At 45.5% G+C, this 144,179-nt stretch overlaps 3 protein-coding genes across 5 annotated transcripts in view; all 3 read right to left on the bottom strand.

The window, feature by feature from the left end:
* LOC110504416 (protein diaphanous homolog 1) overlaps positions 1 to 5,604 on the bottom strand; it is a 185,218-nt gene extending 179,614 nt beyond the window's left edge. For all 3 annotated transcript variants that reach the window (XM_036970339.1, XM_036970341.1, XM_036970340.1), the window contains exon 1: positions 4,826 to 5,604. In XM_036970339.1, coding sequence (XP_036826234.1) covers positions 4,826 to 4,930 — 105 coding nt within the window. In that variant the 5' untranslated portion in view covers positions 4,931 to 5,604. The remainder of the gene's footprint in view (positions 1 to 4,825) is intronic.
* Positions 5,605 to 12,708: 7,104 nt separating this feature from the next.
* On the bottom strand, positions 12,709 to 13,498 carry LOC118946064 (small integral membrane protein 32-like). Its single transcript, XM_036970342.1, has one exon. The coding sequence runs from the start codon at positions 13,455 to 13,457 to the stop codon at positions 13,134 to 13,136; it is 324 nt and encodes a 107-aa protein (XP_036826237.1). The 5' UTR covers positions 13,458 to 13,498; the 3' UTR covers positions 12,709 to 13,133.
* A 14,475-nt stretch (positions 13,499 to 27,973) lies between these two features.
* On the bottom strand, positions 27,974 to 91,370 carry LOC110504418 (short transient receptor potential channel 7-like). Its single transcript, XM_036970441.1, has 11 exons — positions 90,618 to 91,370; positions 81,905 to 82,087; positions 77,084 to 77,248; positions 74,590 to 74,806; positions 70,839 to 71,072; positions 63,342 to 63,606; positions 50,485 to 50,680; positions 48,754 to 48,996; positions 37,173 to 37,253; positions 31,773 to 31,848; positions 27,974 to 29,285 (listed from the first exon to the last, which is right to left on the bottom strand). The coding sequence occupies exons 1-11, from the start codon at positions 91,368 to 91,370 to the stop codon at positions 29,143 to 29,145; spliced, it is 2,556 nt and encodes an 851-aa protein (XP_036826336.1). The 3' UTR covers positions 27,974 to 29,142.
* Positions 91,371 to 144,179: the final 52,809 nt, after the last annotated feature.

Here is a 144,179-nt window from a genome sequence, read left to right as displayed (position 1 = left end):
GGATGTGTTCGACAAGTATGGCCATACCATCTGTTTATATCGTCATGAGAAAGTAGATATCTCGCTTAGATGTGCCCAACCTAAATAGTGTACCAAATTATTCAACTCGGTTTCTCCTTCAAGTACCATCTTGCAACGCGCCGTGTGTCTGTGGGAAAGGGCCGTTGTTGCCATAGCAACCGACTATACTCCCTCTGAGAGAACTCCTAAATGAATTGTTCAGTTTGTTTAGACAATTTTACAGCTAGCTAGCTACTTCACATGGTGATTTTGACTTTAGTATAATTGTGTGTAGCTATGTAGCTAGCTGTCCAGCCCAGAGAGAGAGCATTGGGGGGGGTGGGGGGGGGTTGTCGACTTGAGCTGGCAACAGATGTTTGTTTTTTACATATACATGTTATTTAACACTGTTAATCATAGTAATTAGTGGTTTGGGAGGATTTGACAAGAAGGCCTCGAACAAAGCCCCCTCTTAGTGGGTGTCTATGTCTGCACTTCCATAAGAGTATCTGAGTAAGCACTTAGACGCAGGTAGGTAAGTCGCTGCTGATCCTCATAGTTCAACCTCCCTGGGCGTCAGTACAGAGATACACACACAAACCACTCCCCACTCTAGGGCAAGACAGTGGCAACCATTTCCAATAACACCATTCAAGAATTTCACCATGACTTAAAGATACCAGTTCGACGTCTCACTCAATTTATACTCTTGGGAGAGAATCCAGATTTAAAAGATTATAATGGGCAATTTCAAGTTAATATGACCCTAAGATATCCTCATGTTAAGTCTGGGTGAGGTGAGACACCTTAGTAAGTTGTGCAGCACTCTCCTATTGGACAGCAACAACAACAAAATCAGGAAGTGTGCATTACTATGGTGATGTAACCTGCTGCCGAACCTACAGGTGGCAAAGCCACAGAAGGAAATATGCGACTCCGAAAGGAAATAAAGTCTACCAGCTGGAATGGATAAGTGCTGTCAGGGATCAGTCACACAGAGGATCTAGATGTGGTTGATTGGGCGTGCGTGTACATGACCATGCTTGGCAGATCCAAGCACCATGCACTTCTGATGGCTGCACACAGCTCATACACCCTGTGCTAGCCTTCAGCCTGGGAATTACCAGGGACATCACCATACATCACCACCATACTTAGTTGCCGATATGATATGCACTGCGATTCTCTCAATTCTATGTGCTGCGATTCGATACTGCGATTTTGTGATTTGATGTTCCACACATATTGGCTCACTATATGTCTGCTGCAGAGAGACAAAATACAGTTTTAATCAGTCAAGGAAATAAGTGCTAAAAACATGTTGACTCCCTATTTAAAAAGTAGATTGTGCTATAGGATGACAAATACCTGCATTTTGGCACAAGTACAGGCGAGTAGCTCTGAGTAGGCCTGCCACGACCATGAGGATCAGAGGTCAGATTCTCACCTGAGACATTGGTCAGACAGAGAAACATCATGGCAGTTTAACAAGGTGTCTGGGATGACCAGGGGTTAGCTGAGGAATGCCATCCCCTTATACTAGAAGTGTGTGTGTGTGTTGGGGAGGCTAAACATGGCAGGTTAACAGGGCTCCAGTTGAGTTATGCCATCCCCTCGTTCATCGCTCTCTGTGTAGGAGTAAGGCCCTGCATGCTTACGCCATGAGGCAGCCCAGTGCGCCTTCTCAGACATGAGGCAGCCCAGTGCGCCTTCTCAGACATGAGGCAGCCCAGTGCGCCTTCTCAGACATGAGGCAGCCCAGTGTGCCTTCTCAGTTTAAGAGTATGGTCCAAAATATCAACAGTGAGTTGAGATGAGTTGTGTAAACGTATTTACTACCCACACTGGTGCCTCTGGGCCCTGCCACAATAGATGGAGAGAAGGGGGGGTAGTGTAGTGACAGAAAGGTTACTGGGGAAGAAAAAAAACAATTTCCTGCTTTTCATTTTTGCACAACTTCCTGCAACAATATAGACCAAAGAGTCAGAAGGTTTGTGTCTTTGTTTAGCGAATGACAAGCAGATATGTACACGCAGTTACTAACTCAAACTGGCCTTCTAAAATCTTGAAACGTAGTAAAGAGACATTGAAATAGTAAAATGAGGTAATAGCTGGATTTGTACTGTAGCCTGATTTTTTTCCTAAATGAAAAGTGTAAACGAGAAAACGCCCAGGATTCTGTCCAAGAAAAAGGATGTTTGACAAAGAAGAGCAGAAATGACTCCCATTCTTTCAATACAAGTGAAGAGTTTAAAAGGTGAGCCCATGTTGTCACTGAACAGCCCAGCGACACACACCAGGTACAGTTTAACATCCACGTTCAAACACCTGCAGACCACACACAATAATCCAACATGTAGATTAAACATCTCTTTGCCCTTGGCGAGGAAGGAACGTGGCATGAGTTCAAAGAACGTGTCAAAAGCAAGTGTTTATCAGTGATAAAATGGTGAGATGGACAGAACAAAGCATATGTAATGGGTGTTCATTCACCAAACCCAACTGACTGACAAGTGTTTATCAGTGATAAAATGGAGAGGTGAGATGGACAGAACAAAGCATATGTAATGGGTGTTCATTCACCAAACCCAACCGACTGACAAGTGTTTATCAGTGATAAAATGGTGAGATGGACAGAACAAAGCATATGTAATGGGTGTTCATTCACCAAACCCAACTGACTGACAAGTGTTTATCAGTGATAAAATGGAGAGGTGAGATGGACAGAACAAAGCATATGTAATGGGTGTTCATTCACCAAACCCAACCGACTGACAAGTGTTTATCAGTGATAAAATGGAGAGATGGACAGAACAAAGCATATGTAATGGGTGTTCATTCACCAAACCCAACTGACTGACAAGTGTTTATCAGTGATAAAATGGAGAGGTGAGATGGACAGAACAAAGCCTATGTAATGGGTGTTCATTCACCAAACCCAACTGACTGCAACAGAGTAAGCATTCACCATCAAAGACGGTCGGAACCAACATGAGTGCAGTTAGTGTGGAACACTCAGTAAACCAAGGCAGTGGGGTTGATGCACACAAACTTGTTTAACTCCCTAAAAGGGAAGACAGAAGGATTTACTAAAGTTAGCTTAGTAGCACAGAATGGCGTGTTCTCTGGTCTTCGCCATCCTCACACACACACACACACACAAGTATAATGCAGAAAGCACATCAACACACAGAGATATACACTGACACGGTTCTTGACACAGCTCTTCAGCCAGCATGATTTATCACCTCTGTCACTTTCTCCTCAGTGAGTTGACAAGCTGCGTCCAGCCTAACTGACACTGGGACAAAGAGCACATTACACCCACCCAATCCAAGGACTCAACACATGGGCCTACCATAGCGATCATCACCTAGTGGGCTACGTCAGTAGCATAGAGCAATGGATCAATGATCTCCTGATCCATGCCTAACAAAGCTCCATCCTCCAGATGCTCATCGAACTCAACCACATGAGCTAAAACCCTAGACCAAAGACAACAGAAAGCACGCAAATATGACGAAACTAAAGAAAACAAAAAATCTACACTCAAAGAGAGGAAAAGGTACAAGTATGTAGAGGAAGAGATTCCTGCAGTGAGCGAATGCCTTGCTCTGCCTGTTTGCTCTGGCATAGCAGACTTTTTACACAAGTCACTTATCCAGGTATGTTAGGACAGACAGAGCGCACTCGCTTTAGGCTACATACTCTGCAGCTGTATGCATATATCTGACTCAGCCTCATAGCCATGTCATCTCTAACAACACTGCTCTTTTTAATCCACTGTGGAATGTCTACTAATAATATCCATCCCCCTGCAACCTCCCCAAATCTGAACAACAGGTAGAGGTCAAGAGTTTTGTTACAGTGTCCTAAAACTAACTGGGTGTGTTCACCCTCAGCCAATCAGTGGCCTCCGTCTGGTGGGATGAGCATCAGGTGGGGGCAGTGGTGCATGCTGGGAAGGGTTATTTCTGCTAGAGGTGTGTCCAGGTAGGGTCGATCTAATGACCTCTGTGTTATAGCTGAGATGATCGACTGAAAATGACACAGACCGCTTATCATGGACATTTAGCTGACATCTTCATCACATTGAATTACACCCATTCTTGCCATGGGTACTCACTGGCTATGATGTTACTACGTCACCTCCACCAGGTTACTACAGTCAGCGCGATGTACCACGTCAGTGTTTAACTACGATACAAAGTAGCATATTCTTTATGTTGATGATTTAAATCGACTTCCCATTCAAAATTGGTTGTCATTGACGTGTAAATTACATTTCCTAACAGTAGACTAAAAGGGAATCAATGAAGTTGCTTGCCGACGTGTAAAATTACATGTAATCCATATCTGTAATGTACTTAACTATAACCCTGGTTCAATCCGGAGACAGTAACCTGTTAAACCCTAACCGAATTATCTCCAAATCAAACAATAGAACTTGCTACTACCGGGTTACAGTTTCCAAACCGCGAGTCATGCAGTTTACAATGTCCCTCATTGCAGCACTTCAGACTTTCAGCAGGTGGTAAACTAACTACTTCCTCATGTGTTCACAAACCAAGGTTTGACATTAGCCTTGCAGATTTCAGAGTTTTCGGAAAACACGCTGAATAATGTTAAACTGGTAAATATAATCACAAGCAGGTCTGCTAGACAGAGTTACTAGTGATATACTGACAAGCCACTTGTTCTACCAATAAGTAACTGTTGATGAGTCCACACTTGTTCAGCATGTTGCCATCAGAGCTCATAAGTAACATTGAACAAGGAGTGCATAAGCTAGCTAACTCACAATCAGTGAAATATGAATACGTACAAATTTCTTTTTCCCGTCTCCATCTTCATAATTTCTCTTTTCTTTTTTGTCCTTCTTGCTTTTGGGAGCAGCAGCAGAGGCAGAATTCCCCGCATTAGGATCCATTGTGATTTAGACAATTTCCTCAAAGGGAGAACAAAACTAAACTCACGAACACACCCGGTGATAACCGTATTTTTACACAAAAACAAACTTGACGCCTCGCTACCAAGTAATGAAAAGTTGTTCTTTCAGACGAAAAAAAGGTCTGAGTAGACCCTGCTGCCTGTCTGTACTCGCCTAACGTTACTGCTTTTGGACTAGTTACTATTAGCGAGTGGCTAGCTAGCCGCTAGCCAATAACCCGAACCCCCGCCTGTGATGGAAAAAGGAGGGAAATTTAAAGTACCCCCAAACAGCGGAAGGAAAACGTATAGGAGCCACTCTTGACGGCTCTTTGTTGTTGCACCAAAGACAACTATACCATTTCTTTTAGTTCGTTAATGTTGCACAGTTGTCGTCCCAAAGAAAGAGGGTTGCCCGTAATCCTTGCAAATGTTGAGTGCCTCCCTGTCTATGTAGTGGCTAACGTTAGATATCTTACAACTCGGTGAACAAAGACGGTTCTTCCTACTACCACAAGTTGTTTCTATACAACACGGTAGTCGTGTGGTTTCCCCATATTCGTGTCCATTAGTGCAACAAGTTAACTTTCTCGAGTGACAACGTTCAAACACATCCACAGTAGTTTTCTTCCTGTGCTGACAAATTAGAACGGCTGGGAGAGGAGCCATGCGCACTAGAACTACACCTGAGAGATAACAGATACAGTAGGTTAGGTATTCCCAAACTGGGGTACGCCAAATAAAAATGTAATTCACTTATTTATTTATTTTAATAAAAATTCAAACAGTACATTTATATTTTCTAACGGGGGTATATTTTTGGGTGAGTTTTTTTTCTCTCTCGTCTGAGTAACCTCATTTCACTGCCATTAAATTAAATGAAACCATCTAGTGTTCAGCAAAATAACAGCACAATGTCAAATACATGTAGCCTAGTCAAATAATTAACATCCAATCACATTAACCGTTACTCTCTGGCAGGAAACCTTCACTCTTGCGCAGACATTTAAAAACATGACCATTTGAAAATAAGCCACAGGAGTTTTTAAGCGAGAATAAAGTCGATTTTCGAGTAGTAAGACATGTATAAAAGCAACAGATACCATTAATAAGAAGGGGCTAGCTGCAGGGGCGAAAATGTGATATCAACTTTGGAGGGGACAATTACATGAAATTCCTGAGGGGGACACCAAAAGTAGTGCTGTAACACTCAAAGAGTTGTAATATGTTTTTATTTAACTTTTTCTGATTCATTTATATAGTCATGAAATATGTGCCACTGGTTTGAGTCTATTACAACATCTTTACAAGAACAAAACGCTCAGAATAAGTACAGTTCTAAAAGCAAAATAACTACTTCAATGAAAAACCCAAACAAATCCACCAAAATATCCTTCAGAAATACTTATTTATTGTTCAGTCGGTGTCTCAACTCTTCAAACAACAGCTATGGACAAGTATGTCACACAAAGTATGCAATTTTAAATTAAATAAATAATTAGTAAGTGTACTGTCATGTACTAAAAACTACTAAACAAAATAACATATATCAATCATACTATACAGCAGGGGGTCTCAAACAAGGTAGGTGGACCCCTAGGGGTCCCTGGTGTAATGGCAAGGGGTCCATGAAATAAAAAAGTGTAATGAACGTATTCAGCAGCACAAGGATTCCAGTAACTTTACATATAATATAGAGGGGGTGGAGGTCCCTGAGGACCACTCAAAACTTTGCCTCAAAATATGCAGGGGTTCCAGTACCGAAAAAAGGTTTAGAACCACTGCTATACACACTACTGAACAAAACAACTGAACCTATGTTTGAGGGTTTCAATGGATCCAACACATTGCTGGTAGATATTTTCCCTCAAGACTGTCCAGCCTGTCTTTATGTACATTACAGACTAAGTTCTGATCAGCACCTCAACTTGGTCAACCAACCCCCGCACCTCCACTGGAAGCCTCCTGAGGACCTCTGCTGCCTCTCCACTGCTGCTACAGGGGTATTTGTTGCGAAAGAGAAGCAACTGCACTGAAAGAGAATTTATGTTCCGCTCAGGGTACTGATCTAGAGACTCATCCAACTCCCCCGTGAGAAGCGCTCTTTCCAACTCTTACAGAATGTTTAGACTGTCCTGGTCAAAACGGTTACCAAACAACCTCCACACCATCCAACACTTTAAAAGATTCTGCCCTAGTGATCCACTGCTTTGCCAGCAAATCGTCTTGAGTGTCTTTCAATGGAGTCAATCAATGTTGTTGCTTTCTCATACAGTGCAAGGTAGCTTTCGTCATTTCATCACTGCTGTTTACCCCAAGCACTGGATAACTGGGGACTGATTGGATTTAGCTGGTGTGCTGTCACAGTTACACAGTGGCGGTGGGTTTGGCAGTTTTGATGTGCTGTGAATTTTACAATGGCTTTTCTCCAGTTCCTAAATCCTGCACTAATGAAGGCAGCATCTGCTCTTTGGCCAAAAGATGGCTGTCTTGAAAACCCTTGGCTACAGTGAAAACAACACTCCTTTTATTGATGGATTATGATGTAGCCAGGGGAAATCACCAAACCATCTCTCTTGAAACATCAGCACTCTGTTGGCAAGAGATTACAGTTCTATAAATTGTGGGTGTGGCTGATGTGTTTTTGTGCCATCACTGAGGTAACTGGACAATGCTGTGCCACTGTCCCCTATACTGGTGCTGCTGGCAACAAGGTTGACACCTGGTCCTGCCGTGGCTGTGCCACTGTCCCCTATACTGGTGATGCTGGCAACAAGGTTGACACCTGGTCCTGCCGTGGCTGTGCCACTGTCCCCTATACTGGTGATGCTGGCAACAAGGTTGACACCTGGTCCTGCCGTGGCTGTGCCACTGTCCCCTATACTGGTGCTGCTGGCAACAAGGTTGACACCTGGTCCTGCCGTGGCTGTGACACTGTCACCTATACTGGTCCTGCCGTGGCTGTGACACTGTCACCTATACTGGTCCTGCCGTGGCTGTGACACTGTCCCCTATACTGGTGCCGCTGGCAACAAGGTTGACACCTGGTCCTGCCGTGGCTGTGACACTGTCCCCTATACTGGTGCCGCTGGCAACAAGGTTGACACCTGGTCCTGCCGTGGCTGTGCCACTGTCCCCTATACTGGTGCTGCTGGCAACAAGGTTGACACCTGGTCCTGCCGTGGCTGTGACACTGTCCTCTATACTGGTCCTGCCGTGGCTGTGACACTGTCCTCTGAAGTCTCTCCTTGGCTCTTTCCCTTTCACCACTCTCACTGACTCACAGTCTGTCTCTAGAAAATAAATAAGGTGTTTGCTGTACTCCTAACTACCAGTACCCAAAACTACACAATTAATCACAACAGCAATACCATTTCCTTCAACAAATCTTAGTTCAGTCACCAGTTAAAGTTGAGAGTGGGGGTATCCATGGCATTTTCCAATGATGTCCCTATTTTACAGTCTAAAAAAGAGAGAACCTTTCATAATGTTGCCAAAGACTTAACAAACTTACCTGAGACTCCCTGTCTTTGCTAGTCTGTCCCTGCCTATCAGTCTCTGCCAGTCTGTCCCTGCCTATCAGTCTCTGTCAGTCTGTCCCTGCCTATCAGTCTCTGTCAGTCTGTCCCTGTCTATCAGTCTCTGTCAGTCTGTCCCTGCCTATCAGTCTCTGTCAGTCTGTCCCTGCCTATCAGTCTCTGTCAGTCTGTCCCTGCCTATCAATCTCTGTCAGTCTGTCCCTGCCTATCAGTCTCTGTCAGTCTGTCCCTGCCTATCAGTCTCTGTCAGTCTGTCCCTGCCTATCAGTCTCTGCTCTTATGTGCATTGAGTGCCTTTCAAAAAGTAGATACGAACCCTCTTACCTGCCAGATAAAGAACTGGCAGTGGATCAAACCATTGTGAGGCAAAGGGCGGGGGGCCGCAATCTTTTGAAACCTAAAAACGCGCTATTAAGTGTCTATAATCAGCTCAAGTGCTTTCATTGCGTATTATTACTATTATTGAAATTACATAGTTATGTTTACTGTCATATATTGGGGGGCCAAATCATATTTTTCCCAGGATGGGGGGGGGGGGGGGGGGGGGGGGGGGGGGGGGGTCGTGTGTCCCCCGTCCCCCCTGGGATTTCCGCCTATGGCTAGCTGGATGAGTCAACAGATATGGTGGGCCTGGCACAGCTGGTATATGTCCATTACGTTTATGGTGGGTCAATTAAGGAAGACATCCTCTTCTGCAAACCACTGGAAATCAGGACAACATGAGAGAATATTTCTAAAGTACTGGACAGCTTTGTGACATCAAATGGACTTTGGTGGTCAAGATGTGTTGGTATCTGCACTGATGTCGCAAAAGCCATGACAGAGTGCAAGCAGTTGCTCCCAACGCCACTTGGGTGCACTGCAGCATCTACCGAGAGGCTCTTGCTGCCATGGGAATGCCTGACAACTTGAAAGACGTTTTGGACACTACAGTGAAAATGGTTAACTTTGTTAAAGCAAGGCCCCTGAACTCCCGTGTATTTTCTGCATTATGCAATGATATGGGCAGCAAGCATGTAACGCTTTTACAACATACTGGTTATCAAGGGGCAAAGTACTGCCATGTTTTTTTTTTAATTGAGAGACCATAATTTTCACTTGTCTGACCACTTGCATGATGATGAGTTTCTCACACGACTGGCCTGTCTGGGGGATGTTTTTTCCCGCCTGAATGATCTGAATTACAGGGACTCTCCGCAACTATATTCAATGTGTGGGACAAAATTAAGGCTATTGTTAAGAAGTTGGAACTCTTTCTGTCTGCATTAACAAGGTCAACACAAAGGTCTTTCCATCATTGTATGATTTTTTTGTGTGCAAATGAACTCAAGCTTACGGACAATGTCAAATGTGATATAGCGAAGCACCTGAGTGAGCTGGGTGTGCAATTACATATGTACTTTCTCGAAACGGACAAAACAAACAGCTGGATTCGTTATCCCTTTCATGCCCTGCCTCCAGTCTACTTACCGATATCTGAACTAGAGAGCCTCATTGAAATTGCAACAAGCGGTTCTGTGAAAATTGAATTTAATCAGAAGCCACTGACAGATTTCTGGATAGGGCTGCGCTCAGAGTTTCTTGCCTTGGCAAATCACGCTGTTAAGACACTTATGCCCTTTGCAACCACGTACCTATGTGAGAGTGGATTCTCGGCCCTCAGTAGCATGAAAACTATATACAGGCACAACCTATGTGTGGAAAATGATTTAAGACTCTCCAATACAACCCAACATTACAGAGTTATGTGCATCCTTTCAAGCACACCCTTCTCATTAACCTGTGGTGAGTTATTCACAATATAAAAACACACTCATTCTTATGTTTAATAAATGTATCGTATAGTGTGTGTGTGGCAGGATTACAATTATGGCAAAAAACAACATTTCAGAGTGGCTGACCCTGGTGCTAGAGGGGGTACGCAGCTGGAGGTTGAATGTTTGAAGGGGTACGGGACTATAAAAAGTTTGGGAACCACTGCAGAAGATGGAAAGGTAGAAGGGCCCTCAAGTCATTCTTTTAAATTTGATGAATGTCAACAAAAATCACATGTGAAGTAGAAAGATGCAAAACAAATGAATCAAATCATGCTTAATCAATATAAATAGAAAAGTTGAAGGCTTCATTTAAATTGATTGAAATGTAGCTTTGAGTAAAGTAGCCTATAATTTCTGAATCCCCCAACAATTTTTTTTGGTGTCACATTTTAGTCGTTCCAGCTCAGCTCCAGCATGATTCACTATGACAACATCCCGTTGGATTGTGTTTGGGTTGTGGTGCATAGTCAATATTTTTAACTATCCCAACAGATGGAATTGAGAACGGTATTTTACTCAGCCTATGTCTTAAGAACACAAACAGACACAACAATAGAACGAAAACACCTCTGCAGTTCACTGTGATATGGAAATACTATGTTTCTTCATTAGCTTAAATTTGATTAACGATTTCATAATTATTTCAAATTTCCTTGGAGTTCAAGGTAAGGCTAATGACCGTTTTAGTCTACCACCTAGTGGTTAAAACACGAACAGCAGGCTCGTTTTCTGTCAACGGTTGGCCTGTGTTATCTTCGGGTCATTCAAGTGTCAAGAAAGTTTCACCCCTGTCTAAAACAAAATGAAATGATCATGATTCTGAGCACAGCAAGTCTCAATGACTCAGCAGTAAACTCGACTAGAAGTATGGGAAGTGGTGGAAAAAGTACCCAATTGTCATACTTGACAATTGGGGCGGCAGCGTAGCCTAGTGGTTAGAGCGTTGGGCTAGTAACCGGAAGGTTGCAAGTTCAAACCCCCGAGTTGACAAGGTCGTTCTGCCCCTGAACAGGCAGTTAACCCACTGTTCCTAGGCCGTCATTGAAAATAAGAATTTGTTCTTAACTGACTTGCCTGGTTAAATAAAGGTAAAATAAAAAATAAAAAATTGAGTGAAAGTAAAGATAAAAGTAAAGATAGAAAATGACTCAAGTAAAAGTGAAAGTCACCAAGTAAAATACTACTTGAGTTAAAGTTTTAAAGTATTTACTTTTAAAAATACTCAAGTAACAAAAGTAAATGTCATTGCAAAAATGTACTTTAGCATCAAAAGTATAAATAATTTCAAATTCCTTATATTAAGCAAACCAGTTGGCACAATTATTCGTGTTTTTTTTAATTTGCGGATAGCCATGGGCACACTCCAACCCTCAGACATCATTCAGAAACAAAGCATTTGTGTTTAGTGAGTCTGCCAGATCAGAGGTAGTAGAGATGACCAGGGATGTTCTCTTGATAAGTGCTTGAATTTTACCATTTTTTGTCCTGCTAAGCATTCATACTTTAGGAATGTAGTGAAGTAAAAGTTGTCAAAAATATGAATAGTAAAATAAAGTACAGATACCACAAAACACCACTTAAGTAGTACTTTAAAGTATTTTTTACTTAAGTACTTTACACCACTGAGTATGGTGCTGCGTTAGAATATAGGCAGCATTAGCTGTGGTCTATCTTTCCACAATATGTCTTTATCTTTCCTTCAGAATGTGCCAACTCCATCGACCCAAATCCAGGAAGGGCAGGCCTCCAATTGATGCGTAGTCGACTATTATTTTCACTTCAAAACTCACAGCAATTTCCATAAAATAATAATCCCACCCATGTGCTCAAATCCATGAACGTCTTTATCTAGGCTGGCTGAGGAATTCGTTCAAGGTAAACCTGCCCCCCTCCACACACACACACACACACACACACACACACACACACACACACACACACACACACACACACACACACACACACACACACACACACACACACACACACACACACACACACACACACACACACACACACACACACACACACACACACACACACACACACACACACACACACACACACACACACACACACACACACACACTACTCCTCTGTGGTGACAAAACTGTCTTGGCATCTAGTGGTATTTTGGAACAACATATTTGAGTGGGGTCGGCGTAGACAGCGAGGCTAAAAGGATATATAGTCAATTTGGCTCGGGCGATTAATATCAGCGTAAACCATTTGTTCTGCAAGAAATTACACTAGTCAATTGTGAGTGTCGGCTTAATTAAAAAATAAACGAAAGTGCGTAATAAACAGGGATTCCATTCATGAAACCTCTTGTCTTGGATATTCATCTATCAACCCGTGTCATCCCATTATCATCATCATCATCATCATCATCACCCTATGATTTTCATATAGCCATATTGAACTAGATGGACAAATATAATATATTTAATCATAGTTTTACACAATACAAATAATAAAACGTTAAGCTCAGAATTACACAATAGATATACATAAGAGCGTATTACAGTGCTGTAATATAAAATGTTTTATATTCAAAAACAAACAAAAAACATACACCATTATATAGAACTTGTTCTCAACTAGCCTACCTGGTTAAATAAAGCTGAAATAAAATAAAAATGAATATAGACCTACACGTAATGACATTTAGTCCAGTTTGGAACAGGGAGCGTAATAGGTCTCTATGTCATTGTGCCAAATGAACACGTATCGGATACTCACAGCGTCTGGACTATGCATAGTCAATATAACACACCCCTCCATGAACACATTCATAACACACGTTACCTAAGCCTACAGACGTTACCAGCTGAGTTGGTATCGGGTTCTACTTGTAGGAGGTCCGGGCCTCTCTGAGAGACCGATCGTAGGGCATGGAGGCGAAGAAAGAGTTCCTCAGCTGACAGTTGATGAAGAAAACGATGAGCAGCACGAGCAGAAACAGCAACAGACATATTATCATGTAGGTGGCCAGGTCCGGTTTGTTCAGCTCCCCGTCCTCCCGCATCCCGCCCCTGCTGCCCGTGGGCAGCGCCGCCATGTTCACCGATCCGTGAGATGCGTTAACGGACACGGTCTCGTGCGTCTGGAGGGCCATCCCTAGGTCGAAGTCTAGTGCGTTGGTGGAATTCAGCAGGATTTGTCTCAACATGACCTCTCGCGTCACCGGCGGTCCACCCGGTCAACGTTCAACTGGGAAGGGAGTAAAATAGCAGTTTCTAATCCCAGATCAATGTATTGATAGGCTATATAACGATCAATCATGCAAATGTTTTTAAACAGTTCACAAACGACAATAAGAACACAATTGGGCTCCATAACCCTGTGGAAAATAATGACGGACATGGAAAGACATGGAGTGTGTCAACACCGCAAAGGAACTGAGTGTCTCTATCCATAATAGCCTACCTCATACGAATCCGTTACTTACTCAAATCAAATACTTACTTTGTGTGTTCCGCGTAGAGTCCCCGCAGGTGAGATGGAGATCCAGGGAAACAGAGACCGCATTCCCCAGGCTTTGTTTGCTCTGTCCAATCTCTCCCAGGGAGGACGCGCTCTGGAGAGGCGGTGTTGTTTTGGCACTAAATCCGCCGCGCTAACAGACCATATGCCGCCTGTCCTTAAGCCGCAGAACTGAATTTCGCATATCCATGTATGTCTAAGTCACTCAAAATCACCATAGGTTGTCTAGTCTCGTTACCGGTGATGTAGGCCTAAACCATGCAGGAGCTTCTCCGGTCGTAGCGATGAGATTATGAGGACGGAATTCCTCTGATATATTTAACAATTTGAATCCTCTGATTTCTTTATTGAGAGTTATTACCGTAAACACCAGAGTAGCCTATCTGGACTGTATAAAGTGACAATGTCGCCCACTATCCAAATTGAATGGCTACTTGGTATAATTGGTCAAGTTTATAAGGTTGGTCCAAGTGGCTCCTTAGCGCGCTGTAATGTCTTGGTTGGAACGCGGGAAGAGAAAGAGTAGGCAAGGGGCAAACCGGTTCACTCCCGGTTTCTTCTCGCGCTCCACTCACGTTCTTATATCCAGGAAAGGTCGATACATCTCGGTTTTGAGTGCCTTCAACTCAAAACGATCCCCTGACGGGAATATCGACCTAGACCCGAAGATAATGGTGTGAGAGAGACAGAAAATGTATAGAATACATACATATTATTCACCAGCTCCCGATGGAGCTCTTTCTCTCTCTCTCCATTTCGTATACAGCTTCCTCCCTGCTTCGGTTTGTGTGTTGTGGGGAGAGGATAGATTGATTACCGAGAGGGGAGAGAGGGAGAGGGAGCGCGCCGGATGGGCTCCCTGTGCGCGCAGGGTTGGTGAGGAGATGTCATTGGACAGGGATGTGTTAAAGTCAAGCGTGTCATGTGACGCCTTGTCTCCCTCACCCTCTCTCGTTTTTCTCCCAACAGGTCCTTCTTCATTTGAAAAAAAGTGAGTGAAACAATTGTTAGGGCAGTGCGGAATCTCTCAGGGTAATGAAAACAGACAGAGAGAGAGAGAGAGACAGAGAGAGAGAGAGAGAGAGAGAGAGAGACAGAGAGAGAGACAGAGAGAGAGAGAGAGAGCTGAGCTGAGCTTGGGGAGGTGGGGAGGTGGGGAGGGAGGCAATTAAAGGAACAGCCCCCAACCAGACATGCAACTAGGCTGCAATCTGAATGCATTCATCTTAACCCTCATGTGTAAACGCTTGCACACCCAACCCTTCTCCTGAAAAATACACAAAAACAGTTTGTTTTTCTCAGAGAGAGTGGATGAGTACTATGACAGTGAGACTGATGACGAAGTAAGGCCATGTCCTTGGTAGCCATATAAAGAGTAGACCGTGGGGCTGTGGAGATGTGAGGGTTATTCTACTCCTGGGATGGAATGGACATTTGGAGATGGTGAGGCTTTATGGATCATAATAGATGGAGGCATGTACATATATTAACCTATAGATCTTAAAGCTTCTTGCCAAAAGTGAGTGGGTTTATACATGGTATATGAATTCCCAAAGTGCTAATGGAATGCAGTATGTATAAACATTTGCTACATTATCATAATAGCCTTGCCTGCCAAGCTCAGTGTCACACAGCTGCTAAATGATACCAATATTTTATTATTGTGTTTGGCTGCAGATATCAACCATTCTCTCTGATAAGTGACAGCCTCCAGCGCCAACCCTGTAAATGAATGCCTCTCTCTGTCTCTCACACTCTCTCTCTCTCTCTCTCTCTCTCTCTCTCTCTCTCTCTCTCTCTCTCTCTCTCTCTCTCTCTCTCTCTCTCTCTCTCTCTCTCTCTCTCTCTCTCTCTCTCTCTCTCTCTCTCTCTCTCTCTCTCTCTCTCTCTCTCTCTCTCTCTCTCTCTCTCTCTCTCTCTCTCTCTCTCTCTCTCTCTCTCTCTCTCTCTCTCTCTCTCTCTCTCTCTCTCTCTCTCTCTCGTCTCTGCTTGACTGTCACTATGGGAATCCCACTCACTTGCTGTCAAATATCACAGAATAGGCATGAATACAGCACAGCCCCTGTATAGAAACCATAATGATGACATTTGTCAGAGATGTGAAGGTGACCATTGGAATCCAGCATTATTGCAGTGGGTATTTGGTTTGGATATGATTAAAACAGCACTACCTTAAAAGGTTGGCTGGATGGTTCATATTCATGAGAACCTGTCGTGGTCGCAACAGAACGACAGACTGCCATGGTCCACTGACACACACACACACACACACACACACACACACACACACACACACACACACACACACACACACACACACACACACACACACACACACACACACACACACACACACACACACACACACACACACACACACACACACACACACACACACACACACACCTCATACATACTGTATCTGCCAAGCGAGGAAAGATTAAAAAACATTCACCATTGAAGAACAGGAGTTTGATTTCATGTGCAATATAGAGTGTATCTTATTATTTTATCATTTTAATGTCATAGCAACATAATACATCTGAATCTATACAAGATCACAATAATTTACTCTCCAGAGGGACTTCAATAGCTTCCTGTCCTTCTCTCCTGTCATCTTCAACTACATGGAAGGTAGACGTGGAATGGTGTCCTAGATCCACCTCCTACTGATCAGTGGGAAGACAAAGAGGACATAGAGCTTGATGTCATAATGTAACATTCCTTTATATAAAGACCAAGCCATTGCATCTTAAATGACCTCTAGACGACTATGTGAAACGTCATCACCTTGTTATGCAACCCTACACTAAGTTATATAAAATGCTAAAAGAGGATTTCGACCCCAGTGCTTGGCTACATCTCCTTGTGACAGATGAACACAAGTAGAGCCTCAAGCCGTGTTTACATATGGAAGAGAAAACATCTCAGTAATTGTGACGGGTAAGGGGATAGTAATAGCTTTTTCCAAGTGACACTCTTATGCCCTAGGCCTAATCCCCCCCCCCCCCCCCCCCCCCCCAATAAGAATGACCCACTTTTCCAGTGCTCCGCTGTCCTACTCGATCTCTTTACATTCCGCTTGGTGACAATCTCACCCGTATTTGCCAAATTCCAGTCCAGTCTCCTGGCACGAGGTTAACAAGCAGCTTGCCTACAGAGCGGAGCAACCTATTCTGACAGAGAGGGTCAACCAGGAGAGAAATATATATAGTACATACACAGGTGTTCAAAGATGCCTTTCTCCATAGCTAATTGTGTTTGGTACCCAGCTCTGCTCATCACCATGACAATCAAATTTGGATGATGAACACTTGTCTTCCTGTAGTAGGCTTTATTAGGGATGCTGACAATCTCTCTCTCTCTCTCTCTCTCTCTTCCTCTCTGTCTCCGACACACACACATTTTTATTTATCTCGTTCTTCGGCCCTCACATTCTCTCTGTCTCTTTCTCTGTCTCTTTCTTATTAACACATACATTCAAGAATGACAGAAAGCGAGAAAGACTAACAACAATTTATAGAGCAGCACGGGATCATGTCTTGGGTCTTTGTCTTGTAAAATAATTTACAAGGGAACAGAGAAGTTCCTTAGACAGTCCTAAGAGAGAGAGAGGGAGGGAGGGAGGGAGGGAGGGAGGGAGGGAGTGAGGGAGGGAGGGAGGGAGACAGGGAGAAAGGGAGGGAGGGAGAAAGAGAGAACACAGAAAGAGAGAGAGATTAAAGAAAAAAGAGAGGGAGAGAGAGAAAGAGAGAAAGAGGATAGAGAACGACTGAGGGGGATAGAGGGAGAGAGAGAAAGAGAGAGACTGAGGGGGATAGAGGGAGAGAGAGAGAGAGAGAGACTGAGGGGGATAGAGGGAGAGAGAGAGAGAGAGAGAGAGAGACTGAGGGGGGCAGAGGGAGAGAGAGAGACTGAGGGGGATAGAGGGAGAGACAGAGAGACTGAGGGGGACAGAGGGAGAGAGAGAGACAGAGAGACTGAGGGGGATAGAGGGAGAGAGAGAGACAGAGAGACTGAGGGGGATATAGGGAGCGAGAGAGAGAGAGAGAGAGAGAGAGAGAGAGAGAGAGAGAGAGAGAGAAATGAGACATAACCGGCCCAGCGGGTTGCCTGAGAGAAAGGCGATAGTGATTACGTACACAGCATACACAAACACCCACCCCTCCCCCACCGAGCGCCGCTCACTGGGCCCGTGCCATCCAGTGTTTTTGAGGGAGGGAGACTTTGTGGCTCTTTGTGATATCTTCCCTTATATATCCAATGTTTTCACAAGTTTAACTTGCCTCAAATACTGTAACTCCCACACAAACAGGATTGAGTGTTTTAGAGTTTTAGAGTTAGCTACACTTCTCCTAAATGTAAACTGTGTGATCTCAACCTAAATATCAAAAATGTTTTTTATTCAAAATAAATCTAAAATAAGTAAGGTCACTGGAGCCAGAGGACATGTCTGAAAGATTTGTGTTTGAGTCTGTTTCTGTATGGCTCTATAATAGGATGGGTATTACATCATGGGAGGGCGCAATGCAGGATTTCTCCCAGATTCACTTCAGCTATGTAATATAGGCGAGAGGAAGGTGTTCTCATAGCCCCACTGGCCAGGGTCAGAAGAAATAGGCCAGGGACAGAGCAGACAGGCTAGGGACAGGGCAGAGAGGCCAGGGACAGAGCAGACAGGCTAGGGACAGAGCAGAGAGGCCAGGGACAGGGCAGAGGCCAGGGACAGGGCAGAGAGGCCAGGGACAGAGCAGACAGGCTAGGGACAGAGCAGACAAGCTAGGGACATGGCAGAGAGGCCAGGGACAGAACAGACAGGCTAGGGACAGGGCAGAGAGGCCAGGGACAGGGCAGAGAGGCCAGGGACAGAGCAGACAGGCAAGGGACAGAGCAGACAGGCTAGGGACAGAGCAGACAAGCTAGGGACAGGGCAGAGAGGCAAGGGACAGAGCAGACAGGCTAGGGACAGAAAAGACAGGCTAGGGACAGGGCAGAGTGGCCAGGGACAGGGCAGAATGGCCAGGGACAGGGCAGAGAGGCCAGGGACAGAGCAGACAGGCTAGGGACAGGGCAGAGAGGCCAGGGACAGAGCAGACAGGCTAGGGACAGAGCAGAGAGGCCAGGGACAGGGCAGAGAGGCCAGAGACAGGGCAGAGAGGCCAGGGACAGAGCAGACAGGCTAGGGACAGAGCAGACAAGCTAGGGACAGGGCAGAGAGGCCAGGGACAGAACAGACAGGCTAGGGACAGGGCAGAGAGGCCAGGGACAGAGCAGACAGGCAAGGGACAGAGCAGACAGGCTAGGGACAGAGCAGACAAGCTAGGGACAGGGCAGAGAGGTCAGGGACAGAGCAGACAGGCTAGGGACAGAAAAGACAGGCTAGGGACAGGGCAGAGTGGCCAGGGACAGGGCAGAATGGCCAGGGACAGGGCAGAGAGGCCAGGGACAGAGCAGACAGGCTAGGGACAGGGCAGAGAGGCCAGGGGCAGAGCAGACAGGCTAGGGTCAGGGCAGAGAGGCCAGGGGCAGAGCAGACAGGCTAGGGTCAGGGCAGAGAGGCCAGGGACAGGGCAGAGAGGCCAGGGAGAGAGCAGACAGGCTAGGGACAGAAAAGACAGGCTAGGGTCAGGGCAGAGAGGCCAGGGACAGGGCAGAGAGGCCAGGGACAGAGCAGACATGCTAGGGTCAGGGCAGAGAGGCCAGGGACAGGGAAGAGAGGCCAGGGACAGGGAAGAGAGGCCAGGGACAGGGTAGTGGCCAGGGACAGGGCAGAGAGGCCAGGGACAGAGCAGACAGGCTGGGAAAGAGCAGACAGGCTAGGGACAGAGCAGACAGACTAGGGACAGGGCAGACAGGCTAGGGACAGAGCAGACAGGCTAGGGACAGAGCAGACAGGCTAGGGACAGAGCAGACAGGCTGGGAAAGAGAAGACAGGCTAGGGACAGAGCAGACAGGCTAGGGACAGAGCAGACAGGCCAGGGACAGAGCAGACAGGCTAGTGACAGAGCAGACAGGCTAGGGACAGAGCAGACAGGCTAGGGACAGGGAAGAGAGGCCAAGGACAGGGCAGAGAGGCCTGGGACAGGGCAGAGAGGCCAGGGACAGAGCAGAGAGGCCAGGGACAGGGCAGACAGGCTTGGGACAGAGCAGAGAGGCCTGGGACAGGGCAGAAAGGCCCAGGACAGGGCAGAGAGGCCAGGGACAGGGCAGAGAGGCCAGGGACAGGGAAGAGAGGCCAGGGACAGAGCAGAGAGGCCAGGGACAGGGCAGAGAGGCCAGGGACAGGGCAGAGAGGCCAGGGACAGAGCAGACAGGCTAGGGACAGAGCTGCCTGTCTGGGGGACTCAATCAAATCAAATTTATTTTATATAGCCCTTCGTACATCAGCTGATATCTCAAAGTGCTGTACAGAAACCCAGCCTAAAACCCCAAACAGCAAGCAATGCAGGTGAAGAAGCACGGTGGCTAGGAAAAACTCCCTAGAAAGGCCAAAACCTAGGAAGAAACCTAGAGAGGAACCAGGCTATGTGGGGTGGCCAGTCCTCTTCTGGCTGTGCCGGGTGGAGATTATAACAAAACATGGTCAAGATGTTCAAATGTTCATAAATGACCAGCATGGTCGAATAATAATAAGGCAGAATAGTTGAAACTGGAGCAGCAGCACAGTCAGGTGGACTGGGGACAGCAAGGAGCCATCATGTCAGGCACTCCCGGGGCATGGTCCCAGGGCTCAGGTCCTCCGAGAGAGAGAAAGAAAGAGAGAATTAGAGAGAGCATATGTGGGATGGCCAGTCCTCTTCTGGCTGTGCCGGGTGGAGATTATAACAGAACATGGCCAAGATGTTCAAATGTTCATAAATGATCAGCATGGTTGAATAATAATAAGGCAGAACAGTTGAAACTGGAGCAGCAGCACAGCCAGGTGGACTGGGGACAGCAAGGAGTCATCATGTCAGGTAGTCCTGGGGCATGGTCCTAGGGCTCAGGTCCTCCGAGAGAGAGAAAGAAAGAAGGAGAGAATTAGAGAACGCACACTTAGATTCACACAGGACACCGAATAGGACAGGAGAAGTACTCCAGATATAACAAACTGACCCTAGCCCCCCGACACATAAACTACTGCAGCATAAATACTGGAGGCTGAGACAGGAGGGGTCAGGAGACACTGTGGCCCACTCCGAGGACACCCCCGGACAGGGCCAAACAGGAAGGATATAACCCCACCCACTTTGCCAAAGCACAGCCCCCACACCACTAGAGGGATATCTTCAACCACCAACATACCATCCTGAGACAAGGCTGAGTATAGCCCACAAAGACCTCCGCCACGGCACAACTTAAGGGGGGGGGGGGGGGGGGGGCGCCAACCCAGACAGGATGACCACATCAGTGACTCAACCCACTCAGGTGACGCACCCCCTCCAGGGACGGCATGAGAGAGCCCCAGTAAAGCCAGTGACTCAGCCCCTGTAATAGGGTTAGAGGCAGAGAATCCCAGTGGAAAGAGGGGAACCGGCCAGGCAGAGACAGCAAGTGTGGTTCGTTGCTCCAGAGCCTTTCCGTTCACCCTCCCACTCCTGGGCCAGACTACACTCAATCATATGACCCACTGAAGAGATGAGTCTTCAGTATTGACTTAAAGGTTGAGACCGAGTTTGCGTCTCTGACATGGGTAGGCAGACCGTTCCATAAAAATGGAGCTCTATAGGAGAAAGCCCTGCCTCCAGCTGTTTGCTTAAAAATTCTAGGGACAATTAGGAGGCCTGCGTCTTGTGACCGTAGCGTACGTGTAGGTATGTACGGCAGGACCAAATCAGAGAGATAGATAGGAGCAAGCCCATGTAATGCTTTGTAGGTTAGCAGTAAAACCTTGAAATCAGCCCTTGCTTTGACAGGAAGCCAGTGTAGAGAGGCTAGCACTGGAGTAATATGATCACATTTTTTGGTTCTAGTCAGGATTCTAGCAGCCGTATTTAGCACTAACTGAAGTTTATTTAGTGCTTTATCCGGGTAGCCGGAAAGTAGAGCATTGCAGTAGTCTAACCTGGAAGTGACAAAAGCATGGATTAATTTTTCTGCATCATTTTTGGACAGAAAGTTCCTGATTTTTGCAATGTTACGTAGATGGAAAAAAGCTGTCCTTGAAATGGTCTTGATATGTTCTTCAAAAGAGAGATCAGGGTCCAGAGTAACGCCGAGGTCCTTCACAGTTTTATTTGAGACGACTGTACAACCATTAAGATTAATTGTCAGATTCAACAGAAGATCTCTTTGTTTCTTGGGACCTAGAACAAGCATCTCTGTTTTGTCCGAGTTTAAAAGTAGAAAGTTCGCAGCCATCAATGTGTGCACGTTCAGGCGTCTGTCTCTGTTGTGTACACAAAGCCCTGAGTCCCTCCAACCCTAATGCAGATAACAGCCATCAGCACTGAGTGTCCCTGTTACCAGTCTAGAGCACACAGACCAGACCCAAAACGAACAACAGACGGATACAAACACAGACAGAACAGCTGCTCTGATAACAGGGACACACAGTTAGCCCTGTTAAAATGTGGACTCACAGATGAACCTATTCAGTTCAGTTATCAAGGTAACACAAGAAAGCCTTTGTCATTTCATTTGAATTGATTAGCACACTGAACATTGTTTAATTGATTGCTTAAGTCCATTGAAAGATGGATGCTCTTGTTGTCTTGCTCTGCCCGGAATGTCCGGAAACTGATTTCGATTGACTAGTCTGATAGCAGGGAGAACATCGACCAGTAGCCTTCAACCACGTTACAATGCCTCATTTTCTTCTCTGATGATTCTCGTTTGACTGCAGCCAAGTTCCATATAAACAACGGTTTCAGTATGCAAATGACTCCTGCTCTCCATGTTCACCATTAACCTCCTTTCTTCCTTCCACCTCCTCTTTAACCTGGCTGGAACTTACTCTGCAAATTAGGATATTCCCTCAATGTACATCATCAGCCCTGGCTGGCTGGGTCTCTGTTCAATTAGTCACTTGATTATCCTCCCAGAAACATGAGATACTGTGGGATGTTCGTCTGTTGCAGAGCCAGAGCCATTCACGTCCACAGCAATCTACTAACACATCTCTAAATGGACAGACTCTGGGACTTCACTAGAAACAACTAGACGTTTCTGTTTCTACTAACACATCTCTAAATGGACACACTCTGGGACTTCACTAGAAACAACTAGACGTTTCTGTTTCTACTAACACATCTCTAAATGGACACACTCTGGGACTTCACTAGAAACAACTAGACGTTTCTGTTTCTACTAACACATCTCTAAATGGACAGACTCTGGGACTTCACTAGAAACAACTAGACGTTTCTGTTTCTACTAACACATCTCTAAATGGACAGACTCTGGGACTTCACTAGAAACAACTAGACGTTTCTGTTTCTACTAACACATCTCTAAATGGACACACTCTGGGACTTCACTAGAAACAACTAGACGTTTCTGTTTCTACTAACACATCTCTAAATGGACACACTCTGGGACTTCACTAGAAACAACTAGACGTTTCTGTTTCTACTAACACATCTCTAAATGGACAGACTCTGGGACTTCACTAGAAACAACTAGACGTTTCTGTTTCTACTAACACATCTCTAAATGGACACACTCTGGGACTTCACTAGAACCAACTAGACGTTTCTGTTTCTACTAACACATCTCTAAATGGACAGACTCTGGGACTTCACTAGAAACAACTAGACGTTTCTGTTTCTACTAACACATCTCTAAATGGACAGACTCTGGGACTTCACTAGAAACAACTAGACGTTTCTGTTTCTACTAACACATCTCTAAATGGACACACTCTGGGACTTCACTAGAAACAACTAGACGTTTCTGTTTCTACTAACACATCTCTAAATGGACAGACTCTGGGACTTCACTAGAAACAACTAGATGTTTCTGTTTCTACTAACACATCTCTAAATGGACAGACTCTGGTGCTCGTATGGTAATCCCATCCATTCCAGACTATTTGGTTCTAAAAGTGGATTTATTCTTGAACTCATAGGAGTGTTTCTGTTCCACAGCATTTAACCACATTGGTTCATATATACAGTGTACAGCATGTCATAAGCAGAGTGGATTGTACACTGCATTCACCCAGATATCTTTTTATTTTTGCTTCCATCAAGCCGTAAGAGATGGCAGCCATCTCTCATAAGAGCTGATCTCGGATCAGCTCTCCTTGCCCTAACCTTTTCAATGAACCTGCTAACATCGACACTAGCCAGGAACACGTTTGTTTACAACGTGAAATCAACACAACGAGGATCCACTTGCTTGTAAGATATTTTGCTCAGCTGCCATTTTGGCTTCCTAAAACTGCTGCGTAATATCAGAAGCCGGTGTCAGGGACGGAGATGGGGGACGGGGGGAGGTTTAGGTGATCGCTCCAGTGAGCCGTGAGAGGCGCCCCGGACCAGAGCTACCTCGTTAGCATGCACCTCACCACACCGCAAGGCCGGTCATTAATGAACACAGACAAACCAGTAGCAGACGAAAAACAGAGCTGAGTGTCTACTCTGTCCCTGTTGTTGATTACAGGCTGGTTTAGGCTGGATCACTGGTTGGTTAAGAAGAGAAGAGATAAACACACAGCTAATTACATGCTGCTGAACTGCTTCCAGGGTCGCCACACAAACACATTTATGCACGCACACACAAATAGACACGAACACACACACCAGACAGAGACAACGAAACAAAGACCTGAGAGAAGAGGAGGGAAAGAGAAGTAGGGAGGTGGATGGATGGATGGATGGAGGGAGAGAGGGAAAAGAGGGAGAGAGGAGAGAGTGGAGGAGGGGGGAGAGAGGAGAGAGAGAGAGGAGGGAGGGAGAGAAGAGAGAGAGGAGGAGCGGGGGAGAGAGAGAGGAGGGAGGGAGAGAGGAGAGAGAGGAGCGAGGGAGAGAGAGAGGAGGAGGCAGGGTGAGAGAGAGGAGGAAGGAGGGAGATAGAAGAGAGAGATGAAGATGGAGGGAGAGAGGAGGGAGGGAGAGATGAGGAGGGAGGGAGGGAGAGAGGAGAGAGAGAGGAGCGAGGGAGAGAGAGAGGAGGAGGGAGGGTGAGAGAGAGGAGGAAGGAGGGAGATAGAAGAGAGAGATGAAGATGGAGGGAGAGAGGAGGGAGGGAGAGATGAGGAGGGAGGGAGGGAGAGAGGAGTGAGAGGTGGAAGGAGAGAGAGAGGGAAAGAGAGAAGGAGAGAGGAGGAGGAGGGAGGAGAGAGAGAGGAGGATGGAGGGAGAGAGGAGAGAGAGATGGAGGGGAAGGGAAAGGGTGGGAGAGAGAAGATAGAGAGAGGTGGAGAGAGGAAAGAGAGAGGAGGAGGGAGAGAGGAAAGAGAGGAGGAGGGAGTGAGAGTGAGGGAGAGAGGCTAGAGAGAGGAGGGAGGGAGGGAAGGAGAGAGAGATGTAAAGAGGGAAAGAGAGAAGAGGGAGAGAAAGAGGAGATAGAGAGAGGAAAGAGAGAGGAGGAGGGAGAGAGGAAAGAGAGGAGGAGGGAGCGAGAGTGAGGGAGGGAGAGAGGCGAGAGAGAGGAGGGAGGGAGGGAGGGAGGGAGGGAGGGAGGGAGGGAGGGAGGGAGGGAGGGAGGGAGGGAGGGAGGGAGGGAGGGAGGGAGGGAGGGAGGGAGAGAGAGATGTAAAGAGGGAAAGAGAGAAGAGGGAGAGAAAGAGGAGATAGAGAGAGGAAAGAGAGAGGAGGAGGGAGAGAGGAAAGAGAGGGAGGGAGGGAGGGAGGGAGGGAGGGAGGGAGGGAGGGAGGGAGGGAGGGAGGGAGAAAGATGGTGAGAGAGAGGGAGAGAGGAGGAGGGAGAGAGGAGAGAGAGAAGGGAGGCAGAGAGGGAGGGAGGGAGACAGGAGAAAGAGTTGGAGGGGAGAGAGGGAGGGAGAGAGAGAGGGAGGGAGAGAGGAGAGAGAGGAGGAAGGGAGGGGGAGAGAGAGAGGAGGGGGGAGGGAGGAGAAAAAGAGAGGAATAGAGAACACTAACGAGGTTGGAAACCATCAGTATGTTCTGTAAAAGAGACAGAGACAGGGAGTTTATGCTTCGTCAGTGTGAGGTCACATGACGATCTTTGATTTGTGTCAGGGCATGGGTATACATGTGTTTAGTCAATATAGACTGAGTGTACAAAACATTAGGCCTTTTCCATGACAGACTGACCAGGTGAATCCAGGTGAAAGCTATGATCCCTTATTGATGTCACTTGTTAAACCCACTTCAATCAGTGTAGATGAATGGTAGGAGACAGGTTAAAGAAGGATTTTAAAGCCTTGAGACAATTGAAACATGGATTGTGTATATGTGCCAGTCAGCAAGACAAAATATTTCAGTGCCTTTGAACGGGGTAGGGTAGTGGGTGCAGTTCTGAGTGTGTCAAGAACATCAATGCTGCTGGGTTTTTCATGCTCAACAGTTTCCTGTGTATCAAGAATGGTCCACCACCCAAAGGACATCCAGCTAACTGGACACCTCTGTGGGAAGCATTGGAGTCAACATGGGCCTGTGGAACGCTTTTGACACCTTGTAGAGTCCATCCCCCGACAAATTGAGTCTGTTCTGAGGGCAAAAGGGTGCAACTCAATATTAGGAATGTGTCCTTAATGCATAGTCAGTGTATGTGTGGGCACTCTTATTGGCCCCCCCCCCCCATTCCTACTGGACGACACTCTAGCAACAAAGACTTCTCTAGAAATTGGATATTGGCTGCCAGGTATTGGAGGTTATTTATAAGTCTGTCACGATAGAGGGGAATAACCTTAGAATATTGCTTTTATTAAATGTGAAAATAGGAAATGTATACAGAAATGTATTTCGTAGTTCTTCAATCCCAAGTGGTGTGTTTTCTCATCCACACATCATTTGTGTGAGATGTACGTGAGGTGAATGTTCTTGATAGCAGTCAAGGGTGTGTGTGTGTGTGTGTGTGTGTGTCTGTCGAGTTGTCTAAATCCCTAGATGGTTTGCAGGCAGAAGCAGTGTTACAGGGGTATAATCTCTCCTCCAAATCCAATGAGTCCCGTCTTCTGTGCCAGGGGGTGTTGTTGCTCTGTGAAAAGAGATAGAGGGGGAAGGAGGAGAGTTAGAGAGGAATCACATCCTTCCCTTGGGCCTCCGGGACTTTCCAAACTACACCAAAGAGAGGGTGGCAGGTTTAACACAAAGTATAATTGGGTAAGACCCCAGGGGCTCAGACAGATATCAGAGGGAAGTTGAATAAGAGAACTAAAGATATAAAATAAATGTAATTTATTTGTGCTGGGAAGACCACCTTAGTTATTATGGAGAATGGACTGGTCAGCTTTGGGCTAGAGATATGTGTTTGTGTGTGTGTGTGTATGTGTGTGTGTGTATGTGCGCACGTGTGTTTGTGTAACTGTGTCTTCCAGTCTAGTAAAATACCATACAAGGCCAGGTATATGTTAACGTTTTATGGATTAACTTTAAAGGCTGACTTTTACAGGAGTACATGACCCCAGCCTGTTAAACTCCAGACTATTCAGACGTCATTACAGATTGAAAGAATACAGAGTGAAGATGGGACATCCTCGGTAAGCACGTGGATCCATAACATTGTGACACACTGTTCCCACAAGGTCATGTGGGGAGTCTTTGTGTGTTCTCACGCAAATAAACAATTACACACACACACTGAACGAAAAGGTCTGAATGCACAGATAGTTGTTGTGGGATGTTTGAGTTGCATATGTAGAGTTGCTAGGTGACATGTTGAATTGTGTGGAATGGACCAATTATTAATAGATTATAAATGAGTGTGCTGTGTGTGTGTGCATTTGTGTACTGTGTCATCAGTAGATTACTGTATACAGTGTGTGTGTGTGTGTGTGTAGGCCTACACAATATCTATCGGACCACATTTGCCCAGGTTGGGTGTGTGTGTCTGTTTTCACAATGCACGAACAGACTGTTTGCGCAGTGTGTGTCGTATTGGTGTTTGGTTGTGTGTGTGCGCGCATTTGTATGTGTGTGGCGGTGCCCTTTCCAGTGTGTACAGACATAATGACGTGGTCGCCAGAGGTTCGGTCTTGCTTGACTGCGTGTAATTGAGCTGACAACAGAACAATCACATTTCTCAGCTCAATAAAATCACAGGTTGTACAGACTGATTAATAAACAGAATTAATCAGACAAAACAATATCCAGTTTATTCCTTTTAATTCAAGATCAAAATATACAAGATTTTTCCCCTTTTTTCCGCTACAATTGAAAAATACAGTATATTGAGTCTCTATTCCGTTTGGTTTCTATGAGTGAAAATGTTAAGTGTTTTTAACAAACAATTACAATTTTCGTTGAACTCTTCAAAGTGACTCACATATAGTTTCTCTCTCTCTCTCTCTCGCTTATGCACGCAAGTAACGCACACGCACACACACAAAACAAAGATAGAGTTTAAAGTTCCAAATGTTGTTTCAATAACCATTTACAGTGTGCAGTCTACACTGTCCGACCAGGTGTGTGAATTTATTCAGAGCATGGTAGGGTAGATAGACAGAGTACAGACTGTGTACTGAAGCCAACATGCCCTCAACAGCTGGAGTTTAGAACCAATATATTCTAGGTGCCCATGAGAGAACCAATCAAAGTCCTGCAGGTAAGCAGATGGTGGTCTGAGTGTGTTCAGGTTGTCATGTGATAAACAGACCACTTTTTAATCAGCACTTTATTAGGAGTTATACAGTAATTAGCTTACCAAGTGTGTGTGTTTGAATGTGTGTGTGTGTGTTTGAACTCCTCCAGTGTTTGTGAACCTATGGACATTGGACAATGTGTTAATTAGATTGCCAACTCTATAAAAATGTCCATTATATTTATCTTCCCGAAACAGTGGACTGCTATACGGCACAATACCTCAGGTACAGACACCCCAACAATACCTCAGGTACAGACACCCCAACAATACCTCAGGTACAGACACCCTAACAATACCTCAGGTAAAAATACCATCACAGTGTTTTTTCAACTTCTGTTCTCTCCCACTCACACTCTCTGTTCCCATGGTAGGGTGAGCTGATGTATCTTGGCAATGTGTTTTGGAGGGGTGACCTCTCTCTTCGCTGCATCAGAATTGTACTCTTAACAATCCCCTATGTACCCCTCATACTGCTCAGAGCCTCCTTCCTCTCTTTCAGTCCTCTCTCCTGCCTCTCCCCCCTTCATCTCTTCTTCTCACCTCCCTCTGTCCCACTTTCTCTCTTTCTCTGTCCACCAGCTCTCTCCCCCCCCCCTTCTCTCATCTCTATCCCCTTCTTCCCACTTCTCTCCCTCTGTCTATTTTCAGGTCTCCACCTTCCTCCCCCTTCCCCTTCTCTCTCAGGGTCTTTTGGTGGTGTTCTTGACAAACTTGTCACTGAGTTGTGTGATGAGGTCAGCTAGTTCTCCGGTGGCCTGAGACTTCTCCTCCAGGAGCTCATAGCGCAGGCTGGAGATGTCCTGCTTGATCTCCTTCAGCTCACCTATAAGACACAAACACACACAGCCAGACAGTCACACACACACCAAAACATATGAATGAAACATAACATAACAACGCCCTGACCTGAGTATTCTTTGTTTTCTTTATTGTTTTGGTTAGGTCAGGGTGTGACATGGGTGATGTTTGTGTTTTTGTACTGTCTATGGGTTTTGTAGGTTTATGGGGTTGTTTATCATCTAGGTGTTTATATATGTCTATGGTTGCCTAGATTGTTTCTCAATTAGAGGCAGGTGTTTATCGTTGTCTCTGATTGGGAACCATATTTAGGCAGCCATCTGCTTTGGGTATTTTGTGGGTTATTGTCTATGTCTATGTGTTAGTTGCCTGTGTCTGCACTTATCATATATAGCTTCACGTTCGTTTTGCTGTTTTTGTATAGTTTAAGTTTTCAAGTGTTCTTCGTTAAATAAATAAGAGGAATGTATTCTCATCACACTGCGCCTTGGTCTCCTCTATACGACGAACGTGACAAAAACAAACGCAAAGAAACACACACATCAGCCTGGAGATGTCCACTATTACCTCATTACAAATCTTCAATTAAAAAAACACATTTTGAAATTTTGCTCATAATAGTCTTCTTTAAGTCCAAAGTGATCTGTAGGATACAATACACACTCACACTCAGAACAGCAACCCAGTCACACTCACACTCACGACAGCAACCCAGTCACACTCACGACAGCAACCCAGTCACACTCACAAGAGCAACCCAGTTACACTCACACTGACAACAGCAATCCAGTCACTCACACTGACAACAGAAACCCAGTCACTCACAAGCACAACAGAAACCCAGTCACAACAGCAACCCAGTCACACTCACAACAGCAACCCAGTCACACACACGACAGCAACCCAGTCACACACACGACAGCAACCCAGTCACACACACGACAGCAACCCAGTCACACTCAGGACAGCAACCCAGTCACACTCAGGACAGCAACCCAGTCACACTCAGGACAGCAACCCAGTCACACTCACGACAGCAACCCAGTTACACTCACACTGACAACAGCAATAAAGTCACTCACACTGACAACAGAAACACAGTCACAGACAAGCACAACAGCAACCCAGTCACACTCACGACAGCAACCTAGTCACACTCACGACAGCAACCCAGTCACACTCACGACAGCAACCCAGTCACACTCACGACAGCAACCCAGTTACACTCACGACAGCAACCCAGTTACACTCACACTGACAACAGCAATAAAGTCACTCACACTGACAACAGAAACACAGTCACTCACACTCACAACAGCAACCCAGTCACACTCACGACAGCAACCCAGTCACTCTCACGACAGCAACCCAGTCACACACATGACAGCAACCCAGTCACACACACGACAGCAACCCAGTCACACACACGACAGCAACCCAGTCACACTCAGGACAGCAACCCAGTCACACTCACAACAGCAACCCAGTTACACTCACACTGACAACAGCAATAAAGTCACTCACACTGACAACAGAAACACAATCACTCACAAGCACAACAGCAACCCAGTCACACTCACGACAGCAACCCAGTCACACTCACGACAGCAACCCATTCACACTCACGACAGCAACCCAGTCACACTCACAACAGCAACCCAGTTACACTCACAACAGCAATCCAGTCACTCACACTGACAACAGAAACCCAGTCAGTCACAGTCACAACAGCAACCCAGTCACACTCACAACAGCAACCCAGTCACAGACACGACAGCAACCCAGTCACACACACGACAGCAACCCAGTCACACAGATGACAGAAATCCAGTCACACTCACGACAGCAACCCAGTCACACTCACGACAGCAACCCAGTCACACTCACGACAGCAACCCAGTCACATTCACGACAGCAACCCAGTCACACTCACGACAGCAACCCAGTCACACTCACGACAGCAACCCAGTCACACTCACGACAGCAACCCAGTCACACTCACGACAGCAACCCAGTCACACTCACGACAGCAACCCAGTTACACTCACACTGACAACAGCAATAAAGTCACTCACACTGACAACAGAAACCCAGTTACTTACAAACACAACAGCAACCCAGTCACACTGACCACATCAACCCAGTCACACTCACAACATCAATCCAGTCACAACATCAACCCAGTCACACTCACAACACCAACCCAGTCACACTCACAACATCAACCCAGTCACACTCACAACATCAACCCAGTCACACTCACAACATCAACCCAGTCACACTCACAACATCAACCAAGTCACACTCACAACATCAACCCAGTCACACTCACAACATCAACCCAGTCACACTCACACTGACCACACCAACACAGTCACAATCCCACTGACCACACCAACCCAGTTACAATCACATTGACAACACCAACCCAGTCACACTCACAACAGCAACCCAGTCAGGCAGAATCTGGTGAGTTACATAAAGTCGACGTTAAAGGAGATTAGATCTTCACCTTCATTGACGTCATCATTCTCTCTGTCAACCTGAGCCTTCAGAACATACCGCTTAATGAGACGCTTCATGATCTTCTGTAGGAGGAGAGATGGATGAGGGGAGAGGAGGATGGGAGGAGAGTGCAGAGAGGTGAGAAAATATGAAAGGGAGAGAAGAGGTGGAGAGGAGAGAGTTGGAGTTATGAAAGCTGAAAATATTATACTAGGTTATTATACAAAACTAAAATTAATCATGAGAAAACTATTTAGCAAACTGAAATAAAATAATAACTATTTAACCTTTATTTAACTCGGCAAGTCAGTTAAGAACAAATTCTTATTTACAATGTGATAAAGGAATTTATATGTTTAAAGTAATGACTAAAGAATTCAACCCTGAAATCATAGAATTGTATGAAATGTGTTAGAGTCAAAATTCCATAATGTGTGTGTGACTAGACCATTGTGTTACTATGTAGCAATGTGACAGTTGAGACAACAAAGGACAACTAGACTACACATGACCTGGTTATAACTCTGAAAAAGCTGACAACAGGAAAGAGGGCCCTTCCAAGGCCTCTAATTTAGGGAGGAGAGGAACGGCGAGAAACTGCCAAGGCTGGGAGAAAAGTGACACAACTGTGTGTGTGTGTGTGTGTGTGTGTGTGTGTGTGTGTGTGTGTGTGTGTGTGTGTGCATTTTTGACTTCAGAGCTCTCTGAATAAAAAACTAGCCTATTGCAGACTGGGGGCTTTGTCTAATTCTTCATTAACCAGGGTCTTACAAACTTCTGGGAATTGGTCAAAGCTATAGTGATAGTTGAGTTCAACCATTGTGATAAAAATTCTCATGACACAATGACAGCCTTCCCGGGAACAGTGGGTTAACTTCCTTGTTCAGGAGCAGAATGACAGATTATTATGTTGTCAACTCGGGGATTCGATCCAGCAACATTTCGGTTACTGGCCCAACGCTCTTACCACTAGGCTACCTGCTGCCTTGAACTAGCAATAGCTATCATTAGCTAACAGGGGAAAAACTGCTAGGTGGCTAACAAATGCTAAAACGTATTAGATTGGGAGAGAGACTTACCTTCCAACATATTTTGTTTGCACCAGTCTCTGCGCTATTCCTTTAAATCCAAGTCACATCGAGATTGATTTTATAATTTAAACACAACCTAACCTTAGCTCCTGAGAACCCATACAGCCATAGGGTTCTCATTTCAACAATTGACCCCAGTGGGGCAACTGTACCAACACTTTATCCACACGTTGATAATTACTACGCTTTTGGAAACCTCAGATATTCTACTTTCATATGTACCTTGAACACTCAGTTTAATTATCAACCAAAAATAATTTTATGAATACAAAACAATATACTTATTATGCGTGTTTATCTCAAAGATTCCCGCTGAGGTTTTACATGGAACTTCCTGAGCTAATGGAAACTCGGGTGGGAAGAGAAAACAACAACATCAGCTCGAAGCTGTGTTAAATATAACATGTTTCACCACAGATTTCCACAGAGGTTGTCTTTTGTAAAGTTATTTTGTGATGATAATTAAGTTGAGTGTTCAAGGTTTCCAAAAGCGTATTGCAATAATGGATCAATTGTTTCTAGACAAATCAAGTGTTTTCTTGACCAAATGACCAGCCAATCAAAAGGGACGTGGAATGACTCCAACGTAGCATTGGTGTCATGAGAAGACCTAACCTAACCTATGACCTGACCCATCACCGTATGTCTTACTGCCCCCAGTTGGTAGAAGTGACGTAAAATTAACGCACAAAACTATACCATATACCAATTGGCTCCTAGCCTCTCACACTTTCTGTCCCTAACACTAAAACTGAAATTAAATAAAAAACTAAATGGAAGCATTTGTATACAACTATAACTAAATACAACTAATATAAAAACAAAAAACTATAATAACATTGAAGCAGTGTTTGAAAAAGTACCCAATTGTCATACTTGAGTAAAGGTAAAGATACATTTATAGAAAATAACTGTCTTGTTAAATAAATGTTAAATAAAAATGTAAAAATTAAAAAGGAAAAGTGAAAGTCATCCAGTAAAATACTACTTGAGTAAAAGTATAAATGTATTTGGTTTCAAATATACTGAAGTATCAAAAGTAAAAGCAAAAGTAGAAATAATTCCACATTCCTTATATTAACCAAACAAGACAGCACAATTTTATGTATTATTTATTTAGTTTACGGATAGCGAGGGGCACACTCCAAGTATTTGTGTTTAGTGAGTCCGCCAAATCAGAGGCTGTAGGGATAACTAGGGATGTTCTCTTGATAAGTGTGGGAATTTGACAATTTTCCTGTCCTGCTAAGCATGGGAAATGTTTGACACTTTTGGGTGTAAAATGTATGGCGTAAAAAGCACATCCTTTTCTTTAGGAATGTAGCAAAGTCAAAAGTAAAAGTTGTCGAAAAATATAAATAGGGGGCCTCCCGGGTGGCGCAGTGGTTAAGGGCGCTGTACTGCAGCGCCAGCTGTGCCATCAGAGTCCTGGGTTCGCGCCCAGGCTCTGTCGTAACCGGCCGCGACCGGGAGGTCCGTGGGGCGTCGCCCGGGTTAGGGAGGGCTTGGTCGGTAGGGGTGTCCTTGTCTCATCGCGCACCAGCGACTCCTGTGGCGGGCTGGGCGCAGTGTACGCTAGCCAAGGTGGCCAGGTGCACGGTGTTTCCTCCGGCGCATTGGTGCGGCTGGCTTCCGGGTTGGATGTGCGCTGTGTTAAAGAAGCAGCGGCTTGGTTGGTTGTGTATCGGAGGACGCATGACTTTCAACCTTCGTCTCTCCCGAGCCCGTACGGGAGTTGTAGCGATGAGACAAGATAGTACAACAATTGGATACTACGAAATTGGGGAGAAAAAGGGGTAAAAAAGAAAAATATAAAATGTAAAGTAAAGTACAGATACCCCTCCAAAACTACTTAACTAGCACTTTAAGTATTTTTACTTACACAAATTTCCTGTTAGCAAACTATAGTTTTGGCAAGTTGGTTAAGACACAAGTCATTTTCCTAACAATTGTTTAAAACAGATTATTTCACTTATAATTCACTGTATCACAATTCCAAAGGGTCAGATGAATGTGCCTTTAAACGGCTTGGAAAATTCCAGAAAATGATGTCATGTCTTTAGAAGCTTCTGATAGGCTAATTAACATCATTTGAGTCAATTGGAGGTGTACCTGTGGATATATATTCAAGGCCTATCTTCAAACTCAGTTGCCTCTTTGCTTGACATCATTGGAAAATCAAAAGAAGTCAACCAAGACCTCAAAGTTTCTTTTAGACCTCCACAAGTCTGGTTCATCCTTGGGGGCAATTTCCAAATGCCTGAAGGTACCACGTTCATCTGTACAAACAATAGTACGCAAGTATAAACCCCATGGGACCACGCAGCCGTCATACTGCTCAGGAAGGAGATGCGTTCTGTCTCCTAGAGTGGAACGTACTTTGGTGTGAAAAGTGCAAATCAATCCCAGAACAACAGCAAAGGACCCTGTGAAGATGCTGGAGGAGACAGGTACAAAAGTATCTATATCCACAGTAAATCGAGTCCTATATCGACATGACCTGAAAGTTCGCTCAGCAATGAAGAAGCCACAGCTCCAAAACCACCAAAAAAAGCCAGACTACGATTTTCAACTGCACATGGCGACAAAGTTCGTACTTCTTGGAAAAATTTCCTCTGGTCTGATGGAACAGAAATAGAACTGTTTGGCCATAATGACCATCATTATGTTTGGAGGAAAAAGGGGGTGGCTTGCAAGCCGAAGAACACCATCCCAACCGTGAAGCACGGGGGTGGCAGCAATCATGTTGTGGGGGTGCTTTGCTGCAGGAGGGACTGGTGCATTTCACAAAATAGATGTCATCATGAGGATGAAAAATGATGTGGATATATTGAAGCAACAACTCAAGACATCAGTCAGGAAGTTAAAGTTTGGTCGCAAATGGGTGTTCCAAATGGACAATGACCCCAAGCATACTTCCAAAGTTGTGGCAAGATGGCTTAAAACTTATTGAGGGCCGGTGGCAGTATTCGGTATTTCGGATACCGAGCTAGGATATGCATATAATTGGTAGTATTGGATAGAAAACACTCTGAAAATAAAATAATAAATATAAAATAAAATAATGTAATGTCTGGCGAAAACCCGAGGAGAATCCATCCAGATTTTTTTTTTTAGGTGTCTGCCCATCCAAATCCTTGCTTATGGGAAAATCAAAGGAATACCTCACAGATTGGAGTTCCTAGGGATTCCCCTAGATGTCAACAGTTTCAGTTTTGTTTTTTGAAAAATGAGCTAGAATTTGTAGTATTTCTAGGTGGCTCCCATTTTGACTGTAGTATTGTGGCGTGCATTGATGAGGGCCCACACTTCGTTATTTATCTCCGGTAATGAACATACTATTCTCCGTCCTAAATGTGATTGTTTATTTACATATTATGGTACCTGAGGATTGATTAGAAACGTTGTTTGACTTTTTTGAACAAAGTTTATTGTTAACTTTTGGGATTCCTTTGTATGCATTTTGAAGGAGAGAAACAAGTGGACTTGTGAACCAAGTGATCCAATGATCCAAAACATAAAGCAAAATCTACAATGGAATGGTTCAAAAATAAACATATCCAGGTGTTAGAATGGCCAAGTCAAAGTCCAGACCTAAATCCAATCGAGAATCTGTGGAAAGAACTGAAAACTGCTGTTCACAAATGCTCTCCATCCAACCTCACTGAGCTCGAGCTGTTTTGCAAGGAGGAATGGGGAAAAAATTCAGTCTCTCGATGTGCAAAACTGATAGAGACATACCCCAAGCGACTTACAGCTGTAATCGCAGCAAAAGGTGGCGCTACAAAGTATTAACTTAAGGGGGCTGAATAATTTTGCACGCCCAATTTTTCAGTTTTTGATTTGTTAAAAAAGTTTGAAATATCCAATACATGTTGTTCCACTTCATGATTGTGTCCCACTTGTTGTTGATTCTTCACAAAAAAATACACTTTTATATCTTTATGTTTGAAGCCTGAAATGTGGCAAAAGGTCACAAAGTTCAAGGGGGCCGAATACTTTCGCAAGGCACTGTATCTGTCTCGATAATTGTCTATTTCTCCCTGGCTCTATCATTCTCTTTCCTTCTGTGCCCCCCATTTCCCTCTGACTTGTTCTCTTCCATTACCCTCCCACACCCCTCTTCTTTCTTTCTTTCTCTTTCTTTCTTTCCCTCTTTCTTTCCCTCTTTCTTTCTTTCTTTCTTTCTTTCTTTCTTTCTTTCTTTCTTTCTTTCTTTCTTTCTTTCTTTCTTTCTTTCTTTCTTTCTTTCTTTCTTTCTTTCTTTCTTTCTTTCTTTCTTTCTTTCTTTCTTTCTTTCTTTCTTACTTACTTACCTGGTATCTGGTAGGGTGTTTGATAGGTTGTCTGAGAGTGGACTCCTCTCGTAGTCGACCATGGGCCATGTAGCGTTCACCCTGCAAAAACACAACATGAGTTATACATATATAAACAGAAGAAACCCTGTGCACAGCACAGCATCTAGATCAGGGCTCTCCAACCCTGTTCCTACACAGCTACCGTCCTGTAGGTTCACTCAAACCATAATACAGAAAACATGATCCTAATAATTAGCTTGTTTATCAGCTGAATCAGGTTACTTACAACTGGGGTTGGAGTGAAGACCTACAGGAGGGTAGCTCTCCAGGAACAGGGTTGGAGTGAAAACCTACAGGAGGGTAGCTCTCCAGGAACAGGGTTGGAGTGAAAACCTACAGGAGGGTAACTCTCCAGGAACAGGGTTGGAGTGAAAACCTACAGGAGGGTAGCTCTCCAGGAACAGGGTTGGAGTGAAAACCTACAGGAGGGTTTCTCACCAGGAACAGGGTTGGAGAGCCCTGCTCTAAATCCAGGTGCTGGTATTGGCAGGAACAACTAGTATTCCCGAAATTCAGTATGCAGGAACAAATACTATTCAAATTTCAGTATGCAGCCTCCCGGGTGGCGCAGTGGTCTAAGGCACTGCATCGCAGTGGTCTAAGGCACTGCATTGCAGTGCTAGCTGTGCCACCAGAGACTCTGGGTTCGAGCCCAGGCTCTGTCGCTGCCGGCCGCGACCGGGAGGTCCATGGGGCGACGCACAATTGGCCTAGCGTCATCCTGGTTAGGGAGGGTTTGGCTTGTAAGGATATCCTTGTCTCATTGCGCACTAGCGACTCCTGTGGCGGGCCGGGCGCAGTGCGAGCTGACCAGGTCGCCAGGTACGGGAGTTGGGAGTTGTAGCGATGAGACAAGATAGTAACTACTAACAATTGGATACCATGAAATTGGGGATGATAATAATAAGAATAATAATTTCAGTATGCAGAAACAACTAGTATTCTGAAATTCAGTATGCAGGAACAACTAGTATTTAATATTCAGTATGTAGGAACAACTAGTATTCAGCATTCAGGAACAACTAGTATTCAATATTCAGTATGCAGGAACAACTAGTATTCGAAATTCAGTATGCTGGAACAACTAGTATTCCGAAATTCATTATGCAGGAACAACTAGTATTCAGTATTCAGGTTGCAGGAACAACTAATAGTCAAAATTCAGTATGCAGGAACAACTAGTATTCAGCAACAACTAGAATTCAATATTCAGTATGCAGGAACAACAAGTATTCAATATTCCGTATGCAGAAACAACTAGTATTCAATATTCAGGAATGACTAGTAATCAATATTCAGTAGGCAGGAATGACAAGTATTCAATATACAGGAACAACTAGTAATCAATATTCAGTAGGCAGGAATGACAAGTATTCAATATACAGGAACAACTAGTAATCAATATTCAGTAGGCAGGAATGACAAGAATTCAGGATTCAGTATGCAGGAACAACTAGTATTCAATATTCAGTATGCAGGAACAACTAGTATTCAATATTCAGTAGGCAGGAACAACTAGTATTCAATATTCAGTAGGCAGGAATGACAAGAATTCAGTATGCAGGAACATCTAGTATTCAATATTCAGTATGCAGGAACAACTAGTATTCAATATTCAGTAGGCAGGAACAACTAGTATTCAGTAATCAGATTGCAGGGACAACTAGTATTCAATATTCAGTATGCAGGAACAACTAGTATTCAGTATGCAGGAACATCTAGTATTCAATATTCAGTATGCAGGAACAACTAGTATTCAATATTCAGTAGGCAGGAACAACTAGTATTCAATATTCAGTAGGCAGGAACAACTAGTATTCAAAATTCAGTAGGCAGGAATGACAAGTATTCAGTATACAGTATGCAGGAACAACTACAGAAGACAGGTGATCAACCTTGACTTTAGTTAGTATTTATTTATATTGTTCATGTATATGAAGAGAAGTTAGCCACAACAACACAATATTAGGTATACTGTACATGAGAAGTCAGCCATAACAACACAACATGAGCTATACATGAGGAGGAGTTAGCCAAAACAACACAACATAAGCTATATATGAGGAGAAGTTAGCCACAACAACACAACATGAGCTATATATGAGGAGGAGTTAGCCAAAACAACACAACATGAGCTAAATATGAGGAGAATTCAGCCACAACATCATGAGCTATACTTGAGGACAAGTTAGAAACAACAACATGAGCTATATATGAGGAGGAGTTAGCCACAACAGCATTACATGATATATATACGAGAAGTTAGCCACAACAACACAACATGAGCTAAATATGAGGAGAATTCAGCCACAACATCATGAGCTATATTTGAGAACAATATAGCCACAGCAACATGAGCTAGACATGAGGAGGAGTTAGCCACAACAATACAACATGAGCTAAATATGAGGAGACGTTAGCCACAACAACATAACATGAGCTATATATGAGGAGGAGAAGTCAGTCAGAACAACAGAACATGAGATATACTGTATATGGAGAAGTCAGCCACAACAACACAACATGAACTATATATGAGGAGAAGTTCTCAACAACAACATGAGCTATACATGAGGAGAAGTTAGCCACAACATGAGCTATAAATGAGGAGAAGTTAGCCACAACATGAGCTATAAATGAGGAAAAGTTAGCCACAACATGAGCTATATTTGAGGAGAGGTCAGCCACAACAACATGAGCTATATTTGTTGACAAGTTAGCCACAACAACAAGAGCTATACATGAGGAGTTAGCCACAAAAACACATCATGATCTATATGTGAGGAGAAGTTAGCCACAACAACAAACAATGATCTATATATGAGGAGTAGTTAGCCACAACAACATGAGCTATACATGAGAAGGAGTTAGCCACAAAAACACATCATGAACTACATATGAGGAGAAGTTAGCCACAACAACACAACATGAGCCATATTTGTTGACAAGATAGCCACAACAACATGAGCTATACATGAGGAGGAGTTAGCCACAACAAGACAACATAAGCTGTAAATGAGGAGAAGATATCCACAACAACACAAGCTGTAAATGAGGAGAAGTCAGCCACAACAACATGAGCTATACAGGAGTAGGAGTCAGCCACAACAACACAACATGAGGTATATATGAGAAGTTAGCCACAACAAAACAACATGAGCTATATATGAGGAGAAGTTAGCCACATCATGACCTATAAATGAGGTGATGTCAGCCACAACAACATGAGCTATATATGAGGAGAGGTCAGCCACAACAACACAACATGAGCTATATCTGAGGAGTTAGCCACAGCAACACAACATGAGCTATATATGAGGAGGAGTTAGCCACAACACAACATGAGCTTTATATAAGGAGAAGTCTGCATCAACAACATGAGCTATAAATGAGGTTAGACACAACACAACATGAGCTATATATGAGAAGTCAGCCTCAACACAACATGAGGTATATTTGAGAAGTCAGCCACAAGATCATGAGCTATATTGAAGAACAATTTAGCCACAGCAACATGAGCTATACATGAGGAGTTAGACACAACAACACAACATGAGCTATATATGAGGAGAAGTTATTCACAACAACATGAGCTATACACAAGAAAGATTTATCCACAACAACACAACATTCAGTAGGCAGGAACAACTAGTATTCAGTAATCAGATTGCAGGGACAACTAGTATTCAATATTCAGTATGCAGGAACAACTAGTATTCAGTATGCAGGAACATCTAGTATTCAATATTCAGTATGCAGGAACAACTAGTATTCAATATTCAGTAGGCAGGAACAACTAGTATTCAATATTCAGTAGGCAGGAACAACTAGTATTCAATATTCAGTAGGCAGGAACAACTAGTATTCAAAATTCAGTAGGCAGGAATGACAAGTATTCAGTATACAGTATGCAGGAACAACTACAGAAGACAGGTGATCAACCTTGACTTTAGTTAGTATTTATTTATATTGTTCATGTATATGAAGAGAAGTTAGCCACAACAACACAATATTAGGTATACTGTACATGAGAAGTCAGCCGTAACAACACAACATGAGCTATACATGAGGAGGAGTTAGCCAAAACAACACAACATAAGCTATATATGAGGAGAAGTTAGCCACAACAACACAACATGAGCTATATATGAGGAGGAGTTAGCCAAAACAACACAACATGAGCTAAATATGAGGAGAATTCAGCCACAACATCATGAGCTATACTTGAGGACAAGTTAGAAACAACAACATGAGCTATATATGAGGAGGAGTTAGCCACAACAGCATTACATGATATATATACGAGAAGTTAGCCACAACAACACAACATGAGCTAAATATGAGGAGAATTCAGCCACAACATCATGAGCTATATTTGAGAACAATATAGCCACAGCAACATGAGCTAGACATGAGGAGGAGTTAGCCACAACAATACAACATGAGCTAAATATGAGGAGACGTTAGCCACAACAACACAACATGAGCTATATATGAGGAGGAGAAGTCAGTCAGAACAACAGAACATGAGATATACTGTATATGGAGAAGTCAGCCACAACAACACAACATGAACTATATATGAGGAGAAGTTCTCAACAACAACATGAGCTATACATGAGGAGAAGTTAGCCACAACATGAGCTATAAATGAGGAGAAGTTAGCCACAACATGAGCTATAAATGAGGAAAAGTTAGCCACAACATGAGCTATATTTGAGGAGAGGTCAGCCACAACAACATGAGCTATATTTGTTGACAAGTTAGCCACAACAACAAGAGCTATACATGAGGAGTTAGCCACAAAAACACATCATGATCTATATGTGAGGAGAAGTTAGCCACAACAACAAACAATGATCTATATATGAGGAGTAGTTAGCCACAACAACATGAGCTATACATGAGAAGGAGTTAGCCACAAAAACACATCATGAACTACATATGAGGAGAAGTTAGCCACAACAACACAACATGAGCCATATTTGTTGACAAGATAGCCACAACAACATGAGCTATACATGAGGAGGAGTTAGCCACAACAAGACAACATAAGCTGTAAATGAGGAGAAGATATCCACAACAACACAAGCTGTAAATGAGGAGAAGTCAGCCACAACAACATGAGCTATACAGGAGTAGGAGTCAGCCACAACAACACAACATGAGGTATATATGAGAAGTTAGCCACAACAAAACAACATGAGCTATATATGAGGAGAAGTTAGCCACATCATGACCTATAAATGAGGTGATGTCAGCCACAACAACATGAGCTATATATGAGGAGAGGTCAGCCACAACAACACAACATGAGCTATATCTGAGGAGTTAGCCACAGCAACACAACATGAGCTATATATGAGGAGGAGTTAGCCACAACACAACATGAGCTTTATATAAGGAGAAGTCTGCATCAACAACATGAGCTATAAATGAGGTTAGACACAACACAACATGAGCTATATATGAGAAGTCAGCCTCAACACAACATGAGGTATATTTGAGAAGTCAGCCACAAGATCATGAGCTATATTGAAGAACAATTTAGCCACAGCAACATGAGCTATACATGAGGAGTTAGACACAACAACACAACATGAGCTATATATGAGGAGAAGTTATTCACAACAACATGAGCTATACACAAGAAAGATTTATCCACAACAACACAACATTCAGTAGGCAGGAACAACTAGTATTCAGTAATCAGATTGCAGGGACAACTAGTATTCAATATTCAGTATGCAGGAACAACTAGTATTCAGTATGCAGGAACATCTAGTATTCAATATTCAGTATGCAGGAACAACTAGTATTCAATATTCAGTAGGCAGGAACAACTAGTATTCAATATTCAGTAGGCAGGAACAACTAGTATTCAATATTCAGTAGGCAGGAACAACTAGTATTCAAAATTCAGTAGGCAGGAATGACAAGTATTCAGTATACAGTATGCAGGAACAACTACAGAAGACAGGTGATCAACCTTGACTTTAGTTAGTATTTATTTATATTGTTCATGTATATGAAGAGAAGTTAGCCACAACAACACAATATTAGGTATACTGTACATGAGAAGTCAGCCGTAACAACACAACATGAGCTATACATGAGGAGGAGTTAGCCAAAACAACACAACATAAGCTATATATGAGGAGAAGTTAGCCACAACAACACAACATGAGCTATATATGAGGAGGAGTTAGCCAAAACAACACAACATGAGCTAAATATGAGGAGAATTCAGCCACAACATCATGAGCTATACTTGAGGACAAGTTAGAAACAACAACATGAGCTATATATGAGGAGGAGTTAGCCACAACAGCATTACATGATATATATACGAGAAGTTAGCCACAACAACACAACATGAGCTAAATATGAGGAGAATTCAGCCACAACATCATGAAACATCATGAAAGATTTATCCACAACAACACAACATTCAGTAGGCAGGAACAACTAGTATTCAGTAATCAGATTGCAGGGACAACTAGTATTCAGTATGCAGGAACATCTAGTATTCAATATTCAGTATGCAGGAACAACTAGTATTCAATATTCAGTAGGCAGGAACAACTAGTATTCAATATTCAGTAGGCAGGAACAACTAGTATTCAATATTCAGTAGGCAGGAACAACTAGTATTCAATATTCAGTAGGCAGGAACAACTAGTATTCAATATTCAGTAGGCAGGAACATCTAGTATTCAATATTCAGTAGGCAGGAACAACTAGTATTCAATATTCAGTAGGCAGGAACAACTAGTATTCAAAATTCAGTAGGCAGGAATGACAAGTATTCAGTATACAGTATGCAGGAACAACTACAGAAGACAGGTGATCAACCTTGACTTTAGTTAGTATTTATTTATATTGTTCATGTATATGAAGAGAAGTTAGCCACAACAACACAATATTAGGTATACTGTACATGAGAAGTCAGCCATAACAACACAACATGAGCCATATTTGTTGACAAGATAGCCACAACAACATGAGCTATACATGAGGAGGAGTTAGCCACAACAAGACAACATAAGCTGTAAATGAGGAGAAGATATCCACAACAACACAAGCTGTAAATGAGGAGAAGTCAGCCACAACAACATGAGCTATACAGGAGTAGGAGTCAGCCACAACAACACAACATGAGGTATATATGAGAAGTTAGCCACAACAAAACAACATGAGCTATATATGAGGAGAAGTTAGCCACATCATGACCTATAAATGAGGTGATGTCAGCCACAACAACATGAGCTATATATGAGGAGAGGTCAGCCACAACAACACAACATGAGCTATATCTGAGGAGTTAGCCACAGCAACACAGCATGAGCTATATATGAGGAGGAGTTAGCCACAACACAACATGAGCTTTATATAAGGAGAAGTCTGCATCAACAACATGAGCTATAAATGAGGTTAGACACAACACAACATGAACTATATATGAGAAGTCAGCCTCAACACAACATGAGGTATATTTGAGAAGTCAGCCACAACATCATGAGCTATATTGAAGAACAATTTAGCCACAGCAACATGAGCTATACATGAGGAGTTAGACACAACAACACAACATGAGCTATATATGAGGAGAAGTTATTCACAACAACATGAGCTATACACAAGAAAGATTTATCCACAACAACACAACATAAGCTGTAATTGAGGAGAAGTTAGCCACAACACAACATTAACTATATATGAGGAGAATTTAGCCACAACCTGACCTATAAATGAGGAGAAGTCATCCACAACAACATGAGCTATACACAAGAAAGATTTATCCACAACAACACAACATAATGGGGCGGCAGGGTAGCCTAGTGGTTAGAGCGTTGGACTAGTAACCGGAAGGTTGCGAGTTCAAACCCCCGAGCTGACAAGGTACAAATCTGTCGTTCTGCCCCTGAACAGGCAGTTAACCCACTGTTCCCAGGCCGTCATTGAAAATAAGAATTTGTTCTTAACTGACTTGCCTGGTTAAATAAAGGTAAAATAAAATAAATAAAAAAAATAAATAAGCTGTAATTGAGGAGAAGTTAGCCACAACACAACATTAACTATATATGAGGAGAATTTAGCCACAACCTGACCTATAAATGAGGAGAAGTCATCCACAACAACATGAGCTATACTTGATGACCGGTTAGAAACAACAACATGAGCTACATATGAGGAGGAGTTAGCCACAACAACATAACATGATATAAATATGAGAAGTTAGCCTGCAGGACAGGTACAGGAAGGCAACAACAACTGCCCGAGTTACACCAGGAACGCACAATCCCTCCATCAGTGCTCAGACTGTCCGCAATAAGCTGAGAGAGGCTGGACTGAGGGCTTGTAGGCCTGTTGTAAGGCAGGTCCTCACCAGACATCACCGGCAACACATTGCCTATGGGCACAAACCCACCATAGCTGGACCAGACAGGACTGGCAAAAAGTGCTCTTCAATGACGAGTCACAGTTTTGTCTCACCAGGGGGGGGGGAGGGGGTGGTCGGATTCGCGTTTATTGTCAAAGGAATGAGCGTTACACAGAGGCCTGTACTCTGGAGCGGGATCGATTTGGAGGTGGAGGGTACGTCATGGTCTGGGGCGGTGTGTCACAGCATCATCGGACTGAACTTGTTGTCATTGCAGGCAATCTCAACGCTGTGCGTTACATGGAAGACATCCTCCTCCCTCATGTGGTATCCTTCCTGCAGGCTCATCCTGACATGACCCTACAGCATGACCCTCCAGCATGACAAGCCATACTACTCTTTCTGTGCATGATTTCCTGCAAGACAGGAACGTCAGTGTTCTGCCATGGCCAGCAACGAGTCCGGATCGCAATCCCATTAAGCACGTCTGGGACCTGTTGGATCAGAGGGTGAGGGCTAGTGTCACGCCCTGCCCGTAGAGATCCTTTTATTCTCTATGTTTGTTTGATCAGGGTGTGACTCGGGTGGGAAACTCTATGTTCTGTGTTTCTATGTTTTGGCCGGGTATGGTTCTCAATCAGGGACAGCTGTCTATCCTTGTCTCTGATTGGGAATCATACTTAGACAGCCTTTTTTCCCTTTTTTGTATTGGTGGGTAGTTGTCTTTATTAGTGGCCTGTATAGCCCTAGTAAGCTTCACGCTCGTTTTTGTTGTTTCTTGTTTTGTTGGCGACATTTATAATAAAGAAAAATGTACGCTCACCACACTGCACCTTGGTCCGGTCATTTCCACGATTTCGACTAGCGTGACAGCTAGGGTCATTTCCCCCAGAAATGTCCGGGAACTTGCAGGACCCTTGGTAGAAGAGTGAGGTAATATCTCACAACAAGATCTGGCGCAGTCCATGAGAAGGAGATGCACTGCAGTACTTAATGCAGCTGGTGGCCACACCAGATACTGACTGTTAGTTTGATTTTGACCACCCCTTTGTTCAGGGACAGATTATTCCATTTCTGTTAGACACATGTCTGTGGAACTTGTTCAGTTTATGTCTCAGTTGTTGAATCTTGTTATGTTCATACAAATATTTACACATGTTAAGTTTGCTGAAAATAAACGCAGTTGAAAGTGAGAGGATGTTTCTTTTTTTGCTGGGTCCATGAGTAGAAGTCAGCCACAGCTACACGAGCTATAGATGAGGAGTTAGCCACAACAACACAACATGTGCTGTATATGAGGAGAAGTCAGCCACAACAACACAACATGAGAATTTAGAGAGGAGGTTAGAGAGCATGAAAGCCAGATGAGTCAGATATGTAAACCATAGAAAATAACAATCAAGGCTGGTCTAGCTTGTACCCCCACGGTCTGTGTTACCCTCAGTGAGGGCATGAATGTCGACCAGACTGCTATTGTGCATTTCCCTCCATTTTTGTCTCACCCTCCTTTCAATTTCTGTCATATTAGATGGAAATTCTCCGAAAAACATTTGACATGTTAAATGTAATTATATGTTATATTTAATTGTGTGGTGCAAACATGATTCCTGTGACCATGGAATAATGTGTATCGGGTTAGGGGAGGGTTTGGCCGGGGGTCTTTACAAGTAGGCTGTCATTGTAAATAAGAATTTGCTTTTAACTGACTTGCCTGGTTAAATAAAGGTCCACATTTTTTTTAAACAAAATAACAAGTACTCTCTGCTATGCTAACTAACACTGACCTGGTTTTATTGTCCTCTTTTAGCTTTATTTAGTGTCCTTATTTTCATTTTGGCAGGAGATACCCTCAGACACACACCCCCCCCCCCCCCCCCTGGGGCTCGTAAGGCTGCCAAGCTTGGTATTGTCAATGGCATGGCATGACACCAAACTGCAATGGCTCCTGAAACCCCAGACAGACACCCACACACTAACTCATGCACTCACAAACTCCCGCAGACACACACGACTGCACGCACGCACGTACAGACACACACACACACACACACAATCTCACTTGACATTTTGCTGATTTTCCAGAGGTGTAGTGTGAGTCTATGTATCGATTGCTCACCTCCTGCTCAGTTCTGTTCCATAGTCAAGCCATTAGGTCTCTGCATACCCATAGATGCAGTTCTATGATACATCCTGAAGCATTTGAAAAACAGGTAACTGTCAAGATATGCTTGAAGGGCTGTAGGAAGTCAGGTGCAGGAGAGCAGATATTTGGTAGCAAAACGGAGCCTTTTATTTGGCGAACCAAAAGCACATGGCACAAATGAACACGAAATACAAATACAGGTTGAACATAACTCAGTACAACCAGCCTAATGTGCGCATACATGAAAACATAATAAACAATACCACACAAAGACATGGGGGAAACAGAGGGTTAAACACACAACAAATAATGAGGGAAATGAGAACCAGGTGTGTGGGAAAACGAGACAAAACAAATGGAAAATGAAAAATGGATCGGCGATGGCTAGAAGACCAGCGACGTCGACTGCCGAACACCGCCCAAACAAGGAAAGGCTTCGACTTCGGCAGAAGTCGTGACAGTAACTGTCAAAATAAAGGAAACACCAACATAAAGTGTCTTAATAGGGTGTTATGCCACCATGAGCCACCAGAACAGCTTCAATGCGCCTTGGCATAGATTCTACAAGTGTCTGGAACTCTATTGGAGGGAAGCGACACCATTTTTGCACGAGAAATTCCATAATTTGTTGTTTTGTTGATGGTGGTGGAAAACGCTGTTTCAGATGTTGCTCCAGAATCTCCCATAAGTGTTCAATTGGGTTGAGACCTGGTGACAGACACACACACACATAAAAACACATGCACAAACACACACGCACAAACACACACCCTTTAAACCCCCTATGCTCTTTGAGGCCCGTCTTTCAGCCTCCCACCCTGGACGTTCAGCTGTGTCTTGGGAAGACAGATTTACCCAGGATCAAATTCTCACCTGGTATTCCAATAAGGTTAACAAACAAAACCCATTTTTTAAATGTCTTATCATCTTATTATGAAAATAGCTTCGTATCAGGTCAAACTCCAACTAGCATCTACAATATCTATTGACACAATTAGGGTTTGACTTTTGACCTTTGTCCTCTCCCCTCTGGCCTTGAATCGTGAGTTGAGCATGCCCATCTCCAGCTCGTTGTCGTGGCGAAGGTCCTTGGCCTTGCAGAGGTGAACAAGGCCGGCCTTGGTGCGGAGGACCAGGTAATACCAGGACTTGGGAGACGGCACCATGTTGAAGGGAGCGGGCAGAGTACGACCCTCGTCAAAGTAGGACATCCACAGCTTGGCACGGGCAAACTTCCACTCTACATCTGCATCTGTCTAGAGGGGACAAACACGCGTGTAGAAACGGACACAAACAAACGTAAACACACGGATATTGGTTGCATCATTGCACAGGCACATGTGATTAACAATATTTCACATTAAATATACTGTACATTGCTTTGGCTAAACATGTCTTCAATTAAAAGGACACTACTAGGATTATACATTAACATACAAAATTGAATAATTTCTGATGAATTAGTTATTAATAGGACTGACCTCTATATGAATGGGTTATTAATAGGACTGACCTCTATATGAATGGGTTATTATTATGATTGACTTCTATATTAATAGGACTGGGTTATTAATAGGGCTGACCTTTATATCAATAGGAATGAGTTATTAATAGGACTGACCTCTATATGAATGGGTTATTAATAGGACGGACCTCTATATGAATGAGTTATTAATAGGACTGACCTCTATATGAACAGGCTATTATTAGGACGGACCTCTATATGGATGAGTTAATATTAGGACTGACCTCTATATGAATGAGTTACTAATAGGACTGACTATTAGTAGCACTGACCTCTACATGAATGAGTTATTAATAGGACTTACCATCTAAATGAATGGGATATTAATAGGACTGACGTCTGAGATATGAATGAGTTATTAATAGGACTGACCTCTATATGAATGAGTTATTTTTAGGACTGACCTCTATATGAATGAGTTATTATTAGGACTGACCATCTAAATGAATGGGTTATTAATAGGTCTGACCTCTATATGAATGGGTTATTAATATGACTGACCTATATATGAATGAGTTACTAATAGGACTGACTATTAATAGGACTGACCTCTACATGAATGAGTTATTAATAGGACTTACCATCTAAATTAATGGGATATTAATAGGACTGACGTCTGAGATATGAATGAGTTATTAATAGGACTGACCTCTATATGAATGAGTTATTTTTAGGACTGACCTCTATATGAATGAGTTATTATTAGGACTGACCATCTAAATGAATGGGTTATTAATAGGTCTGACCTCTATATGAATGGGTTATTAATATGACTGACCTCTATATGAATGTGTTATTAATAGGACTGACTTCTGAGATATGAATGGGTCATTAATAGGGCTGACCTCTATGTGGATGAGTTATTAATAGGACTGACCTTTATATGAATCAGTTATTAAAAATACTGACCTCTATATGAATGGGTTATTAATAGGACTGACCTTTATATGAATGATTTATTAATAAGACCGACGTCTATATGAATTAGTTATTAATAAGAACAATGTCTATATGAATGAGTTGTTAATAAGAATGACCTTTAGAGATAAGACTGACTTCTGAGATATGAATGAGTTACTAATAAGACCGACCTCTATATGAATGAGTTATTAATAAGACTGACCTTTATATGAATGCGTTATTAATAGGACTGACCTTTAAATGAATTAGTTATTAATAGGACTGACCTTTATATGAATGAGGTATTAATAGGACTGACCTCTATCTCCTGGTAGGAGCTGTTGATCATAGCGATGAGCATGTTGAGTAGAACCACCACCATGGTGACGTTATAGACCCCGTAGAGCACATAACCAATGTTCTCTATGAACTTATGGTCATACTTCAGGACCACGGAGATCACCTCCGACAGACCAAAGATGGACCAGAACAGGGTCTTAAAGCTCTCCTCCACCCTGGGGAATGAATGAAGGAAGGAAGGAAGGAAGGAAGGAAGGAAGGAAGGAAGGAAGGAAGGAAGGAAGGAAGGAAGGAAGGGAGACAGCCAGACAGACAGACAGACAGACACACACACACACACACACACACACACACACACAGACACACACTCTCTCCAGGTGAGTCTTTAAACCACAGTATGGTGTAATTTATAGAGTTTATGAGCTGGCACTGATGAAATAGTTCAAACACATTATCCCCCCACCAGGACATTATCCCCCCCACCAGGACATTATCCCCCCACCAGGACATTATCCCCCCACCAAGACATTATCCCCCACTAGGGCATTAACCCCCCCCACCAGGACATTATCCCCCCACCAAGACATTATCCCCCCACCAAGACATTATCCCCCGCACCAGGACATTATCCCCCCCACCAGGACATTATCCCCCCACCAGGACAGCTCAATGAAGGCCAATTCTACTGTCACATTTTAGAACAGATCACTAAGAGGATTTTGCTGCAATTTATAAGCTCAGAATTGAAGCTGAGTCCATTCCAGCCCAGTCCAGTTCAATCCAGTCCTGCTTTTAGCCACAGTGCTCTAGCTAACTTTCTGGTTGAGGGGCTTTTGAATAAGCAAAACAAACACTGAGCCTAAAGAACACAGACATTTGGCCTCAGTTCTGTAAATACATATTCAATCAGTGGCAGAGTTGGAGGAAGGGAGAAAAGGGAGGAGAAATGATGACAGAAAGCCTGTGTGTGTCCTTTCCACTTTCAGAGCTGAGAGCACACACAAATCCACACACCCTCGGCAGTGAAGTTTACTGGTATCTCCTCAGAGTGAACTTCTCATCTTTCCGAGAAGACCGGAAAACACTTCAAAGACCTCTCTCTCTCTTGCTGTTTGTGTGTTCTCTAGTCCCATGATATGCAATAACTCTGTAGTTATAAAACTAAACGTCAAGCCAAACATCTCTCATCACATAGCAATATGTCCAGTATCATCTCAGTATACTGCAGGACCCAGTACGTACAGGACATTATCTCTCTAGAAGGAGAGTGTTTTCATGTAGAAAAGAATTCATATCACCGTGTGACAGGCCATGCATTGATCCCTGTCCTCTGACCCAGGGGTCACATGACAAACGTCCTTACGAAGGCGTGATACTCGACCCATCACTAATGTCCTTGTCAATACACACAACACTATGTAGAAATGGACTGACATATTATTAGGCAGGGAAAGGGATAGAAATGGATTGACATATTATTAGGCAGGGAAATGGATTGACATATTATTAGGCAGGGAAATGGATTGACATATTATTAGGCAGGGAAATGGATTGACATATTATTAGGCAGGGAAAGGGATAGAAATGGACTGGCATATTATTGGGCAGGGAAAGGGATAGAAATGGATTGACATATTATTAGGCAGGGAAAGGGATATATATGGATTGACATAATATTAGGCAGGGAAAGGGATAGATATGGATTGACATAATATTAGGCAGGGAAATGGATAGAAATGGATTGACATATTATTAGGCAGGGAAAGGGATAGACATGGATTGACATATTATTAGGTAGGGAAATGGATAGAAATGGATTGACATATTATTAGGCAGGGAAAGGGATAGACATGGATTGACATATTATTAGGTAGGGAAATGGATTGACATATTATTAGGCAGGGAAATGGATTGACATATTATTAGGCAGGGAAATGGATTGACATATTATTAGGCAGGGAAATGGATTGACATAATATTAGGCAGGGAAAGGGATAGAAATGGACTGGCATATTATTAGGCAGGGAAATGGATAGATATGGATTGACATATTATTAGGCAGGGAAATGGATTGACATAATATTAGGCAGGGAAAGGGATAGAAATGGACTGGCATATTATTAGGCAGGGAAATGGATAGATATGGATTGACATATTATTAGGCAGGGAAAGGGATAGATATGGATTGACATATTATTAGGCAGGGAAATGGATAGATATGGATTGACATAATATTAGGCAGGGAAAGGGATAGATATGGATTGACATATTATTAGGCAGGGAAATGGATTGACATATTATTAGGCAGGGAAATGGATAGATATGGATTGACATATTATTAGGCAGGGAAAGGGATAGATATGGATTGACATATTATTAGGCAGGGAAAGGGATAGATATGGATTGACATATTATTAGGCAGGGAAAGGGATTGACATATTATTAGGTAGGGAAATTGATAGATATGGATTGACATAATATTAGGAAGGGAAAGGGATAGATATGGATTGACATATTATTAGGCAGGGAAATGGATTGACATATTATTAGGCAGGGAAATGGATAGATATGGATTGACATAATATTAGGCAGGGAAAGGGATAGATATGGATTGACATATTATTAGGCAGGGAAATGGATAGATATGGATTGACATAATATTAGGCAAGGAAAGGGATAGATATGGATTGACATATTATTAGGCAGGGAAAGGGATAGATATGGATTGACATATTATTAGGCAGGGAAAGGGATTGACATATTATTAGGTAGGGAAATAGATAGATATGGATTGACATAATATTAGGCAGGGAAGGGGAAAGATATGGATTGACATAATATTAGGCAGGGAAATGGATAGAAATGGATTGACATATTATTAGGCAGGGAAAGGGATAGACATGGATTGACATATTATTAGGTAGGGAAATGGATAGAAATGGATTGACATATTATTAGGCAGGGAAAGGGATAGACATGGATTGACATATTATTAGGTAGGGAAATGGATTGACATATTATTAGGCAGGGAAATGGATTGACATATTATTAGGCAGGGAAATGGATTGACATATTATTAGGCAGGGAAATGGATTGACATAATATTAGGCAGGGAAAGGGATAGAAATGGACTGGCATATTATTAGGCAGGGAAATGGATAGATATGGATTGACATATTATTAGGCAGGGAAATGGATTGACATAATATTAGGCAGGGAAAGGGATAGAAATGGACTGGCATATTATTAGGCAGGGAAATGGATAGATATGGATTGACATATTATTAGGCAGGGAAAGGGATAGATATGGATTGACATATTATTAGGCAGGGAAAGGGATTGACATATTATTAGGTAGGGAAATAGATAGATATGGATTGACATAATATTAGGCAGGGAAAGGGATAGATATGGATTGACATAATATTAGGCAGGGAAATGGATAGAAATGGATTGACATATTATTAGGCAGGGAAAGGGATAGACATGGATTGACATATTATTAGGTAGGGAAATGGATAGAAATGGATTGACATATTATTAGGCAGGGAAAGGGATAGACATGGATTGACATATTATTAGGTAGGGAAATGGATTGACATATTATTAGGCAGGGAAATGGATTGACATATTATTAGGCAGGGAAATGGATTGACATATTATTAGGCAGGGAAATGGATTGACATAATATTAGGCAGGGAAAGGGATAGAAATGGACTGGCATATTATTAGGCAGGGAAATGGATAGATATGGATTGACATATTATTAGGCAGGGAAATGGATTGACATAATATTAGGCAGGGAAAGGGATAGAAATGGACTGGCATATTATTAGGCAGGGAAATGGATAGATATGGATTGACATATTATTAGGCAGGGAAAGGGATAGATATGGATTGACATATTATTAGGCAGGGAAATGGATAGATATGGATTGACATATCATTAGGCAGGGAAAGGGATAGATATGGATTGACATATTATTAGGCAGGGAAAGGGATAGATATGGATTGACATATTATTAGGTAGGGAAATGGATAGATATGGATTGACATAATATTAGGCAGGGAAAGGGATAGATATGGATTGACATATTATTAGGCAGGGAAAGGGATTGACATATTATTAGGTAGGGAAATGGATAGATATGGATTGACATAATATTAGGCAGGGAAAGGGATAGATATGGATTGACATATTATTAGGCAGGGAAATGGATTGACATATTATTAGGCAGGGAAATGGATAGATATGGATTGACATAATATTAGGCAGGGAAAGGGATAGATATGGATTGACATATTATTAGGCAGGGAAATGGATAGATATGGATTGACATAATATTAGGCAAGGAAAGGGATAGATATGGATTGACATATTATTAGGCAGGGAAAGGGATAGATATGGATTGACATATTATTAGGCAGGGAAAGGGATTGACATATTATTAGGTAGGGAAATAGATAGATATGGATTGACATAATATTAGGCAGGGAAAGGGATAGATATGGATTGACATAAAATTAGGCAGGGAAATGGATTGACATATTATTAGGCAGGGAAATGGATAGATATGGATTGACATATTATTAGGCAGGGAAAGGGATAGATATGGATTGACATATTATTAGGCAGGGAAAGGGATAGATATGGATTGACATATTATTAGGCAGGGAAAGGGATTGACATATTATTAGGTAGGGAAATGGATAGATATGGATTGACATAATATTAGGCAGGGAAAGGGATAGATATGGATTGACATATTATTAGGCAGGGAAATGGATTGACATATTATTAGGCAGGGAAATGGATAGATATGGATTGACATAATATTAGGCAGGGAAAGGGATAGATATGGATTGACATATTATTAGGCAGGGAAATGGATAGATATGGATTGACATAATATTAGGCAGGGAAAGGGATAGATATGGATTGACATATTATTAGGCAGGGAAAGGGATAGATATGGATTGACATATTATTAGGCAGGGAAAGGGATTCACATATTATTAGGTAGGGAAATGGATAGATATGGATTGACATAATATTAGGCAGGGAAAGGGATAGATATGGATTGACATATTATTAGGCAGGGAAATGGATTGACATATTATTAGGCAGGGAAATGGATTGACATAATATTAGGCAGGGAAATGGATTGACATAATATTAGGCAGGGAAATGGATTGACATATTATTAGGTAGGGAAAGGGATAGATATGGATTGACATATTATTAGGCAGGGAAATGGATTGACATAATATTAGGCAGGGAAAGGGATAGATATGGATTGACATATTACTTGGCAGGGAAATGGATAGAAATGGACTGGCATATTATTAGGCAGGGAAAGGGATAGATATGGATTGACATATTACTTGGCAGGGAAATGGATAGAAATGGATTGACATATTACTTGGCAGGGAAAGGGATAGAAATGGATTGACATATTATTAGGCAGAGAAATGGACTGGCATATTATTAGGCAGGGAAAGGGATAGCTATGGATTGACATATTACTTGGCAGGGAAATGGATAGATATGGATTGACATATTAGGCAGGGAAAGGGATAGATATGGATTGACATATTATTAGGCAGGGAAATGGATTGACATATTATTAGGCAGGGAAATGGATTGACATATTATTAGGCAGGGAAATGGATAGAAATGGATTGACATATTATTAGGCAGGGAAAGGGATAGACATGGATTGATATATTATTAGGCAGGGAAAGGGATTGACATATTATTAGGCATGGAAAGCGATTGACATATTATTAGGCAGGGAAAGGGATTGACATATTATTAGGCATGGAAAGGGATTGACATATTATTAGGCAGGGAAAGGGATTGACATGTTATTAGGCATGGAAAGGGATTGACATATTATTAGGCATGGAAAGGGATTGACATTATTAGGCAGGGAAATGGATTGACATATTATTAGGCAGGGAAATGGATTGACATATTATTAGGCAGGGAAATGGATTGACATATTATTAGGCAGGGAAAGGGATAGATATGGATTGACATATTATTAGGCAGGGAAAGGGATAGATATGGATTGACATATTATTAGGCAGGGAAAGGGATAGAAATGGATTGACAATAGAAGTTCATGACACATACACTGACATCCCAACTGGTCTGCAGATATATACAGTAATCCTCTCTCTTGATGATTTCTCTGTCTAACCTCTCCTCACCCACTGTGAACAATTCGGTCAGTCTCTGCCTCCTGCTACGCTTCCTATTCACACAGATAGCAGTTCAGTAGATGTGGGCACCGGGTGGGGATCCATCATTAAAGACTTCTGTCTAGTTCCCTAACGACTGGTCACAGCAGGTGCCTTCAGAGACACAGCAGTCCTTAACCCTCAGGAGAACACCTCACTGACAGAAGGGAGGAGATAGGGGGGGGGAGGAATACAAGACACCAATAAGTGGCTTGTAGTGTCTTCTCTCCCCCTGTTCTCCAACCACCCTAGGATAGGCTGTCAGGCTGCAGCTGTCACACACATACACACACAAAAGAACACACTGGTGTGGTGACTCACCTCTACCGTGTGTGCAGTCCAAACCCTGCTCCTCTGCTCCATCAGGAGACTCACCTGAGCACACAGTAGGTCTCTGTTTCTCTTTTTCTACCCTTCTTTTCCATCTTTACCTTTCTCTTCCTGGCTACCTTTCTTCAGTGCCACGCTGTCTCTCTCTTTCCCTCCCTCTCCCAACCCCTCTCTCTTTCCCTCTCTTTCCCCCTCTCTCCCAACCCCTCTCTCTTTCCCTCTCTTTCCCCCTCTCTCCCAACCCCTCTCTCTTTCCCTCTCTCCCAACCCCATCTCTTTCCCTCTCTCCCAAGCCCCCTCTCTCTCCCAACCCCCCACTCTCTCTCTTTCCCTCTCCCCACCCACCCCCTCTCTCTCCCAACCCCCCACTCTCTCTCTTTCCCTCTCCCCACCCACCCCCCCCTCTCCGCCACCCTCTCTCTCCCAACCCCCCACTCTCTCTCTCTTTCCCACTCTCCCAACCCCCCCTCTCTCTCCCAACCCCCCACTCTCTCTCTTTCCCTCTCCCCACCCACCCCCCCTCTCTCCCAACCCCCCACTCTCTCTCTTTCCCTCTCCCCACCCACCCCCCTCTCTCCCAACACCTCTCTCTTTCCCAACCCCCTTTCTTTCCCTCTCTCCCAACCCCCTCTCTTTCCCTCTCTCCCAACCACCCCTCTCTCTCCCCCAACTCCCCACTCTCTCTCTTTCCCTCTCCCCACCCAACCCCTCTCTCTCCCAACCCCCCACTCTCTCTCTTTCCCTCTCCCCACCCACCCCCCCACCCTCCCAACCCCCCACTCTCTCTTTCCCACCCACCCTCTCTCTCCCAACCCCCCACTCTCTCTCTCTTTCCCTTTCTCCCAACCCCCCCTCTCTCCCAACCACCCACTCTCTCTCTCTTTCCCTCTCCCAACCCCACGTCTCTCTCCGAACACCCCACTCTCTCTCTTTCCCTCTCCCCGCCCACCCCCCCTCACTCCCAACATCCCACTCTCTCTCTTTCCCTCTCCCCACCCACCCCCCCTCTCTCCCAACCCCTCTCTCTTTCCCTCTCTCCCAACCCCCTCTCTTTCCCTCTCTCCCAACCCCCTCTCTTTCCCTCTCTCCCAACCCACCCCTCTCTCCCAACCCCCCCCCACTCTCTCTCTTTCCCTCTCTCCCTCTCTCTCTCCCAACCCCCCACTCTCTCTCTCTCTCTCTTCCCCCCCACCCTCTCTCTCTCTCAACCCCCACTCTCTCTCTCTCTCTTCCCCCCCACCCTCTCTCTTTCCCTCTCTCCCAACCCCCTCTCTTTCCCTCTCTCCCAACCACCCCTCTCTCTCCCCCAACTCCCCACTCTCTCTCTTTCCCTCTCCCCACCCAACCCCTCTCTCTCCCAACCCCCCACTCTCTCTCTTTCCCTCTCCCCACCCACCCCCCCACCCTCCCAACCCCCCACTCTCTCTTTCCCACCCACCCTCTCTCTCCCAACCCCCCACTCTCTCTCTCTTTCCCTTTCTCCCAACCCCCCCTCTCTCCCAACCACCCACTCTCTCTCTCTTTCCCTCTCCCAACCCCACGTCTCTCTCCGAACACCCCACTCTCTCTCTTTCCCTCTCCCCGCCCACCCCCCCTCACTCCCAACATCCCACTCTCTCTCTTTCCCTCTCCCCACCCACCCCCCCTCTCTCCCAACCCCTCTCTCTTTCCCTCTCTCCCAACCCCCTCTCTTTCCCTCTCTCCCAACCCCCTCTCTTTCCCTCTCTCCCAACCCACCCCTCTCTCCCAACCCCCCCCCACTCTCTCTCTTTCCCTCTCTCCCTCTCTCTCTCCCAACCCCCCACTCTCTCTCTCTCTCTCTTCCCCCCCACCCTCTCTCTCTCTCAACCCCCACTCTCTCTCTCTCTCTTCCCCCCCACCCTCTCTCTTTCCCTCTCTCCCAACCCCCTCTTTCCCTCTGTCCCAACACCCCCCCTCTCTCCCAACCCCCACTCTCTCTCTCTTTCCCTCTCTCCCAACCACCCCTCTCTCTCCCAACCCCTCTCTCTTTCCCTCTCTCCCAACCCCCTCTCTTTCCCTCTCTCCCAACCCCCTCTCTTTCCCTCTCTCCCAACCCACCCCTCTCTCCCAACCCCCCCCCACTCTCTCTCTTTCCCTCTCTCCCTCTCTCTCTCCCAACCCCCCACTCTCTCTCTCTCTCTCTTCCCCCCCACCCTCTCTCTCTCTCAACCCCCACTCTCTCTCTCTCTCTTCCCCCCCACCCTCTCTCTTTCCCTCTCTCCCAACCCCCTCTCTTTCCCTCTCTCCCAACACCCCCCCTCTCTCCCAACCCCCACTCTCTCTCTCTTTCCCTCTCTCCCAACCACCCCTCTCTCTCCCAACCCCCCACTCTCTCTCTTTCCCTCTCCCCACCCACCCCCCCTCTCTCCCAGCCCTCTCTCTTTCCCTCTCTCCCAACTTCCTCTCTTTCCCTCTCTCCCAACCCCCCACTCTCTCTCTCTTTCCCTCTCTCCCAACCCCCCCTCTCTCCGAACCCCCCACTCTCTCTCTTTCCCTCTCTCCCAACCCCCCCTCTCTCTCCCAACCCCCTCCACTCTCTCTCTTTCCCTCTCTCCATCTCTCTCCCAACCCCCCACTCTCTCTCTCTCTCTCTTCCCCCCCACCCTCTCTCTCTCAACCCCCACTCTCTCTCTCTCTCTCTTCCCCCCCACCCTCTCTCTTTCCCTCTCTCCCAACCCCCTCTTTCCCTCTGTCCCAACCCCCTCTCTTTCCCTCTCTCCCAACACCCCCCCTCTCTCCCAACCCCCCACTCTCTCTCTTTCCCTCTCTCCCAACCACCCCTCTCTCTCCCAACCCCCCACTCTCTCTCTTTCCCTCTCCCCACCCACCCCCCCTCTCTCCCAACCCTCTCTCTTTCCCTCTCTCCCAACTTCCTCTCTTTCCCTCTCTCCCAACCCACCCCTCTCTCCCAACCCCCCACTCTCTCTCTCTTTCCCTCTCTCCCAACCCCCCCTCTCTCCGAACCCCCCACTCTCTCTCTTTCCCTCTCTCCCAACCCCCCCTCTCTCTCCCAACCCCCCACTCTCTCTCTTTCCCTCTCCCCACCCACCCCCCCTCTCTCCCAACCCCTCTCTCTTTCCCTCTCTCCCATCCCCCTCTCTTTCCCTCTCTCCCAACCCTCTCTCTTTCCCTCTCTCCCAACCCCCTCTCTTTCCCTCTCTCCCAACCCACCCCTCTCTCCCAACCCCCCACTCTCTCTCTCTTTCCCTCTCTCCCAACCCCCCCTCTCTCCCAACCCCCCACTCTCTCTTTCTTTCCCTCTCTCCCAACCCCCCCTCTCTCTCCCAACCCCCCACTCTCTCTCTTTCCCTCTCCCCACCCACACCCGCCCTCTCTCCCAACCCCCCACTCTCTCTCTCTCTCTCTCTTTCACCCCCCCTCTCTCCCAACCCCCAATCTCTCTCCCAACCCCCCACTCTCTCTCTCTCTTCCCCCCCACCCTCTCTCTCTCCCAACCCCCCCACTCTCTCTCTCTCAACCCCCCACTCTCTCTCTCTTTCTTTCCCCCCCACCCTCTCTCTCCCAACCCCCCACCCTCTCTCTTCCAACCCCCCACTCTCTCTCTCGCTCCACCCCCCCTCTCGTTCACTGCTGCCCCTGTGTTTCTCAACATCATATTGAAATGATGATGTGTTTGACTGGCATGACAGATCATGACACATCCCCAATCACATATCCATAGGAGTTAATGACCACTCTCCTTCACTCTGATCCCTCTATCTCAACCTCTATATCACTCTCAAACTCACCCTGCCATCTCTCAACCTCTATATCACTCTCAAACTCACCCTGCCATCTCTCAACCTCTATATCACTCTCAAACTCTCCCTGCCATCTCTCAACCTCTATATCACTCTCAAACTCTCCCTGCCATCTCTCAACCTCTATATCACTCTCAAACTCTCCCTGCCATCTCTCAACCGCTATATCACTCTCAAACTCTCCCTGCCATCTCTCAACATCTCAGTCCCTCTCTCCTTTTTTCCTTCTATCACTCATTTTATGTCTATATATCCTTAGCTTGACGTATTTATTTTATTTTTTAGATTTGTCTTTATTGTTGTGAATTGTTAGAAATTACTGCACTGTTGGAGCTAGGAACACAAGCATTTCGCTACACCCACAATAAGAACGGCTAAATATGTGTATGTGACCAATAAAATGTGATCTGATTTGATTTGATTTGATTACGGCTCCCTCTAAACCCCTCTCTCTGTATCATTCTCATCTCTTTCTCTCTCCACTCTGCCTCTCTCACTCCATCCCAAAACATGATAATATCTCTCTGTTTCTTGGTTTTGCCCTCTCCCTCATTCATATTTTTCTCTGTGTCTGTGCACAGATGCGTATCTTAATTTGATCATCCTGTTGTTTCATGACAAGCAAACTTGTAGTGTATTCAAGGTTTAAAAAAGCTTCTAAAGTTTGTAATTTTCACTTAAAAAATGTATTTGAATTCTAATCAACAAATTATTCACATTTCTTATTGCTGCAGGATTATTTTCCTGCTTCGAGAAACTCAGCCAAATTAGGAAACAGCATCTGTAGGTCTCTCTCTTTCTTCCTCTCCCTCTTTAATTTCCTCTCTCTCACCTCTCCTCCAGTGTCGGTGGCTCTGGCCAGTTTCCCTCACTGAGCCAGCCAAAAATCCACCTCTGCTGCTCTCCTTCTCCCTCTAGTCTTTCTATCCCATCTCTCCACTCCATACTCATTCCTACTTTCCTCCTCTAGCCTTCATCGGTCTGTGGAGCATTTGTCATGCATGGCTGACTAGAACATAGAGACAATCTCATCACCTCAGCAGTCTGAACCCTCAAGCCATCCTCCAGAGACCCTCGTTCACCCTTTCCCTGGCACCCACTCAACGTGCCTCCACCTGGGGTATCATTATCACTGACACCTGCCTCCATCACCACCAGAGCCATCAACCCAGCCCTCGCTACCATCCTCCATCAAAACCTGCCCTGTCAACTATACTTAATCACACAGAGCAATAACAGACACGCGCGCGCACACACACACACACACACACACACACACACACACACACACACACACACACACACACACACACACACACACACACACACACACACACACACACACACACACACACACACACACACACACACACACACACAGCAACATAGAAAGGAGTGACGGAATGTATGTTGACACCTTCAAATATAGACGAACTCAACTGTTATTGTTTTTTTTCTGATGCAAGCCGAGTCAGAACTGGAGTCGTACTGACCCCTTGTGGCATGAGTAACAACTTTTCAATAGAAGAGTTGACTCATAACAGCTCACACTAGCAATTCAAGAGGTAAAAATATTTGTGGAAAAATATCCCCAAAACTGACATCAGAAACAAATCCCAATTATGTTTCAAGGCAAAGCCTTTCTTATTACAGACTGATCTAACTCGTGTTTGGGTAGAAACACATCAACAACACTTAGACAATACTAATTGGGCCTTAGAGTCCAAAATATAGCCCTGACACTGCGTATCCTGTGTGAGGTGAGAAGTGATGTATACTAGTACCACCTCAGCAGACTGGCAGTTCTATGTGATCAGCCAAGCAGAACCCATCCTACACGCCACGGTTCTCTAACTCACAACTTAAAACACACTGACTGACTGACAGATGGACAGACTGACTGACTGACCGACAGACTGACTGACTGACAGGCAGGCTGGACTCAAAACCCATTAGCAAAGTGACTAAAAGATGATTGCGTGGAAACTTTCAGTCTGAGTCATATGACACAGGAGAGGAGATAGGAGAGGAGGAGAGGAGATAGGAGAGGAGGAGAGGAGAGGAGGGAAGAGGACTGACAGTGTCTGAATGTGTGTGCCTTCTCTCTCTAAGATAAATCGTGACAAAAGGTTCCTAAATGAGCCTGCCTCAGAGTAAAGATGATTGATATCACAAAGCAACGTTGCTAAAAACAACAGACGGACATTGAATGAGTCCCAATTTTGCTAGTCATCAAAGATGTGAAAGGACTGGCAAGATTCCAGAAAACATCATGGCGGATGTCTACTAATAAACTGGCCAGAGATGTAGCCAGACACTGCTTACACCTGTCGTTTCAGAAGAGAGATTTGATAGAAATAAAGTAAGGCTGAGTTTCTATCTCTCTACACACTAATACGATGCAAAGTGTATGTGAACAGTATGTGATTTTGAAGTGGAGAAGCTAGGGTTGTACTTGGCCCCCGGGTAGTAGGAGTAGAGGTTGAAGATGCGCGTGTGGGTGTGTGGTCCCACTCACGTGGTGAAGGCAGGGTTGTACTTGGCTCCCAGGTAGTGGGAGTAGAGGTTGAACATGCCGATCATGAAGGCCACAAACACCATGATGAAGATCACCATGAACTTAAAGATGTCCTTCACCGTCCGGCCCAGGGAGATCTGGAGGGGGCCGAAGCTCTCGTTGGCCGGCAGGATGTAGGCGATGCGGGAGAAACTCAGCACCACAGCGATGGCATACAGACCCTCCGAGATGATCTGGGGGTCCGACGGACGCCACTTATTCCTGGCTGAAAGAGGGAGGGGAGGGGAAGGGAGAGAGGAGCCTGATCACTAGAAACAGACTTTGATTTCGGACATGCGAAGTCGTGATCCTCGGAGCCGAAGAGTGCTGCTCAGACCACTGAGCTACAGCAGTTCACAGACCCCTGGCAAATGGCGAGAATAGTAAGAATACGGATGATACCTGATGGTGATAGTGTGTCATTTGTATTACTTTGTTTTAAGCCATCCCCAAACCACAGCCCTAACCGTAACCCCTCGGAAGTAATGCTTAAACTGTTCAACTTTGAGCTGTTCCTGTTTCAACCCCATTACCATGCAGAATCAAACCAGTAAAACGCGTGGAATTCATCCGTCAAACATACGCGTTTATTCATACTACATCACTTCTAAGCGAAACTATGAGATGTTGTTGGGAGAGTGAGAGTAGAAAGTGAATGTCATTTCAAGGTAGGTGAAAGGAGAAGGGGTAATGGAGAGAGAAACATGGAGGGAGATGCAGGGATTAGAGAGACAGGGAGAGAGAGACAAACATTAGAGAGAGATGGGAGGGAGAGATATACATTAGAGAGAGGGGAGGGAGAGAGATACATTAGAGAGAGAGGGGAGGGAGAGAGATACATATTAGAGAAAGAGGGGAGGGAGAGATAAACATTAGAGAGAAAGGGGAGGGAGAGATATACATTAGAGAGAGAGGGGAGGGAGAGAGAGATACATTAGAGAGAGAAAGGGGAGGGAGAGAGAGATATACATTAGAGAGAGAAAGGGGAGGGAGAGAAATATATACATAAGAGAGAGAAAGGGGAGGGAGCGAGATATACATTAGAGAGAGAGGGGAGGGAGAGCGAGATATACATTAGAGAGAGAGGGGAGGGTGAGAGAGATATACATTAGAGAGAGAAAGGGGAGGGAGAGAGATATACATTAGAGAGAGAGGGGAGGGAGACCGAGATATACATTAGAGAGAGAGGGGAGGGAGAGAGAGATATACATTAGCGAGAGAAAGGGGAGGGAGAGAGATATACATTCGAGAGAGGGGGAGGGAGAGCGAGATATACATTAGAGAGAGAGGGGAGGGAGAGAGAGATATACATTAGAGAGAGAAAGGGGAGGGAGAGAGATATACATTAGAGAGAGAGGGGAGGGAGAGCGAGATATACATTAGAGAGAGAGGAGAGGGAGAGAGAGATATACATTAGAGTAAGAAAGGGGAGGGAGAGAGATATACATTAGAGAGAGAGGGCAGGGAGATAGATATACATTAGAGAGAGAGTGGAGGGAGAGAGATATACATTAGAGAGAGAGGGCAGGGAGAGAGATATACATTAGAGAGAGAGGGGAGGGAGAGAGATATACATTAGAGAGAGAAAGTGGAGGGAGAGAGATATACATTAGAGAGAGAGAAAGGTGGAGGGAGAGAGATATACATTAGAGAGAGAGAAAGGGGAGGGAGAGAGATATACATTAGAGAGAGAGAAAGGGGAGGGAGAGAGATATACATTAGAGAGAGAGAAAGGGGAGGGAGAGAGATATACATTAGAGAGAGAGAAAGGGGAGGGAGAGAGATATACATTAGAGACAGAGAAAGGGGAGGGAGAGAGATATACATTAGAGAGAGAGAAAGGGGAGGGAGAGAGAGATATACAGTAGAGAGAGAGAAAGGGGAGGGAGAGAGAGATATACATTAGAGAGAGAGGAAGGGGAGGGAGAGAGAGATATACATTAGAGAGAGAAAGGGGAGGGAGAGAGATATACATTAGAGAGAGAGGGGATGGAGAGAGACATACATTAGAGAGAGAGGGGAGGGAGAGAGAGATATACATTAGAGAGAGAGGGGAGGGAGAGAGATATACATTAGAGAGCGAGAACGGGGAGGGGGAGAGAGATATACATTAGAGAGAGAGGAAGGGGAGGGAGAGAGAGATATACATTAGAGAGAGAGGGGAGGGAGAGAGACATACATTAGAGAGAGAGAAAGGGGAGGGAGAGAGATATACATTAGAGAGAGAGGAAGGGGAGGGAGAGAGATATACATTAGCTAGAGAGAGGGGAGGGAGAGAGACATACATTAGAGAGAGAGAGAAAGGGGAGGGAGAGAGATATACATTAGAGGGAGAGAAAGGGGAGGGAGAGAGATATACATTAGAGCGAGAGAAAGGGGAGGGAGAGAGAGATATACATTAGAGAGAGAAGAAGGGGAGGGAGAGAGAGATATACATTAGAGAGAGAGGGGAGGGAGAGAGATATACATTAGAGGGAGAGAAAGGGGAGGGAGAGAGAGATATACATTAGAGAGAGAAGAAGGGGAGGGAGAGAGAGATATACATTAGAGGGAGAGAAAGGGGAGGGAGAGAGATATACATTAGAGACAGAGAAAGGGGAGGGAGAGAGATATACATTAGACAGAGAGAAAGGGGAGGGAGAGAGAGATATACATTAGAGAGAGAAGAAGGGGAGGGAGAGAGAGATATACATTAGAGAGAGAAAGGGGAGGGGGAGAGATATATACATTAGAGAGAGAAAGGGGAGGGAGCGAGATATACATTAGAGAGAGAGGGGAAAGAGAGAGAGATATACATTAGAGAGAGAAAGGGGAGGGAGAGAGATATACATTAGAGAGAGAGGGGAGGGAGAGCGAGATATACATTAGAGAGAGAGGGGAGGGTGAGAGAGATATACATTAGAGAGAGAAAGGGGAGGGAGAGAGATATACATTAGAGAGAGAGGGGAGGGAGACCGAGATATACATTAGAGAGAGAGGGGAGGGAGAGAGAGATATACATTAGAGAGAGAAAGGGGAGGGAGAGAGATATACATTAGAGAGAGAGGGGAGGGAGAGCGAGATATACATTAGAGAGAGAGGAGAGGGAGAGAGACATACATTAGAGAGAGAGAGAAAGGGGAGGGAGAGAGATATACATTAGAGGGAGAGAAAGGGGAGGGAGAGAGATATACATTAGAGCGAGAGAAAGGGGAGGGAGAGAGAGATATACATTAGAGAGAGAAGAAGGGGAGGGAGAGAGAGATATACATTAGAGAGAGAGGGGAGGGAGAGAGATATACATTAGAGGGAGAGAAAGGGGAGGGAGAGAGAGATATACATTAGAGAGAGAAGAAGGGGAGGGAGAGAGAGATATACATTAGAGGGAGAGAAAGGGGAGGGAGAGAGATATACATTAGAGACAGAGAAAGGGGAGGGAGAGAGATATACATTAGACAGAGAGAAAGGGGAGGGAGAGAGAGATATACATTAGAGAGAGAAGAAGGGGAGGGAGAGAGAGATATGCATTAGAGAGAGAAAGGGGAGGGGGAGAGATATTTACATTAGAGAGAGAAAGGGGAGGGAGCGAGATATACATTAGAGAGAGAGGGGAAAGAGAGAGAGATATACATTAGAGAGAGAAAGGGGAGGGAGAGAGATATACATTAGAGAGAGAGGGGAGGGAGAGCGAGATATACATTAGAGAGAGAGGGGAGGGTGAGAGAGATATACATTAGAGAGAGAAAGGGGAGGGAGAGAGATATACATTAGAGAGAGAGGGGAGGGAGACCGAGATATACATTAGAGAGAGAGGGGAGGGAGAGAGAGATATACATTAGAGAGAGAAAGGGGAGGGAGAGAGATATACATTAGAGAGAGAGGGGAGGGAGAGCGAGATATACATTAGAGAGAGAGGAGAGGGAGAGAGAGATATACATTAGAGATAGAAAGGGGCGGGAGAGAGATATACATTAGAGAGAGAGGGCAGGGAGAGAGATATACATTAGAGAGAGAGTGGAGGGAGAGAGATATACATTAGAGAGAGAGGGCAGGGAGAGAGATATACATTAGAGAGAGAGGGGAGGGAGAGAGATATACATTAGAGAGAGAAAGTGGAGGGAGAGAGATATACATTAGAGAGAGAAAGGGGAGGGAGAGAGAGATATACATTAAAGAGAGAAAGGGGAGGGAGAGATATACATTAGAGGGAGAGAGGGGAGGGAGAGCGAGATATACATTAGAGAGAGAGGGGAGGGAGAGAGAGATATACATTAGAGAGAGAGGGGAGGGAGAGAGAGATATACATTAGCGAGAGAAAGGGGAGGGAGAGAGATATACATTCGAGAGAGGGGGAGGGAGAGCGAGATATACATTGGAGAGAGAGATATACATTAGAGAGAGAGGGAGGGAGAGAGATATACATTCGAGAGAGGGGGAGGGAGAGAGAGATATACATTAGAGAGAGAGGGGAGGGAGAGAGATATACATTAGAGAGAGAAAGGGGAGGGAGAGAGATATACATTAGAGAGAGAGGGGAGGGAGAGCGAGATATACATTAGAGAGAGAGGGGAGGGTGAGAGAGATATACATTAGAGAGAGAGGGGAGGGAGAGCGAGATATACATTAGAGAGAGAGGGGAGGGTGAGAGAGATATACATTAGAGAGAGAGGGGAGGGAGAGCGAGATATACATTCGAGAGAGGGGGAGGGAGAGAGAGATATACATTAGAGAGAGAGGGGAGGGAGAGAGATATACATTAGAGAGAGAGGGGAGGGAGAGAGATATACATTAGAGAGAGAGAACGGGGAGGGGGAGAGAGATATACATTAGAGAGAGAGGAAGGGGAGGGAGAGAGATATACATTAGAGAGAGAGAAAGGGGAGGGAGAGAGATATACATTAGAGAGAGAGAAAGGGGAGGGAGAGAGATATACATTAGAGAGAGAGAAAGGGGAGGGAGAGAGAGATATACAGTAGAGAGAGAGAAAGGGGAGGGAGAGAGAGATATACATTAAAGAGAGAGAAAGGGGTGGGAGAGAGATATATACATTAGAGCGACAGAAAGGGGAGGGAGAGAGATATACATTAGACAGAGAGAAAGGGGAGGGAGAGAGATATACATTAGAGAGAGAGGAAGGGGAGCGAGAGAGAGATATACATTAGAGAGAGAAAGGGGAGGGAGAGAGATATATACATTAGAGAGAGAAAGGGGAGGGAGCGAGATATACATTAGAGAGAGAGGGGAGGGAGAGCGAGATATACATTAGAGAGAGGGGAGGTGAGAGAGATATACATTAGAGAGAGAAAGGGGAGGGAGAGAGATATACATTAGAGAGAGAAAGGGGAGGGAGAGAGAGATATACATTAGAGAGAGAAAGGGGAGGGAGAGATATACATTAGAGGGAGAGAGGGGAGGGAGAGCGAGATATACATTAGAGAGAGAGGGGAGGGAGAGAGAGATATACATTAGAGAGAGAGGGGAGGGAGAGAGAGATATACATTAGCGAGAGAAAGGGGAGGGAGAGAGATATACATTCGAGAGAGGGGGAGGGAGAGCGAGATATACATTGGAGAGAGAGATATACATTAGAGAGAGAGGGGAGGGAGAGAGATATACATTCGAGAGAGGGGGAGGGAGAGAGAGATATACATTAGAGAGAGAGGGGAGGGAGAGAGATATACATTAGAGAGAGAGGGGAGGGAGAGAGATATACATTAGAGAGAGAGGGGAGGGAGAGCGAGATATACATTAGAGAGAGAGGGGAGGGTGAGAGAGATATACATTAGAGAGAGAGGGGAGGGAGAGCGAGATATACATTAGAGAGAGAGGGGAGGGTGAGCGAGATATACATTAGAGAGAGGGGAGGTGAGAGAGATATACATTAGAGAGAGAAAGGGGAGGGAGAGAGATATACATTAGAGAGAGAAAGGGGAGGGAGAGAGAGATATACATTAGAGAGAGAAAGGGGAGGGAGAGATATACATTAGAGGGAGAGAGGGGAGGGAGAGCGAGATATACATTAGAGAGAGAGGGGAGCGAGAGAGAGATATACATTAGAGAGAGAGGGGAGGGAGAGAGAGATATACATTAGCGAGAGAAAGGGGAGGGAGAGAGATATACATTCGAGAGAGGGGGAGGGAGAGCGAGATATACATTGGAGAGAGAGATATACATTAGAGAGAGAGGGGAGGGAGAGAGATATACATTCGAGAGAGGGGGAGGGAGAGAGAGATATACATTAGAGAGAGAGGGGAGGGAGAGCGAGATATACATTAGAGAGAGAGGGGAGGGTGAGAGAGATATACATTAGAGAGAGAGGGGAGGGAGAGCGAGATATACATTAGAGAGAGAGTGGAGGGAGAGAGAGATATACATTAGAGAGAGAGGGGAGGGAGAGCGAGATATACATTAGAGAGAGAGGGGAGGGAGAGAGATATACATTAGAGAGAGAGGGGAGGGAGAGAGATATACATTAGAGAGAGAGGGGAGGGAGAGCGAGATATACATTAGAGAGAGAGTGGAGGGAGAGAGAGATATACATTAGAGAGAGGGGAGGGAGAGAGATATACATTAGAGAGAGAGGGGAGGGAGAGCGAGATATACATTAGAGAGAGAGGGGAGGGAGAGCGAGATATACATTAGAGAGAGAGGGGAGGGAGAGAGATATACATTAGAGAGAGAGGGGAGGGAGAGCGAGATATACATTAGAGAGAGAGGGGAGGGTGAGAGAGATATACATTAGAGAGATGGGAGGGAGGGAGAGATATACATTAGAGAGAGAGGGGAGGGAGAGAGATATACATTCGAGAGAGAGGGGAGGGAGAGAGAGATATACATTAGAGAGAGAGGGGAGGGAGAGAGATATACATTAGAGAGAGAGGGGAGGGAGAGCGAGATATACATTAGAGAGAGAGGGGAGGGTGAGAGAGATATACATTAGAGAGAGGGGAGGGAGAGCGAGATATACATTAGAGAGAGAGGGGAGGGTGAGAGAGATATACATTAGAGAGAGGGGAGGGAGAGAGAGAGAAAGGTCTTAAGAGAGTGAGGTCTTAAGGGAATACTGGACAACTTACAGCGCCGGAGTGGTTCAAAACGAATAATTTGTTTACTCATAAGCACTTTGTTTTCATCCTTTGAAAAATACTTCCTCATTACAAAACCACCAGGAGAGATAAACACATACGCACACAGACAACTACCAGAGATCAGGGTGTGTGACTGAGTGCGTCATTGTCTGTTGGCTGTTTCAAAGTGTTTGTGTGTAAACAGTGGGGAAGCCGGCATATGCGTGTGTATGCAGACTGCGTAGCAGCTTACTTTAAACAGTCGTTGTCATAACAACCCCACACCACAAGATGACGGCAGTGATTAGGGGGCTTGAGCAGTGTACTGTGAAGGGTACTAGAGCACAGTGGCTAATGTAGACACTCGTAGAAGGGTAGAAAATGAGAATGCCAACTGTATATTTCCACGCACCATAGGTGTAGTAGGCAACCTCAGTAGGTAGGGACGCGTTGCGGATGTCTTCGTTGGTCACAAACTGGTCTACGTACAGCTGGGCCTTGGAGGCCTTGAGGAAGGCCATGAGCCGAGCGGTGAACGATGCTACGAAGATAGACAACATGCCGAAGTCTAACACGTTCCATAGGTGATTCACGTACTCTCTAGGGCCGTCCACCCAGATCTCCTTGACCTCTGACCAGATCATACCTGAGAGAGAGAGAGAGAGAGAGAGAGAGAGAGAGAGAGATGGTGGTCTGTGCCTAAACCACACAAAAACAACTCTATACACTATGGAACACAAAGCTTTTACTGTCTCATTCTGGTCTGATGTTTCTTGTTGGTTGAGAATGTCTGTATTTCCAATTTCTTTGATGAAGTCTGGGTTCCTGCTCTTTAGGCCAAAGGCAGATGACGCCTTTTCCCTAAAGAGCAGGAACCCGGAATTCATCAAAGAGATTGGAAATACGGACATTGTCAACCGATAAGAAACATGGTATAAAGTATAAAGGAGATGGACCCACTGGTTGCCCTCTAGGTTACAGAGAGCTGGTAGTCCCACCCACCAAAATACCAGGTGTGAAACAGGGAAGAGACTCAGGTGTTATGCTAATTTGTTATAGAGCAGACCTAACCCACTTTATTAAATTAGTCAAAACAGGAACATTTTACATGTGTCTAGAAATGAATAAGGACATGTTCTCAACAGAGGAAAATGTCCTCATGTCTGCTACATATATCCCCCAATAGAATCCCCATACTTTAACTTTTTATGGCTGCAGGGGCAGTATTGAGTAGCTTGAATGAAAAGGTGCCCATTGTAGACGGCCAACTGTTTGAATTATGTCTGTGAGTATAACAGAACACATATTGCAGGCAAAAACCTGAGAAATTCCACTTCCTGTTTGGATTTTTTCTAGGGGTGGCAGATTTTCAACCAAGCTCTCATTGAAATTACAGCGAGCTATGGATGAGTTTTCACTTCCTACGCCTACCACTAGATGTCAACAATCAATAGAACTTTGTCTGATGACTCTAATGTGAAGCGGGGTCGAGTGAGACAGGAAATAGTCACCAATGCCACGAGTTGACCATGCTTTCACCATGCGCGTTCACAGGGGAAGCACCTGCGTTCCACCGGTCATCTGAAGTCATTCTAATTCTCCAGTTGGAACGTTATTCAAGATATATGTAAACAACAATCTAAAGATTGATTCAGTAAATCGTTTGACATGTTTCTATTGACTGTTACGAAACTTTTTGACATTTCGTCATGTTATAGTGGACATTAGAGAGAGAAATTGTTTACCAAACGCGATAACCAAAGTAGCTAATTGGACACAAATAACGGACATTTTCGTAGCAAATCAAGCATTTATTGTGGACCTGGGATTCCTAGGACTGCATTCTGATGAAGTTCATCAAAGGTAAGGAAACATTTATCATGTATTTTCTGGTTTCTGTTGACTCCAACATGGCGGCTAATTTGGCTTCTGTTCTGAGCGCCGTCTCAGATTATTGCATGGGTTGCTTTTTCCGTAAATGTTTTTTCAAATCTGACACAGCGGTTGCATTAAGCAGAGGTCTATATATAATTCCATGTGTATATCTTGTATTATCATCTACATTTATGATGAGTATTTCTGTTGAAACGGTGTGGCTATGCAAAATCACTTGATGTTTTTGGAACTAGTGAATCTAATACGCCAATGTGAACTCAGATTTCTTTATATAAATATGAACTTAATCAAACAAAACATGCATGTATTGTGTAACATGAAGTCCTATGAGTGTCATCTGATGAAGATAATTCAAGGTTAGTGATTAATTTTATCTCTATTTCTGCTTTTTGTGAATGCTATATATCGCTGGAAAATGGCTGTGCTTATTGTGGTTTGGTGGAGACCTAACAAAATCGTTTGTAGTGCTTTTGCTGAAAAGCATATTTGAAATCAGACACTTTGGTGGGATTAACAACAAGATTACCTTTAAAATGATATAAGACACGTGTATGTTTTAGGAATTATGAGATTTCTGTGGTTTGAATTTGGCACCCTCTATTTTCACTGGTAGTTGTCATATCGATCCCTTTAGCGGGATTGTAGCCATAACAAGTTAACGGTGACAGCTTCTCCATCCTAGACGGGGAGATCAACCATTTCCAGGCCCAGGGACATGTACTAGTCTCTGGTGACCTAAATGACAGAACTGGACAAGAACCTGACACCTCAGCACACAGGGGGACAAACACCTACCTGGAGGTGACAGCATTTCCTCCCATATTTGCCCCTCTAGGCACAACTACGACAACATAACCAACAAAAACAGGTCACAACTCCTGCAGCTCTGTCAGACGCTGGGTATGTGGTAGGCTTTTATGAGACTTCTACGGTAGGTACACCTATAGCTCATCTCTTGGCAGTAGTACTGTAGACTACTTTATCACTGACCTCAACCCAGAGTCTCTCAGAGCGTTCACAGTCAGCCCACTGACATCCCTACCAGATCACAGCAAAATCACACTCTACTTGAACAGAGCTGTGCTCAATCTTGAGTCACAAAAATAACTGAATAATATTAAGAAATGCTATAGATGGGAGGAAAGTAGTGTGGAAATCAACCAAAAAACAATTAGGCAACATCAAATTCAAGTGAAGGTGTAAACTTGGCAGTAGAAAACCTAAACAGTATATTTGACCTCTCAGTTTCAAATCTAAAAATGTCAAGGAGACAACCTAAGAAAATGAACAACAATGACAAATGGTTTGATGAAGAATGCAAAAACCTGAGAAAGAAATTGAAAAACCTATCCAACCAAAACATAGAGACCCAGAAAACCTGAGCCTACGCCTTCACTATGGTGAATGGTTTAAATACCTGGGGGAGATGGGTGACACCTGGAGGGGGTGGAGACAATCACAAGGACAGCACAAGGACAGGTAAACAGAACAGGGTGTGACAAGAAGACAGGCTATGTGCTCACTGCCCACAAAATGAGGTGGAAACTGAGCTGCACTTCCTAACCTCCTGCCAAATGTACGACCATATTAGTGACACATATTTCCCTCAGATTACACAGACCCACAAAGAATTTGAAAACAGATCCCATTTTGATTAACTCCCATATCTATTGGGTGAAATACCACAGTGTGCCATCACAGCAGCAAGATTTGTGACCTGTTGCCACAAGAAAAGGGCAACCAGTGAAGAACAAACACCATTGTAAATACAACCTATATTTATGTTTATTTATTTTGTACTTAAACTATTTGCACATCATTACAAGACTATATACAGTATAGACATAATATGACATTTGAAATGTCTTTATTCTTTTGGAACTTTGTGAGTGTAACATTCACTGTTTCACTTCTTTTTTCATTTCACATATGTGTATTATCTATTTCACTTGCTGTTGTTTTCCATGGCAATAAAAGCCCTTAAATTGAAATGGAATAAATGTACATTTAATTGAGAGAGAGTGAGAGGGGGGGGGGGGGGGGGGGGGGGGGGAGAAGAGACGGAGAAACCAGTGGATTCTTTTGTAATGATTGATCTTATGTTTGTGGGCACCACTCTCTTTCTTTCTCTTTTCCTATTTCTTTCTCTCCATCCACCATCCTTTCCTTCTTTCTCTCTTAAATCCATTCCCTCACATTCTTCCTCTTACCTCCCTCATTTCCTCCCCTCTTACCTCTATCCCCTTCTCTCCCTCTCCCCTACTCACCCAGCACCCACTTCATGATCAGCATCTCCGTCCAGGAGAACTGAGTGGTCTTGACCCGGAACACCTGACGAGGGTGGTCAGTGATGGTCTCGTTGGGCAGGTTCTTGACCCCCTCAAAGCGGTCTGAGGCGTTGATGACCAGCAGGCCCAGGAAGATGGTGAAGGACACGGCGTGGGCCACAAACTTCATGAAAGGACTTCTCAGGATCTGACCCAACTAAAACAAACAGGGTCAAAACATACAACAGCTGGATTAGTCTTTCTTTACGCTGCTTCATCGAGGAGAATGTCGACTCACTATGACTGTGATGTGGATGTCTTGCCTCGCTATCTTAAGGTGAATGCACTAAGTCCCTCTGGATAAAAGTGTTTACTAAATGGTTCAAATGTGATTATAAGCCCTGAATGCTGATTGGCTGACAGCTGTGGTATGTCAGAACATATACCACAGGTATGACAAAACATGTATTGTTACTGCTGTCATTATGTTTGTAACAAGTTTATAACAGCAACAAGGCACCTCAGGAGATTGTGGGCTATGGCCAATATACCACAGCTAAGGTCTGCATCCAGGCACTCTGCATTCCGTCGTGCTAAGAACATCCCCTAGTCGTGATATATTAGCCATATACCACAAACCATAGAGATGCCTTATTGCTTAAATGTAATAAATCCATGTTAAATGTGTACATGATATTGCAAAGAAACAGTATCACTGTCAGGAGGTGTCATAATAAACTGACTTAGTGGAACTAGTGTGGACTATATTCTCTAACCTGAGGCTGAAAAACAAAACATTCAGTTAAGTCAGACTTAGGGATCAGCTAATTCAGAATTGGAGTCAGACTCAATACTCCTGTCAACTGAATAGAACAATTCTCCATTGGAGGGTAGCTAACATAACTTCTATTTTATTGACCCTCTAGTGGCCCATGTCCAGAAATCAAAGTCTGAAGAGAAAACACTAAATAAGACAGTGTGTGTGAAATATGAATCTGGTTGTGTGTTCTACTATTCAGAAATAGAGAATCAGACAGGTACAGAGTGGCACACCAACACAAACACAGTTATGCTTCAGAGGGATGCAGATCGACACACTTAACATTCAAAACTATGCACTCAAAATCACAGGCACATGTATTTGTAAATATTAACATGCAAGCTTGTTCATTTAACACACAGCCATTGTGCTGTGTGCGTGTCCCACATCAACCAACAGTACATCAAGGGTGTTGATCACCACATTTACATCAGTCATATAGCAGACACTCTTATCCAGAGCGACTTACAGACGCAATTAGGTGTAAGTGTCTTGCTCAAGGGCACATCGGCAGATTTGTGGGATTCGAACCAGCTGCCTTTCTGTAACTGATCCAACGCTCTAAGTGCTAGACTACCTGCCGCCACATTGCCATCTTAACCAAATCAATCAGGTGTGTGTCTTTCCCATCTGTTTACATCTGTTTACTCTGAACAGGAACTAGCTACGTCCCAAACTGCACCATATTCCTATAATGTAATGGACTACTTTTTACTAAACGTAGTGCACTATGTAGGGAGAAAATATAAGGTTCCATTTGGATTCTCAGCAGATTGCGGTAGGGAGAGATCCTGCTGTACTTCTCAGTGTGGAGGGGTCTTGGCTGCCTGTGTCTCTCTCAGTAGGTGTTAGCAGCAGTAAAAGGGGTGACTGGACCCTGATACGGTCCTATTACAGACATCATCAGCAGAGACCATCTCTGATCACCCCTCAATCCATACTCCCTCCATCTCTCTCTCTCAGACTCCCTCAGTCTCCCTGTACATCTCCCATCTTTCCCCTTAGTCTCTGTCCATTTCCCTCCCTCCCTCCCTCCCTCCCTCCCTCTCTCCCTCCCTCCCTCTCTCTCTCTCTCCCTCCCTCCCTCCCTCCCTCCCTCTCTCCCTCCCTCCCTCTCTCCCTCCCTCCCTCCCTCCCTCCCTCTCTCCCTCCCTCCCTCCCTCCCTCCCTCCCTCCCTCCCTCCCTCCCTCAGTCAGTCTCTGTCCATTTCCTCTCCTCTCTCTCTCTCTCTCTCTCTCTCGCTCACTCACTCTTATGCATCCTTCTCCACTCTCCTGTCACCGTTCCGCTCCCTACCCACTTAATTCCCCTTGGCTTGCTCTTTTTATGTCCTTTCCTTTCTCTTCCTGTCTCTCCAGAGGCTGTGCCAGTGTCAGAGAGGATGCTGGGAGGGACCTGCCAGTGGAGGTTAAGGTTAGTGTGATATTTACAGTGTCTTCCTCCTGCTATAGGAGGAGTTGCCTCTCTAACTGTCTGTCGTCCATTGGTTAGAAATCATCTTACTGACAACAGCCCCTAGAACCCCCACAAGGGTATTACTGCTCCCACACGCCAGGTGTCAAACACACACACACACACACACACACTCACACACACACACATTGTCTGTGTGTGCACTTAAGCACGCAGGTGTGTGTGTGTATACTGTAGGTGCGTCTGCATACATTCATTACCTTGCTGCAGGGCATGATCCAGTAGGCGAGAGCCAAGAAGGGCAGTCCCAAGCTGACCGCCAGAACGGTCCAACACTTGACTCCGATGGACTGCTGCCTCAGATCTGACAGGTTCTCATACCAGATAGTCAGCAGCTGCTGCTGGCAGTTAGGATGGGCCACAAACTACAGACAGAGAGAGGGAGAGATGGAAACACACTAAATATAATTAAAAAACAGAGAGAGAGAGAGAAAGAGAGAGAGAGAGAGAGAGAGAGAGAGAGAGAGAGATGAAAACACACTGTCCCACACTTACATAAAGACGGCTACTGTATATTAGCAAAGCACAAAGTTCTTGCTCCTGCTGACAGGAAGTGTGGGTGAGTTCTTACTCCTGCTGACAGGAAGTGTGGGCCATGAACTGTATAAAATAATTAAAACTACAGTCATATAGCTACAGCAGAATCCATAGATTACCGCTTTCAAGGAGCGGGACCCTAACCCAGAAGCTCATAAGAAATCCCGCTGTGCCCATCAAACAGGAAAAGTGTTATTACAGGACTAAGATTGAATCGTAGTAGACCGGCTCTGAAGCTCGTTGGATGTGACAGGGCTTGAAAACCATTACAGACTACAAAGGGAAGCACAGCTGAGAGCTGCCCAGTGACACGAGCCTACCAGATGAGCTAAACTACTTATATTCTTGCCTCGAGGCAAATAACACTGAAACATGCATGAGAGCACCAGCTGTTCCGGAAAACTGTGTGATCACGCCCTCCACAGCCAATGTGAGAAGACCTTTAAACAAGTCAACATTCACAAGGCCGCAGGGCCAGACGGATAACCAGGACGTGTACTGCGATTATGCGCTGACCAATTGGCATTTTCAAACTTCACTGACAATTCAACCTCTCCTTGTCCGAGTCTGTCATACCAACATGTTTTAAGCAGACCACCATAGTCCCTGTGCCCAAGAACACTAAGGTAACCTGCCTAAGTGACTACCAACCCGTACCACTCACGTCTGTAGCCATGAAGTGCTTTGAAAAGTCTGGTCATGGCTCACATCAACACCATTATCCGGGAATCCCTAGACCTACTCCAATTTGCATACTGCCAAAACACATCGACAGATGATGAATCTCTATTGCACTCCACACTGCCCTTTCCCACCCGGACAAAAGGAACGCTATTGTGAGAACGCTATTCATTGACTACATTTCAGCGTTCAATACCACAGTGCCATCAAAGCTCATCAATAAGCTAAGGATCCTGTGACTAAACACCTCCTTCTGCAACTGGATCTTGGTCTTCCTATTGGGCAGCCCCCAGGTGATAAGGGTAGGTAACAACACATCCGCCACGCTGATCCTCAACACAGGGGCTCCTCAGGGGTGCGTGCTCAGTCCCCTCCTGTACTCCCTGTTCACTCATGACTACACGGCCAGGCACACCATCATTAAGTTTGTCTATGACACAACAGTGGTAGGCCTGATCACCGACAATGACGAGACAGCCTTTAGGGAGGAGGTCAGAGACCTGGCTGTGTGGTGCCAGGACAACAACCTCTCCCGCAACGTGATCAAGACAAAGGAGATGATTGTGGACTGCAGGAAAAAGAGGACCAAGCACGCCCACATTCTCATCGACTGGGCTGTAGTGGAGCTGGTTGAGAGCTTCAAGTTCCTTGGTGTCAACATCACCAACAAACTAACATGGTCCAAGCACACCAAGCCAGTTGTGAAGATGGCACGACAAAACCTATTTCCCATCAGGAGACTGAAAAGGTTTGGCATGGGTCCTCAGCTCCTCAAAAGGTTCTATAGCTGCACACACACACTGGTTGCATCACTGCCTGGTATGGCAACTGCTCGGCCTCCAAACGCAAGGCACTACAGAGGGTAGTGCGTACAGCCCAGTACATCACTGGGGCCAAGCTTCGTGCCATCCAGGACCTCTATACCAGGCGGTGTCAGAGGAAGGCCCTAGAAATTGTCAAAGACTCCAGCCACTCTAGTCATAGACTGTTCTCTCCGCTACCGCATAGCAAGCGGTACCGGAGCGCCAAGTCTAGGTCCAAGAGGCTTCTAAACGGCTTCTACCACCAAGCCATAAGACTCCTGAACACCTAATCAAATGGCCACCCAGACTATTTACATCACCCCCCACCCCCCTCTTTTAGACCGATGCTACTCTCTGTTGTTATCATCTATACATAGTCACTTTAATAACTCTACCGACACGTACATTTTACCTCGACACCGGTGCCCCTGCACATTGACTCTGTACAGGTATCCCCCTGTATATAGTCTCGCTATTGTTATTTTACTGCGGCTCTTTAATTACTTGTTACTTTTTTTTCTTATTCTTATTCATATTTTTTTTAAACTCCATTGTTGGTTAGCGACAAGCATTTCACTGTTATATTCGGCGCATGTGACTAATACAATTCGATTTGATTTGAGCAATAAACAAGCCAAGAATAAAAGGTTCAGTCAGTTCCCTGCAGTCAAGTTGGATACAAATCACAAACATTTGCTGGCAAATTCCAACTTTTAAAATAATTTTAACTCTTCAAGCAGTGCACCATAGGAAAGGTCTGCACTTTAAATGTATCTGTTGTTCCTGTCAGCTATTCTCTGTCTGTAATGACTAATAATAGTTCATCATTTCGTGGGTGCTTATATTTGTCCTGTTTAACACATGCACAATTGTGCATAATACAATAATATCTGTGATTTGGAAATGTGTTTTTTTGCATATCCCAACTCTCCCTGAGACACCCTCTAAGTGTGTGTGTGTGTGTGTGTGTGTATGTCTGTTTCCCTCAGTTTACACACTAGTATCGGGGGCCAGTCTGGCAGGTTGATTAACACACTGCTGTGGCCACGCTCCCCTGCTTTGGGAAAACAGCCCATACACTACACTCTACTGTGTCCCCGGATGCTTCCAGACAGGCTGGAGTATACATTATTATGGCTTAGATGATATGAGCCCTGATGGTACTAATGTCTCATGATGTTTCAATACAGGATGATCAACCATAGGGTCAGATAAACATGCATACGTTTATTGTTGAACTGTGTGTGTATGAGTGTGTGTATGTGTTTGTGTGTGTCAGTCTCTGTGAGTCCCGGGTAATGAAGGGAGAGTTGATGTGGTTTGACATTTAGCTGAAACACTTTTGGTATGAGAGGGATAAGCACTCTGAGACAGGCTCGATAGTCTGATATTTACAAACGCTACCAGGCCTTGGGACACACACACGCACACACACACACACACACACACGAGATGTGTGTGCTGCATCACTACTGCAATACTACATCACTGATCCAATGCTCTCCCTGAATTGTCTAGATTGAACCTAAATCCAAATTTCCGCATACAATTACAGCAGTTAACAATAAGGTCCAACAGACAAATGCAGTCAAATGCTTTATGTACAATCAATGCTATCCAGTGGTGTAAAGTACTTAAGCAAAACTATTTTAAAATACTACTTAAGTAGTTTTTGGGGTTATTTTGTACTTTACTTCACTATTTATATTTTTGACAACTTTTACTTTTACTTCACTACATTCCTAATGAAAATTATGTCCCCTGACACCCAAAAGTGTCACACCCTGATCTGTTTCACCTGTCTTTATGCTTGTCTCCACCCCTCTCCAGGTGTTGCCCATCTTCCCTGTTATCCCCAGTGTATTTACACCTGTGTTCTCTGTTTGTCTGTTGCCAGTTTGTTTTGTTCGTCAAGCCTACCATTGGTTTTCCCCTTGCACCTATCTTGTTATAGTTGCTGTTTACTAGTTTTCCTGGTTTTGAGCATTTCTGCCTGCCCTGACCCTGAGCCTACCTGCCATTCTGTACCTTGTCACACCACCCTAGATTATTGACCTCTGCCTGCCCTGACCCCGAGACTGCCTGCAGTTCTGTTCTTTACGGACTCTGATCTGGATTACTGACCTCTGCCTGCCATTGACCTGTCGTTTTGCCTGCCCCTGTTCTAGTATTACACTTTTGTTACTTTGACACTGTTTGCATCTGGTTCTTCTCCTGAAACGTGATACAAAACTACTCATTACTTTTTGAATGCTTGGCAGGACAGGAAAATGGTCCAATTCAAGCACAAAGAACATCCCTGGTCATCCCTACTATCTCTGATTTGATGGTGTCACGCCCTGACCATAGAGAGCCCTTGGTTCTCTATGGTGTAGTAGGTCAGGGCGTGACTAGGGGGTGTTCTAGTTTACATTTTCTATGTTGGTGTTTTGTATGGTTCTCAATTAGAGGCAGCTGGTAATAGTTGCCTCCAATTGGGGATCATATTTAGGTAGCCATTTTTCCCTCCTGTGTTTGTGGGATATTGTTTTGTGTTTGTGCACCACTACTTTCTCATTTCGTTATTGGTTTACTGTTTTTGTTTAAAGTTTCACCGTAATAAAGAGGTGGAACTTCCATCACGCTGCGCCCTTGGTCCGCTCACTACGACGATTGTGACAGATGGACTCACTAAACACATGCTTCGCTTGTAAATTATATCTGAGTGTTGGAGCTTGGCTGTGGCAATCTGTTAATTAAAAAAATAGAAAATATGGCCATCTGTTTTGCTTAATATAAGGAATTTGAAATTATTTATACTTGTACTTTGACTTTTGATACTTAAGTATATTTTTTTTATGTATCTTTACTTTTACTCAAGTATGAAAATGGGGTACTTTTTACACCACTGATACTTTCAGATAAATACTGGCATGTAAACTAAAACAAAATGTAACGTTAGTCATTTACAACAGTGTCAAGCAATGCAGTCAGGTTGCAGTCCTGGTTAGGGTTTCTCACCTTTTTGACCTCATATTTAATGGCCAGTTTGACGCGTTCGAGGCAGGGCCGGTTGTTTTCGCTGGGCGGGGAATTGTCCACGTCACCGTTCAAGATGGCCTCCACCTCCTCTGTGTCTCTGCACTGGTCCAACACCCCCACGACAAAGTCCTTACACTGCATGGACAACTTTCTGTAGTCATTCTATGGAGAGAGAGAAAGGAAGTGAGGGGGAGGTTGAATGGTGGGAGGATAGAGATTGAGGCAGAGAAAGGGATACATGAAAATAGCAAGGATGGAAAGAGAGGAGAGAAAAGGGGAGAGAGAAGGAAAGAGATATTAATCAAACGTATTTATATAGCCCTTCTTACATCAGCTGATATATCAAAGTGCTGTACAGAAACCCAGCCTAAAACCCCAAACAGCAAGCAATGCAGGTGCAGAAGCACGGTGGCTAGGAAAAACTCCCTAGAAAGGTCAAAACCTAGGAAGAAACCTAGAGAGGAACCAGGCTATGAGGGGTTGCCAGTCCTCTTCTGGCTGTGCCGGGTGGAGATTATAACAGAACATGGCCAAGATGTTCAAATGTTCATAAATGACCAGCAGGGTCAAATAATAATAATCACAGTAGTTGTGGAGGGTGCAGCAAGTCAGCACCTCAGGAGTAAATGTCAGTTGGCTTTTCATAGCCGATCATTAAGAGTATCTCTACCACTCCTGCTGTCTCTAGAGAGTTGAAAATAGCAGGTCTGGGACAGACAGGTAGCACGTCTGGTGAACAGGTCAGGGTTCCATAGCCGCAGGCAGAACAGTTGAAACGGGAGCAGCAGCATGGCCAGGTGGACTAGGGCCAGCAAGGAGTCATCATGCCAGGTAGTCCTGGGGCATGGACCTAGGGCTCAGGTCCCCCGAGAGAAAGAAAGAAAGAGAGAATTAGAGAGAACATACTTACATTTACACAGGACACCAGATAAGACAGGAGAAATACTCCAGATATAACAGACCGACCCTAGCCCCCCGACACATAAACTACTGCAGCATAAATACTGGAGGCTATTAAAGAACAACTGAAAGATATGAACAACTTCTCTGATAGAAAACAGTCTATGTGGAATCAATATTGGGGGGGGGGGGGGGGGGGGGGGGGGGTGTTCTACTAAGTTATATGGAATTGTTTTAAGAAGGTCAAACTAACAATCATTTAGCTATTTGATTTGAAGTGTTAAAAAAAATAGCAAAAAAACATTTGATTAAACATTATTTTTGGCCTTCCTATTTGCCCATACAGACGCATTGACTAACAGATTCACTACATGCAACAACAGATAGTCCCCCAAAAATACAAAGGAAGTTTGTTTTGAGTGTCTGTCCTTTATCTGAGAAACATAACAAAGAGCAGAAAAATGTGTTATTTTTTTTGGACATGTGTTAACCCCTTATTTTTGGAACTAACCAGTGTCCATATATACTCCAGTTATTTGTTCAACTGCTACCAGGGGACCTTCTGATCAGTCTTCTGAGGCCTGTGGGCGTCCTAGAGTAAAACCTCACCTTTACACAGATGGGTCATAGTAGTGTGTAGCCCAAACTGCTCAGACGCTACAGACAGAAGTTGGCAGATCAGCTGTACCAACTTCAGACAAGTCCCAAGATGCTTGTGGGGGGGTCATAGAGAACACACACCATCGTGTTAGTGAGAGGTCATAATAGTTTGTAGGCCAAACCATTCGGACGCTCCGGTAGAGTAGTCCACTCTGGCTTGGTCACCTTTCACCGCAGATGGTGTTACATAGGCGGATGTTGTCGATACAATGCAAAACAACAAATATCTCTAGTTTAAACTGACAGATTTTTATGGGTAATTTGTATTATGTTTATAAGATTTCCGCGGGGTGCGGACATCGACCTTAGAGTTAATAGGATAATTTTGGTCATAAAGTCAGACTTCTACAAAAGTGAGATCTGCAAGACCATTTGGAAAAGATTGTATGTCACATAATGAAAGGCACTGAGCTTTCCTTGGGTTGGGTTCATTTCAATCCTTCCCACAGCTGGCAGCACTCAAGTAATCATTCATTTGGAGTGCAGCTGCACACGACTCAATCATATTACCCATGGTCAATTTGGTTTGACATCTGATATCCATATGTGGGGATAGTAAGGGACCATCAGTAAATGACACAATGTACATGCAACAATATTTTTAAATGTCAATAGCTTAAAACGTCAAGAACATTTCAATGACTTAAAAACCTCTAACCAACTCTAAATTGTAAAAATGAATCAACAAATATTGAAAGCATTTAATAAGATAACTAAAAGATGTGCAGCATGAAAATATTGTTCCATTTACACTGTGCAATTTATTGATGATCCCTAACTAGCCCCATAGCTATGCTATCCAAAGTATTACCAACTTTGCCACGGTCACCCATGGCTGACTGAAACTAATTGGGGGAAAAAGTTGACTAGCTTCCTAGCTAGCCTAGAGGCTACTTCCAGAAACAAGACCTGGTTAGACTGTTTCTAGATGGGGGAGTGACTATTTGGGTTTCCATTTTGGCATAGTGAAAGTACAAACACTTCCCTTGTTACAACACACACACAAGAGACACGCACGTCAAAGCACACCTCCAAGACTCAAATATTTCTCTCAGTCGCATTTCCTAATGAGGAAAATTGAAACCCAGGCTAAATCAGGAATTTCAGCCCCCCCTTAAAGGAGCAGGAGATAAGGAGATGCGAGAGATGAGTGGTAGAATGTTCCTGTGTAGGGAGAGAAGAGAGAGATGAGTGGTAGAATGTTCCTGTAGAGGGAGAGAAGAGAGAGATGAGAGTGGTAGAATGTTCCTGTGTAGGGAGAGAAGAGAGAGACGAGAGTGGTAGAATATTCCTGTAGAGGGAGAGAAGAGAGAGATGAGAGTGGTAGAATTTTCCTGTAGAGGGAGAGAAGAGAGAGATGAGAGTGGTAGAATGTTCCTGTAGAGGGAGAGAAGAGAGAGATGAGTGGTAGAATGTTCCTGTAGAGGGAGAGAAGAGAGAGATGAGAGTGGTAGAAAGTTCCTGTAGAGGGAGAAAAGAGAGAGATGAATGGTAGAATGTTCCTGTAGAGAGATGAGTGGTAGAAAGTTCCTGTGCAGCTAGTGTTTGTATAATGACTTGACTAGCCGTTGGAAAACCAGGTGCAGCTCTGGAGACAATTTCACAGCTTTCAGCTCTGACATCACACTCCCCCTCTCCTTCTCTCCCATCCCTTCATATTGTGCCATCTCTCTTTCACAAACATTTTGATTCATTTTCCAAACACTCCCTCTCCCTCTCTAAACCCCAAATATCTCTTCCTATCTCATTCTTATATTTCTCTGCCTCGTTCATCCATTCACCCATTGCTCCTTCTTCCATCCTTCCATACTCCCGCATCCTTATGTGCTCCCTTGAACCCCACAGAGCTCTGCAGGCCAGTGCTTGAGGTCCCTCAGATATGCTAACACACACATAAACACTCATAAACAAACAACCACACACCCACAAATTCAAGCTTGACACATGCACTCACCCCCATGCGTGTGGACATGAACATGCGTGCACACAACAAAGAATACATCAGTATATTTCATTTGCACGAAAACATACCAAATCTGCCAACCAATGCCTCCAGGACCAGTCAAAATGGTTTGTCGAGCTAAATGTCGACAGAGACTGAAATGCATATTTTTAATATTTTTTATTTAGTATAGGCTTTCTTTTTTTCACTCTATCATTTAGGTTCGTATTGTGGAGTAACTACTATGTTGGTGATCCATCTCGGTGTCCCCCTATCACAGCCGTTAAAGTCTGTAACTGTTTTAAAGTGACCATTGGCTTCATGGTAAAATCCCTGAGAAGTTTCCTTCCTCTCTGGCAACTGAGTTAGGAAGGATGCCTGTATCTTTGTAGTGACTGGGTGTATTGTATTGATGTAATTAATAACTTCACCATGCTCAAAAGGATATTCAACATCTGTTTTTTTTTATTTTGACCCATCTACCAATAGGTGCTCTTCTTTGTGAGCCATTGGAAAACCTCCCTGGTCTTTGTGGTTTAATCTGTGTCTAAAGTTCACTGCTATATCAGCACAATATCACCAAGTAAAACTCTCAGTATGTTGTCTATCACTAGCAGCACCATATCACCAAGTAAAACTCTCAGTATGGTGTCTATCACTAGCAGCACCATATCACTAAGTAAAACTCTCAGTATGGTGTCTATCACTAGCAGCACCATAGCACCAAGTAAAACTCTCAGTATGTGGAAATATAATTGGTGAATAAAGGTGACTCGGATTCTGATGAAGGGGAGGAGCCAGGTTAAAGAGGATTTTTAAGCCTTGAAACAATTAAAACATTGATCATGTATGTGTGAATTAAGGTGATTCTGATTCATTGATACTGAGTGTGTGTATGCATGTGTGCGTGTGTGTCTGTCTGTCCTGTCCAGGGGCACTACAGGAGAGCGATGGACCTGTCTAGCCGGTCGGGGGACAGACAAAGCCAAACTAATGTAAGATGAATGTGGGACTTGTTACAAATTATCTGCATCAAATTCACAGCATCAAAATGAACACACATCTAACATTATGACCCTAGTCTTATCTCTACCATAGACACATTGTCTGCTACAATCCCTATCCCTAACATTAGGACCACATTGTGTGTTGTCCCTATCACCTTAACCCACTTGGACAATATATGACACCTTGTCAACATCACCCGGGACAACACAAAGCGTAGCCTTGTGGTTAGAGTGTTGGACTAGTAACCGAAAGGTTGCAAGTTCGAGCCCCGAGCTGATAAGGTACAAATATGTCTTTCTGCCCCTGAACAAGGCAGTTCCTAGGCTGTCATTGAAAATAAGAATTTGTTCTTAACTGACTTGCCTAGTTAAATTAAAAAAATAAAAACAGGGCTGATACTGCACATAACCACACAAACACTGCAGAGGGCAATGACATCACTGGTGGCAACTGCACCTGTTAGATTCGTCATGTTAGATTCTTGCACCTGTTAGATTCTTTCATTGAAATAGAGGTTAGAGAGAGGGAAAGATGGATGAGAGGGAGGTTAGAGTGAGAGGGAGAGAGAAGATTGGAGGATGAGAGGGAGGTTAGAGTGAGAGGGAGGGAGAGAGATGGAGGATGAGAGGGAGGAGAGAGAGCGAGATGGGTTATAATGAATGTGTAATGAGAGAGATGGAGGATGAGAGGGAGGTTAGAGTGAGAGGGAGAGAGAAGATTGGAGAGGGAGAGGGAGGAGAGAGAGCGAGATGGGTTATAATGAATGTGTAATGAGAGAGATGGAGGGTAATAGAACTACATCCCCCAGGAGACTATTTCTCATTTACAGGGAAGCAGACAGACAGACAGCTCTAGTCACGACAAATGCCGACCCAAGCACCCGTCTGGACTGCACCCTTCTCCTCACTTTACCTGACCCCCCCAATGCCAAAATGTTCCCCTCTGCCTCCCCTCCCCTCCCTCCCATAGCTTCTGGGCTTAAATCATGTTCCTGTCCTTGTGGCTGTATATCCCACACTGCAGCATGAAACTCAAGACCCAATTGTGTGCTGTTAACACGTTAACGTGTGTACAGTATGAGTGTATACAGTGCCTTTGGAAAGTATTCAGACCCCTTGACTTTATCCACATTTTGTTATGTGACAGCCTTATTCTAAAATGATTCTACATTTTTATTCATCAATCTACACACAATACCCCATAATGACAAAGTAAAAACAGGTTTTCAGAAAAATATTTATGATGAAATATCACATTTACATAAGTATTCAGACCCTTTGGCAGCGATTACAGCCTCGAGTCTTCTTGGGTATGACGCTACAAGCTTAGCACACCTGTATTTGGGTAGTTTCTCCCATTCTTCTATGCAGATCCTCTCAAATCCTCTCAAAGGATCAAACAGATCCTCCGATGGGGAGTGTCGCTGCACAGCTATTTTCAGGTCTCTACTGAGATGTTAGATCGTGTTCCAAGTACAGGGTCTGGCTGGGCCATTCAAGAACATTCAGAGTCCCGAAGCCACTCATGCGTTGTCTTGGCTGTGTGCTTAGGGTCATTGTCCTGTTGGAAGGTGAACCTTCACCCCAGTCTAAGGCCAAGAGCGCTCTGGAGCAGGTTTACATCAAGGATCTCTCTATACTTCGCTCCATTCATCTTTCTCTTGATCCTGACTAGTCTCCCAGTCCCTGCCGCTGAAAAACATCCCCACAGCATGATGCTGACACCACCATGCTTCACAGTAGGGATAGTGCCAGGTTTCCTCCAGACGTGACGCTTGGTATTCAGGCCAAAGAGTTCCATCTTGGTTTCATCAGACCAGAGAATCTTGTTTCTCATGGTCTGAGAGTCCTTTAGGTGCCTTTTAGCAAACTCTAAGCAAGCTGTCATATGCCTTTTACTGAGGAGTTGCTAAGTTTGGTTGGGCGGCCAGCTCTAGGAAGAGTCTTGGTGGTTCCAAACTTCTTCCATTTAAGAATGATGGAGGTCACTGTGTTCTTGGGAACCTTCAATGCTGCAGAAATGTTTGGGTACCCTTCCTCAGATCTGTGCCATGACACAATCCTGTCTCGGAGCTCTACGGACAATTACTTCAACCTCATGGCTTGGTTTTTGCTCTGACATGCACTGTCACCTGTGGGACCTTATATAGACAGGTGTGTGCCTTTCCAAATCATGTCCAATCAATTTAATTGACCACGGGTGGACTCCAATCAAGTTGTAGAAACATCTCAAGGATGCATCTGAGCTAAATTTTGAGTTTCACAACAAAGGGTCTGAATTCTTTAGTAAAGAGGATATTTTATTTTGTATTTTTTATAATTTTGCAAACATTTCTAAAAACCTGTTTTCTCTTTGTCATTATGGGGTATTGTGTGTAGATTGATGAGCATTCTTTTTTTATTTAACCCATTTTAGAATAAGGATGTAATGTAACAAAATGTGGGAAAAGGGGTCTGAATACTTTCTGAATGCACCTGGTGTATGTTTCTGCATGCATGCATGTGTGTGTGTGTGTGTGTGTAGAGGTAGTGAGTCAGAAAAGCAAACCAGCCTCAGTCCTGAGCCAAAGACTCCTAGCAGAGAAGATCAATCATTACAGCAGATGATGGAGCAGAAAATCCTACTGGCAATATATTGATCCTCCCTCCCTCCCTCCCTCCCTCCCTCCCTCCCTCCCTCCCTCCCTCCCTCCCTCCCTCCCTCCCTCCCTCCCTCCCTCCCTCCCTCCCTCCCTCCCTCCCTCCCTCACTCACTCACTCACTCACTCACTCACTCACTCACTCACTCACTCACACTCACACTCACACACTCACTCACACTCACACTCACACTCACACTCACACTCACACTCACTCACTCACTCAGAGATACTGCTCTCTGTTCCTACACACCTTAGAAAGTATCAAAGCATACCGCTGATCAAATCAGTTCTGGAGAGTCCCATTGTTGTGTGTATCGGGTCCACATGGTCCAAACACACCAAGACATTCGTAAAGAGGGCAAACAAAGCCTATTCCCCCACAGGAAACTAAAAAGATTTAGCATGGGTTCTGAGATCCTCAAAAGGTTCTACAGCTGCAACATCGAGAGCATCCTGACTGGTTGCATCACTGCCTGGTATGGCAATTGCTCGGCCTCCGACCGCAAGGCACTACAGAGGGTTGTGCACACAGCCCAGTACATCACTGGTGCTAAGCTGTCTGCCATCCAGGACCTCTACACCAGGCGGTGTCAGAGGAAGGCCCTGAAGATTGTCAAAGACCACAGCCACCCCAGTCATAGACTGTTCTCTCTACTACCGCATGGCAAGCGGTACAGGAGTGCCAAGTCTAGGACAAAAAGGCTTCTCAACAGTTTTTACCCCCAAGCCATAAGACTCCTGATCAGGTAATCAAATGGCTAACCGGGCTATCTGCATTGTGTCCCGCCACCCACCACCCGCCAACCCCTCTTTTACGCTACTGATACTCTCTGTTCATCATATATGCATAGTCACTTTAACCATATCTACATGTACATACTACCTCAATCAGCCAAACTAACCGGTGTCTGTATGTAGCCTCGCTACTTTTATCGTCTCGCTACTGTATATAGCCTGTCTTTGTTTTATTTCTTTACTTACCTTTTGTTCAACTAATACATTTTTTTGCACTATTGGTTAGAGCCTGTAAGTAATCATTTCACTGTAAGGTCTACCTGTTGTATTCGGCGCACGTGACAAATCAACTTTGATTTGATTTGATGTGTTCTGATCTCTCTCCTGAAACTCGGTCTCTAGTGTGTGTGTTTTCTGTTTAGTGTGTCTGTGTGTGTGTTTGCGTGTGTGTGTTGTCTTTGTTTTGTGTTCCATCATCTCTCACCTTAAACTCAGTCTCTATGTTTGCCAGTCTGGCCTGTTAAACTCACTTTAAACTCAGTCTCTATGTTAGCCAGTCTGTCCTGTTAAACTCACCTTAAACTCAGTCTCTATGTTAGCCAGTCTGGCCTGTTAAACTCACTTTAAACTCAGTCTCTATGTTAGCCAGTCTGGCCTGTTAAACTCACCTTAAACTCAGTCTCTATGTTTTCCAGTCTGGCCTGTTAAACTCACCTTAAACTCAGTCTCCATGTTAGCCAGTCTGGCCTGTTAAACTCACCTTAAACTCAGTCTCTATGTTAGCCAGTCTGGCCTGTTAAACTCACCTTAAACTCAGTCTCTATGTTAGCCAGTCTGGCCAGTTCGTTGCTGAGCTCCAGCGAGCTGAATACAGGGTCCTCACTAGACAGGGACAGGTAGGCAGCACTGGCCAGCCCTTTATAAGCGTTCATCCTGGAGCGCGAGTGGCTGAACGAGTCCCTTCTCTGCTTCTCTGCACACTCATTGCACATACAGAAGTAGTCATGAGGCCTCTCAATGCGGGCCCCCTTGGTGAGCAGGATATGTACAATCTCATATTCCTGACAGTGTGCTGCTAGGATGATAGGGGTGACGTCGTGAGAAAACCGAGTCCCGTCTTCGTCGTAAGCGTAAAAATCGTCATCCCGTAGCTCCTGTTCAAGGGGACTCAAAGTGAGCCGCAGCCCCTGGCTAAATGCCGGGTTCCCCAATATGGCTTCCACAATACGCACATACCCTTTAGATATAGCCAATAGGAGCCCGTCACCCACTCTGGCTTGCCCCTCCTTCTTTAACAACAGCTCAGTCACTTCCAAGTGTTCGTTTCCCACCGCCAGCTGCAATGCATTCTGACCCATGTAGTCCACACAGTTGAAGTTAAGGGTCTTGGACTCCTCCAGCATCTTGCGGACCACTGGGATGTTGCCGTACTCGGCGGCATCAAGGAAACCCTCTTCCTCAGGCGTCAGGGCCGAGCCACGCTCGTTAAACATGTAGGCGGGTCCTCGCACGGCTTGGCGACGCCCCTTCTCCCGCACTGTGGTGTGTCTCCGATGCATGGCTTCCACTCTAGAGAAGGGGGAGGAGGGAGGGAGGGAGGGCGAGAGAGACATAGAAATGGTTAAGCAAGGGGTATCCCTTTCCTGCTGTCAATGACCAAAAGCCTCATGGGTCGAAGGTTAATCATATTTTTCACAATTGTATTATTATTAAAGTTTAAAGGGAGAGAGAGAGAGAGAGAGAGAGAGAGAGAGAGAGAGAGAGAGAGAGAGAGAGAGAGAGAGAGAAAGAGAGAGAGAGAAAGACAGAGAGAGAGAGAGAGAGAGAGAGAGAGAGAGAAAGAGAGAGGGACTGCTGTCACCCACAGCACATGGCCGACAGCAGAGCCTGGACCTGCTAGATCCTGGGCCAGATCAGGGCCCTGAGACAAAAATAATGATTTTCCAGCGAATATCCATATTTCAGGGAACTAGACCCGTTACTAAGGTTTAAAAATAACCTCAACTGGAAACCAAACTGAGGCAGTGAAGGCAGTGAGGCAGAGATCCTGGACTTCCTGACAGGCCGCCCCCAGTTGGTAAGGGTAGATAACAACACATCCGCCACGCTGATCCTCAACACCCTCATGGGTGCGTGCTCAGTCCCCTCCTGTACTCCCTGTTCACTCATGACTGCACGGCCAGGCACGACTCCAACACCATCATTAAGTTTGTCGATGACACAACGGTGGTAGGCCTGATCACCAACAACGACGAGACAGCCTTTAGGGAGGAGGTCAGAGACCTGGCCGTGTGGTGCCAGGACAACAACCTCTCCCTCAACGTGATCAAGACAAAGGAGATGATTGTGGACTGCAGGAAAAGGAGGACCGAGCACGCCCCCATTCTCATCAATGAGGCTGTAGTGGAGTAGGTTGAGAGCTTCAAGTTCCTTGGTGTCCACATCACCAACAAACTAACATGGTCCAAGCACACCAAGACAGTCGTGAAGAGAGCACGACAAAACCTATTCCCCCTCAGGAGACTGAACAGATTTGGTATGGGTCCTCAGATCCTCAAAAGGTTCTATAGCTGCACCATCGAGAGAATCCTGACTGGTTGCATCACTGCCTGGTATGGCAACTCCGACCGCAAGGCACTACAGAGGGTAGTGCGTACAGCTGGTATCAGAGGAAAGCCCTAAAAATTGTCAAAGACTCCAGCCACTTTAGTCATAGACTTTTCTCTCTGCTACCGCACGGCAAGCGGTACCGGAGTGCCAAGTCTGGGTCCAAGAGGCTTCTAAACAGTTTCTACCACCAAGCCATAAGACTCCTGAACACCTTATCAAATGGCCACCCAGACTATTTACATCACCCCCCACTCCCCTCTTTTACACCGCTGCTACTCTCTGTGTATCATCTATACATAGTCACTTTAATAACTCTACCTACATATATATATTACCTCAAATACCTCGACACCCGGTGTCTCCGCACATTGACTCTGTACCGGTACCCCTCTGTATATAGTCTCACTATTGTTATTTTACTGTTGCTCTTGAACTACTTGTTACTTTTATTTCTTATTCTTATCCGTATATATTTCCGTTTTTATTTAAACTGCAGTGTTGGTTAGGGGCTTGTAAGTCAGCATTTCACTGTAAGGTGAACCTGTTCTATTCAGCTCATGTGACAACTGAAATTAGATTTGATTTGATCTGAATGGCCTGAGAAAGACAGCATGCAGGGCATTTTACACCATTACAAAACAAATTCAAATTGAAATACCTATTAAAATTTGGCTAAAACTTGTGTCATTAAATGTGTCGTTGAATTAATTGCACTTCATGGCAGAGAGGTGTGGGCTCCACATTCAAACCAAGATTTCACCCAATGGGACAAACACCCCATTAAAGCCTGAAACCATTGAGGTCTGTAAGAGGTCTGTAAGATTCTCCTACACGTCAAGAGGAAAACTACAAACAACACATGCAGGGCAGAAAAAGAGCTGAGCAAAGAAAACAGTCCCCTCATCCAGCTGGTCCTGCGGCTGAGTTCACAAACCTGTTCTACTAACACACTGAAGCCTCAGGACCAGAACATCCAATCAATCAGAATAAACAAAATTACAACAGTCAAAACAAAACTACATTACCTATTGGGAAACACAAGCACAAAGCAAAATGCATTGCAATCTGGCCCTAAATCAACAGTACACCGTGGCTAACTACTTGACCATGGTTACGGATTAAAACCTTAGAAAAACCTTGACAAAGTACAGGCTCAGTGAGCACAGCCTTGCCATTTAAATCAAATCAAATATAATTTGTCACATGCGCTGAAATGCTTACTTACAAGCTTTCACCAACAATGCAGTTCAATAAATAGAGTTAAAAAAATACCCCAAAAATCTAAGCGTGACACAAGAAAATAACAATAATGAGGATATATACAGGGGGTACTGGTACCAAGTCAATGTGCGGGGATACAGGTTAGTAGAGGTCATTTGTAAAGTGACTACGCATAGATAATAAACAGCGACTAGCAACAGCGTAAAAATAAAGGAGGAGGCTTGGGGGTAGAAGCTGTTAAGGAGCCTTTTGGTCCTAGACGTGGCGCTCCGGTACCGCTTGCCGTGCGGTAGAAGAGAGAACTCTGACTTATAGGTCCTGGATGTCAGGAAGCTTGGCCCCAATGAAGTACTGGGCCGTATGCGCTACTCTCTGTAGTGCCTTATGGTCAGATGTCGAGCAGTTGCATACCAGGCGGTGATGTAACCGATCAGGATGCTCTCGATGGTACAGTTGTAGAACTTTTTGAGGATCTGGGGCCCATGACAAATCTTTTCAGTCTCCTGAGGGGGAAAAGGTGTTGTCATGCCTTCTTCAACACTGTCTTGTTGTGTTTGGACCATGATAGTTCATTGGTGATGTGGACACCGAGGAGCTTGAATCTCTCGACCTGCTCCACTTCAGCCCCGTCGATGTTAATGGGGGCCTGTTCTGCCCTCCTTTTCCTTTAGTCCACGATCAGCTCCTTTGCCTTGCTCACATTGAGATAGAGGTTATTGTAATGGAACCACACTGCCAGGTATCTGACCTCCTCCCTATAGGCTGTCTCATCGTTGTGATCAGGCCTACCACTGTTGTGTCATCAGCAAACTTAATGATGGTGTTGGAGTCATGCTTGGCCACGCAGTCGTGGGTGAACAGAGAGTACAGGAGGGGACTAAGCACGCACCCCTGAGGGGCCCCCATGTTGAGGATAGCGTGGCGGATGTGTTGTTGCCTAAGTTGCAGGGGGATGTGTTTAGTCCCAGGGTCCTTAGCTTAGTGATGAGCTTTGTTGGCACTGTGGTGTTGAACACTGAGCTGTAGTCAATGAACAGAATTCTCACTTAGGTGTTCCTTTTGTCCAGGTGGGAAAGGGCAGTGTGGAGTGCAATTGAGATTGCGGCATCTGTGGATCTGTTGGGGCGGTATGTGAATTGGAGTGGGTCTAGGGGTTCCTGCATGAGAAGGGTAGACACAGGGAAACCTGGATCCCTGTAGAGGGAAGACTGTGCAACCATTGCACCACTGTAGAACCAGAGACAGAGCTGCATTTCCTGACAAAATGAAAAAAATATAAAACTATTAGAGAGTGTAATTTCCCCAAATTTCAAACCCTTATTCAAGGTTTCAAAGACCTCTCTGATGAGGATAGGCTACCAGTCCTGTTGGGGGAGGACGCAGAGAGTTGTAGGTTGGCAGCGCACTACATTACTGCCTGCCATAAGATGAGTGACAGTGTCTGACAGACCAACCAACCTGCACATGTCCTCTATGCCATTGTTATTGTTATTGTTGGTTGGTTATTTTGACCGTTGGTTATTGTTGTTACTGTTGTCCCGTTGAAAATATTGATGATTATTTATTAAATTATGTTATAATTGTAAATGAAAGGAAAACACTGCACACTGCTGCTCATGCTCATAGTTGATATTTATTTACAACGTTTCGACCCGTAGGCCTTCATCAGGCATCCATATCCCAGGTGGGGGATATACGACCTTCCACCCCCACCTATATCCAGGATATACGACCTTCCACCCCCACCTATATCCAGGATATACGACCTTCCACCCCCACCTATATCCAGGATATACGACCTTCCACCCCCACCTATATCCAGGATATACGATCTTCCACCCCCACCTATATCCAGGATATACGACCTTCCACCCCCACCTATATCCAGTATATATGACCTTCCAGCCCCACCTGGGAGCATGAGCAGCAGTGTACAGTGTTTTCCTTTCTGTTTTCCATGAGTTTGCTTTCAACTTCCGCACCTGAGGAAAGTACTTGGATGTGCGCATGTTCTTCAGCTTTTATAATTGTAAATTAAATCACTTAATCTCCAAGGTACGGTTTGGTAATATGTACATTGTTACGTCATGCCAATAAAGCAATTTTAATTTAATTGAGAGAGAGAGAGAGAGAGAGAGAGAGAGAGAGAGAGAGAGAGAGAGAGAGAGAGAGAGAGAGAGAGAGAGAGAGAGAGAGAGAGAGAGAGAGAGAGAGAGAGAGAGAGAGAGAGAGAGAGAGAGAGAGAGAGAGAGAGAGAGAGAGAGAGAGAGAGAGAGAGAGAGAGAGTTGTCCTGCTAGGAAAATAAATCAGAATGCTGAGTGCTGAGTAGAACTCCTTAGACCGTAAGAAAGCGCACATGTGTGTGTGTGTGTGTGTCTGTGCGCATGTGATTGCATGAGTGAGTGTGAAGAGAGTCAAATTCCCCATCTAAAACCCAACAGGATCTTACAGCTGCACATCAGCTTCTGCCTCGCTGAGCTTCAGTGACCAGAGCTCGGTGATGACCAGTGGTTATCTGACCACATCAATCAACCACCCATCTCAGGTGGCAGGGGTTAAAGATCAGCACTTCTGATTGGTTGAATAGGCAATAGGATCCCAAAGACTACCTACATGAATTAGAAATACTATATGCAAATACTATGTCTGCCACAAATACTATGTAGGCCACTCTGGTAGACTTACATAATGATCAAATAGCCACAGTAGCCTACTTGGCTATTCAAATCAAATTTTATTTGTCACATGTGCCGAATACAACAGGTGTCACCTTACAGTGAAATGCTTACTTATAAGCCCTTAGTCGAGGTAATTGAGGTAATATGTACATGTAGGTAGAGTTATTAAAGTGACTATGCATAGATAATAAACAGAGTAGCATCAGTGTAAAATAGAGGGGGGGGGGGGGGGGGGCAATGCAAATAACAGGTACAATCTCAGGGTTCACAGTAAACACGTGCTGGTAGTTGCATAGAATTTTCACAAAGTTCTAGTTTGCGCTCAGCAGACCTGAAATTTGCTGTGCCCAAAAACATTTGAGGGAACATGGGCCAGCATCCCTGTGGAACACTTTCGACACCTTGTAGAGTCCATGCCCTGATGAATTGAGGCTGTTCTGAGGGCAAAAGGGGGTGCAACTCAATATTAGGAAGATGTTCTTAACATTTTGTACAATCAGTGTATATTTCTCTCCAATATGTCTCTGCTTCGATTTATCTACTGTCTCCATCTGCTCATATTTCATGTCTGATTCCAATGTGAAATATAATTATCTTCCATCATTATAGACATCAGCCCAATCGAATTGCAATCAGAGGGAAAGTTGGCGAGAGAGAGAGTGAGGGAGAGTGTGCGAGAGAGGAGGGAGAGAGAGAGAGAGAGAGTGGGTGAGTGAGGGAGAGAGAGAATGAGAGAGAGGGAGAGAGAGAGAATGAGAGAGAGAGCGAGAGAGGGAGAGAGAGGGAGAGAGTGAGAATGAGAGAGAGCGAAGGAGAGAGAGGGAGAGAGAGGGAGAGAGAGAGAGAGTGGGTGAGTGAGGGAGAGAGAGAGAGGGAGAGAGAGAGAGAGAATTAGAGAGAGCGAGGGAGAGAGAGGGAGAGAGAGAGAGAGAATGAGAGAGAGCGAGGGAGAGAGAGAGAGAGAGAGAGAGAAGGAAGGAAGAGAAAGAGAGAGAGAGAGAGAGAGGGAAAACAAAGAGAAAGAGAGAGAGAGAGAGGGAAAACAAAGAGAAAAAGAGAGAGAAGGTGCAGAAATGGATGAATGAGAAAGCTGTGAAGACAGGTTGGTGGGAGAAGTTTAGGTTTGTATTCCTGGTCCTCTCTCTGTTGCTTCTCTCAGTCTGTGATGGCTCTCTCTCACACACACACACGCACACAAACACATACACATACACACACACACGTACCAATGCACACACTCATACAGACACACAGCTTTGCATCAGTGAGCTCTCTTCATGTTGTCAGTCCCACATCCTTTGATGCCACTGGGCTGTGAGCAGGCTGACAGAGCAGTTAACACTATGTAGTGACTGTTATCTACGCTGGCTCAGAGGAACAGAGAAACCATCCATTAACCATTAACTCCACAACCAGTAGCCCCACTGAGACTTTGTAGTCACGCACGCACACACACACACACAGGTCAGGTCATAGGTTATGTTTAAATGATAGAGTCAATCTCAATGTGACTTGGAATTTAAAGGAACAGCGACGAGACTAGTGCAAAACATATGGTGAAGGAAACTCTGTCATGTTTCCACCAATGTGATGCTTTTTAACTATTGTAGTACATGAAAGAAGAATAAAGTTAGCTGCCTAGACAATTGTTTCCCTGTTAGATAGTGATAACTAGTGATGGTGATGAACAAGCCAGGTGTTTATGAAACATCATCTCCTGGCTCCATTTACCCACCACATTCACTAGCTTGAAAAAAACGATAATTTGAAAACCCAATTCTACTATTACCCAAAGTAAAATATATATATATTTTAAATAACATAATTCATGTTGGTTTTTATTTGATTTTAGTTCGTTTTGGAGTCGAAGATAATAGTTTCTGTATGGTTTTAGTTTGTTAATTATTTTATTTCAGTATAGTAAATAGATTTTTCAGAATTAGTTTTGGTTTTTGTTTCAGTTTCAGTTTACTATAATAACACGCACACACACAAACTCACACACACACACACACACACACACAAAAATCTGTTTAAAATCAAAGACCAGTAGCTACATTAAAGAGAGAATAAGAAGTAGCAATGTTCTGTCTCAGCCTGGGCTTTGGTCAGACCTAACTGAGAGCATGCGTGCTTCCTCTATTCAAAGACATTGCTTTCAAGGTTAATGATACTGTATCAAAGAGCAGACACGGTCCTGAGAGATCAAACGCAAACACACTGCAGGACTACATTGGGAATATCTCCTATTACATTTCCAATAGGCTATCTTGTCAAACTGGCTCATTTGCATACGGGCTCATTTACATGTTGGACTCAGCACAACAAGTGGCCCTGATTCGGTTCCTCACGCGACCAGCCGTTAATATATCGGTTCTCTGGTATCAATCAAGTCTCTCTCAACTCAAGGACAGACAGGCACCACGAACACGCTGTTGTGGTAGAATCCGTTACCCTCACCTTGGTGTCAAGGGCCCGAGTTAAGGCTTGACCCTTATTCTAAACCGAACCTTAGCAAGCAGTTGCTTATCAACAGATAGTTTGTTGACAGTATGGCCATCTGTAGAGCATCTCCAGATGGACTATCCAGACTATCCACATAAAGTGTGACCCCTGGATCTGACTGAGGGGTTCGATTTATTTAGTTATTGGAATTAATTTTAGGGGATGGAATCCCCCTTCTCAGTCTTCAAAAAGAACACAGACCACTCAACTATTTTAACTGAGAATACAACATAACAATGCAAGAAATAATAACAAAAAGTAATCGTGTTAAAAATATTGAGTTACTGGTGCTGGGGAACAACAGTAGAACGCTGTCACTGGACAACACACCGACAAGGAACTACAGTAGAACGCTGTCACTGGACAACACACCGACAAGGAACTACAGTAGAACGCTGTCACTGGACAACACACCAACAAGGAACTACAGTAGAACGCTGTCACTGGACAACACACCGACAAGGAACTACAGTAGAACGCTGTCACTGGACAACACACCGACAAGGAACTACAGTAGAACGCTGTCACTGGACAACACACCGACAAGGAACTACAGTAGAACGCTGTCACTGGACAACACACCGACAAGGAACTACAGTAGAACGCTGTCACTGAACAACACACTAACCACCGCTGTGTGCTCTCTGTAGCCTAGGGTGAAAACACTAAAGCCCCATACAAGACCAATGGGAGGAGTATATCTGGGTAGAATATGTCTGCACAATCCCAATATATAAGCAATCAAAAAATATGGCATTACTGTATTCACTCATCGTGAATAACATTTTGAGTATCCTATACATACACTACCCCACATGATTCAGTTTCCTGAATCCTTCTTTAACTACTAATTGTGTTTCCACATATTTGAATACGGTATAAACTTGTCTGAATGAATAAAAGAGTGGACTCACGGTGGCTGGGTCTCGCTGCTGTCTCGCGGCGGCTCTAGTAGCTTATCTGGATCTGCGTAGTGGTTCGTGGAATCATCTTGGTCCTGTCCGCGGGGGAGTCGCTGTCCGCGGTCCTGAAACGCTGCCGAGGGGACAGCTGTGGCTTCTGGGCGCGAATTCTGACTTTGGCGGAACGGAGCGCGTGTCTTCGTCAGGCGCTTGGTGAACTTTGGCGGGGTGAAGCGCGGGGAGTACCCAGGTTTGCAGTCCTCTTGAGACGGGTGGAGGCAGTCCTGAGGAGCCGGGGCTGGGTCTCGAAGCACCGGGGGACTGGAGAAGAAGTCCGTCGGCCGTGGAGGAGAGGGGGTTCCCGGGAGACCGGGTGGAGATGGACAGGGAGAGCACCTGAGCTGCGCTAGCTCGGTGCTGTCGTTTTCTTCTCCTTTGTCAGACATAGCGAGCAGCATAGGTTAGAGTTGTTATTTAAATATAGCGACAAAATTCTACATCTGAGACACAGAACATATATATATATTCACGTCAGGCTCAACAAGTTGAAGGCACAAGTTAATATTTTTCTCCAGCACGGGTTGGGACGGATAACACCACTGTTTCGCGCAGCAACTCTCACGCACGCGCAACAGGGAAGTCTACCCTAATTAACACAGACACACACCACACAGACACACAAACACACACACACACACACACACACACACACACACACACACACACACACACACACACACACACACACACACACACACACACACACACACACACACACACACACACACACACACACTGCACACGCAACTATCATATTTAAAATGCTAAATTGGGGGAAAAAAATAGGCCCTGAGATGGATGAAATCCTGAGTGCTTAGGCTGAAATAATACAACTGATACAGGCATTCAACTAGGGTCTCAGCTCTGGACTATAATCTATCACATTCTACCCACTAGCCTGTATTCTATGAATACTTCTTTGTAGATTAATTAGAGCCTGCTGCAGCATGAGGTCCTTATAGGAGTTTTATGGGTGAAGCATGCAGGCTTTAGGTTTCTTAAATATAGTCCAAGCAAAGCCCTAACTGACATGGTTAAATCCTTGGTGGTTTAGAAATAAGAGCTTGTCCAGTTGAGAGCTGCAGGCCTAATGGATTGGCGATACCCAACTGCCAGCCTAATAAAGAATGAAACGCTCGCCTTGTCTTTCATCGTCTGTTTGCTATGGAAAGAGATTCCCTTCTTTCAATTTGGGAGGCCCATGTGAACGGGGTCAGGGTCACCCCTTTTGTGAAGACCTACTTGAAATGTATTTTGGTGGGAGGGTTTCTGTCACGTGTTTTAATTATTATAATTTAATAAAATCACCTGCTGTTGTGCCCGTGTATCTACCAGTAGAATTCACTCAGCTGTGCTATAAGGATGCAGAAGTCCAGAACAGAAAGTGAAGGTTCCACTTGAAATAATATCCCCAATATTCCCCATAACCTAACTACACAATAAATTAAGTTGTAGCCTACACTTAGGCTTTATTATGGTTTTCTAATTTAGGCTACTATGGGTGACTTAAACCTGTTAAAGTCTGATGCCCTCTGGTGGCATTTTCTAAACAACGCATAATATTGCATACTACCCACAAAGTACATTTCGGTTTCAAAACTATAAATCCTACGAACACATGCATAGTGCTATTAGAAAGGTAAGATCTGTGTAATTCTGATAAAGGTGACAGAAACAATGTGACTACTACGGAACCCCAGATGCATCAGACCAAACAAAAGAAAACAAAATGTACATATTTTCATGGGGTGGGGCTCCCCCAATTGTCCCAATGTTGGGGAATAAGAGGTTTGAAAGTCTAAGTTTTGAGATAAAACAATTACTGTTCCAAAAGGAATTTACCAAATGGTGATGCTCTAAACATTTGTAAATTCCTATTGGAACATGGCCATTTTCCTCCTTACATTAACGATATACGTGTGAGGAGAAAGCTGACATCTCTACCTATCCATCAATGAAAATATATCCTCTGTCTGATTCCCATCCACTAGATAGCAGTATGAGATCACATGACGTCTCTTGGCCACTTGAAACACGTTGAGTCTGGCTTGGGTAGTGAGTCACTGTGCCTGTCATGCTCTGACCTTAGAGATCCTTATTATTCTCTATGTTTGGTTAGGTCAGGGTGTGACTCGGGTGGGAAAGTCTATGTTTTCTATTTCTTTGTTTTTGGCCGAGTGTGGTTCCCAATCAGAGTCTATCGTTGTCTCTGATTGGGGATCATATATAAGTTGTAATTTTCCTTTTGGGTTTTGTGGGATCTTGTTTTCTGTTTAGTGTCTGTGCCTGACAGAACTGTGCGCTTTCGTTTTCAAGTTTGTTATTTTGTTTGAGTGTTTTTTGAATATTAAAATCATGAACACTTTCCACGCTGCACTTTGGTCCACTCTTCATTCAACAAACGAGAGCCGTTACAGTGCCAAAATATCTGAATGAATTTTCAAGCGTCACATCTTAAAATGACCTTCATAATCAGGGCTTTCAAGTGATGGAGTTTGTTTAAAAAAAATAAGACACATACAGGTGAAGAAGCTTCAAACTTCTTTACCAATTAACTTTTACTATTGTAAACAATGAGCTAGCTAAACAGAGCATGTGGAGGATGCATACAAGGTAATGTGGATGATAAGGAAATTAATTGATTTACAATGACCATCAGGGTGTACCCTTTCCATGCATACTAAATGTTTGCACTTTTGGTGATTTGACCTACATCGCAAAATTAAGGCAATTCATACCATTTTAAAAACAATACATTCACTTATTTCACAACAAACTGTGTGCCCTCAGGCCTCTACACCACTACCAAATATCTACAGTACTAAATCCATGTGTACACGTGGGCCTAGTGCGCATGTTATCGTGTGTGTGTATACACATTTGTCAATGCCTCTGCCTGTGTTGCTCCACAGTCCCTGCTGTTCCATAAAATGTATTTTTATCTGTTTTTTAAATCTAATTTTACTGCTTGCATCAGTTACCTGATGTGGAATAGAGTTCCATGTAGTCATGGCTCTATGTAGTACCATGCGCCTCCAATAGTCTGTTCTGGACTTGGGGACTGTGAAGAGACCTCTGGTGGCATGTCTTGTGGGGTATGCATGGGTGTCCGAGCTATGCGCCAGCAGTTTAAACAGACAGCTCGGTGCATTCAACCTGTCAATACCTCTCATAAAAACAAGTAGTGATGAAGTCAATCTCACCTCCATTTTGAGCCAGGGAAGATTGACATGCATATTATTAATATTAGCTCTCTGTGTACATCCAAGTCCCAGCCGTACTGCCCTGTTCTGACCCAAATGCAGTCCTTTTTGTGGCACCTGACCACACGACTGAACAGTAGTCCAGGTCCCAAAAAAACAGGGCCTGTAGGACCTGCCTTGCTGATAATGCTGTTAAGAAGGTAGAGCAGGTTCTTATCATGGACATACTTCTCCCCATCAGCTACGGTTGTATCAATATGTTTTGACCATGGCAGTTTACAACCCAGGGTAACTCCAAGCAGTTTAGTCACCTCAATTTGCTCAATTTCAACAAGATTTATTACAAGATTTAGTTGAGGTTTAGGGTTTAGTGAATGATTTGTCCCAAATACAATGCTTTTAGTTTTTGAATTATTTAGGACTTACTTATTCCTTGCCACCCATTCTGAAACTAACTGCAACTCTTTGTTAAGTGTTGCAGTCATTTCAGTCACTGTAGTAGCTGACATGTATAGAGTTGAGTCATCCGCATACACAGACACTATGGCTTTACTCAAAGCAAGTGGCATGTCATTAGTAAAGATTGATAAAAGTAATGGGCCAAGACAGCTGCCCTGGGGAATTCCTGATTCTACCTGGATTATGTTGGAAAGGCTTCCATTAACTTCTTATGGGCAGGTGGGAGGGTAGCGTCCCACCTGGCCAACATCCGGTGAAATTGCAGAATGCAAAATTCAAACTATAGAATTATAAGCTTCTGGGCCTGAGTAACAGGCAGTTTACTTTGGGCACACTTTTAATCCGGATGTTAAAATATTGCCCCCTACCCAAGATAGGTTAAAGAACACCCTCTGTAATCACGAATTACAAAAAGAAAACCAGCCCCGTCACGGACCAGGATGTCTTGCTCCCAGGCAGACTAAATAACTTTTTTGCCCGCTTTGAGGACAATACAGTGCCACTGACACGGCCCGCAACCAAAACATGCGGACTCTCCTTCACTGCAGCCTACGTGAGTAAAACATTTAAATGTGTTAACCCTCGCAAGGCTGCAGGCCCAGACGGCATCCCCAGCCGCGCCCTCAGAGCATGCGCAGACCAGCTGGCTGGTGTGTTTACGGACATATTCAATCAATCCTTATCCCAATGTTCCCACATGCTTCAAGAGGGCCACCATTGTTCCTGTTCCCAAGAAATCTAAGGTAACTGAGCTAAACGACTACCGCCCAGTAGCACTCACTTCCGTCATCATGAAGTGCTTTGAGAGACTAGTCAAGGACCATATCATCTCCACCCTACCTGACACCCTAGACCCACTCCAATTTGCTTACCGCCCAAATAGGTCCACAGACGATGCAATCTCAACCACACTGCACACTGCCCTAACCCATCTGGACAAGAGGAATACCTATGTGAGACACTGGGTCTCGACCGCGCCCTGTGCAACTGGGTACTGGACTTCCTGACGGGCCGCCCCCAGGTGGTGAGGGTAGGTAACAACATCTCCACCCCGCTGATCCTCAACACTGGGGCCCCACAAGGGTGCGTTCAGAGCCCTCTCCTGTACTCCCTGTTCACCCACGACTGCGTGGCCACGCACGCCTCCAACTCAATCATCAAGTTTGCGGACGACACTGCAGTGGTAGGCTTGATTACCAACAACGACGAGACGGCCTACAGGGAGGAGGTGAGGGCCCTCGGAGTGTGGTGTCAGGAAAATAACCTCACAATCAATGTCAACAAAACTAAGGAGATTAATGTGGACTTCAGGAAACTGCAGAGGGAGCATCCCCCTATACACATCGATGGGACAGTAGTGGAGAGGGTAGTAAGTTTTAAGTTCCTCGGCGTACACATCACAGACAAACTGAATTGGTCCACCCACACAGACAGCATCGTGAAGAAGGCGCAGCAGCGCCTCTTCAAACTCAGGAGGCTAAAGAAATTTGGCTTGTCACCAAAAGCACTCACAAATTTCTACAGATGCACAATCGAGAGCATCCTGTCGGGCTGTATCACCGCCTGGTATGGCAACTGCTCCGCCCACAACCGTGAGGCTCTCCAGAGGGTAGTGAGGTTTGCACAACGCATCACCGGGGGCAAACTACCTGCCCTCCAGGACACCTATACCACCCGATGTCACAGGAAGGCCATAAAGATCATCAAGGACAACAACCACCCGAGCCACTGCCTGTTCACCCCGCTATCATTCAGAAGGCGAGGTCAGTACAGGTGCATCAAAGCAGGGACCGAGAGACTGGAAAACAGCTTCTATCTCAAGACCATCAGACTGTTAAACAGCCACCACTAACATTGAGTGGCTGCTGCCAACACACTGACTCAACTCCAGCTACTTTAATAATGGGAATTGATGGAAATTGATGTAAAATATATCACTAGCCACTTTAAACAATGCTACTTAATATAATGTTTACATACCCTACATTATTAATCTCATATGTATATGTATATACTGTACTCTATATCATCTACTGCATCTTTATGTAATACATGTATCACTAGCCACTTTAAACAATGCCACTTTGTTTACATACCCTACATTACTCATCTCATATGTATATACTGTACTCAATACCATCTACTGCATCTTGCCTATGCCATTCTGTACCATCACTCATTAATATATCTTTATGTACATATTCTTTATCCCCCTACACTTGTGTGTATAAGGTAGTAGTTTTGGAATTGTTAGGTTAGATTACTCGTTGGTTATTACTGCATTGTCGGAACTAGAAGCACAAGCATTTTGCTACACTCGCATTAACATCTGCTAACCATGTGTATGTGACAAATAAATTAGATTATTTGATTTAGACAGGTATATCCATATCCACAATATTGCAGGAGGTGTAAAGCCATAACACATACGTTATTTCAGCAGCAGACTTTGATCAATAATGTCAAAAGCCACACTGAAGTCTAACAAAACAGCCCATCAATTTCTCTCAGCCAATCATCAGTCATTTGTGTAAGTGCTGTGTTTGTTGAATGTCCTTCCCTACAAGCATGCTGAAAGTTTGTTGTCAATTTGTTTACTGTAAAATAGCATTGTATCTGGTCAAACACTATTTTTTCAAAAAGTTTAATAAAGGTTGGTAACAGGCTGATTGGTCGGTTATCACATATATTATCAAGCATTTCACACATGCTATCTAGCTACTGACTGTTAGCACTTGGTGGTCTATAGCAGATTCCCACCAGAATGGGCTTTAGGTGAGGCAGATGACCCTGCAGGCATATTACATTTGACATGCGATCCTCTCTAATTTTTACAGGAATGTGGATCTGAATATAAACATTGGCATTTCTATATTTTCTGTAAACATTATAACCTTGTATTGCTACCACTGTATCATCAAATGTTTTATCTAAGTGAGTTTCAGAGATGGTCAGAATTTGAATGTCATCTGTTACTAGAAAATTATTGATTTCATGAACCTTGTTAACGTTAACTACATATGTTAACGTGGGCTAATTTGAGCACTTTTCTTCCAGGATGCTTGCTTGTTTTTATTGCTTTACTCGGAAGCTTAGCAGCAGTAGATGTGCTGATGTTCTTTATGTTAGTGCAGGGTGAGCTGCACAGTGGACTTCCTCCTAGTGCACACTGGCTCAGTGTTGATTAGTGCATACAATAGCTGTAGGATCAGCAGAGGCATTCAGAACAGTTAGAGGGTCATAAATTAGATGACTTATGTTGTGTCTACCCACACCCCTTGTGTAATGTAAATTTGCTGAAGCATTACAACAACTCTGCGTCACAATGGTAGGGATTAGCTGAGCTGGGCTTGGGTCATTGATAAGTCATTGTCTCAAAGCAGCCTTATAATGCTGTGAAAGGATCCAGGAACCCAAATGATTTGGGTGGATACCATCCTCCTTATAAAACGTGTTTTGTTTCCAAAAGGTATCGAAATTGTCAACAAAAGTTACACCCATTGAGCTGCAATAATCACGTAGCCAGTTGTGAACAGAAAGAATCCTGCTGAAGTGTTCAATGCCACGATTCAGAGAGGGCACAGGGCCAGATATGATGGGTCTTTTGTTAGTGTCTAGCAGGGACTCAATCAGCTCTTTAAAATCCAGTTTCAACTGTTCAGAGCTGCCCTTCATAATGTCATTAAAACCCACACGGACTACGATAGAATCGATTTCCATGTCCTGACAAAGTGCTTTCGGGAGAAGCTTTATAAATTTTAATTTACTCTCGCTCCTGGATAGAGCATTGTTTTTGCACCAGGAACGGTCACATTTCTTACCATGGAACTGCCCAAAATCACGGCTGGTGAGAAGGACGAGGAAATCCACCCACTCCCACACTTCACAGGATTCAGGTCTCCTACAGAGGGAAAAGCCCCACTCGATCCAGAGCAGGGATGGAAGGTTGCCAGCGTTGACTTCGAAATTGTAGTAGTAGACACTGCAGCCAGACTGCTTTGCGGGAGGTTTCTGTCTTCGGCTTCCACGGTTTGTGACATGCGACCATTGTTGATTACCTTTTACCTCATGCTGTGCCCCATCAACTCCGCTATCAGATGGGAGAGCTCCGGGCAAAACCGGCCAGTCGGATAAGGCGGAGATGCATCCAACAAGCGCGAACGCCGTCCAGCCACCGGTGTAGAACATTTTAGCATTCCATTCTGCGTTTTCCCCAGTTTCTTACGTAGGCTGGCGACCTGCATGATCAAGGAAGCCACCTCAAGCCAATAATCCTCAGCAAGATTCTAGTGACATTGCCAGCAGTAAGATTTTAGTTCCATTTCCAAAAAGACAAGGCATGAAGCTTTCAGATGATATCTAACTTTCTATATCTGATTAATTATTTTTTGGGGTACCCCCTCAAGCTCACCGGGCATCACAACAGGATAATTATTGTGATGTGGGAGTGGACAGTCAGTGTGTGTGTGTGTGTGTGTGTGTGTGTGTGTGTGTGTGTGTGTGTGTGTGTGTGTGTGTGTGTGTGTGTGTGCATGCGTGTGTGTGTGTGCATGCGTGTGTGTGTGTGTGTGTGTGTGTGTGTGCGTGCAAGTCTGTGTGTATGTGTGTATGCAAGGGTTTGTGCATGTGTGTGTGGTCTGGGGCAGGATATCTGGCATGGCTGGTACGCTCTGGGAATAGCTGCAGGAGGTGTCCTGCCCCTAATTAGATATACAGACCAATTAGTCACGTTTACCAAGGTCTCCCTGATACTTGCTGACACCACAAACACACAGACACTACCTCTGATCCACAGCAGAACACCGTATAGACACCACAGACAGACACACCTCCTCTCTCTCTCTCTCTCTCTCTCTCTCTCTCTCTCTCTTGATACACAGCAGAACACAATAAAAATACATCACACACTCATCCCCCTAACGTGCTGCAGAACAACACAACACAATGAGAGAAAGAGAGAGACAGAGAGAAAGAGAGAGACAGATAGACAGGCCTGAACTCTCCTGTCACTGAGAGAAAGCAGGCCTGAACTCTCCTGTCACTGAGAGTAAACAGTCCTGAACACTCCTGTCACTGAGAGTAAACAGGCCTGAACTCTCCTGTCACTGAGAGAAAGCAGGCCTGAACTCTCCTGTCACTGAGAGTAAACAGGCATGAACACTCCTGTCACTGAGAGTAAACAGGCCTGAACTCTCCTGTTACTGAGAGTAAACAGGTCTGAACTCTCCTGTTACTGAGAGTAAACAGGCCTGAACACTCCTGTCACTGAGAGTAAACCTCATACCATCATGTTCCACACGGCAGCCCTCACACACAATCTCTAATCTACTGCAGAGCACAATTTAACACACACACACGCACAAACGCGATCTTGCATGCCTGTACACACACACACACACACACACACACACACACACACACACACACACACACACACACACACACACACACACACACACACACACACACAACTATCAGACAAAATTTCTGACCATCACATAAAACACACCAGGTAAAAATTCCCTCTCTCTTCTCTACCTTCAGTTCATCCTCCCTTTGCTTTATTCATGTATTCATCCTCCCTTCTTCCTCACTTCAAAGCCCAGGTACATACTACAATCAGTATTCCATATACCAACTCAGAGACATACAGAGAAACTTCAGGGCTTATGACAGACTGGTCTTACATCCAAGATCCAAAGGGACTGTTTTTTTTTTTACACAGTTGCCACTTTCAAGGACTCTCAGCTCATACCTGTGCACACCTGAATGGACCAGTATTGGTCATGAACCAGTATTGGTTACTGACTTCTGTCAGCCGTAACAGCTCCACTAAACTCCTTTGAGTCGAAGCTCTAGATTCAATCCGATCGCCCTTTTTTAGTCTATGCACCGTTTAAAAGCAATGTTCCCAAGTTCGCGGAGATGCATTCACGGTACACGCTGCATACATCAGTTCAATGGGAGATGCATTCACGGTACACGCTGCATACATTGGTTCAATGGGAGACGCATTCACGGTACACGCTGCATACATCGGTTCAATGGGAGACGCATTCACGGTACACGCTGCATACATCAGTTCAATGGGAGATGCATTCACGGTACACGCTGCATACATCGGTTCAATGGGAGACGCATTCACGGTACACGCTGCATACATCGATTCAATGGGAGACGCATTCACGGTACACGCTGTATACATTGGTTCAATGGGAGACGCATTCACGGTACACGCTGCATACATCAGTTCAATGGGAGACGCATTCACGGTACACGCTGCATACATCGGTTCAATGGGAGACGCATTCACGGTACACGCTGCATACATCGGTTCAATGGGAGACGCATTCACGGTACACGCTGCATACATCGGTTCAATGGGAGATGCATTCACGGTACACGCTGCATACATCGGTTCAATGGGAGACGCATTCACGGTACACGCTGCATACATCGATTCAATGGGAGACGCATTCATGGAGATAATTATGTCCTCAAGGAAATATATCAAGCCTGCCCTTTCTTAAAGCCTCAGGCACATTTTTTAAATGTAACCTTAATTTAACTTGGCAAGTCAGTTAAAAACAAATTCTTAATTACATTGACGGCCTACACCGGCCAAACCCAGATGACACTAGGCCAATTGTGCTCCACCCTATGGGACTCCCAAACACAGCCGGTTGTGATACAGCCTGGAATCAAACCAGGGTGTATGTAGTGATGCCTTAAGCAGTGAGATGCAGTGCCTTAGACCGCTGCACCACCCGGGAGTGTCCACATAATCCAGACATGCAAGAACACAAAGCATGTTGCATTGGTATACAGTACAGAGTAAATATCTTTCATCCTCTTTTAGTGTTAAGCCTATCCCAAACATTAACCCTTACCTTAACCATTTAGAGTTAATGCCTAACCTTAACCCTAACCTTTAGAAATCAGTGTTTAAGCCTATCCCAAACCTTAACCCTTACCTTAACCATTTAGAGTTAATGCCTAACCTTAACCCTAACCTTTAGAAATCAGTGTTAAGCCTATCCCAAACCTTAACCCTTACCTTAACCATTTAGAGTTAATGCCTAAACTTAACCCTAACCTTTAGAAATCGGTGTTAATGCCTAAACTTAACCTTAAACACGTTGACATTTGCAATCATTTTGAAATGTGATGTTTGAGAAACATGGATGAACGTCTAACTCTGATGTGAGACTGTGAGAGCTGGTTGTTTGAAGTGGTGAACAGGGTGGGACTTCCTATGGGTTAAGGAAGGATCACATAATTCCATCCAGGTTGTGAGGAGGGATCAGCCAATGAATTATACTCATGAGCAAACATTCCATAACTGCAGGTAGCACCAAATCGCCAACCCTGGGTTTATACCTGTTCAAAACCACACCCTCCGGGTGGTAGTGTGCACCGTTTCAGTTTGTGTGCCAACCAATAGAAGTAGTAGAAGAAGAAAATGGACTTCTTCAAAATGGAGATGGCCTCAATGCTCTCACAAACGCCATAATGGGACAGATACAATGTAGCTCCATGGTTAATAATTCCTTGCCTCTCTCACCTACTTCCTGATTACAGAACCCTTCTGTCTCTGGGTCTGTAATGGACCTTAATATTGCAGAGTAATGATGACACACTGACATTGCAGTTATCACTATGAAAACAATAAAGGAGAGCTGCAGGAGCTCAGATACACAATATATTTTCCTTGATTATTTTCCCCTAACCCTACCACCTCTCCCCTAATTGGAGTAAACTAATGGACAACAGCACTTAGGCTTCTACTTCCAGCTTATACATACAACAAACATTTTACAGACACAGTGTATTAGTTGGGTTTAAGTTAGTTTATTGTTGGTGTGTATTCATGGATGCCAAGGGGATTCATGGATCCCCAAATATTTGACAAATAATTTATCTTTCGTCTTTCTCTGTGTTTTCATAATTTTCCATCAATTCGCAAGTGTCTGAATCTCACTGGAGAAATCATCTGAGCGAGGGAAACAGCGCCCCTCTGTCTCAGTATGTGTAGTCCATGTATCTGATGCCTTCTGGACCAAAAGATGTTGCCACTGTAGCATTTGATTGATTGATGCCAGCAAGCATTTGGCCTCCCTTGATAAAAATAAATAAATAATTAGCCAATCAGCATTCAACTGTGGGTTGTCCTGGTGCAGCAAAACGCCCCCCCCCCCCCCAAGGTAGGCCAGTTTGGATTTGGCTTCACACCAATCAAATCACTTCCTAAGCAAAACATAATTTTCTGAAAAACGTCTGTTTCTGCTTTGCTTGTGTTGATGTCCTGCAGTAGCTAGCTTGTGTTGATGTCCTGCAGTAGCTAGCTTGTGTTGATGTCCTGCAGTAGCTAGCTTGTGTTGATGTCCTGCAGTAGCTAGCTTGTGTTGATGTCCTGCAGTAGCTAGCTTGTGTTGATGTGCTGCAGTAGCTAGCTTGTGTTGATGTCCTGCAGTAGCTAGCTTGTTTTGATGTCCTGCAGTAGCTAGTTTGTGTTGATGTCCTGCAGTAGCTTGCTTGTGTTGATGTCCTGCAGTAGCTAGCTTGTGTTGATGTCCTGCAGTAGCTAGCTTGCTAAATCACCCCTTTCCTAAGCCATGGATGGAAACAGGATTCTCTATACAGGCCAATGATTATGATTTGATTCTGATCAAATCATAAATATGTTTTGCCACTGGCCTGAGATGACTGAAGTTTAATATGTAGCTTAGATGGAGCCTTGTAGGCTCAAATTAACTAGCTAGCTAACGTACCTGGTTCACTGTTGCCCATGTGAGGAAGTTAGGCTAGCAAGCATTTTAGCCAGGTAGCATGTATGACAGAAACATTTGCCAAGAGAGGAGGATGGCATTGGCATTAAACTAGTCTACAAGTAGGGTGAGTAAATACATGTGCTTTATTTGCACACACACACGCACACACACACACACATCAGTACCATGGACAGCCACATGACATTTAGCAACATTGATTCCACTAAATAGTTTGTTTATAGTGTATTCAACTTTACAGTATATATAGCCTTATTGATTTGATGATGTTAAAATGTTTAAGTTGAAATAGTGCTGGAATAGCAGAGGCAGTGCTCCTGTTGTCTTTGTGCTGACATGAGGTAACTCTGTGGTTCTAAATGAGTGTCTAGTAAACTGTTGAAAACATGAACTTGCATGACCATACTGCAGGTCATAGAACTGTTTGTTACATGGAATATTTGCTTTGTGGACTCCGGTTTTGTGATGAAGCAAATGTATGTGTAGTTGAATTTCAACCGCCACTGTGTGACTGTTGTCTTTTTGTTGTCACAGCCTTTTTATGTATGACAGTGGAGTATGAGCGAATAGGTTATAGAGCAAACAACGCAATTATCACAACATACTGCAGGCTTTAGGCTTCCTCAGTCATTTTACCCACGCTACTGTCATTTGTTACACCTGATTTGCTAGTTTTTATGTCACTTCTTCCAACTTGGACAGTAACACATAATATGATGGGTGAGGTCATAGGTTATGTTTAAATGATAGAGTCAATCTCAATGTGACTTGGAATTTAAAGGAACAGCGACGAGACTAGTGCAAAACATATGGTGAAGGAAACTCTGTCATGTTTCCACCAATGTGATGCTTTTTAACTATTGTAGTACATGAAAGAAGAATAAAGTTAGCTGCCTAGACAATTGTTTCCCTGTTAGATAGTGATAACTAGTGATGGTGATGAACAAGCCAGGTGTTTATGAAACATCATCTCCTGGCTCCATTTACCCACCACATTCACTAGCTTGAAAAACCCCCAAAAGATTGTGCACGTCGTGCCTGAAATGCCATGCCACTCACAGTCCCATTGTGAATAGGTCCCCAACGGGTGTCTTCCCACCTGCCTGTCAACCATGAATACATGCTCAAATAGTTTCTGTAATGGCATTTAAATCCCACAGGGTCTGCCACACACACACACACACACACACACACACACACACACACACACACACACAGGGACAGGGACTGCTCACACACCTCAGCCCCCTTATCTCTCTACAGTGTCATTCTCCTTGGGAGTATTCCTCTCTTCTCAGGTTTCTCAAGTGGACATCAGTGTTCTGTCACCCTCCCCCTCTCTCCCCATAACACTGTCTCCCTCCCCTCCCTCTCCCCCATAACACTACTCTGTCTCCCTCCCCTCCCTCTCCCCCATAACACTACTCTGTCTCCCTCCCCCTCTCTCCCCCATAACACTACTCTGTCTCCCTCCCCTCCCTCTCCCCCATAACACTACTATGTCTCCCTCCCCTCCCTCTCCCCCATAACACTACTCTGTCTCCCTCCCCTCCCTCTCCCCCATAACACTACTCTGTCTCTCTCCCCCCTCTCTCCCCCATAACACTACTCTGTCTCCCTCCCCTCCCTCTCCCCCATAACACTACTCTGTCTCCCTCCCCCTCTCTCCCCCATAACACTACTCTGTCTCCCTCCCCTCCCTCTCCCCCATAACACTACTCTGTCTCCCTCCCCTCCCTCTCTCCCATAACACTACTCTGTCTCCCTCCCCCTCTCTCCCCATAACACTGTCTCCCTCCCCTCCCTCTCCCCCATAACACTACTCTGTCTCCCTCCCCTCCCTCTCCCCCATAACACTACTCTGTCTCCCTCCCCTCCCTCTCTCCCATAACACTACTCTGTCTCCCTCCCCCATCTCTCCCTCATAACACTACTCTGTCTCCCTCCCCCTCTCTCCCCATAACACTGTCTCCCTCCCCTCCCTCTCCCCCATAACACTACTCTGTCTCCCTCCCCTCCCTCTCCCCCATAACACTACTCTGTCTCCCTCCCCTCCCTCTCTCCCATAACACTACTCTGTCTCCCTCCCCTCCCTCTCCCCCATAACACTACTCTGTCTCCCTCCCCCTCTCTCCCTCATAACACTACTCTGTCTCCCTCCCCCTCTCTCCCCATAACACTACTCTGTCTCCCTCCCCCTCTCTCCCCATAACACTACTCTGTCTCCCTCCCCTCTCTCCCCCATAACACTACTCTGTCTCCCTCCCCCTCTCTCCCTCATAACACTACTCTGTCTCCCTCCCCCTCTCTCCCCATAACACTACTCTGTCTCCCTCCCCCTCTCTCCCCATAACACTACTCTGTCTCCCTCCCCCTCCCCCATAACACTACTCTGTCTCCCTCCCCTCTCTCCCCCATAACACTACTCTGTCTCCCTCCCCCTCTCTCCCCCATAACACTACTCTGTCTCCCTCCCCCTCTCTCCCCCATAACACTACTCTGTCCCCCCCCTCTCCCCCATAACACTACTCTGTCTCCCTCCCCTCTCTCCCCCATAACACTACTCTGTCTCTCTCCCCCCTCTCTCCCCCATAACACTACTCTGTCTCCCTCCCCTCTCTCCCCCATAACACTACTCTGTCTCCCTCCCCCTCTCTCCCCCATAACACTACTCTGTCCCCCCCCTCTCCCCCATAACACTACTCTGTCTCCCTCCCCCCCTCTCCCCCATAACACTACTCTGTCTCTCTCCCCCCTCTCTCCCCCATAACACTACTCTGTCTCCCTCCCCTCTCTCCCCCATAACACTACTCTGTCTCCCTCCCCCTCTCTCCCCCATAACACTACTCTGTCCCCCCCCTCTCCCCCATAACACTACTCTGTCTCCCTCCCCTCTCTCCCCCATAACACTACTCTGTCTCCCTCCCCCTCTCTCCCCCATAACACTACTCTGTCCCCCCCCTCTCCCCCATAACACTACTCTGTCTCCCTCCCCTCTCTCCCCCATAACACTACTCTGTCTCCCTCCCCCTCTCTCCCCCATAACACTACTCTGTCCCCCCCCTCTCCCCCATAACACTACTCTGTCTCCCTCCCCCTCTCTCTCCCATAACACTACTCTGTCTCCCTCCCCTCCCTCGCTCCCATAACACTACTCTGTCCGCCCCCTCTCTCCCCATAACACTACTCTGTCTCCCTCCCCCTCTCTCCCCCATAACACTACTCTGTCTCCCTCCCCCTCTCTCCCCCATAACACTACTCTGTCTCCCTCCCCTCTCTCCCCCATAACACTACTCTGTCTCCCTCCCCTCTCTCCCCCATAACACTACTCTGTCTCCCTCCCCTCTCTCCCCATAACACTACTCTGTCTCCCTCCCCTCTCTCCCCCATAACACTACTCTGTCTCCCTCCCCTCTCTCCCCCATAACACTACTCTGTCTCTCTCCCCCCTCTCTCCCCCATAACACTACTCTGTCTCTCTCCCCCCTCTCTCCCCCATAACACTACTCTGTCTCCCTCCCCTCTCTCCCCTATAACACTACTCTGTCTCTCTCCCCCCTCTCTCCCCCATAACACTACACTGTCTCCATCCCCTCCCTCTCTCCCATAACACTACTCCGCCCCCCCCCTCTCTCCCCCATAACACTACTCTGTCTCCCTCCCCCTCTCTCCCCATAACACTACTCTGTCTCCCTCCCCCTCTCTCCCCCATAACACTACTCTGTCTCCCTCCCCCTCTCTCCCCATAACACTACTCTGTCTCCCTCCCCCTCTCTCCCCCCATAACACTACTGTCTCCCTCCCTCCCTCTCTCCCATAACACTACTCTGTCTCCCTCCCCCTCTCTCCCCCCATAACACTACTGTCTCCCTCCCTCCCTCTCCCCCATAACACTACTGTCTCCCTCCCTCCCTCTCTCCCATAACACTACTCTGTCTCCCTCCCCCTCTCTCCCCCCATAACACTACTGTCTCCCTCCCCCTCTCTCTCCCATAACACTACTCTGTCTCCCTCCCCTCTCTCCCCCATAACACTACTCTGTCTCCCTCCCCCTCTCTCCCCCATAACACTACTCTGTCTCCCTCCCCTCTCTCCCCCATAACACTACTCTGTCTCCCTCCCCCTCTCTCCCCCATAACACTACTCTGTCTCCCTCCCCCTCTCTCCCATAACACTACTCTGTCTCCCTCCCCCTCTCTCCCCCCATAACACTACTGTCTCCCTCCCTCCCTCTCCCCCATAACACTACTGTCTCCCTCCCTCCACCTCTCTCCCCATAACACTACTCTGCCTCCCTCCCCCTCTCTCCCCATAACACTACTCTGTCTCCCTCCCCCTCTCTCCCCCCATAACACTACTCTGTCTCCCTCCCCTCTCTCCCCATAACACTACTCTGTCTCCCTCCCCTCTCTCCCCCATAACACTACTCTGTCTCCCTCCCCTCTCTCTCCCATAACACTACTCTGTCTCCCTCCCCCTCTCTCCCCCATAACACTACTCTGTCTCCCTCCCCTCCCTCTCCCCCATAACACTACTCTGTCTCCCTCCCCTCTCTCCCCATAACACTACTCTGTCTCCCTCCCCCTCTCTCCCCCCATAACACTACTCTGTCTCCCTCCCCTCTCTCCCCATAACACTACTCTGTCTCCCTCCCCTCTCTCCCCCATAACACTACTCTGCCTCCCTCCCCCTCTCCCCCATAACACTGCTGTCTCCTTCACCTCTCACTCTCCATAACACTACTCTGTCTCCCTCCCCCTCTCTCCCCCATAACACTACTCTGTCTCCCTCCCCCTCTCTCCCCCATAACACTACTCTGTCTCCCTCCCCCCCTCTCCCCCATAACACTACTCTGTTTCCCTCCCCCTCTCTCCCCCATAACACTACTATGTCTCCCTCCCCCTCTCTCCCCCATAACACTACTCTGTCTCCCTCCCCCTCTCCCCCCATAACACTACTCTGTCTCCCTCCCCCTCTCTCCCCCCATAACACTACTGTCTCCCTCCCTCCCTCTCTCCCATAACACTACTCTGTCTCCCTCCACCTCTCTCCCCATAACACTACTCTGTCTCCCTCCCCCTCTCTCCCCATAACACTACTGTCTCCCTCCCCCTCTCTCCCCCCATAACACTACTGTCTCCCTCCCTCCCTCTCTCCCATAACACTACTCTGTCTCCCTCCACCTCTCTCCCCATAACACTACTCTGTCTCCCTCCCCCTCTCTCCCCATAACACTACTCTGTCTCCCTCCCCCTCTCTCCCCCCATAACACTACTGTCTCCCTCCCCCTCTCTCCCCTATAACACTACTCTGTCTCCCTCTCCCTCTCTCCCCATAACACTACTCTGTCTCCCTCCCCCTCTCTCCCCCCATAACACTACTGTCTCCCTCCCTCCCTCTCTCCCATAACACTACTCTGTCTCCCTCCACCTCTCTCCCCATAACACTACTCTGTCACCCTCCCCCTCTCTCCCCATAACACTACTGTCTCCCTCCCCCTCTCTCCCCATAACACTACTCTGTCTCCCTCCCCCTCTCTCCCCATAACACTACTCTGTCTCCCTCCCCCTCTCTCCCCTATAACACTACTCTGCCTCCCTCCCCCTCTCTCCCATAACACTACTCTGTCTCCCTCCCCCTCTCTCCCCATAACACTACTCTGCCTCCCTCCCTCTCTCTCCCATAACACTACTCTGCCTCCCTCCCCCTCTCTCCCATAACACTACTCTGTCTCCCTCCCCCTCTCTCCCATAACACTACTCTGCCTCCCTCCCTCCCTCTCTCCCATAACACTACTCTGTCTCCCTCCACCTCTCTCCCCATAACACTACTCTGCCTCCCTCCCCCTCTCTCCCATAACACTACTCTGTCTCCCTCCCCCTCTCTCCCATAACACTACTCTGTCTCCCTCCCCTCTCTCTCTCCCATAACACTACTCTGCCTCCCTCCCTCCCTCTCTCCCATAACACTACTCTGTCTCCCTCCACCTCTCTCCCCATAACACTACTCTGCCTCCCTCCCCCTCTCTCCCATAACACTACTCTGTCTCCCTCCCCCTCTCTCCCCATAACACTACTCTGTCTCCCTCCCCCTCTCTCCCCATAACACTACTCTGTCTCCCTCCCCTCTCTCCCCTATAACACTACTCTGTCTCCCTGCCCCCTCTCTCCCCATAACACTAGTCTCCCTCCCCCTTTCTCCCCATAACACTACTGTCTCCCTGCCCCCTCTCTCCCCATAACACTACTGTCTCCCTCCCCCTCTCTCCCCATAACACTACTGTCTCCCTGCCCCCTCTCTCTCCCATAACACTACTGTCTCCCTCCCCCTCTCTCCCCATAACACTACTGTCTCCCTGCCCCCTCTCTCTCCCATAACACTACTGTCTCCCTCCCCCTCTCTCTCCCATAACACTACTGTCTCCCTCCCCCTCTCTCCCTCATAACACTACTCTGTCTCCCTCCCCCTCTCTCCCCATAACACTACTCTGTCTCCCTGCCCCCTCTCTCCCCATAACACTACTGTCTCCCTCCCCCTCTCTCCCTCATAACACTACTCTGTCCCCCCCCTCTCTCTCCCATAACACTACTCTGTCTCCCTCCCCCTCTCTCTCCCATAACACTACTCTGTCTCCCTCCCCCTCTCTCCCCATAACACTACTCTGTCTCCCTCCCCTCTTTCCCCCATAACACTACTCTGTCTCCCTCCCCTCTCTCCCCCATAACACTACTCTGTCTCCCTCCCCTCTCTCCCCCATAACACTACTCTGTCTCCCTCCCCTCTCTCCCCCATAACACTACTCTGTCTCCCTCCCCTCTCTCCCCCATAACACTACTCTGTCTCCCTCCCTCTCTCCCATAACACTACTCTGTCTCCCTCCCCCTCTCTCTCCCATAACACTACTCTGTCTCCCTCCCCTCTCTCCCCCATAACACTACTCTGTCTCCCTCCCCTCTCTCCCCCATAACACTACTCTGTCTCCCTCCCCTCTCTCCCCCATAACACTACTCTGTCTCCCTCCCCTCTCTCCCCCATAACACTACTCTGTCTCCCTCCCCTCTCTCCCCCATAACACTACTCTGTCTCCCTCCCCTCTCTCCCCCATAACACTACTCTGTCTCCCTCCCCTCTCTCCCCCATAACACTACTCTGTCTCCCTCCCCCTCTCTCCCCCATAACACTACTCTGTCTCCCTCCCCTCTCTCCCCCATAACACTACTCTGTCTCCCTCCCCTCTCTCCCCCATAACACTACTCTGTCTCCCTCCCCTCTCTCCCCCATAACACTACTCTGTCTCTCTCCCCCCTCTCTCCCCCATAACACTACTCTGTCTCCCTCCCCCTCTCTCCCCATAACACTACTCTGTCTCCCTCCCCTCTCTCCCCCATAACACTACTCTGTCTCTCTCCCCCCTCTCTCCCCCATAACACTTACTCTGTCTCTCTCCCCCCTCTCTCCCCCATAACACTACTCTGTCTCTCTCCCCCCTCTCTCCCCCATAACACTACTCTGTCTCTCTCCCCCCTCTCTCCCCCATAACACTACACTGTCTCCATCCCCCTCTCTCCCCCATAACACTACTCTGTCTCTCTCCCCCCTCTCTCCCCCATAACACTACTCTGTCTCCTCCCCTCTCTCTCCCATAACACTACTCTGTCTCCCTCCCTCCTCCCTCTCTCCCATAACACTACTCTGTCTCCTGCCCCCTCTCTCCCCCCATAACACTACTCTGTCTCCCTCCCCCTCTCTCCCCATAACACTACTCTGTCTCCCTCCCCCTCTCTCCCCATAACACTACTCTGTCTCCCTCCCTCCCCTCTCTCCCATAACACTACTCTGTCTCCCTCCCCCTCTCTCCCCCATAACACTACTCTGTCTCCCTCCCCCTCTCTCCCCCATAACACTACTCTGTCTCCCTCCCCCTCTCTCTCCCATAACACTACTCTGTCTCCCTCCCCTCTCTCCCCCCCATAACACTACTCTGTCTCCCTCCCCTCTCTCCCCCATAACACTACTCTGTCTCCCTCCCCTCTCTCCCCCATAACACTACTCTGTCCTCCCTCCCCTCTCTCCCCCATAACACTAACTCTGTCTCCCTCCCCCTCTCTCCCCCATAACACTACTCTGTCTCCCTCCCCTCTCTCCCCATAACACTACTCTGTCTCCCTCCCCTCTCTCCCCCATAACACTACTCTGTCTCCCTCCCCTCTCTCCCCCATAACACTACTCTGTCTCCCTCCCCTCTCTCCCCCATAACACTACTCTGTCTCCCTCCCCTCTCTCCCCCATAACACTACTCTGTCTCCCTCCCCTCTCTCCCCCATAACACTACTCTGTCTCCCTCCCCTCTCTCCCCCATAACACTACTCTGTCTCCCTCCCCTCTCTCCCCATAACACTACTCTGTCTCCCTCCCCCTCTCTCCCCCATAACACTACTCTGTCTCCCTCCCCTCTCTCCCCCATAACACTACTCTGTCCTCTCTCCCCCTCTCTTCCCCCATAACACTACTCTGTCTCTCTCCCCTCTCTCCCCCATAACACTACTCTGTCTCTCTCCCCCTCTCTCCCCCATAACACTACTCTGTCTCCCTCCCCCTCTCTCCCCCATAACACTACTCTGTCTCTCTCCCCCCTCTCTCCCCCATAACACTACTCTGTCTCTCTCCCCCCTCTCTCCCCCATAACACTACTCTGTCTCTCTCCCCCCTCTCTCCCCCATAACACTACACTGTCTCCATCCCCCTCTCTCCCCCATAACACTACACTGTCTCCATCCCCCCTCTCTCCCATAACACTACTCTGTCTCCCTCCCCTCTCTCCCCCATAACACTACTCCGCCCCCCCCTCTCCCCCATAACACTACTCTGTCTCCCTCCCCTCTCTCCCCCATAACACTACTCTGTCTCCCTCCCCTCTCTCCCCCATAACACTACTCTGTCTCCCTCCCCTCTCTCCCCCATAACACTACTCTGTCTCCCTCCCCTCTCTCCCCCATAACACTACTCTGTCTCTCTCCCCCCTCTCTCCCCCATAACACTACTCTGTCTCCCTCCCCTCTCTCCCCCATGACACTACTCTGTCTCTCTCCCCCCTCTCTCCCCCATAACACTACTCTGTCTCTCTCCCCCCTCTCTCCCCCATAACACTACTCTGTCTCTCTCCCCCCTCTCTCCCCCATAACACTACTCTGTCTCTCTCCCCCCTCTCTCCCCCATAACACTACTCTGTCTCTCTCCCCCCTCTCTCCCCCATAACACTACTCTGTCTCTCTCCCCCCTCTCTCCCCCATAACACTACTCTGTCTCTCTCCCCCCTCTCTCCCCCATAACACTACTCTGTCTCTCTCCCCCCTCTCTCCCCCATAACACTACACTGTCTCCATCCCCCTCTCTCCCCCATAACACTACACTGTCTCCATCCCCCCTCTCTCCCATAACACTACTCCGCCCCTCCCTCTCCCCCATAACACTGCTGTCTCCCTCCCCTCTCTCCCCCATAACACTACTCTGTCTCCCTCCCCCTCTCTCCCCCATAACACTACTCTGTCTCCCTCCCCCTCTCTCCCCCATAACACTACTCTGTCTCCCTCCCCCCCTCTCCCCCATAACACTACTCTGTTTCCCTCCCCCTCTCTCCCCCATAACACTACTATGTCTCCCTCCCCCTCTCTCCCCCATAACACTACTCTGTCTCCCTCCCCCTCTCTCCCCATAACACTACTCTGTCTCCCTCCCCCTCTCTCCCCCCATAACACTACTGTCTCCCTCCCTCCCTCTCTCCCATAACACTACTCTGTCTCCCTCCCCCTCTCTCCCCATAACACTACTCTGTCTCCCTCCCCCTCTCTCCCCATAACACTACTCTGTCTCCCTCCCCCTCTCTCCCCATTACACTACTCTGCCTCCCTCCCCCTCTCTCCCATAACACTACTCTGTCTCCCTCCCCCTCTCTCCCTCATAACACTACTCTGTCTCCCTCCCCCTCTCTCCCCTATAACACTACTCTGTCTCCCTCCCCCTCCCCCATAACACTACTCTGTCTCCCTCCCCCTCTCTCCCCCATAACACTACTCTGTCTCCCTCCACCTCTCTCCCCCATAACACTACTCTGTCTCCCTCCCCCTCTCTCCCCCATAACACTACTCTGTCTCCCTCCCCCTCTCTCCCCCATAACACTACTCTGTCCCCCCCCTCTCCCCCATAACACTACTCTGTCTCCCTCCCCTCTCTCCCCCATAACACTACTCTGTCTCTCTCCCCCCTCTCTCCCCCATAACACTACTCTGTCTCCCTCCCCTCTCTCCCCCATAACACTACTCTGTCTCCCTCCCCCTCTCTCCCCCATAACACTACTCTGTCTCCCTCCCCCTCTCTCCCCCATAACACTACTCTGTCTCCCTCCCCTCTCTCCCCCATAACACTACTCTGTCTCCCTCCCCTCTCTCCCCCATAACACTACTCTGTCTCCCTCCCCTCTCTCCCCATAACACTACTCTGTCTCCCTCCCCTCTCTCCCCCATAACACTACTCTGTCTCTCTCCCCCCTCTCTCCCCCATAACACTACTCTGTCTCTCTCCCCCCTCTCTCCCCCATAACACTACTCTGTCTCTCTCCCCCCTCTCTCCCCCATAACACTACACTGTCTCCCTCCCCTCTCTCCCCCATAACACTACTCTGTCTCCCTCCCCCTCTCTCCCCCATAACACTACTCTGTCTCCCTCCCCCTCTCTCCCCATAACACTACTCTGTCTCCCTCCCCCTCTCTCCTCCCATAACACTACTGTCTCCCTCCCTCCCTCTCTCCCATAACACTACTCTGTCTCCCTCCCCCTCTCTCCCCCCATAACACTACTGTCTCCCTCCCTCCCTCTCCCCCATACCACTACTGTCTCCCTCCCTCCCTCTCTCCCATAACACTACTCTGTCTCCCTCCACCTCTCTCCCCATAACACTACTCTGCCTCCCTCCCCCTCTCTCCCATAACACTACTCTGTCTCCCTCCCCCTCTCTCCCCCCATAACACTACTGTCTCCCTCCCTCCCTCTCCCCCATAACACTACTGTCTCCCTCCCTCCCTCTCTCCCATAACACTACTCTGCCTCCCTCCCCCTCTCTCCCCCCATAACACTACTGTCTCCCTCCCTCCCTCTCTCCCATAACACTACTCTGTCTCCCTCCCCCTCTCTCCCCCCATAACACTACTGTCTCCCTCCCTCCCTCTCCCCCATAACACTACTGTCTCCCTCCCTCCCTCTCTCCCATAACACTACTCTGTCTCCCTCCACCTCTCTCCCCATAACACTACTCTGCCTCCCTCCCCCTCTCTCCCATAACACTACTCTGTCTCCCTCCCCCTCTCTCCCCCCATAACACTACTGTCTCCCTCCCTCCCTCTCCCCCATAACACTACTGTCTCCCTCCCTCCCTCTCCCCCATAACACTACTCTGTCTCTCTCCCCCCTCTCTCCCCCATAACACTACTCTGTCTCCCTCCCCCTCTCTCCCCCATAACACTACTCTGTCTCCCTCCCCCTCTCTCCCCATAACACTACTCTGTCTCCCTCCCCCTCTCTCCCCCATAACACTACTCTGTCTCCCTCCCCCCCTCTCCCCCATAACACTACTCTGTTTCCCTCCCCCTCTCTCCCCCATAACACTACTATGTCTCCCTCCCCCTCTCTCCCCATAACACAACTCTGTCTCCCTGCCCCCTCTCTCCCCATAACACTACTGTCTCCCTCCCTCCCTCTCTCCCCATAACACAACTCTGTCTCCCTGCCCCCTCTCTCCCCATAACACTACTCTGTCTCCCTCCCCCTCTCTCCCCCCATAACACTACTGTCTCCCTCCCCCTCTCTCCCCATAACACTACTCTGTCTCCCTCCACCTCTCTCCCCATAACACTACTCTGTCTCCCTCCCCCTCTCTCCCCATAACACTACTCTGTCTCCCTCCCCCTCTCTCCCCATTACACTACTCTGTCTCCCTCCCCCTCTCTCCCATAACACTACTCTGCCTCCCTCCCCCTCTCTCCCATAACACTACTCTGCCTCCCTCCCCCTCTCTCCCCATAACACTACTCTGTCCCCCCCCTCTCCCCCATAACACTACTCTGTCTCCCTCCCCCTCTCTCCCCATAACACTACTCTGTCTCCCTGCCCCCTCTCTCCCCATAACACTACTCTGTCTCCCTCCCCCTCTCTCCCCCATAACACTACTCTGTCTCCCTCCCCCTCTCTCCCCATAACACTACTCTGTCTCCCTCCCCCTCTCTCCCCATAACACTACTCTGTCTCCCTCCCCCTCTCTCCCCATAACACTACTCTGTCTCCCTCCCCCTCTCTCCCCCATAACACTACTCTGTCTCCCTCCCTCCCTCTCTCCCATAACACTACTCTGTCTCCCTCCCCCTCTCTCCCCCATAACACTACTCTGTCTCCCTCCCTCCCTCTCTCCCCATAACACTACTCTGTCTCCCTCCCCCTCTCTCCCTCATAACACTACTCTGCCTCCCTCCCCCTCTCTCCCCATAACACTACTCTGTCTCCCTCATCCCTCTCTCCCCATAACACTACTCTGTCTCCCCCCTCTCCCCCATAACACTACTCTGTCTCCCTCCCCCTCTCTCCCCATAACACTACTATGTCTCCCTCCCCCTCTCTCCCCATTACACTACTCCGTCTCCCTCCCCCTCTCTCCCTCATAACACTACTCTGTCTCCCTCCCCCATAACACTACTCCGTCTCCCTCCCCCTCTCTCCCTCATAACACTACTCTGTCTCTCTCCCCTCTCTCCCCCATAACACTACTCTGTCTCCCTCCCCCATAACACTACTCTGTCTCCCTCCCCCTCCCCCATAACACTACTCTGTCTCTCTCCCCCTCTCTCCCCATAACACTACTCTGTCTCCCTACCCCTCTCCCCCATAAAACTACTCTGTCTCCCTCCCCTCTCTCCCCATAACACTACTCTGTCTCCCTCCCCCTCTCTCCCCCATAACACTACTATGTCTCCCTCCCCCTCTCTCCCTATAACACAACTCTGTCTACCCCCCCCCCCTCTCCCCATAACACTACTCTGTCTCCCTCCTCCTCTCTCCCCCCATAACACTACTGTCTCCCTCCCTCCCTCTCTCCCATAACACTACTCTGTCTCCCTCCCCCACCCCCCCATAACTCTACTCTGTCTCCCTCCTCCTCTCTCACCCATAACACAACTCTGTCTCCCTCCCCCTCTCTCCCCATAGGTCTACTCTGTCTCCCTCCCCCTCTCTCCCCATAACTCTACTCTGTCTCCCTCCCCCTCTCTCCCCCATAACACTACACTGTCTCCCCCTCTCCCCCCAAAACATTACTCTGTCTCCCTCTCTCCCCCTATCACTACTCTGTCTCCCTCCCCCCCTCTCCCCATAACACTACTCTGTCTCCCTCCCCCATAACACTACTCTGCCCCCCCCTCTCCCCCCATAACACTGCTGTCTCCTTCACCCCTCACTCTCCATAACACTACTGTCTCCCTACCCCTCTCTCCCCATAACACTACTCTGTCTCCCTCCTCCTCTCTCCCCCATAACACTACTCTGTCTCCCTCCCCCTCTCTCCCCATAACTCTACTCTGTCTCCCTCCCCCTCTCTCCCTATAACTCTACTCTGTCTCCCTCCCCCTCTCTCCCCATAACTCTACTCTCTCTGTCTCCCTCCTCCTCTCTCCCCATAACACTGCTGTCTCCTTTACCCTCACTCCCCATAACACTACTCTCTCCCTCCCCCTCTCTCCCCCATAACACTGCTGTCTCCTTTACCCTCACTCTCCATAACACTACTCTCTCCCTCCCCCTCTCTCCCCCATAACACTGTGGTCTCCTTTACCCTCACTCTCCATAACACTACTCTCTCCCTCTCTCAGGCCTTCATTTTCTCAAACTACTCTTTCCCCTCTGGGGAATCTCTTATCCAGGGGTTTGTGAATAACTTCCCCCTGATATCCACTCAACTCATCCTGACCCACACTACCACTCCCCCACTGCCACACCTGAACTAACCCTAAAACTCACCTTCACCAAACTCAAAACATGCCCCCCCTGCACAAAACCTCACATTTACAGTGATTCCCCCTTCCACTCCCCAAATTCACCCCCACCCTCAACCCAAGCCACATCCTCCTCTACTTTTCACATACAGGGTTCATAATATTAATGTGTGACTGGGCGCTCCACCCCTCTCAATCTTTTGGGAGAAACATTAGATTAGTGTTTATCTTGTCAGGACTCATCCTCCAGTGACCATCTTTTCCATTTCACACCGTTCTGTTCTAACCAACATCTGAATTTACATATAAAGCACTTACATTCTGTAAGGAGTTCTAAGAAAATGTCTATAATTACTGTTAAGGCTCCATGGATTGATGAGGAATTGAAAAACTATGTAGTTGAAAGATGGGGCAAAAGGAGTGGCTAATAAGTCTGGCTATACATCTGACTGGCTTACTTACTGTAAATTGAGAAAATATGTGACTAAACTCAACAAAATAATAAACTTTATGTATCCATGATCAACGATAGAAAGAATGATGGAAAGAACCTTGAGTACTTTAAATGAAATGATGGGCAGAAAGACAAATTCAACTCCGTCTTTCATCAAATCAGATGGCTTATTCATCACAAAACCATTTAATGTTGCCAATTATTTTAATTATGTAATTGGCGAAGTGGGCAAACTTGGGCAGAAAATGCCCACGACAAACAGTAAGCAATTCTATTCATGCATAAAAAACAAATGAAAGAAAAGCAGTGCCAGTTCAAATTTTTTAAGTTAGTGTGGGAGGGGTGGTGGTTTCAGAGCTATCTAATAGAACTCAAAGGATTTTCTTTAATGGTAGCGTCTCTAATGTCAAATATGTAAAGTGTGGTGTACCACAAGGCAGCTCTCTAGGCCCTCTACTCTTTTCTATTTTTACCAATGACCTGCCACTGGCATTAAACAAAGCATGTGTGTCCATGTATGCTGATGATTCAACCATATACGCATTAGCAACCACAGCTAATGAAGTCACTGAAACCCTTAACAAAGAATTGCAGTCTGTTTTGGAATGGGTGGCCAGTAATAAACTGGTCCTGAACATATCTAAAACTAAGAGCATTGTATTTGGTGCAATTCATTCCGTAAGTGCTAGACCTCAGCAGAATCTGTAATGAATGGTGTGGCTGATGAACAAGTTGAGGAGACTAAATTACTTGGCGTTACCTTAGATTGTAAACTGTCAGGGTCAAAACATATAGATTCAATGGTTGCAAAGATAGGGAGATGTCTAGCTGTAATAAAGAGATGCTCTGCTTTTTTGACACCACACTCCAAAAAGCAAGTTCTGCAGGCTCTAGTTTTGTCAAATCTTGATTATTGTCCAGTCGTGTTGTCCAGTGCTGCAAGGAAATACCTAGTTAACCTGCAGCTGGCCCAGAACAGAGCAGTACATCTTGCCCTTAATTGCACTCAGAGGGCTGATATAAAGTCTATGCATACCTGTCACGACTTCTGCCGAAGTCGGCCCTTCTCCTTGTTCGGGTGGTGTTCGGCGGTCGACGTCACCGGCTTTCTAGTCACCATCAATCCATGTTTCAGTTTCGTTTTGTTTTGTCTGTATTACACACACACCTGGTTTCTATTACATATCACGTTCCTTATTTAACCCTCTGGCATACATTCCTGTTGTCACGATTCTTCAAAGTCGAACCCAGAAGCAGACCAGGACAAGGAGAGTAGGAAAAAGGTGAGTATTTATTTACAAGTGAATGGGTAGATATATCCAGGTGGTGTAGCGGTGATGAGTTGATGGGAGTAAATAGGTGGATCCAATGGGGAAGCGGAATCTTCTGACGACCAGGCGGGAATGGGGTAAATTATCCGGGTGAGTAACTGAAGACAGAACAAACAGAGGTAAGTTCAAGGCAAGCAATACGTAACAAACAACAAAACAACTTCTATCCAACTTGAGGCTGATACTCTGGCACAACATACTGTTCATGGCTAACGATCCGGCAGGGAATGGATGTCAGGTCCGGGCTTATAAAGAGGAGAGATGATGATCAGGACCAGGTGTGCAGATAGCTGATGGGATACAGGTGTGGGTAATCAGAAACCCCAACTGGCTACATTGCCCGGCAACCAGACAGGGTGCGTTCCAGGACGCCGGAAAAAACTCTCCAGGACAGAACATAGACAAAAAACAGACTCAGGAAACGGGATTCGTGACACCTGTTCTGTCCGTGATTGTTTATGTCGTTAGTGGTTGTGTTTTGTGCTAGTGTTTTTGTATGTTCCTATTTGGAATTTTGCTTGATATTTTGAGTCAACTCAGTTAAGTTACTCAATACCTGTGTCCTGCGCCTGAATCCGCTATAACTCTGCACCCAATCGCTGACAATACCAGTCTCTCCTGGCTAAGAGTTGAGGAGAGACTGACTGCATCACTTCTTCTTTTTATAAGAAACATTAATGTGTTGAAAATCCCAAATTGTTTACATAGTCAACTTACACACTGCTCTGACACACACTTATCTCACCAGACATGCAACCAGGGGTCTTTTCATAATCCCCAAATGCAGAACAAATTCAAGAAAGCGTTCAGTATTATATAGAGCCCTTATTGCACGGAACTTCCTTCCATCTCATATTGCTCAAATAAACGGCAAACCTGGACTCAAAAACCAGATAAGGCAACACCTTGCAGCACAACACCTCTCCCCTATTTGACCTAGATGGTTTGTGTCTATGCATTGATATGGAGGCTACATGTGCCTTTTTAAAAATGTATGTAGTTCTGTCCTTGAGCTGTTGTTGTCTATTGTATTATGTCATTCTGTATTATGTTTCATGTTTTGTGTAGACCCCAGGAAGAGTAGCTGCTGCTTTAGCAACCGCTAATGGGGACCCTAATAAAATAGCAAATACCAAATTACAACAGGCGTCAACACACACATGCACGCAAACACACATACACATTCTAAATACTTTATTTGAATCCACCAATCAAATGGACAAAAAAAGGAACCAAAATTTTCAAAGGTCCCTGTATGCATGGCACTCAAGGGTACAGAAAGCACCTCTTTTTCCAAAACAGCTAGGCTGCCCAAGACAGCTGAAACAGAGCAGTACCAACCCAATTGCCTTGCCCTAGTTTTTGTCAGGCCCTCAATCTGGAGGCCACTCACAGCAAGCCTGTGTACATGGCCGAGACTACCAAATATCAGCACCACCAGCTAGCACCCGAGGCTGTCCAAGCGTGCCACGAGGGGCTGTCGGAAAGATATCAGTTTGTCTCTGTGAATGGTTTGTCCTCTGACAAATCAACTCTAAATTCGGTGTTCCTCAAGGTTCCGTTTTAGGACCACTATTGTTTTCACTATATATTCTACCTCTTGGGGATGTCATTCGAAAACAAAATGTTAAATTTCACTGCTATGCGGATGACACACAGCTGTACATTTCAATGAAACATGGTGAAGCCCCAAAATTGCCCTCGCTAAAAGCCTGTGTTTCAACCATAAGGAAGTGGATGGCTGCAAACTTTCTACTTTTAAATTCAGACAAAACAGAGATACTTGTTCTAGGTCCCAAGAAACAAAGAGATCTTCTGTTGAATCTGACAATTAATCTTAATGGTTGTACAGTCGTCTCAAATAAAACTGTGAAGGACCTCGGCGTTACTCTGGACCCTGATCACTCTTTTGACGAACATATCAAGACTGTTTCAAGGACAGCTTTTTTCCATCTACGTAACATTGCAAAAATCAGAAACTTGAAAGCTTACTGGTGCTTTTTCATGCTTTCCCTAGGAGGGGTGCGTCACTTGAGTGGGTTGAGTCACTGATGTGATCTTCCTGTCTGGGTTGGCGCCCCCCCCTTGGGTTGTGCCGTGGCGGAGACCTTTGTGGGCTATACTCGGCCTTGTCTCAGGATGGTAAGTTGGTGGTTGAAGATATCCCTCTACTGGTGTGGGGGCTGTGCTTTGGCAAAGTGGGTGGGGTTATATCCTTCCTGTTTGGCCTTGTCCGGGGGTAACATCGGATGGGGTCACAGTGACTCCTGAACCCTCCTGTCTCAGCCTCCAGTATTTGTGCTGCAGCAGTTTGTGTCGGGGGGCTAGGGTCAGTTTGTTATATCTGGAGTACTTCTCCTGTCTTATCCGGTGTCCCGTGTGAATTTAAGTATGCTCTCTCTAATTCTCTCTTTCTCTCTCTCGGAGGACCTGAGCCCTCGGACCATGCCTCAGGACTACCTGGCATGATGACTCCTTGCTGTCCCCAGTCCACCTGGCCGTGCTGCTGCTCCAGTTTCAACTGTTCTGCCTGCGGCTATGGAATCCTAACCTGTTCACCAGACGTGCTACCTGTCCCAGACCTGCTGTTTTCAACTCTCTAGAGACAGCAGGAGTGGTAGAGATGCTCTTAATGATCGGCTATGAAAAGCCAACTGACATTTACTCCTGAGGTGCTGACTTGCTGCATCCTCCACAACCACTGTGATTATTATTATTTGACCACGCTGGTTATTTATGAACATTTGAACATCTTGGCCATGTTCTGTTACAATCTCCACCCGGCACAGCCAGAGGAGGACTGGCCACCCCTCATAGCCTGGTTCCTCTCTAGGTTTCTTCCTAGGTTTGACCTATCTAGGGAGTTTTTCCTAGCCACCGTGCTTCTACATCTGCATTGCTTGCTGTTTGGGGTTTTAGGCTGGGTTTCTGTACAGCACTTTGAGATATCAGCTGATGTACGAAGGGCTATATAAATCAATTTGATTTGATTTTGGTATTTAAGCTGCTCCTCTGCAAAGGCCTGCTCGATGTAGCCTTCAAATGAGAAGCCCACTTCCACAATGAGCACCTCCCCCTGGCCTCCCCCACAACAATAATATCTGGTACATAATCTACCACCCGAGCCACTGCCTGTTCACTCCGCTACCACCCTGAATGCGAGGTCAGTACAGGTGCATCAAAGCTGTGACCGAGAGACTGAAAAATAGCTTCTATCTCAAGGCCATCAGACTGTTAAACAGGCCATTCCAAGACATTTAAACGTTTCCCCTTAAACCACTCGAGTGTTGCTTTAGCAGTATGCTTAGCGTCATTGTCCTGCTGGAAGGTCTACCTCCAGCCCAGTCTCATATCTCTGGAAGATTGAAACAGGTTTCCCTCAAGAATTTCCCTGTATTTCGCGCCATCCATCATTCCTTCAATTCGGACCAGTTTCCCAGTTTCCCAGTCCCTACCGATGGAAAAACAACCCAACAGCATGACGTGAGGTGTAAGGTTTGCGCCAGACATAGCATTTTCCTTGATGGTCAAAAAGCTACATTTTAGTCTCATCTGACCAGAGTACCTTCTTCCATATGGACATGGGAGGACGTGTTAGACGGCAAGGGTTGCTACACATGGGAGGAGATCCTGGCGGGAAAGGATCGCCTCCCATGGGAACAGGTGGAGGCAGCTAGGAGAGCAGAGGCAGCCGGAGAGAGGAACCGGCGATACGAGGGAACACGGCTGGCAAGGAAGCCCGAGAGGCAGCCCCAAAAATGTATTGGGGAGGGGGCACAAGGGAAGTATGGCGAAGCCAGGTAGTAGACGTGCGCCAACTTCCTGTGCTTACTGGAGGGTGAGAGAGACCGGGCAGGCACCGTGTTATGCTGTGGAGCGCACGGTGTCCCCAGTGCGGGTGCATAGCCCGGTGCGGTACATACCAGCTCCTCGTATCGGCCGGGCTAGAGTGGGCATCGAGCCAGGTGCCATGAAGCCAGCTCTACGCATCTGGTCTCCAGTGCGTCTCCTTGGGCCGGCGTACATGGCACCAGCCTTGCGCATGGTGTCCCCGGTTCGCCTGTCACGTCCTGTCACGTTTATTTCCTTTGTTTTGTCGTTATTTAGTATGATCAGGGCGTGAGTTGGGGTGGGCAGTCTGTTTGTTTTTCTATGATTTGGGGATTTCTATGTTTCGGCCTAGTGTGGTTCTCAATCAGAGGCAGGTGTCATTAGTTGTCTCTGATTGAGAATCATACTTAGGTAGCCTGGGTTTCACTGTTTGTTTGTGGGTGATTGTCTATGTTAGTTCCTTGTGTCAGCACAGTTCTCAATATAGTCACGGTCGTTATTAGTTTATTGTTTTGTATAGTTTGTATTCAGTGTTCAGTGCTTTCTTGAATTAAAAAATCATCATCAACACATACCACGCTGCATTTTGGTCCGCTCCTTACGACGATCGTGACAAGTACGCAAGTATAAACACCATGGGACCACGCAGCCGTCTTAACGCTCAGGAAGGAGACGCATTCTGTCTCCTAGAGATGAATGTACTTTGGTACGAAAAGTGCAAATCAATCCCAATAAATTGCAATGTCCGTACTATGAGACGATTAAGACAGCGCTACAGGGAGACAGGATGGACAGCTGATCGTCCTCGCAGTGGTAAACTATGTGTAACAACACCTGCACAAGATCGGTACATCCGAACATCACACCTGCAGGACACACCTGCAGGCAACAACAACTGCCCGAGTTACACCAGGAACGCACTATCCCTCCATAAGGGCTTAGACTGTCCGCAATAGGCTGAGAGAAGCTGGACTGAGGGCTTGTAGGCCTGTTCCTCACCAGACATCATCGGCAACAACGTAGCCTATTGGCACAAACCCACCGTCGCTGGACTAGACAAGACTGGCAAAAAGTGCTCTTCACTCATGAGTAGCGGTTTGGTTTCACCAGGGTTGATTCGCGTTTATCGTCAAATTAATAAGTGTTACACCGAGGCCTGTACTCTGGAGCGGGATCGATTTGGAGGTGGCGGGTCCGTCATGGTCTGGGGCGGTGTGTCACACCAGACTGAGCTTGTTGTCATTGCCGGCACTCTCAGCGCTGTGCATTACAGGGAAGACATCCTCCTCCCTCATGTGGTACCCTTCCTGCAGGCTCATCCTGACATGACCCTCCAGCATGACAATGCCACCACCCATTCTGCTCGTTCTGTGCGTGATTTCCTGCAAGACAGGAATGTCAGTGTTCTGCCGTGTCCAGCGAAGAGCCCGGATCTCAATCCCATTGAAGCACATCTGGGACCTGTTGGATCGGAGGGTGAGTGCAAGGGCCATTCCCCCCAGTAATGTCTGGGAATTTGGCGGAAGAGTGGGGTAACATCTCACAGCAAGAACTGGCAAATCTGGTGCAGTCCATGAGGAGGAGATGCAGTACTTAATGCAGCTGGTGGCCACACCAGATACTGACTGTTACTTTTGATTTTGACCCCCCCTTTGTTCAGGGACACATTATTCAGTTTCTGTTAGTCACATGTCTGTGGAACTTGTTCAGTTTATGTCTCAGTTGTTGAATCCTGTTTTGTTCATACAAATATTTACACATGTTAAGTTTGCTGAAAATAATCACAGTTGACAGTTAGAAGACGTTTCTTTTTTTGTTGAGTTTACATGTTTATATCACAACAGACTTATTGCTTCAAATGCATTAAGAAGGAAAGAAATTCCACAAATGTACTTTTAACAAGGCACACCTGTTAATTGAAATGCATTCAAGGTTACTACCTCATGAAGCTGGTTGAGAGAATGACAAGAGTGTGTAAAGCTGTCATCAAGGTAAAGGGCGGCTAATCTAAAACCTAAAATATATTTAGATTTGTTTGACACTTTTTTGGTTACTACATAATTCCATATGTGTTATTTCGTAGTTTTGATGTCTTCACTATTATTTAACAGAAAATAGTAAAAATAAAGAAAAACCCTTGAATGAGTAGATGTGTCCAAACTGACTGGTACTGTATATGTATAGTGTATTTTTACCTGGAGTTATTCCTTAATCTAGGCTGCTACTTCCACAACTTTCACTTTCACTCAGTTTAGCACAAGGCCATAGACAGACATGTGTCCCCATGTGAATCCTTAAAGAAATGGGTGGGGCTAAGGCTTAAGAGGGTGTCGTGACGTTGTATTAGTTAATGTGACGGCTGTTGCTCATCGAATGATTAAAGGTTTCTAATTGCGTGATTAAATGAGTCAAGCAATTATTAACTCATTAACCTGGGGCACCATGGGAAAATTATTTTTATTGTGTTTCTATTTCCCAAATGAACTCAGAGAATATCAGAATATCGATTTTACAACAGCCGCTAATTAATCAGTTTCCTCTACAATCTCATTCTGAACGTTGCATAATCCGGGAATCTGCACAAACCCGGGTCTCACCAATGAGTTCGTACCACACCAATCTTAGTTGAGTATTTATTTACTAGAAAGTTTAAATTATGATAAAAGATACACAACACACAGTCTAGGCTATTGATTAGAACTTAGTATAACGCTTAGTATAACGGGCCAACCCACTATGGTGTGTGTCACCCAAAATGGGGATTTAATAGAGAGAGAAAAAGAGAAAGTGCACGAGAGAAATATGCATTTGTCAGCTATGCTTATTTTAACCCTAGCCTTGTCCCAAACTGCCGCTCTTATATGTCCGGATATAATGAGGTAATTACGTGTGGGAGGTCTCAGATGGGAAGCTCCGCGTGGGTCGTTTAGGCTTCTCAATGACGCACTTCTCCGGCGCAACTCTCTGGTCGTCCTCACGATGTCAGAGTCCTTCTGGTCTGATTCCTCGCCCTTGCTCTGGGAGGGGTCTTCTGAGGACAGACAGCTCTGTAGCTCAGAGCTCACAGCGTAGGAATGAAACAGTGTAAATACCACGATTCGATGAAGAGTGGAGGTTAGGTGGTCCAGCATGAATTCACCCACGTAGACACAGCTACTCATCAGTAGCATGGGTAGAAAAATATTTCTTTGTCTTCAAACTTGTGTTGAGTTTTGGGTTCGTTGACTTTTTAGACCTCGGCTGCAGCTTGGGTCGCTTAGTCTGATATGTTAATTCTTCACTCACATGTCTTATACCCTCAGGTCAGAAGTAGGCGTATCCGCCTTTAGGGCACTTCTCTGGGCGTACCAAGTTAAGAGGCAAGGTCTAGATTTTACTCAAATCCAATTTTAGATTTCATCTTTACCAAAACATTCTCTTTGATTTGGACATTTTCCACACAACGTACAATGTATAAACACCAAGCATATCCTAGGAAAACTCTAACAGTTATAATGTTTTCGTAATAACGCCATCTATTAACCTTTAATAACAAAACAAAAATGACATACATTTTCATATTCCATCTATCGTCATGACCATTGTTCCAAAGTCCCTTTATTTCATGTTTAATGTTCTCAGGCTGGTTCGCCATAGTAACAGGACAAAGGAATTTGTCTGTGGCCTGAGATTTACCAGGGGTGTGAGGGGTCAAAAAAAAAAGCACATCTTCAAACCGCTAGATCTCTCCTCCTCTGTTGGGGTTGAGAGATAATCTGTAGGGTTGTGGTCTCCTGTAACCTGACCTGATCAGGAAAGTCATGACAAGGGTGTGAATGTTCCTGAATGGACGTAAACAAAGAACAGCTCTCTGGCAAGTGTGAAAAGTTTGAAAGGCTTTTTCTCAAAACTGGGTGTACAAGATTATTAACTTTCCTAGCAGCATAGCTTGCCCATAGTGTTCTCCAACTAGTGTATGATATACCATTGCAGAGCTCTGAGTCTGTACTTTTATAAAATGTAAAAAATTCTCCATCGTCTGCACTTCCTTTCCTCTCTCTGTCTATCACTATTGTTCTCCCAGCACCCCCAAGTCTGAGGCCGTGTCCCAAATCTGTCTTGCCTACTACCTATTCAAACTGCATACTGTGTACTACTCTTACTGCATACTCTTTAGAATGTGATGTTTCGTAAAAAAAAACATGAATGAAATTAGCAACAAATATCTAATGCGCAATGGCATTGATTCCCGCCATTTTGGTACAACACACATGGGTCTCGTAAGACGATTCTCTTCCTCAATAGAGTGCAGCAATTTCAACTGGAATGAGCTGGAATGAGTTTGACATCCTGGCATTGTCACACCCTGACTGTAGAGATCCTTTTATTCTCTATGTTTGTTTGGTCATGATGTGACTCGGGTGGGAAAGTCTATGCTTTCTGGTTCTTTGTTTTTGGCCGGGTATGATTTTCAATCAGGGACAGCTGTCTATTGTTGTCTCTGATTGGGAATCATACTTAGGCAGCCCTTTCCCTTTTCTCATTTGTGGGTTGTTGTCTTTGTTAGTGCCATGTACAGTGGGGCAAAAAAGCATTTAGTCAGCCACCAATTGTGCAAGTTCTCCTGTAATTTTCATCATAGGTACACTTCAACTATGACAGACAAAATGAGAAAAAAAAAATTCAGAAAATCACATTGTAGGAGTTTTAATGAATTTATTTCCAAATGGTGCTAATTATGGTGGAAAATAAGTATTTGGTCAATAACAAAAGTTTCTCAATACTTTGTTATATACCCTTTGTTGGCAATGACAGAGGTCAAACGTTTTCTGAAAGTCTTCACAAGGTTTTCACACACTGTTGCTGGTATTTTGGCCCATTCCTCCATGCAGATCTCCTCTAGAGCAATGATGTTTTGGGGCTGTTGCTGGGCAACACGGACTTTCAACTCCCTCCAAAGATGTTCTATGGGGTTGAGATCTGGAGACTGGCTAGGCCACTCCAGGACCTTGAAATGCTTCTTACGAAGCCACTCCTTCGTTGCCCGGGCGGTGTGTTTGGGATCATTGTCATGCTGAAAGACCCTGCCACGTTTCATCTTCAATGCCCGTGCTGATGGTAGGCTTTGTTACTTTGGTCCCAGCTCTCTGCAGGTCATTCACTAGGTGTGGTTCTTGGAATTTTGCTCACCGTTCATGGTATCTGTATATCCTTACAGACCTTCACGTTCGTTTAGTTGTTTATTGTTTTGTTGGCGACATTTAAAATAAAAGAATGTTCGCTTACCAGGCTGCACCTCGGTCCGGTCATTTCCTTGACGATGATCGTGACAGGCATTTAAAGCATACAGTTTTATTTTTAAATTTCACATACTATAAAAAACCGTTGCTTTATTTTTTTGTATACCGAAAATGACTACTATATAGAACGCAGGTACGGGTACTCAGACACAGCCTCTACCTTTTCTCTTCTCCACTCCTTTCTTCCCCAAAATGAAAGGACACATAAAAAGGTGGAAGAGAAAGATGGAAAAGTGAAATAAAAGAAGTGGACAAGGCCCAGCAAGCTCTGAAAGGTGTAGATTACAGAGGGAAAAAAGGACAAGATTGGTAACTACTGTCCTCAACACCTGCGGCTTAAATCTGATCTTATAGAAGCAGAGTGCAGTGAAACAGTTCTTTCTGGAGTGAGGGAGGAGAGATGCAATCCCAAATTGAATAACATGTCATTCACTTTCCCCTTTTTAGATTTTCATTCAACAATAACATTTTCTTTAGGTAGCTGGGGAAGGGAGAACTGTGCTGACTTTCAGATGGAAAAGATTGTTCACCAATGAATAATACAAACCTGTCTTATCTTCTCTGGTACCTCTCTCACAACAAACACAAACTTTAAAAAGTCTCTTTCTCCCAAGATGGTTGTTTTTAGGTTTTGAGAGCAGTGTGTGCTGTTGGAGAGCTGTTAAACGGTATTGTGAAGTATTCTAACCCAGAAAAACAATGACTGACCCACATATTACTGTATTCTCAGACAAAGAGACATACATACATACATACATACATACATACATACATACATACATACATACATACAGAGAATAAAACATAACTCCATTTGCTGAACACATACTGAACACATACAAACTCATCAATTAGCAGAAAGCAGTGGAGAACCGGAGAGGGGAAAAAAGAGAAAATCAGCTAAAACTGTTGAAGCTATATTCCAAATCGGTTCTGCTCATAGAACTATGGTTCTGCCAGGCCAAATGGATTTCTATTCTAACATTATAGAGGGAGAGGCTTATCTCTCTCTGTCCAGCATCTACTGGTCAGGCAGTCTGAGACAGAGAGTGCACGCACGCACGCACGCACTCACGCACTCACACTCTCACACACACACACACACACCACACCCCCTTATCACAAGCTCTCAGTAACATCTCCCCTGTGAGAGGAAGAGAGAGGGACAAAAGAGAGAGAGGGACTACAACACCCGGCCTCACCTTACTAGAATCTGAAGCCAAGTGTCTACTGTTTGCTGATGATCTTGTGCTTCTGTCACCAACCAAGGAGGGCCTCCAGCAGCACCTAGACCTTCTGCACAGATTCTTGGTTCTTCAGACCTGGGCCCTGACAGTAAATCTCAGTAAGACCAAAATAATGGTGTTCCAAAAAAGGTCTAGTCGCCAGGACCACAAATACAAATTCCATCTAGACACCGTTGCCCTAGAGCACACAAAAACCTATACATACCTCGGCCTAAACATCAGCACCACAGGTAAGTTCCACACAGCTGTGAATGAGCTGAGAGACAAGGTAAGAAGGGCTATATATGTAATCAAAAGGAACATCATATTCGACAGACCAATTAGGATCTGGCTAAAAATACTTAAATCCGTTATAGAACCCATTGCCCTTTATGGTTGTGAGGTCTGGGGTCCGCTCACCAACCAAGAATTCACAAAATGGGACAAACACAAAATTGAGACTCTGCATGCAGAATTCTGCAAAAATATCTTCCGTGTACAATGTAGAACACCAAATAATGCATGCAGAGCAGAATTGGGCCAATAGCCGCTAATTATCAATATCCAGAGAAAAGCCGTTAAATTATACAACCCCCTAAAAGGAAGCTAATCCCATACCTTCCATAACAAAGCCATCACCTACAGAGAGATGAACCTGGAGAAGAGTCCCCTAAACAAGCTGGTTCAGGCTATGTGCATACTGCCCACAAAATGAGTTGGAAACTGAGCTGCACTTCCAAACCTCCTGCCAAATGTATGACCAAACTAGTGACACATATTTCCCTCAGATTACACAGACCCAAAAATAATTGGAAAACAAATCCAATTTTGATCAACTCATATCTATTGGGTGAAATACCACAGTGTGCCATCACTTATGACCTCAAAAGAAAAGGTCAACCAGTGAATAACAAACATTGTAAATTCAACCTAAATGTATGTTTATTTATTTTCCACTTTGTACTTGAACATAATATGACATTTGTCATGTCTTCATTCTTTTGGAACTTTTGTGAGTGTAATGTTAACTGTTACTGTAACGCTCCGGGTGTCGTGGGTGTGGAGTCAGACGCAGGAAACAGAGAGTGCGAGGCTGTGCTATTGAATGTCCAAAAAACGCAACACAGGGTGCTCACAACCAAAATATACGACCAGGAACAAACACGCTCCTCTACATACAAAACAGAAGGTCACAATAATCAATCCCGCACAAAGAACCAGGCGGGCCGGCTGACTAATAAAGAACCAGGCGGGCCGGCTGACTAATAAAGCCTCACTAATTATACCCAACTCAAAACAGGTGTACTCAATAAACACATAAGGAGGGGGAGGAAAGAATCAGTGGCAGCTAGTAGGCCGGCGACGACGATCGCCGAGCGCCACCGGAACGGGAAGGAGAGCCACCGTCGGTCGGAGTCGTGACAGTTACTTTGTTTATTGTTAATTTCACTTTTAATTTCACTTTAGCTCACTTGCTTTGGCAATGTTAACATATATTTCCCATGCCAATAAAGCCCTTAAATTGAAATTAAATTGAAATTGAGAGGGAGGGGGACAGAGAAAGAAGGGAGGGATAGTTCAATGATGTCACTCTTGCTGCTGGTGAGTCTCTGATCCACCTCTACGCAGACAACACCATTCTGTATACATCTGGCCCTTCTTTGGACTGTGTTAACTAACCTCCAGACGAGCTTCAATGCCATACAACACTCCTTCTGTGGCCCTCAATTGCTCTTAAATGCACGTAAAACTAAATGCATGCTTTTCAACCGATCGCTGCCCCCACCCGCCCGACTAGCAGGTGAGACGCAGGTGTTTATTATTGTCTCTGATTGGGAACCATATGTAGGCAGCCATCTTCTTTGGGTATTTTGTGGGTGATTGTTTCCTGTGTCAGTGTTTGTGCCACATGGGACTGTTTCATTTCACTTTGTTATTTTGTATTTGTGTCATGTTCAGTCTTTTCTATTAAAACATGGACACTTACCACGCTGCGTATTGGTCCGATCCTTGCCACACCTCTTCAGACGAAGAGGAGGAAATCCGTTACACTGGTTAAATAAAGGTGAAATAAAACATATACAAAAGAGGGCGAGGCACAGAGAGAGAGAGGGGGAGGGATGGAAAGAGAAAGTGAGAAAGGGTAAGGTTTAAGGCACAGTTGAACAGAGAGAGAGAGGGGGAGGGATGGAAAGAGAAAGTGAGAAAGGGTAAGGTTTAAGGCACAGTTGAACAGAGAGAGAGAGGGGGAGGGATGGAAAGAGAAAGTGAGAAAGGGTAAGGTTTAAGGCACAGTTGAACAGAGAGAGAGAGGGGGAGGGATGGAAAGAGAAAGTGAGAAAGGGTAAGGTTTAAGGCACAGTTCAACAGAGAGAGAGAGGGGGAGGGATGGAAAGAGAAAGTGAGAAAGGGTAAGGTTTAAGGCACAGTTGAACAGAGAGAGAGAGAGGGAGGGATGGAAAGAAAGTGAGAAAGGGTAAGGTTTAAGGCACAGGCAGATGGATAGGGATAGAGAGGGAGGGAGAGAAAGAGAAAGTGAGAAAGGGTAAGGTTTAAGGCACAGGCAGATGGAGAGGGATAGAGAGGGAGGGAGAGAAATAGAAAGTGAGAAAGGGTAAGGTTTAAGGCACAGGCAGATGGAGAGGGAGAGAGAGGGAGGGAGAGAAAGAGGGAAAGGGAAATACTGAGAGCGAGGGAGAGAGAGAAGGAGAGACATGGAGAGGGAGAAAGAGAGGGAGGGGAGAGGGGTTTCAGAGGGAGAGGGAGAGAAAGACAGGGGAGGGGAGACAGAGGGAGTGGCAGAGGGAGAGATAGAGGGAGCGACAGAGAGAGAGAGAGAGGGAGAGAGAGGGAGAGAGAGAGAGAGAATTGAGAGGTAGAGAAAAAAAGTTATAGTCTGTCACTCAGTTAACTTCAAAGAAACCTAGGAACAGCCTGTCTCAGTGAATCGTCAAGGCGATTGACAAGTTCAACAGGCAGACATACCCTCCGGCAGTCAGCCCAGCCATCCAGACAGGAGACAACCAGTGACCTGTATTCATGGATGCCAAGGGAAGCAAGGTTTCCCCAAAAAATGTACCAATGAAAAAGAAAGAAACATATAATATAATTTATATTTTGTCTCTCTGTGTTTTATCATTTTCCTTCAAGAGGCTGAATGTGTCTCACCAGAGAAAGCATCTGAGCAAGCAAACCCCCCCCCCCCCCGTCTCTGTTTGTGTAGACCATCTATCTGATGCTGTCTGTTCCAAATGAGTATGACATATTTGCCGCCCTTAGCATTGTAATATGAAAGGGAAGCCAGCGAGCATTTGTCTCTCTTGATTAAAAAAAGTACAATATAATAGCCAATCAGTTTTGAGCTAAACTGAGCGAGCTAAACTGTGAATTGTCCTTGCGCAACAACAAAATAAATGTAAAGGGAAGCCAGTTTGGATTTGGGGTCTCTCCTATCAAATCGCATTGAGAGCATACGTCCATGACAGAAACAACTTGAATTGTTGCATCTTGTTGTGTTGTTGTCCTCCGCTGGCCAGCTAGCCAGCTAAAATGGCCTCTTTCCTAAATGAGCAATAGATGGAGATTTGAACTTGTGGTTTTACTTAATTCTCCGTACCGGCCAATGATTATAACGGCAATTCTGATCCAACCATTAATTCATACATTGTTGTGTCCCTGGACTGAGAGGATGGAATTTCAATATGTAGTGAGATATAGGAGGAAAATGTTAACTTGCTAACTTTGCCCATGAAAAGGAAGTTAGGCTAACGAGCAAGCATTTTAGCAGCCTACAGTAGGTCAACAAAAATACAAGTGTGTACTGTATGACAGTCATAGACAGTTTCATAAACATGAACGAGAGGAGGGCATTGGCGTTTCCCTACAAGTAGGGTGAGTCAACATGTTTTTTCTACTTGCATGAACACACACACACAGAAATCAGAACGCACACACACACAACTCAGAACCATGGACAGCCACATAATATTTAACTTACGTTGATTGGACTAAATAGTTTTTGGTATCTTTTAGTTGTCACTGTATTAGACGAAGCAGAGGTGATTTGTTGATGTTGAAGTTGAAATGATGCTGGAATAGTGGAGGCAGTTCCTGTCTTCTTCGTGACTTGCAGTAACTCTCCATGGTTCTAAATCAATAGTTGTCTTGTGGTCTGAAAATGTTGGAAACATTTTCATTTGATTTAACTAGGCAAGTCATTACTTGCTTGACGATGCTGTAGGTCATGTAACGGTCTGCTACATGCAATATGATTTTGTGTACTTCACCGGACAGAGGCTGCTCTCCGGTTTTGTGATGAAACAAATGTGTTGTTGAATTTATTCTGCCACTGTGTCTTCTTATATATCATGGTCACAAGACATATAACAGGTTACAGAGCAAACACCAATTATCACAACATGTAGGTCCCCAGTGACTTCACCCACTCACCGTTACAGGAGACAACACCTCAACCCTGTCAGTACAACAGACAAACACAACATGTAGGTTCCCAGTGACTTTACCCACTCACCATTACTGGAGACAACACCTCAACCCTGTCAGTACAACAGACAAACACAACATGTAGGTCCCCAGTGACTTTACCCACTCACCATTACTGGAGACAACACCTCAACCCTGTCAGTACAACAGACAAACACAACATGTAGGTTCCCAGTGACTTTACCCACTCACCATTACTGGAGACAACACCTCAACCCTGTCAGTACAACAGACAAACACAACATGTAGGTCCCCAGTGACTTTACCCACTCACTATTACAGGAGACAACACCTCAACCCTGTCAGTACAACAGACAAACACAACATGTAGGTCCCCAGTGACTTTACCCACTCACCATTACTGGAGACAACACCTCAACCCTGTCAGTACAACAGACAAACACAACATGTAGGTCCCCAGTGACTTTACCCACTCACCAATCCTGGAGACAACACCTCAACCCTGTCAGTACAACAGACAAACACAACATGTAGGTCCCCAGTGACTTTACCCGTTGAAAAGGAAATGAAAAGGCTTCGCACAAACACATCTCACACAACAAGGTGCATCCACGTAGGGCTAGACTAACAGCTGGCCGGGCTAGGTGCTGCACAACTGTTCACCTTTGACCCCTGACCTTGGGGGGTGGTGGGAGAGAGAGAGAGAGAGAGAGAGAGAGAGAGAGAGAGAGAGAAAGAGAGAGAGAGAAAGGTGGACATACATGCACACAGGGACCAGGGTTAAATTGATTGGTGCAGTGGCTGTGGATGATAGCTGTGAAGGTTGACTCTGTTGGGGGTCTAAGTGGTGACATTTCTACAGACCAAAGGTTTCTACCTCTCTGGGTTCTAACAGCAGGACACACAGCCCCAGTCATAGCTGTACCTTTTACTGATGAACTACTCTACACAAACTTAAGGCCTTCAATAAAAACGGGAGAACGCTCTCCAAATGTACTGCGAACTGTAGCGGACTAGTATTCAAGCCCTGACAAACACACACAAAATGATTCCATTTAACTTGATAAGCATATTCAAATACAGAATGGACCAACCCTATGAACCCATCAGATAGGCTGTTATTTGTACAAGCTTTTCAGTAATTCAAAATGAAGCCAGGATAAAATAAATTGCTGCCCCCTGTTCATATCAACGCCTCGAGAAATCCTTCTAATTTTGTAAAGGCACGTTCTAGAAAAGTGCTTCCCAAACTCTGGGGTTGCCCCAACGCCAAGAAAAAGGAACTCAGTCCGGCTTTCAATTTACACTTGAAAGTTGCAATAGTA

Source organism: Oncorhynchus mykiss, chromosome 31 (genome assembly GCF_013265735.2).
Source record: "Oncorhynchus mykiss isolate Arlee chromosome 31, USDA_OmykA_1.1, whole genome shotgun sequence".
Lineage (NCBI taxonomy): Eukaryota > Metazoa > Chordata > Actinopteri > Salmoniformes > Salmonidae > Oncorhynchus > Oncorhynchus mykiss.
Note: the sequence above shows the minus strand (reverse complement) of the source record. Positions and strands in the feature narration are given on the sequence as shown.

Coding starts and splice junctions, on each gene's coding strand:
- LOC110504418 (XM_036970441.1), bottom strand. CDS start 91,370: ATGCATCGGAGACACACCACAGTGCGGGAGAAGGGGCGTCGCCAAGCC. Junction 63,607..70,838: donor GGTTGCCTACTACACCTATG/GTGCGTGGAAAT, acceptor TCCCTCTTTCAG/CCAGGAATAAGTGGCGTCCG. Junction 50,681..63,341: donor TACAACCCTGCCTTCACCAC/GTGAGTGGGACC, acceptor TTCATTCCCCAG/GGTGGAGGAGAGCTTTAAGA.
- LOC118946064 (XM_036970342.1), bottom strand. CDS start 13,457: ATGTTGAGACAAATCCTGCTGAATTCCACCAACGCACTAGACTTCGAC.